Source organism: Peromyscus maniculatus, chromosome 1 (genome assembly GCF_049852395.1).
Source record: "Peromyscus maniculatus bairdii isolate BWxNUB_F1_BW_parent chromosome 1, HU_Pman_BW_mat_3.1, whole genome shotgun sequence".
Classification (NCBI taxonomy): Eukaryota; Metazoa; Chordata; class Mammalia; order Rodentia; family Cricetidae; genus Peromyscus; species Peromyscus maniculatus.
Window position 1 is genome coordinate 173,729,650 of NC_134852.1, and position 144,179 is coordinate 173,873,828.

The 144,179-nt window shown below is 43.1% G+C and overlaps 1 protein-coding gene and 3 pseudogenes across 4 annotated transcripts; all 4 read left to right on the forward strand.

The window, feature by feature from the left end:
• Positions 1–398: 398 nt before the first annotated feature.
• LOC102926839 (large ribosomal subunit protein uL14 pseudogene) lies at positions 399–858 on the forward strand (annotated as a pseudogene).
• Positions 859–19,457: 18,599 nt separating this feature from the next.
• LOC102920130 (small ribosomal subunit protein eS8 pseudogene) lies at positions 19,458–20,150 on the forward strand (annotated as a pseudogene).
• A 3,621-nt stretch (positions 20,151–23,771) lies between these two features.
• Positions 23,772–105,639, forward strand: Cemip2 (cell migration inducing hyaluronidase 2). Of its 4 annotated transcripts, none has more exons than XM_076561196.1 (25): positions 23,858–23,876; positions 26,460–26,541; positions 38,205–38,547; positions 42,743–42,883; positions 43,284–43,845; positions 48,599–48,768; positions 54,400–54,588; positions 56,204–56,373; positions 58,917–59,126; positions 59,386–59,591; positions 59,731–59,800; positions 62,780–62,908; positions 65,882–65,970; positions 70,659–70,790; positions 72,053–72,088; positions 72,981–73,136; positions 76,929–77,106; positions 79,285–79,500; positions 83,440–83,648; positions 89,227–89,409; positions 91,742–91,961; positions 95,045–95,143; positions 99,992–100,146; positions 103,102–103,205; positions 103,570–105,639. In XM_076561196.1, exons 3-25 carry the CDS (start codon positions 38,217–38,219, stop codon positions 103,761–103,763), a joined length of 4,149 nt encoding a protein of 1,382 aa, XP_076417311.1. In that variant the 5' UTR covers positions 23,858–23,876; positions 26,460–26,541; positions 38,205–38,216; the 3' UTR covers positions 103,764–105,639. The 4 variants fall into 4 exon arrangements, with proteins under 4 accessions (XP_015859366.1, XP_076417311.1, XP_042117718.1 ...); XM_042261784.2 differs by lacking the exon at positions 23,858–23,876 and adding an exon at positions 24,622–25,073; XM_016003880.3 differs by lacking the exon at positions 26,460–26,541 and having other exon boundaries at positions 23,772–23,876.
• LOC102925288 (eukaryotic initiation factor 4A-I pseudogene) lies at positions 85,058–86,426 on the forward strand (annotated as a pseudogene).
• Positions 105,640–144,179: the final 38,540 nt, after the last annotated feature.

Here is a 144,179-nt window from a genome sequence, read left to right on the forward strand (position 1 = left end):
TAGCAATCATCACACCTGGGAATGAATGACTTTGTGAGTCTCTCACAGACCCCTTTATTAGGTTTTCCTAAGTATTAAATGCAATTATAGTTAGATTATGCTACAGTAATAAATAACAATAAACAAATGATAGCAATCTCATTTGTGTTGTAATAACATGGTAATTTGGAGTTACCTCCTAAAAGACTGAACAGAAAAAAATAACATTATGCTGATGCTGTGATGATGTTAATGACGTTGATGCTGATGCTATGATCAGTTTAGGTCACATGCTAAAACACAGGAGGCAGAAAAGTAGTATTACCCAACCCTGAACTTGTCTGAACGTTTTCCAAAGTGAATTCCCTTAAAATAACTGTGCATGGCTTTTCTGACTCTTCCAGGTGTTCACGATATGAAATCAAGGATGTGGTGGGTCCTCGGGAGCAAAATTCCAGATTTCCCTGAGTCGTGTGGGAGGAGCTGTGATCAACTGTGCCAACAATACAGGAGCCAAAAACCTGTACATCATCTCTGTGAAGGGATTCAAGGGACAACTAAACACACTGGAGCTGGTGTGGGCGGCGTGGTGAGGGCCACAGTTAAGAAAGGCAGACCAGAACTACGCAGAAAGGTCCACCCAGCAGTCGTAATTCAACAACGAAAGTCATATCGAAGAAAAGATGTGGTGTTTCTTTATTTTTAAGATAATGGGGGCCTCATAGTAAACAATAAAAATGAGATGAAAGGTTCTGCTATTACACGTCCAGTTGCAAAGGAATTTGCAGACTCGTGGCCCAGGATTGCATACAATGCAGACAGCATTGCATGATTCTCCAATATATTTGCAAAATATATTCATTAAAAAGTCTTTGCTCAGCCGGGCGGTGGTGGCGCACGCCTTTAATGCCAGCACTCGGGAGGCAGAGCCAGGTGGATCTCTGTGAGTTCGAGGCCAGCCTGGGCTACCAAGTGAGCTCCAGGAAAGGCGCAAAGCTACGCAGAGAAACCCTGTCTCGAAAAACCAAAAAAAAAAAAAGTCTTTGCTCAAAAAATAATAATAACAGCAAGTGAGTGAGGACAGGTGAGTGACCCAGCTGCCGACTGAACTGCCCCACTCTCCAGATTCTGCTCCCCAAGTCCCTTCCCACAGTCCTTGTCCCCCACCTCATCACCCCCACTGCTGCTGGGCCCTGCCCCCACCCCAGTGGACTCCTGTGGCTCAGGAGCAGGCTATGCCAGTCAGAACAGCCCTTTCCTGCAACTCCAGCAGACTTCACCTGCTCAGATGCAGGCCACAGTCAGAAGAACAGGCGTAGGCCATACCATTCAGAACTGAGAACTCCCACGCCCCTGCTGCACCAAAGGCTAAGCTAACTGCCAGAAGGCCAGCTTCCAACTTGGACAGAGATACTTTACTAGATCAGAGGTCATGCTGGCCTTCAGAAATCCAGGCCACAAAGACTAGAAGACCAAAGAGCAAACAGAAACCAAGGAACAAGACACCCATCCAACAAAGACAAACTCAGGAATCAGGACCTTGACCTAATCACCCCAAACCCAGGTGCCTAAATGCCAGTGTAAGAATACAATCAACAACAGCCAGGGCAATATGGCACCACTAGAACTCAGCTATTCTGCAAAAGCAAGACCTGGAAATAACCACAAGTATGAGGCTTCATTTCCATTAGAATGGTTAGGAGAGTACATGAATGCCCGGACCCTCCTGCCGCGTTTGCGTTAATGAAAATTTTATGCAACTAGCTAGACATATTCTCAGGTAGTTTCTGAGTGTGGAAAGGGGAGAAGCACCGTGAAGTTCTTAGCCTTTGAGAAAACAGACTTCAGCTACTTCCTGTGTTTAAGGATATGCAGTGTATTAATATCCGCAAGAGCTCATTTGAGATCAGGGCAGGAGGACAGCAGAACGTACTTTCCTCTTGTCAAGGTTGAATGCTCATGCCTGACTGATCAACTAGAAAGTCAACACAATCGTAAGAGGAACACAGCAGTAATTGCCATACATGAAGGTGAGACACCTGGGCTTGAGCATGAGGGCCGGTGGAGAGAAGTAAGCTGCATGAGGAGCAGTCCAGACATTCAAGGGCACATTGCTTCAGTAATCCTCCCCAACCAGTGCACAGTCGTGGCTGGAAAGGGCTTCTGCATGACCAATTGGTACAACAGAAAAAGCTTTGGCTTTGTAAGTGAGGGTGAACTGCTGTGGATATCGCTCTGTACAAATAAACACTGATTGGCTGGTAGCCAGACAGGAAGTATAGGCGGGACTAACAGAGAGGAGAATAGAGGGAATAGGAAGGCAGAGAGGGAGACTGCCTGGAGCCGCCGCCAGGACAAGCAAGATGTAAGGTATCAGTAAGCCACGAGCTATGTGGCAAAGTATAGATTAATAGAAATGGGCTAAATATAAGTGTAAGAGATAGACAATGATAGGCCTGAGCTAATGGCCAAGCAGTTTGAATAATGTAAGCGTCTGTGTGTTTATTTTATAAGTGGGCTCCAGGACTGGTGGGACTTGGTGGGACCCAGAGAGAAAAGCTCTCCAGCTACAGTGAACTGCAAATAAGTGAGTGATAGTTTGTCTGTGGAGCATTCAGAGATGGTATATGGAGGCTGGCCAAGAAAATGCCTCCCAGGCAGTTATGTACCTGGGCATCCATTTTGTGTGGAAACGCAAGTAGTTTGGGATTAAAATCCATAAAAATCCATTGGCAAACAGCTTGATGAGTTAGCCAGGAGGAGCCTGGAAAGAAAAAGGATTGGTGGCTGAGGGTGGAGGCGAGTGGATCGACTTGAAGAAATGCTAAGTACCACCAGAGAACATCCCAAAAGAGGCATGGAAAGCCCACAAGGCAAAATTACTGGGATAATTTGTGAGAGCCCATTTTTGGGTTCCTCATGGCTTTACCCAGCAGGTCTGCATGGAGAGGATGATTGGATCACGGGCCTGAGTGCAGGTGTCAGAGATGGTCTGCATTTGGCTGTGCTAGGGGGAGGTCTTTTGCTCCACCCCTCGGCATTCCTTTAAATACCCTAGGGCAGAGACAGTTGATGCTCTTTGGATTAGGATCCAGGCCCTCTTGTGGCTATGCTGTATCTTCTATCTTTATCTCCATCTCCCTGCTCTATCCTTCTAACTAATATTTCCTGCTGCCCCTACTCAAGAGCACTCTGGGGAAATGTGGGGGTGGTGGGTAGCCCTTCCACAATAATTGGCTGGCAGCTAGCTAATGTCATGCCACCGCTGGCATGATGAATGTGTGAATCAAGGGGCCAGGGTAGCAGAAATGAAGGCCATGCCGGGAACAAGCTTTGTGAGTCTGAACTTACTAAGAGAGGAAGCAACAGAGGGTGGGGAAGAGGGCCATGCCCTGGACTTCATTTGTATTGAAGTGTAGCTGTTTGTCAGCAGTAGACCAATATTTTGAGTAAGGGTTTTCCTTTTCCTGAATTCTGTCCCCCTGGAACCATTCCTTTCTGAGGACTTGGGAAAGGCTGAATGCACTAGCCTGGAGCCCCATGTACTAGAAAAGGGACTTGGTTACAGCAATAGAGACGTAAGGGTGACTCCTATCATATGGCAGGCCAGCCAACTGCCATAGCAACAAAGTGGTGGGACAGGCTGTTGAAGGCTCAGCTCAAGGACCTGCTCAAAGCAGTACTTGGAAGGATTAGGGTTCTGGGGGCAAACTCCATATGACTCTCCTGCAATACAGAGTCGGCACACTACATGGTATCAGGGCTTCTTCCATTGCAGATTCAGCTTGATCTGCAGTTTTCTTCTGTCCAGAGACTCATCCAAAGCTGGCAGCCTTTGGCAACACTAAGTGTAGGGGCCCCAACCATGAGTGTAGGAATAGAATGTGTTGCCTTCCAAACCAAAAAAAGTCCTGGAGGCACTGTCCTTCCTTTCATTGGGAGAGATGCAAGATGCAATAATTAACTCTTACTTTGGGAACTTACTCCAGCATACACCTTACTCTCAGGACCCTTGAAATTTTATGGATATAAAAGGAAGTCCTGCATTTTTATAGGCTTTCCTCCCCAATTTCTGGAATCCATGTTTCTTACTGTAGCCTTCCACATGCTAGTCACTTCTTGCTCACACGATGCCACTAATGTGGGGTTTTGTGAGATACTTAGATGGTCTATATCTCATTGGACTATATTATAGTAGAGGGCTACAAATCCATATAGCCCTGAGGGAAAATTACAATGGTATATCATTATCTACGACATATATCAATTTCAACAAGTTTTGGTCCTTCTTTCCTAACTGTGGTAGAAAAGAACACATTTGTAAAATCAGTAGTTGCTTACCACATGCCCGGGGACATGTTACTATTCTCCGTCAAATAGACTCGATGCAGCATCGCTGTGATTGGCCTACTGAATGGTTAGGTTTGCCTGTCTGCTTCCTGGCACACAGCCTCCCCATTGCTCTCTTTTCTTTATTGTATTTTTTTGGGCACATATTACAATATGACATTATGTCACATAACGTTAGTTTATTGTTTGACTCCTTCTCTTCAGTGAGAAAGTAGGTTCCCCATGGCAGGCACTTTGTCACTGTGGTTCTTTGTCCTGTCTTCAGCTCCTGGAACAAGGCTTGGCATACACTGGGGATTCAATAGACTTGTTAATAAGTGAATATAGTTTTCTTTGTTTGCTCATCAGAAATCATGAACTTTTGTCCTTAATTCATCACTTGGAACTATGGTGAATTATTTATTGTGAAAGGCATTGTTTTCACTCAAAATATCAACCAGAAAAAAGATATAGACTTCTAACTTCTTTCTTCTAATTTTTGTTTTGCTTTTTGAGACAGGGTCTCAGTATGTAGCTAAGGCTGGTCTGGATCTTAAAATCTTTATGCCTTAGCCTCTCAATTGTTGAGATTACAGATGTGCACCAAACTGCTGAATTTTTTCTCTTATTTTCAGTACCTAGTTACTTAAGCTAAAGTAAATTTGCCAGAACCCTTTCTGCCAATAAACTATAAAGGTATGATCTCCAAAATTTCTCTGGCCAATTCTCTACAGTTTAATCCAGAGTTTTTTTATTCTTCTCTTATATATTACATCCTGACCATAGCTCTCCTCCTGCCACTGATTCCAGCCCCTACAACCCTCTTCCCAGATCCATTTCTCCTCTGTTTCCTTCCAGAAAAGAGGAGGCCTCCTAGGGATATCAACCAAGCATGGCATAACAAGTTACAACAAGACTAGGCACATACCTTCATATCAAGGCTGGATGAGGCAAAGGAAAAGTGTCCCAAGAACAGGCAAAAGAGTCAAAGACAGCCCCATTCCCACTATTAACAATTCCCCAACACCACCAAGCTATATAGCCATAACATATATACAGAGGACCTAGCTCAGACTCATACCAGCTCCATGATTGTCGATTCAGTCTCCCTGAGTTCTTATGAGCCCTGCTTAGTTGATTCTTTGTAATTCAGAATTTCTTAATCTGGAGCTGGTGAACCTCAGAGCTGTCAATGAATAGGTCTGGAAATTCATTTTGGAATTATGCCAGAATAATGTGCTTTTTATTCACTTTGTTTTGAAGGGATAGATTGCAGATTTCTGTAGATTTTTAAAGGAGACCCACCACCTTCTACAGAGATCATAAATTCCTTAAATGGCCAAGCATGGAGGCACACAGGACTGTCTCTAATCCCAGCACACAGGACTGTGAGTTTGAGATAAACCTGGTCTAATATAAAGTTCTAAACCAGCCAGAGCTAAGTAATGAGACACTGTCTCCAAAAAAAATTAATTCCTTAGCTAGGCAGTGATAGCATACACCTTTAATCCCAGATCTCAGGAGGAGGAGGAGGCAGATCTCTGAGTTCAAGGCCAGCCTGGTCTACAGAGCAAGTTCCAGGACAGCCAGGGCTACACAGAGAAACCCTTTCTTTTCTTTCTTTTTTTTTTTTTTTAATTAATTCCTTAATGGTTGATTGCAACCAGTTTTCAGCTTTCCATCTACTCTTTCAGGCACCAAAGGTGATTGGATGCTTTTCAAGACACAGGAAAATTGATTGGACGAAGATTCAGGAAGGGTAGAGCCCTGAGGTTTCCTGGATTTCCCCATGAGGGTATCAACAGCATGAAGAAATGTGGCTACTATGAATGGTGTCTTGTATATTAAAACATAAAAACCCAGGTTTTCTAGTCATCTATTGCAGCACCCCACATCCATTTCCGGTCCTTTGGACTGTAATCCACCATACCTGTTCATATATATTTAAGCACATTTATGTAACCATTTATTTATCTACATCCATTTTTCTGTTCATCTGTTCACCAGCTTCCCTCCTCACAAACCACAATGCATACAAAGAAAACCTTTCTCAAATGATGAAGGTTCATTCCGTTTCTCTTCAGAGTCCAACCCCTCTGTATAACACCACTTTTTTGTTTGTTTTGTTATGTTTTTATTATTTAAAATATTTTTTTTAGCTTTAAATGTATTTTGATAATATTCTTCCCCTCCCCCAAGACCTTCTAGATCTTTTCCCCTCCCTGCTCACCCAACTTTAAATTCGTTGTCAAAAAACAAACAAAAAACCAATGTGACAACAAACCTCTCAAAACCAAGAAAACAAAATAAAACATCATCTAAAAAGAAAAAAAAAAAACCCAAACTGTAACAACACACACACACACAAAAAAAAACCCAAACAAAAACAAAAAACAAACAAACAAACAAAAAAACTCTGGAGTCCATTATATATTGGTCAACTACTCCTGAACATGAGGACTGCCCTGGAATGGTTGATATATCCAGTGTCACTTTATTAGAAAAAAGCTGGTTTTCCATCGACAAGTAAGTATATATAAAACAGTTCAGTTAACATTTATACTAGTGGCTAGGTTTTCATACATTCGTTCATTTAAAAAAATATAACAAAATAAAATCTAATAGGTTACAATAAAAACTATCACATCAAAGTTGGACAAGACAAACCAACAGAAGAAAAAGAGAAGGCACAAGAGTCAGAGACCCACTCATTCAGGAATCTCATAAAAACACTAACCCGGAAGCCATAGTACATACACAGAGGACCTGGTGCAGACTCGTGCAGGCCCTGTACATGCTGCTTCAGTCTGTATGAGTTCATATGGGCTTTGCTCACGTTGATTTAGAGGGCCTTGTTTTCTTGGTTTCCTCCATCCCCTCTGGCTCTTATGCACTTTCTGCCTCCTCTTACGCAGGGTTCCCAGAGCTCTGAGAGAAGGGATTTGGTAGAGTCATCCCATTTAGGGCTGAGTGTTCCAAGTTCTTTCACTCTCTCTGAGTAATGTCTGGCTGTGGGTCTTTATATTTGTTCCCCATATGCTGCAGGGGAAAGCTTCTCTAATGATAGCTGAATCACTGTAAATTCTCTGTTGAGCTCACTTTCTCTTCACTGTTACATATGCAGTTACATATGGCCCTGGGTGTTAGGAATAGTGCTTCCAGCAAAGATTTCAAACTTTGCCAAGCATACTTTTGATGGTGATTAATATTCACTAGAGAAAGTGAAAAGGAAACAACTTCTGCTTCTTGGAATCTTCTGTTTAGTGAAATAATATTGATATAGACATCCTCAGGCTGCACATGGTGGCACACACCTGTAATGCAGGCATTTAAAAGATTGATGTAGGAGGGTCAAGAGACCAGCCTGGGCTACATAGGAAGTTTCATGCCAGACCAAGCTACATATTGTCTCAAAACAAAACAAAACTGTAAAACAGGAAAAACAAAACAAAACAACAAAAAGAAAAAAGAAAAAGAAAAGAGAGAAACCATGTTTCGAAACACCCTCCCAAAAGAAAGAAAGCAATAACTCCAAACCAACAAAACAAAACCCAAACAAACAAATCTCAATTACTCCAAATTTCTCATTCTCATTGCACTAAGATTAAAAATACAGTTATTGGTTGCATGTGTAGCTCAGTGTGAAGTACTTAACTTGTTTGGCATTTCAGAGGCCCTAGTTTCAACCCAGTACCACATACACACACACAAGTCAGGTCAAATCGTTTCTAATTTTACCTAGAGGCAATCACTACTGCCGCTTTGATGTATTTATCTCTCAACTCTACTCTACACCCACACATAACCACCTGCACTTGCTTTTATAAAAATGAGATTCTACTGCGCATACTATTTTAGAATCTCACTTTCCCTTCACATCTCTTGGGTGTCTCACTAAATGTCCTTTTACATTGTGAGTAAATGATGACAGAGAATCTGTATGGAGGCTGGGAGCTCTTCTAAACTCTTACAAACAGTACTGAGTGAGCTGCCTTGTACAAATGTCCACAAGGACTTGTCTGATATTGTCTAGACATGGGTCTTGTTTTCTGAAACAAGCCAACCAACCAACCAACCAACCAACCAACCAACCAACAAAAAACCATGAGAGTTGAATGGGATAATCTCTAAGTTTCCCTCTGTCTAAGAATCTAATTATGGCAGATATCCCTAAGTTATAACATGGTTTTCTTGCTTTTGCATAAATATATCTTGCACAGATCAGATAAAATACTCATATCTTACAAGGTTCAAAATAAGTGAAATTAACAGAAATGAGACTCGAATTTCTAGAAATCCCTGAAGAGTTCTTTGATAGCATGTTTTAATACTAAGTTATTTTAGCTGTTTTAATTTAGCTTAAAGCTGATTCTGTCAGAGAAATTTATTCAATTAATTTTTTTCATTAGTAAAGTCTATCCTAACCCGCTAGAGGATAATGCTCTTCATGGATACTTCGTAGGTTTAACAGTTCATTTTATCTTTTCTTATAAAACAGTTAGAGCTGTTCTTGCAAAAGAGAAAGGTTGAATTGACAGAAGCCTTGATAATAAACAGTCACTAGCTTTTCTGCCTACACTAAGGGACATTATTCAAAACAATGCCTGTGCTCTTTAACACTTATGTCATAGAAGACAGAGAAGTCCTGACAAGCTAGTTTAGACTAAAGAGTCTGAAGGGACATGACAAGTGTGACATACAACCCTTGGTTGGATCCTGAGTTCTGGACTGGGGACATGGTTGAGCCCATTGATGAAGCCTGAATGTGTACTGTGTGCTGAATTTGATAATGTGTTATGCTGTGTCCTCAAGTCCCTGTTCTCAGGAGATGTACTGTTTAGGTATTAAAGGGAATGACATCTGTCATTTCTTTTCCAGTGATTCAGACACAAGATATCTAAATGGGAAGAAAAAGGAAAGAGTGAAAGATGAAAATGTGGCCAAGTGTCAACAATTGATGCATATGGATGGCTGAAGAATTTTTCACACTATCCTTAGAATTCCTGTAAGCTTGAAATGATGCCAAAATGAAAAAGAAAATCTGTGCCTTATGGCACAGGCCTGTAATGTCTGCTTCTCTCAGGAAACTGAGGCACAAGTCCCAAGCTCAAGGCCTGTCTGGGCAACTTAGTGGGACTGTCTCACAATTAAAGTGACTATGACTAAATAAAGAGGCCAGGAGGCATAGCTCAGATGTAGCTCAGTGATCTAAGTCATAGAGTACTTGTCTTGTATGTACTCAATAATGCAAAAATGAGAGAGAGAGAGAGAGAACAAAGAAAGAAATGAGAAAGAAAAAGGCCTTAATATTTTCCCCATGTGTTATGTGTTGGGATTGTATAAAAGATACAACTCTATAATGTCAATCAAAAATGAGATCAGGCTTAGTCTTCAAATTATGTCTCATATACACTCAATTTTCTGTAAAAGAAAGTGAAGCAAAAGATGAAAAATTAAAATAAAATAGACAAGGGCATTCAAGAGAAAAAGAAGTAACTTTAACAGTTTTAATGAGAAAATTTAACACACAGAAAAATACATATAGAGAATAGCAAAATCAATACTCATCATATTCACAACCTGGAGTTAGCAATTATCACCAAATTGCTACAGATGTTTTACTTACTGTTTGTGCTAATGTTTTTAAAATAAGGCCATCAGGACATTTGTAACTATGTTGCCATGGTCAAGTCTGACTGGATTAACAGTGATCCCTTAATGACACCTAATTCTTGGTCCATGTCCAAGTATTCTCACTTGATCACACACATGTCATTCTTTGACTATTGGGATCTGGATGCAAAGCACATATTAACTTGGTTCTCCCCAAAATTCCTGCTGTTCTCTCCTACTCTCTTCCCTCCTTCCTGCCCTTAATAGAGGATAATAATCTGGAGTGGGTTGAGACAGTTAACAAGGAATAAGTCTTTACCACATAGGCTAATTATACTAAAATACATGTAATTTAAAAATGAAGGATGTTTTTCTCCTTAGGAACAAGTTGAATGGAGTTCTGAATAGTGTTAGCTATCCTTAAGGTCCTCACTGCTGTCATTGTGGAATGATATTGACAGTCCACTCATGCATTCCAGAAAGTGTATGACGTATGTGGACATTATTTTCACTGATATACACACAGCAAATTGTTTTTCTTCAGCAGAAAGACTTAATCACTGAACTTGAGAGTTAGCATAAGATACTATATTGTGGAATATTATTTTAACTATGTAAAGATGTGTTATATTTGTTTAGGCTGTGAAATATTACTTAACTATGTGAAGGTATGTTGCATTTGTTTATGCTGCATTTGTTTAACAATGTAAGGATGTGTGTTTAATTATGTAAATATGTTTTGCATCTGTTTCATCTTGCCTGCCTAAGGACCTGATTGGTCTAATAAAAAGTTGAATGGCCAATAGCTAGGTAGGAGAAAGGATAGGTTGGGCTAGAAGGCAGAGAATAAATAGGAGGAAGAATCTAGAAGAATGAGAGAAGAAGAGAGGAGATAATGATGCCTGGGGCCAGAAACCAGGGAGCTGTCAGCCAGCCAGACATAGAGGAACAGTGAAAGTAAGATATACAGAAGGAAGAAAGGTAATAAACCCTGAGGCAAAAGGTAGGTAAAGAGCAACAGGTTAATTTAAGTTAAAAGAGCTAGCCAGAAAAGAGCCTGAGCTAGGCCTGCGTTCATAACTAATAAGTCTCTGTGTCATGATTTGGAAGCTGGTTAGTGGCCCCAAAGAAAAAGCCTGGTACAATACTACATCTAAATAATTCTGAAAGTAGAGAGCAGGAGTTCTATTGAGACCACTTTACCCTTTTCTTTCCATTTCGCCCTTAAAATTCAACCCCAAATTGAACCTGGCACTAAAACTTTAAAAACCTGATTTATAGATATTGCAATGGGGGGTTGGAGAGACGGTTCAGCTGCTAAAAACTAGGCTCACAACCAAAATGCCAAGCTATGCAACGGGAGTCCATCCTCCTCTGCTGCACACAGTCTGAGCTGTGTATGCAGCTGCCCCACATGGCTCGGGGCACAGAACAGGCCCCAAGCAGGCAACCTATTGGCACAAGGAAGCAGCTCTCCCACCTCTGCTTCCACCCCAACCCCCAGCTCTGTGCGTCAGCATCCCTGCAACGCACACGGTGGGCAACTTTGTCAATGACAGTGTTATTTCCTGTGTAAATGAAAGTACGTCAGAGCCCCATGTCACACGGTGACCCCAAGGGTCCCCAATTCATGGCTCTGTCTGAGCAGCATGGTCTAGGAGAAATGTCCCACTCCACCTAGCAGGATTCCTCTCCTTGGCATAAGACCATGTGCAGCTTACTATTTTGTACTCTGTCAAGCTTGAATCCCTTCAGTTGTCCACCCCACCCTTGACTGGGATCCCTGTGCTTCCTGGAAGGGAAATCAAAGTCAAAGATGCCAACATCTGCCTCATGACAGTTAACATCCTTCACACTGCAGATCCTGTGCAGTTGTTTTGTTTTCTTTTTTCTCTTGTGGTGCAGGAAGTGGTTAATAGGCAAGACTCCCTGGGTTCATATCGCTGGTGCTTACTAACTGCACACTCTTCTAGAGACAAACTAGCTGTTCTGTCTTAGTTCTTTAACTGATACCTACTTCCTAAGGATGGGACATGAACCAACAAAATCCACTTCTGTGACGCACATACACACACACACACACACACACACACACACACACGCACGCACGCACGCATGCACGCGTGCAGTGCCTGGCTCATAACAGCAGTATATTTGCCACTATTTATTTGCAGGTTTTGTTGTATGCACTCAGTGGGAATGTGAGGCCCCAACACAACAAAAGCAAGCAAAAATCACCAGCTGCGTTGAAGATTCTCTAGCTCCTAAAGTGAGATATTTATCTTGGTTCAACTCCAGCTGTCACACATGGCTTTTGGTATTGTGTGGGCTAGGGGAGGGAGCAAAGTGTTGTACAGGACTATGCTGGGTACCTTGGCAGGTATTTTGTTATTTTGTAAGTAGTGTGTTGTCCCCTTGGTAAAGTATTTGCTTTCATTTTATTGATTTATGTGTGATAAAACTGAAGCGTGAAGGAATTGATAAATCTCTGAAGTGAAAGAATGAGTTAATGGATGAGTCAGAACTTCTTAGGCTCCATTCATTTGTTCAACAGACACTCAATCAGAGATGAAACCTGAAGGAGGTTTATAGAAAACATAGCAAATGAAATGATACAGAACCAAGTTCTGCATTCCGTGATCTCCTTATTGGCATCACTTCTCTGATCAGCTGCAGAGATCAAAGTTAATTTCTGGTCCTCACAATGACTCTTTATATACTTGAAGATCCTTTTCCAACTGCCTGTGTGATGAAGACTTCTTGTTCTCATGGGTTTCCTGGTGTCTTAGTTAGGGTTTCTATTGCTGTAAAGAGACACCATGACCACAGCAACTCTTACAAAGGAAAACATTTAATTGGGGCTGGCTTATAGTTCAGAGGTTTAGTCCATTATCATCATGGTGGTAAGCATGGCCAACATGCAGACAGACATGGTGCTGGAGAGGTAGCTGAGAGTTCTACATCTGGATCACCAAGAAGCAGGAAGAAGAGTGACATTGGGCCTGACTTGAGCATCTGAAACCTCAAAGTCCAACCCTTGTGACATACTTCCTCCAACAAGGTCATATTTCTTAGTAATGCCACTCCCTATGGGCCTCTGGGGGGACATTTTCATTTAAACCACCACACCTTGTAAAGATAGCTTTTTCTTTAATATTGCAGACAACCTAAAGTTGATGAGGAGAAAAGTTTTACTTGCTTTCTCTGAGTTTCAGTCTATCTGTGAAATGAGGAGAGGTACCCCTAACAGGAGATTGAAAATTCAGATACTATGCTATTTGTTAGAGACAGAGTAATCATGTACATGTATTAGTGTGCACAAGTACATTAGCTAACTTTAGCTGCTCACTCCTCTTTGTCATGTTGATTACCGATTCACTGCTCTGTGGGCTGAGAATCATTATTCTCATTTTCCACATGATTAAGTGGAGACGTGGGGAGGTTAAGAAGCTCTTTCAGAGTCACACAGCCAGTCCTCAGTAGAGCCAAGACTGAATCTGAGCCATGGGTGGTGACTATTTTTATATTAAGTGGGGCTGAAAGAAAGAGAGAGGTCACAGGGGTCAGAAACTAGAGGGTAGCCAAGAGACTAAACTTGAGTATGACTTTTGCCAAGTCCCCCTATTCTTTCAAGTAGTTTTGTGCATTTTGAAATCCAGTTTCTCAGATCCTCAGCTGCCTGGCCTCATAGGGGGCATTCTCGGGTCTTCTTTGAGGTACACAGTCCATCTGCCCCTGCTCATACGTGCTGACTCTTTGTACCTCAGTGTATTGTTTCTGGCAACAAATATTAGTATTTCTTTTCTCCAACACATATATCATTTGTTGGTTTTTTTCACTGGTTCAAGTTACAGTATACAAACATATTTTTTCACTTATGTCTACTTTTTTTTTGGTATAGTTTGGTTTCTAGTTATTTACCACTTTAAGTCAGTTTGCCAAACAGAGCATAGTTTCAACTAAACCAATAAACAAAGGGACACATCTAAAGCTTTAGCAAATTGACACGAAGGGTTGGCAACTTCAAGTGACAGTGCTTGCCTGGGTTTAATCTTCAGCACTGCATAAAAAAAAATAATCACAGAGAAAGAGAGCAAAGATATGGACAGACAGCATGAGACTATAAGTGACTTCCATGTGGGAAATACATCCAGCCTCATTACTCAAGAGCTATATCTCAAGATCACGGTATCAGTTATTCCTATTGAAATATAGCAATATGCTGTATACTTACTAACACATGTCTGTGTGTCTGGTGAAGGGACAGGAACATAGGATTTTCATTTAATGTCCTTGGTAAGATACATTGGTATGACCTCTATGAGGGACTGTGTGACAATGACCTTTTCAAAAATTACAGGAAACTGCTTTGTTTAGGTCAGAGTTCCTTAACATAATAGGTATTAGTGAGAGCTTGGGCGAGTCTTTGCCTCATTCTGTAGATTGGGGGATATTTAGGATCTTGCCTGGCCTATACCCACTAAATGCCAGTAGCACTTTACCCCCAAACCTTTGACTGCAAAAATCAAAACTGCTTCCAGATGTTGCCAGATACCTTCTGGGAGATGAAATCACCTCTATTTGAGATGTACTGATTGATTTGGGAATGGAGCTTCATAAATGTAATCTCAACATGTGGGAGGCTGAGGCAGGATGATGGAGAGTTTGAGATCAGCCTAGGCTACAGAGTAAGACCGATTCTAAAGAGAAAGGAAATGAAAACTATGGTTCAGTTTGTTGTTTGTTTTCTTGGATTCAGCTGCAGTGTTCCTGTGTGGTTACTTTAACAGCTGAATTTATTCAATAGGGCAGGCAGGACTAGGCTCAGCTGGAATATTGGGATGGCTGGACCTTTTCTCTCTGATATCTGTGGTCCTCTTTCCCCACATGTGGCCTCTCAGTCTAGTGGCTGAGTGAGGATGCTGTGGTCTATCCTCTGCTCTCTCTAGCAGAATGTGTTCACATAGTAGCTACGTGCTGCCAGTAACACAGAATCCTGCCTGGCATGCATGCAGCTATTGCTAATTCTCTGCTAAGCAGTATTTCCACATATTTACTCAAGAGTGAAACACTGTCCATAAAAATAACTGTACATTTATGACTTCCTTTGGTATACTGTGGTATCTGGGTAGAAAGCAGCTCAGACAGAAGTTAGGCAGAAGAGTTTGTAGCTGGTCTTTCCCAGGTGCACAGTGTTTCAAGCTTGCCTTCCCAGACTCTCAGACCTCAGTTGATCATTTTTCACCAACATAGCTTATCTTGCTTGTCAGGATTCTCTTCTGCGGGGTAGTTAACTTCCTTTAGATCTCAGCTTAACTATGACATGTTGGGAGAAGCATTCCCTGTCCATGTTATCACACCTTCCCCTTCCCTCACCAAGTCCCATTTCTCTGTGCAAATGCTCTCCTTATAGAATGTGTGTGACAGAGAAAGATACATGTCCAGTCTAGAGTCCATGGGAAAGAGAACTCACAAAAATGTAAATGCCAGAAGCCAATATTTGGAAAATGTAAATAAAATGCATTGCCTTTCTTATATAAGGGTTAAAGAAGACAAAACTCCATAAAAAGAAAAAAAAAAACTGTGAAGAAATTACTTGGCAGAAATTCAAATTCCTCCAAGGTCTGCATTTCTTGAAATCAAAGCATATGCTTGAGTTTCATTTCTCCCTAGAAACTGTGCTGCTCTGTATTAGCCAATAGTGAGAGAATGTGAGGCTAAGCTCTGACCACTCAGGGTGAGGCACAGCACCCCATGGTTTAGAAATAAAAATCTAGTGGGACCCCCAGGTGGGTGGGATTGCTTCTTAGATTTAGCACAGCTATGTACCCTTCTGCAGAAGCCAAACTTTTTGCCTTGCTGGAAAACTAGGGTTTGCCTGGTCATTTTCTCGAGACCCTGGATCATTTCTTACAAACATAACTTCCACGTCACTCAAGACTCACAACTTGTGTTTACTTTGGAGAGTTTGTCACAGTCTGTGCCATTGTGGTCATCCCCCCTAGTCTCAGATATTTGAACGCTTGGTCCCAAGTTGGTGAAGCTCTTTGTGGATGTTTAGGTGGCCCAGGCTTGCTGGAGGAAGTGTGACACTGGGGATGGGCTTTGAGATGAAACACCTTGTGGCGCTAACAGTTGGCGCTCTGATTCATGATTGTGGGAAAGGATGTAGGCCTTCAACTTCCTGCTCCGGTGGACACACTGCCTGCCTGCTGGCATTTCCATGGCCATTATGGATGCCTACCCTCTGGAACAGTAAGCCCAAACGAACTCTCCTTTCTAGATATTTTCTTGGTTATGGAGTTTTATCACAGCAACAGAAACATAACTAACAGCCCCTCCCCAAGAGTGCTAGGGGTTGAATCCAGGGCCTTGTGCATACTCAACAAGAGCTCTCCCATTGAGCTGTGAACTCAGCCCAGTTTGATCGTCAGGAAGAGGGACCCGGCCATACTTTGCTTCTCTGGTGCTGTGATGAAACACCAACCAGAAGCAAGTTGGGGGGAGAAAGGTTTTATTATGTCTTACAGGCTATCGGGAAGTCAGGGCAGGAGCTCAAGGCAGGAATCCGGAAGCAGGAACTGAAGCAGAGACCATGGAGGAGCTCTGCTTACTGGCTTGTTCTCCAGGGTTTGCTCAGCTTGATCTCCTGTGTACCTCATGAGCACCCGGCCAGGCTTGGGCTGGGCTCTCTCCTAAGTCAATCAGTAATCACGAAAATGCCCTATAGGCAGGTCAATAGACTAATCTAGCAGAGGCAAGGTTCCCTCTTCCCAGGTAACTTTGGTTTGTGTCAAGGAGACAAAAGCTAACTATTAGAAACCGCCCCCCAAAATGTGGGGGCTTTGTGGTTCCATTTACCTTCTGGAATCTGTCAGTGTTTAGCCCAGGGGGAAACAGCAAATAATTGTGGAACGACTGACTGAGCTCTCTCTGGGTGTTGTGAGCAGAAAGTAGCTCATCTATAAAAGATGTGGTAGCAATGCAACACTACAAGGTTTAGAAGATTTTCCTCACTTTTAAAGCTTACTTTTTTAAACAGCGTTTAAACACTTACACATCTTAACAGTGGCTTTCTGACAGTGCCTTAGATTGAGTATATAGCTTTTTTTTTTTTTTTTTCAAGACAGGGTCTCTCTCTAACCCTGGTTGTCCTGGAACTCACTCTGTAGACTCAGCTGGCTTTGAACTCAGAGGTCTTCCTGTCTCTGCCCCCTTGAGTGCTGGGATTAAAGGCATGTGCCACCACACCAGGCTGCATGTAGCAAATTTTTATATCCAAATGGAACATAAAATCAGGTTTTCCACTTTTATTACGAATGGCATTTTTCTATTTCTTTCTTTTTCTCCCCCTTTCTTTCTCCTTCCCCCCTTTTTTTTAGAAATAGGGAACATTTGACATTTTGTTAGTTCATTAATATTAAGTAATTTGTATCTAGATTTATTGAGGCATAATAGTGTGTATTGGCTGGGCAGTGGTGGTGCATGCCTTTAATTCCAGCACTCAGCAAGCAGAGACAGGCAGATCTCTGTGAGTTTGAGGCCAGCCTGGTCTACAGAGTGAGTTCCAGGACAGGCACCAAAACTACACAGAGAAACCCTGTCTCGAAAAACCAAAAAAAAAAAAAAGAAAAAGAAAAAAGAAAAAAGAAAGAAAGAAAGAACGAAAAAAGAAAGAAAAGAAAAGAAAAAAAGTGTATTTTGAAAGCATGCATGTGATAGTTTGAGACACGTGGACCTTGGGTGAGGGCTCACCACACATGGTAGGCCAGTGTCTCGACTGTCTTTCAAAGTAGTTTCATGCTCATTTTTTTTCAGAGTGAAATGTAGAAAAGTAATTTAAAACTTGTGAAATTTAACTGGAATGGTAACTAAAAACTTGTTAACTAGAATTTCCCAAGTCAAGGTCAGCTTACAATTCCTGGAGAACACTCTTCCCAACCAAAGGGTCTGGAAATGCTGAGAGAACCGATTGTGACTTTTGCATTTAAATTGGTTTTCAGTAATAACTTTGGGAAACATGGAGAGCTTTTGTATAACACACTTTGGGGTAATTTTAATAGTGACATGTTACTGGAAATCACACATTTCCCTTCTAGTTCCCCTGTTTGAAGAGAACACAGGATTCCTAACCTTTCGAGGAAGAGTGTATCTATACCTCGCTGGGTGCCTGGAAGGAAGGAATAGAGATCCCGAGATAACACATGATTCAGGATATTGGTATTATTCCAAGGTGAAGTCTGTGTGCTGGGTTACTCCATTTTTGGTTGCTATGTCAAAACAGCTGGGCACTGGTAAAGAAGGGAGGTCACAGTTCTGGAAGCTGATGATGGGCTTGGGAGAGGAGGCATCCCAGAGGCAGGAGCCCTTGCTGGAGACCACATGGCAAGTCAGGAGGCTCCAGACTCAGAGGCCCTAGTCTCACTTTCTAAAATTTATAATGACCCACTCCCTTGAGGAGCTAACTTCAGAGTCTGGATAGGAGAGAACTACATCAACTCCCCAACCTATTCTAGATCCTCTACTCAGCTTCTGCTCTTAGAAGGTCCATCACTTTTCCAATCACCACCTTGGGCACCTAGAACATGAGCCTTTGAGGGCCACGCTTGTACCACATATTTATGTGTGTGTGTGTGTGTGTGTGTGTGTGTGTGTGTGTGTGCATAAAACAAGTTCTCTCTATTCTTACACAAATTCATTATTAGAAATCTCCCGGTATACTGTATATATGAGCATATTGAAGAGATGCCATGGCTCTTAAGTCTTTGTTCTCTTTCCAGATGTCACGAAATCCAATACAGGGATAGTGAGGCTGCATGTATCTTAGGCATATATGCTAGAAAATCTTAATCCAAATTAAGCTACAGAAGCAACTTCATTCAGGTTCAGAGACCTGAAATGAAACAACTCATAACTACTTTCAAGGGCAATCCTCAACTGTGAAATGAGAACCAGCAAGAGATGCCCTTCTCAAATTCTTTGGTCTGGGTGTCGGCGGCAAAGAATACCACATATGTAAAAGTGGCTGTGTAAGTCGTGACAGAGAAATGCTAGAAAAAGGAAAAGAAATTAGGAAAATACATCACTGAAAAGGGTGTATTCATTGTATGATAAAGTGCTTGCTGCCCCGCATAGGGACCTGACTTCAGAGCCCAAGCACTCATGTAAATGGCCAGGTGTAGTCATGTGGCTGTAACAGCCGTGCTAGGAGGCAGAGACATGAGGATCTGGGGGGTGGGGGTGGGGTGGGGAGCGTTGCTAGGCAGCTAGTCTAGCCAATCAGTGAGCGCTAAGTTCAGTAAAAGATCCAGTGGTTAAAAAAAAAAAAAAAGTGAAGAGGGATAGAGGAAGGCACTCAGTATCCACTTCTGGACTCAACACGTACATGTGTGCACACACCCAGATACCTTTGATATAGCATTCACATACACACACTACCATCACCACAACAAAATAGTTTTTTTTTTTAAAGATGTTATATGAGGCTACCTTTTCCTCAGAGCAGAAAATCTTGGTTTTTTTTTTTTTTTTTTTTTTTTTTTTTTTTTTTTTTTTGAATGATAAGAGATTTAATTCTTGCAGCCAGCGCCGAGCGATGGGCATCTCTCGAGACAACTGGCACAAGTGCCACAAGACCGGGGGTAAGAGAAAGCCCGACCACAAGAAGCGGAAGTATGAGCTGGGACGGCCTGCTGCCAACACGAAGATTGGCCCTCATCGTATACACACAGTCTGAGTCCGAGGAGGCAGTAAGAAGTACCATGCCCTAAGATTGGATGTGGGGAACTTTTCCTGGGGCTCTGAGTGTTGTACTCGGAAGCACAAGGATCATTGATGTTGTCTACAATGCATCCAATAACGAGCTGGTCCGCACCAAGACCCTGGTGAAGAACCGCACTTTGCTTATCGACAGTGGTATGAGAGTCTCACTAGGCACTGCCCCTGGGCCGCAAGAAGGGGGCCAAGCTGACTCCTGAAGAGGAAGAAATATTAAACAAAAAAAACGATCAAAGAAAATCCAAAAGAAATATGATGAAAGGAAAAAGAACGTCAAAATCAGCTGTCTTCTGGAGGAGCAGTTTCAGCAGGGCAAGCTTCTTGCCTGTATTGCCTCAAGACCAGGCCAGTGTGGCAGAGCAGATGGCTATGTACTAGAAGGCAAGGAGCTGGAGTTCTATCTGAGGAAGATCAAAGCCCGGAAAGGCAAATAAAGCATCATTCATAGCTCATGTACTAAAGGTGTTTATTGTTCTATATAAAAAAGAGATTTAATTCTTATCAATCAAATAGAATTTAGAGGTTTGAAATAGAGTACATACATGTTTTTCCTTTTTGTGAAAAGACCGTGTCAGAGTTTTAATTACACCAGGATTGCTTACATCATAAGTTAAGGCAAATGGCCAGCAAGCTCAACAGGAAGCACACACATAGCCTTCATTAGGATCAATAAAGTGTGAGAATGTAGTTGGCTGGACACAGGGAAATAAATAAAGAAAAGAAGGTCTGTAGACACACAGTTGTGCCATGGTGGAGAAAGGTCACACTAACATTCTGTAATGTTATTGCACCCAGTGGGTGGGGGCGGGCTGCTTCTAGAACGTAATGAAGGTGTGGATGGGAAATGGCCTATCAACACCTTTCTCATGAATCATTTCCACACCCATGCACTCACTGGGGCTAACAGGAACAAGTATGACCAGGTCTATACAACTCTGAAACGATCACTCTGACCTTCACAGGGTGAAAGACTGAAGGAACTGAGTTCTAACAGACTGGAGGAGAGCTGCTGAGGGAGGAGGGGATGAAAGTCAAGGGATGATCTGTCATGAAAAGGTTTAAAGCTAGAAACTGCAAAACAAGAGATGGCGACGGACTGCTGAACACAGAGGCCCTAATTTGCTCCCTGTCTCAGCATGAGGGTCCTCCCCTTTCTCTCCCAAAGCACTTCCATTTTCATCCACCTGGTCGGCAGCAGTGGGTAGGGATTTTTATTTATCTGTGACCTTAAGGTATGGCCTGGATTCCAAGAGCGACCAGTTTCCTGTGCCCTAAAAAAAAAAAAAAAAAAAAATCACTGGGTAGCACAAATGGATGGGAACTTGTGAGCTGCCCAGCTAGGCCGCTTACAGCATTCCTGTATTTAATTCTCACAATGGCTCTGTCAACTAGTTACCATTATTACTATTCCTCTTTTAAAATGCAAATATGCAACCCAGAGAGGTTGGGCATCTTGTCCAGAGTTATAGTAGTGAGCTGGGGACCTGGGTTCTAACCCAGGCAATCTGACTAAAGGATCTTAACTCTCAGACAATGAGTTATCCTGCTTGAAGATGGTAAAGACATAGGCATGACCAGAGGGGGGTGGGGGACATGCCCTGAGCACCCCCTGCCCCTTGATGCTTTTGAACATAGTGGTGAGGACAACAAATACCATGTAAGTGGGTGATATTCCCAGGATGGGCCATGTCCAGTGGCTGCTTCAAACGAGTATCCAAACACCTCACCATCTAGATGCAGTCATTCTGCTGAACCATGCTAGCCCAAAGCTTCCAGTGGGGTTGGTGGTGGGCGTTGAGAATACACTGCCACACAGCTTCTCCTCTCTCGCCCGCTTCTGGGCCCTTCCACTTCCAGGTGCCACCTGGTGGACAGGCCTAAAGAACATCCTGACACTCTGCCTCAGAACCTGGTTCCCTGGTACTCCTGATGAGGAGTCTATGTGCTCTCAGTCCGTCCCTTTGTTCCCCCTTTCTTAGCAGTTTTTGATTTTTCATGTTCCAGATGAACATCTAAAACAAAGTTTATAAAATTCTCAAAAGTAGTCTATGAAAAAAAAAATCCAACCACTCCCTTAACAGACTTCAGTTTCACAGGATTCCTCTGCCTCCTTAGTCTCTCTGACTCTCATGTTCCTTGGTTTGGCAGTGAATACAGGTAATGGAAGAGCTCTTTACAATCAAAACCTCTAGTAAAATGGTTTATATGAATTTGCAATGACTATTTTTAGCTACAGAGTAATTGGCCAACTTAATTCTAATACACTCTTGCACAAGCTATTCAAACATTCCAGGTTCAGTGTTACATCTCCAAAATTGGCTTCATAACTTTTGGGAGGATTTATATAACATATCTGAACTCTGAGCAAAGTGCCTGATGCTTAATAAAGATTCAGAAGAAAGGCATTTTGACAAATGTGCCACAAGTCAGGATGCAGGGTACCTCAGGACCACATGACCACAAATCGATAGATCAAAACAATAAATTGATTCCTGCATTTCTAGAGGTCTGGCATTTCACTAGTATAGTCAGCTTCTAGAAAGAATTCTTCCTGGACCCTTCCAGCTTCTGGTGGCTGCTTTCCTCCCTGACTCCTGGGCTGTGTCACCCCATCATTGCCTCCCTGTTTACACACCTTCCACACCATTGTGGTTTAAATTTCTCTCTGCCTTCCTCTCGTAAGTGTGGTTGCAGTTAGGGCTCGCCTTGGTAACTCAGAAAATCTCTCAGTCAAGACTCTTAATCACATCTGCAAAGATGCCATTTCCACATCCAGCAGGTAACAGGAGTAGAATTTTGATCTATAAGGGTGTGTGTGTGTGTGTGTGTGTGTGTGTGTGTGAGAGAGAGAGAGAGAGAGAGAGAGAGAGAGAGAGAGAGAGAGAGAGAGAGAGAGAATGTGCAAGAATGTGCATTTGAGTGCTTGCGGTGTGTGTGTGTGTGTGAGATAGGGGGGCTACCTCTCTTCTTTTTGAAGAATAATTTTTATTTTATGTGTATTTTGCCTGTATGTGTGTCATGTATGTCTGTGTACCTATCCCTGAGGTCAGAAGAGGGCATTGGATTCCCTGGAGTTAGAGACAGCTGTGAGCTGGCATGTAGTCCCCGGGAATAGAACCTGGGTCCTCTGGAAGAGAAGCAAGTGGTCTTAACCACCAAGTCATATCTCAGCCACCCTCACCACCCAGGGGGTTCTCAAGTTCTAAACATCTCACTTTGAGGCCACTGAAAGTAACCTTCTTCCTTTACAGTTTGTCGAAGAAAACCATCTGTGCTATTATTTTTAAGTCGTCCTTTTTCTCTCCCCAAAGGGACTGGAGCTGGAGCTGGCAGATGGTTAAGGAGTCTGTGACATCTCAGAAGTAGGTGGAGCTGCTCCTCTTGTGCATCTTTCCAAGGTTTTATGTTAATTGTGGATACGTTCTAGAAGCGGTTCCAAAATTTGCGTTTTGCAGACTCCTCTGACTCAATCCATAGTGCTTTGCTGGGGGAATCCAAGTTTTTCAGGATCTCAGGAGATTCTTATCCGCCCCAGTCTGGAAACACTGATTCAGTTCTACAAAGTCCTGAACCAAACCTTGGAAATAGGGTTTTCCCCTTCCTTCCTGCTGGTGTGTCATGGTTACATGAGGGAATTTTTACTGGAAGGATGGAGAAAGCAAACAAACAAACAAAAAAAGCAAGCCTGAAAAATGAACAATCCTGTCCGTACAGTATTCACTGAAACAGTTCCCCAGGGGGACACGTCCAACTCTGAGTTAAATAGAGGATGATGACTGTCTGGATTTAGCAATCTTGCAGCTGTCATTAGCTCCGGACCTCGTGGGTCTAACGGATCAAGTCAGGTCGCGCCCTTTGCTGCAGGCAAGGCTTTTCCGCTGCAAGAGCAACTTCCGCGAGGGGACCAGTTGGTGGCAGGGCTACTTAAGCCACCCCGCCAGTGTATTTTGGTGTAGTGTGGGCTGAGGAGTGGCTTTCAGTGTTTCAACCCCGCCCCCTGCAAGCTTCAGCCACTGTAGAATAGCGTGGGTAGAAGGCGTGGCCCGGACCTAGGTGTATTTATTCTGGCCCCTGGGGGAGATCCTGGGGCTGCTCCCATCTCCCAACGGAACAACCTGAAGTCAAGAGCACGCTGCCTCAGCGGAGAGGGTTACGAACCCAGATCCCTTGCTGGCCAGGTGGGGGCAATCGAGGCGCCGTGACCCGGAGGCACAGAAAGTTTGGGGTGTGGGAGGGCTTGCGAGATATTATTGGGGGATAATGCGGTGTCAGCTTTCATTCGGGAGCGATCAAAGATCATGTCTAACTCAGCTATTGGGTGATGAGGGAAGAGAATAGAGATCAACCCTGGGAAATGGGGGGTGGGTGGTGGTGGTAATGTGGGTTCGGCAGCGTGGCCAGACCAGAGAAAATGCAGGCTCAGTTTCGAGTGATGGGGACTGTAGGCTCACATTGGCCTTGTCAAGAGGTGACAGGGAAGCAGTATTAGACTCAGCTAGGGGTGATGAGGGCAGAGGATCCGGCTTAATCCTGGAGGTGATGGATGCCCAGTAACGTGGTCAGATTTCTGCAGGTGAGGGGGCTGCAGGCTCAGGTCAGTAGGAGACGGCGGGAAACAGATTCAGGCTCAGTTAAGGTTACTACTGAGGAGCGCAGACTCAGTTTCAGCTCAGCCGGTTCCCGCGGACGCCCAGGTAGTCATCTGCAGCCAAGCCCAGGGCGCCGCCTTGGAGCCCTGGCCGCCGGCACTGCCAGGGTGAGCTCTTCCTCGCTGGAGGCAACGGGAGGCGCTGAGCCTTCGGCTGCTGCTTGAGGTGGGAGGGGCCTCCGCAGGAATCGGCCCTCCGACAACAAGCCCCGCCCACCAGCCGTAGGCCCCGCCTCTGCGCCCGCCTCCCTAGCTCCCCGCCCTCTGCCCAATCCGCAGCACTCTGGGCCCAGCGGAGCCGGCGCTTGTGTGGCCGGTGGCGGCCGACGGGGACCCTAGCGAGCCGCGGCGCCCGCCGACCGGCGACCTGCGCGGCTCGGGAACGCGCCCTGTCGCTATTGTCTCCGGGCCGCACGGGCTCGCGCCGCCTGGACGGCGATTCCCCTCCTCTTCCTCCGGGAGGGAAGGATCCAAGAGCGCCAAGCCGGGCTGGCTGGAGGAGGTGGCCGCGGAGGCGGAGGGAGGAGCGTTATTCCCCGGTCGCGACTGCTTCTCCTCCGGCGGAGGCTGCGGCTGCGGCTGCCGCTGCCTTCAAAGAGGCGGCGGGTCCCGGGTTCCTGGCCATGGAGAGGAGATCCGCACGCGGGGACTCCAGGAGCTCCTCTGCCGCTCCTCGGGCCACCGCGTAGACACCTGAGTAGACCGACGCCAGGAGGGGGAGGGGAAGGTAAGGCTCCGCTGGTCCCGGGTCCCCAGCCCTGCCTCCTTGGCGGTCCCCGGGGCCCGGAGGGCGCGGACCCGGCTCGCGCACCTTGGCGTCCCGGAGGCCTGGCTGTCCCCGCGCTGGCGTTTTTGCGGAGAAGCCCCCCGTCTCGTGGGTCCCAGCGTCCGCCTCCCCGCCGGGGCTCTCCATACGCGCTCCCAGACTCAGTGTTCTTCCAGGAAAAGGGGCTCCTTGGGAATCGGGGCTTGATCCCCTTTTCGACCACTTTGTGTTTCTGGAGAGGGTAACAATGGACCTTTTAAAGTCGGTGTGAACAGCCCTAAACTTTCTGGAAAGGCTGCGTGGAGGATGCGGACTGCAGTGAAAGATTGGTGGAATGTGTATTGTGGAGCCTTGGCGTCCGCAAGCGCGCGCTTGTGTAAAGTTTGTGGGGGGAATCTTTGTCCCCTATTCCCCTGAGTTAGTGTGACCCTGCTTCTTGTAGTAAGGCGAGGCTTCAGGATCTGGGCATCGTTAAAATTGGGGACCAGTTTTAGCACAGGACTCCACTCCCAACATTTCCCCGCAGGTCCTGGCAAAGAATGGGGTTCTCGCTGTGAGTGCCCTGAGGTGCTGCACTTAATACTACTTACTACTCTCCAGTAATAAAACCAAGGTCCTGCCTTGCCTGCATACCCTCTGCTGGGGGTTGATGCTTGTCACCGGATCTCTCTCTGGAGCGGAAACATCTCACTTAAATCCTCCACTTAGAGTTAGGGAAACAGGCTTTGATATATGTCTCCTTTCATCAGCAGCTGGGGTTAAAGATAGAGTGCCTAGTATTTTAGGAACTATTCGGCTCCAATCACGGTCTTGGACGCCCTTGTGCCAATGATGAAGTGTGATGCTGCACAGTCGCACATGTTGAAAGTGTGCGTATGTCTTGAGAGCTCTTTCCAGTGGAAAGAGAATTTACAAGGAGACGAGGCTGGAAAAAAGTTCCATCCGAGCTGAGGGAGGCCTGAATTCCCACTGCAACCAGGCATATCTGTTGGAAATGGTTGCTAAATCCAAATATATACAAATTTTATATATATATATAAATATATAAATATATATATATATATATTAAGGAAGCTTGAACCTTCAGCACTGGTCTAGGTGTCCTACTCCGGTGTGTTGCTCATTATCTATGGAAGAGTTCTTTTGAGTTTGCATTTCTGGGGGAAGCAGAATGTGCACCCAGCATGCTGTTCATTTAGTAAATAGAGGACCGCTTGCAGCAATGGTGGTTTCTCCTGTCTTTGAAATGACTCGCCTTAGTTATGTGTATGTGCTCTAGAATCAAAGGAGGTTGTGCGTTGGAGCTCGAAATTTGTCTTCTGACTTAACTGATTTTTGTCCTTACAGGACAGAAAATTAAGGTTAGAAGTGAATTCTGATCCATCACTGTCTCTCTCTGCCTGTGGATGAGAGTAAGCTGAGAAGTGTGGTGAGTGTATCTCTCTGTGTGTGTGTGTGTGTGTGTGTGTACACAAGACATTAGGATATCCATTCTTCCTTGGACTCCTGTGAAGTTCTGTGCAATAGCCACTCCATGGCTAATTGTCTGAGGAAGGTCTGCCTTCTCCATCTAGCCTACAACTAGTGGAGTTCCTGAAGCGTTAGAATCACATGAAAGCTGAATGTGGCAACCCTCCAGTTATTCTCTGACACCCCAAGCCTGCCCTCACAGCTACCAAGAAAATGGACAAAGTGAAGTGGGCGTCTGGGCCATTATGACATTGAAAGGATACCACTTACTAGCTGTGTGCCTCTGAGCAGGCTTCAGAAGCTGAGAGAGATGAACCACATTTCAGAAAGAGAAAACCAAAATCACTATTGGATTTATAGTTTGAGACCCACATTTATAAATGTCTATACATTATAAAGTGCGCTGAAATACTTATTAGTAATGCACCCATCTGTCCATCTGCCACGGATCCATTAACTGAGTACTTATAAATCACTCATCATGTGCCAGACGTTCTGGAGGGACTCTCAGCATGCTCTGTGGCACTTTCTGTTAGTGGGAGAGGGAAGTGAAGGAGTGGCTGCAGATGGGGAGGCCAGAGGGCAGGAGATCCCTGTGTGTTTTCCATGGACAGAGATGAGTAAGACTGCAGCTGGGGACCCAAGCAAAACGCTAAGATCTTATCAGCGTGTGAATGGAGACTCACTGTGCCTGTGCTTTAGAGGAAGTGCTTACTGGACGTTGGGCAGTCGAACAGTTTCTGAAACTATTTGTTAAGTCAGATAAAATAGTAGAGACTGAAAATTGGCATAGGAAGGGCCACTTTTTTTCTTCTTTAGTTTTTTGAGACAGGGTCTCACTGTATAGCCTAGGCTGGCTCTTTTCAGAATGGAAGCAGGTGTCTGGGACTGCCGCCTGGCTGCTATTCTGTGAGGTACCTCCCTCGTCAAAGTATCTGCCCTTCCCATTCACAGGAAATCTTCTTGCTGGCTTTGGCTTGTGAGCATGGATCAGAGGGATGGGCTGTCCAGTTGGGGCATCACTCAAGAGGGCCTTGTCTGAGTTTGTATCCCAAGCTCGCTCCCTTCTACTTCACTGTCCCAACAAGGTCAACATAGGCATCGGGTGGGGGAGGGCACCTGCCTCTCTGAGACTGTGAACATCACTTTTATTTTCTCCATTTGTAACGAGGTATAATTTCTGTCGAGACTGTTAAATGCTCTCCTAACAGCAGCTGTTGTCGGGGGAAACGTGAAACTGTAAGCAGTACTTGCTTACGCTCTCCACTGGAAATGGACATGAGGCCAGCTGACGTTTTGCAAATTGCTTTTGATGGAAATCCAGACTCAGATATTTAAAGCTGTAAAGTTAAATGTGGCTTTTTTTTTGGGTGATGTGAATGTGATTCAGGGTGTTAGATACTGCTGTCCATGCTGAATCCTGGCCTGTGGTTCCAGGGGAGCCTAAAAATAATGGTAAAGCTAGGAAGTGGGGACCCGAGAGGCTCACTAATTAGGTAAGGTCACGTAGTAAAGTGATGGCTGAGCAGGAACAAGAACCCCTTTGTTCTTCTTTCCAGACAGTAATTTCCCCACCTTCCCTATTTATTCTTCTTTTCCATTTTGCTTTTGTTGGCAGTTATTTATTTAAGGGTTTAAATAGTTTCACTTGGGCTTAGAAACTCATTGTACCTGTTTAAAAGGTAGACCCATGTCTTTTCATCTCCCATGTTTACTTATCCATAATATGGTGCATGTAGTAGGTGATGTTTGTGATACATTTCTGTCAAATAAGGAACTTCATGTAACAACGTTAGCTTTACTTGCAGTTTCTCTAAACAGGATGCAAATTTGCAATATTGTAGAAGTACGCTTTTTTGTAAGAAGCAAGTTCCTGGAAACAGACATTTTTGTGAATCACAGAATAGAAGCATGCTAGGGATAGTATGGGTGTTCTTTTTTTTTTTTTTTTTTTCCTCTTTGCTCATTTCGAGAAACTTTTAATGCTGGTTGTCAAGAGCTATGTTCAGCAAATATTTTATTGCAGTTTTAGACTAGGCAAGGCACATGGCATCATATAGATAAGGGAGGCATAGGCTCTCAAGTAAAACGTCTCTTTAAAAAGAGAAACAGACCCGGAAACTGTAATTGCTGTCTCCTTACAAATTAGTCCTTTGATCTCTGAGACAAATCAGTTTTGAAATTCCCTCTGTAAACAGATTTGTAACAAGACATTGTCTTTACAAGGTAGAAACTGGTGACCTTTTTACATGCCAAGACTGCTTCTTAGTTTGGACAGTAGGCAGAAGTAAAGTTGTATTTAACAAGAGTTTTTGTTGTTGTTTGCTTGTTTGAGGTAGTGTCTCAAGTAGCTCAGGCTGGCCTTGAACTTGTATACAGCAAAGGATGATCTTGAACTCCATGTCTGCCTCCTTCCACCTGTCACGTGGATGAGAATTTTATGCTACACAGGTTGCTGAGGAGTGATTGTGGTCTTAGCTTTAGTGTACCAAAATTGTTTTTGCACTGTGTTAATGCTATTGGGGTATGGTTGCTGGAAAGAATTGCAATTTAAGACAATTCATATTGAGCCGCTGAGAAAGGAGTTGCCCTTATTGACTCTGAGTTTGATGAAATATCTGTTTTTAAAATGTGATTGGTGTTTTGCCATGGGTGTTGAGTTCCCTGAAACTGGAGTTACAGACAGGTGTGAGCTGCCATGTAGGTGCTGGGAATTGAACCCTGGTCCTCTGGAAGAGCAGGCAGTGCTCTTAACCACTGAGCCATCTCTCCAGCCCCTTGATGAAATATCTTAAAACACACAACCTACTACACCACAAACTAGGTATCTTCTTGGTCAGATCTGGATACTGAGTCTCTTGAGTGAACCAGTTATTGATTTGGAAGCTTTTACTTAGCTATTGGCTTTCATTTTGGAGACTGGTGCCTTCGGCATTATATTGGTTTTGGCTGTTGGTTCCAATACTCTTTGCCAAAGAATGAATATTTGGCAAGTTTGAATTATTAGCAGAAAAAAAATGCCTCCATCCCATTTCAGAAGAAATGAGAAAAATTCATCGTGGGTGTCTTTTCTTTGGAAATGCCACTACTATAAAGCTGACTTTGTTGACTGACTGTGAAGTCCTATATGAAGCTTAAAAGAATGTACTCAAGAAGTTAAAGATGTGGTTTTAATAGGGAATGCATTGATAACCACTCCCCGGCCACCGTATGGCATAATCAAATATAAATAAAGGCTGTTCGTGGTGAGGAGCTAGCACTGTGAGCTGTGAAAGGAAATGGGATGTATTTGAAGGTCTGTCTCACAAGGCCAAATGTCGGCATGGCCTGACCTACAACCATTTCACCAGGGTCAGCCAGTAGCTAACTTTTCCTAGCTGCCCAGTTACCACGCTGTCTTACCTTGACCTGGAACCTTCTAGTCATTTTTGTTTTTGTTGCTGTTGTTACTGAGTCTGGGACACCTGGGCTGGTCATGCTTCTCAGGTTTTCAGCCCTCCCTTGTTTAGCTGTTGGAAGTTCAGCCACCATCTTGTTCTTGGGAGGAGCAACTCCAGGGTACCAGGTGTGCAGTCTTGGTGACCATCAGGGCAATTGCTGACAAGGTATAGCATTGCCACTTTGCTTGGCTGAGGTTTCACATGGTCTGAGAGAAGATGGAGTATGCCTTGTAGTCTGACTTAGAACTCACCTACAGGTGGCATCATGCCTTCAGGATCCAAAGACTCAAGAGACTTGTTGGGTCTGCGGTTTCCCCAACCACCTTGGTTGTTGTTGAGCTATGGGCTGTCCTCAGTGTCAGAGCTCAGAGGTGGCTGTTAGTGCACACTCACAAGGTAAGGGAATTGGCAGGAGAGGTGGCTGTTGGTGTACATTCACAAGGTAAGGGAATTGGCAGGAGTGGTCTACATTTGGGTGAACCAGTTTGATGGGGCTTTTAGGAAACACAAAGTGTGTTGTATTCATGGAAACTGAATGAGATTGTATAAATTCAGATCTATCAAACTAGTTTCTTTGTCCCACCACAAACTGTCATTACATGTTGACTCACATTATCTCCCCACTACCCTTAGCTTAGCGCTAGACTTGGAGCTTCTTGATTGGATGGCCATCTATGCATATACAGGCATGTCTGCATGCTTCGCGCACGAGTGAGTGAGTGAGTGAGTGAGTGAGTGAGTGAGTGAGTGCGTGCGTGCATGCGTGCGTGCGTGCGTGCATGTGTGTACATGTGTGTAAAAATGTGTATGTTGTAACCACCACGTCTCTATTGTGAGGCAGAACCTTTGTGTCAAGAGATGGTGGTGCACACCTTTAATCCCAGGCAGATGGATCTCTGAGTTTGAGGCCACTTTGTTTACATAATGAATTCCAGGACAGCCAAGCTACAAAGAGAAACCATGTCTCAAAATACAAACACAAACAAAGGAATTTGTTCTTGTGTTCTCTGATTAGAAAGCTTCTTTTGGGGGTGAAGGGCGGTAGTGTACATGGGTTCCAGTCTCATGATTGAGTAGCCTGGATCATTTCAATTTGGGCATCTTTGATAATCGTCCTTGATCTGAAAACCAGGCCATAGCATAGTCTTTATTCTGTGAGTCATAGCATTTCGGTGTTAGTGTGTCACTAGGTCATGACCTTTTGTTGTGTCTGTGCAGAGCACACCTCTTCTTTTAGCCTTTTCCCTACCTTTCAGCTCCACCGACATAACTTCCCGCCCCGCGCCGTCTTCTTAGACAACATTTTAAAGGGGTGTCCCTGGCAGTCTGCAGAGAATGCAGCCAGCCAAGGCAGGCCGCTGGCAGCCCTGCCCTTTGCTGTATTAATTAAATTAGCCTCCTTCGGGTCAGACCCCAGCTTCGGGTTTTTCTTTGGAAGGTCAGCTGCAAGGGGATGACGTGTGGGAGCCTCCATTGTGGGCCTCAGCACAGCCATCTGTCACTGTCAGCAGGTTGGAAGCCCCTCTGTGTCTCTCTAGCCAATGGGGAACAAGGGTGAGGGGAGGGTGGGAACTGGCCTAAGGAGCCTTGGAAGCGGGGAAGGAGCTTTTTAAGAGAATGAACAGTGTGTGTGTGGGGGAACAGGGGAGGGAAGGACTCTGAAGAAGAGTAAGGGGATAAAAAGAAACAGCCAGCCGAGGGCCGAGATGCAAATGACTCTTCCCCTTTGTCTAATTCTTCAGATTGAGGAACCTTTGAGCTCTGTCAGAAGTAGGAACCACACAATATACAGTCGTGGATCTGCTTGGCTTTTATTAGGGATTTGTGAATGGGGGCAGCTCTCACTGTGCAGAAAGGCGGAACAGCAGGCTCTGTAGGATGGGAAGAAGGAAACAGAAGTCAGTCAAATCGGACTGGCTAGCCTCTGCCTAAGGCAGGTTCTCATTTTCTGTGCACAGCCGCAGGAAGGGCCTTCTCACCGCAAGGTCTCTGGATTCAGGGGACATTTGTGTTTTGAGACCTGTTTTTTTCCTTCTTTTATTTACAGGTTGATTATGTGGCATGGAGCATGAGAGACTGAATCCAGTTTGGTTTGGTCTGGTCTCTTTGCCCTATTGCAGGAGCTTATTCTAGAAGAACACCATTCTTAATTGTCCCTCCACAGTCCACCTGGATGCCTGTGTGCTCTGCCTGCTTTTGCTTTTCTTTCTGCTTGGGCAAGTGGTGTTAGCTAGATGTGTTGCTCACTCTAGATAGGCAGTATTTTTCCTAACACTGGGGTGATGGTGTACCTCAGCCTTGAGCATGTTTCAGCTCTTGAGGACTTAGGTTTGGGCTGTTTAGTAGATTTATTGTTAGGCAGCTTCCTCATATGGCGTGATGAACAGGGACATAATGAGGGTCACTTTTATGGTTAGAAAGTATTCACTTAGCTGACTTTTGGTCCCAGACATTTGTAAATGATATTTTTTTAATTTTTAAAAATGTACTTATTTTATGTTATGAGCATTTTGTTCACATGTATTGTCTGTGTACCACATGCATGCCGCATGCCCAGGCAGGTCGTAAGAAGGAATCCTATCCCTGGAATTGGAGTGATAGATGGTTGTGAGCAGCCACCATGTGGGTGCTGAGAATTGAACTCAGGTCCTCTGCAAAAACAACATATTCTCTTAACCACTGAGCCACCTCTCCAGCCCCTAAATATCCTTTCTATGAGGGGTCTGTGTCTGACCAGACTATTACAGTATAACCTGTTAAGGACATACTCAGTGAAATTGTACCTAGGTTGCTAATTTCACTAGGAACACTTACTATTTTAAATGTAAGTACTTAGTTGTTTTGTTATTTTTTTAGGACAGCCTCTCATTATTTCTAATTTTTGTTTTTTAAGTGTTTATTATACCCTGACTATAGCTTTCTAGGATAGTATAACTTAATTGAAAAGTGATTTTTGGAGTAGGAAAAGTAATTTGAAGTAAAAATACTTATTTCAATGTAAATGATTAGTGATAGTGATTTTTTTCTTTCTTTCTTTTTTTTTTTTTTAAGTGAAGTTGGTCTTTTTAGGGTTGGAAGTTTGAAAGATTCCTTACAGTTTCCCTGTAGTGTTGTTAATAACCTTAGTATCTTCTAGAGGAGTTTTTGTTTGTGAGGAAGATAATATGAATAATACTTAGTACTTAATTTTGGTGACAGGTGACATTCGTTCTATGTGTCTACATTGATCGAGTGGAGAAAGCAGATGGGAATATAAAATAATTAGTTTCCGAATCCCTGTCCTTTATTTCATGGTGAGGATTTGTAGTCAGAGCCCATCTGTTCCTCTTGCACCCGGGGACCTTGACCTGGTACCCAGTGCTTCATGACAGTGAGACAGGGTCACTCTAAGGAAACTGGTTGCAATGAAAGTCAGCTAAGGTTTCAAAGCCAGGCAGTTGCAGGGATGGCGACATACCCTGATGTTGAGACTGGGCGGACATGGCACGGATGAGGAGGTGGCGGGGCCTGGCGTACGTAGTGTGGTCCTGTGGTAGCAGTGTATATGGCCTGGAGGGCCTACAGTTCTCTGGGGTGTGTGCATTCAAATCGGAGATCTCAGAGGAAAGTGCACATAACTCTTTCAACCTGCTGTTTTCTTCCAAGTAGCCATTGTATGTGTAGACGTGGGATTCCTGTTGAATTCCTCCCTCACAGTGGTTACTTTAGAAAAACATATTTTATACTGTATGCTTTGGGAATGCAATGTATAAAATATATTTCCCTAAACTACACATCCCCCTTTCCAAACTCTCCATTCCACAGAAATCTATATGTGTTCAAATACAAAGTTTTTATGACATTGATGATATTTAAGTATATACTTGGAAGTTTGAGAAATGAAAGGGCCTAAAAAGTCCCTGGGTGCTGTTTATTTCTTTTCTTTCCTCTCCCCTCTCTCCCCTCTCTCCCCTCTCTCTCCCCCCCTCTTCCCCCCTCTTTTTGAGATAGGGTTTCCTCTGTGTAGCCCTGGTTGTGCTGGGACTCAGGCTGTAAGCCAGGCTGGCCTCGAACTCACAGAGCCCCACCTGCCTCTGCCTCCTAGTGCTGGGATTAGAGGTGTGCGCCACCACCGGCTCTGAGTTCATTTCTTACTGAACACTTTTGTGTGTTCAAGCCTGAGCACATTGTTTAGCAGCAGGTACAATCTCTGTGTAAAGAAAAATTGAATGCGACACCTAACGTCATCCCTTTAAACTAAACCAAAGTACAGACTTGAAGGTCACTTAAGCCCTGTTGTGTCTCTTTCTGAGACAGGAAGTTGGGAATATAGAATCTTAATTGAAAATTCAAAGCAGCTGGGAGCCAACAGCTTGATTGGGTCAGAAGTTCAGATGACTATAGTAGAATGTTGTTTGCTTTTAGAATTTGTGTACGCCTCTTTCCCGGAATATTTTACTTTGTGTTGTATGTTTTTACATTTTAGACATAACAGTGATTACATTGTAAAGATTTTCTAAGATCTTGATAAAAGAGAGATGGCCTCGCCAGATTTAATGAGTTGCACAAACATTCTTAGAAGCAAAGATTGTTGACCATTCAGTTGATTGTTTTCCAAACATTATTACCTTACTCAGGAAATCTTTGATTAGACTATGCTGATATCTTGGCTGTTTCTAGAAGCCTAAAATTTCCATTAAAAAATAGATTCTCTTGGGGCTGGAGAAATGGCTCAGCGGTTAGGAGCACACTTCCAGAGGTCCTGAGTTCAATTCCTAGCACCCAACATGGCAGCTGACAACTATCTACAGTGGGATCTGATGCCCTCTTCTGGCATGCAGGCATATGTGCAGACAGAGCACTCATACCAAAAAACAAACCAAAACCAAGAAAGTAGATTCTCTTTAAAATCATAGGAGGAGCCAGGCAGTGGTGGCACATGTCTTTAATCTCAGCACACACACACACACACACACACACACACACACACACACACACACACACACACACACACACAAGTTATAGGAGGAACTTGAAAGAATATAAGCAAGGCAAAAGGATTGCATTTTTTTTTTGTTTTCTCCTTGAGACAGGGTTTCTCTGTGTAGCCTCAGCTGTCCTGGATCTCACGCAGGCTTGGCTTTAGACTCACACAGATCCGCCTGCCTCTGCCCACTGAGTGCTGAGATTAAAGGTGTGCACCACCACCCCTGGGGGTTGGATTCTAATTGAGTGTTCAGTATGATTGGGTGTGTGCTTGTCTGATGAAGGACAGTGGGAGCCTCTACAGTGGGCGGAAGGGCTGGGTGATTTCGGAGACTAATGATACAGAATGGGAGCAAAGCGTCCTCCATCACTCTGTGATAAGCACCTGTGGCATGGTCTGGTGTCTCCGCATGGAAGGCTTTCCCTTTGATCCGCCTCATCATTTCTTCCTGTCAACAAAAAGTCGAAGGGAAGGTTTTTCATTTTTTTTTCTTGGTGTCTACCTCATTTCATGCTGTGTGATTGAAACCATTATGGCCCATTGTGAAAGGGTAACGTTTAGCCAACTGGTTTGTAGAGTTCCTGCTTGCAGATGTGAAGCAACCTATCAGTCAGCAAGCATCAGGTCAGAACTGTATTTTGTAGTAGTTAAACAAGAACTGACTTTTTCCCCCCTTGAAATAATATTCTTAATTTCTCCCAGTTGCATTCAGTGACACAGATTAGTGAAGTTTCTCAGAGCCTCAAGAATACTGAAGCAATAGAAAATTCCTGTGGGGAGTGGGGGGTACAGGGAGAAAAGATGGGGAGAGAGAGGAGAGATGTGAAGAGAGAGAAAAATAGAGAAATCTGTAGTTTAACAGACTTTCTGGGACCAAACTTAACACAAAATCAGACAGATTTTTACCCACCCCTTTTCCTTCCAGTGTGTGTGTGTGTGTGTGTGTGTGTGTGTGTGTGTGCACGTGTATATATACATGGAGAAATTATGTGCCCTATTATACTTGGAACACACACATACACACACCTGTACATTTTTAAAGGCTACTACGGCATAGCACAGCCCCTGAAATAAGCAAGCCATCCACAATGGGAATACCCAAGTCTTTCATGTAGAGATCAGATGTTTATTCCACAGTTTTTAAACCTTAATTTTTTGGTGTTTGATGATATTTCACAAGTCCTTGAAATAATTATCTTATGAGTATTTACTTATATGATGACTTAAAAATATTTGCTCCAGTAAAACCCAGACTGCGCCTGATGCTCACACTGAAGCTGGAATACCCGAGGAAACTTCAGTGCCTTTTCGATACAGGATTTTCAGGATTAAATAGCTATTGTTGAGGGTTTGGGAGGCTGAACACATTTTGGCAGTATTTCCTGGCTGAATTTTGCCTTATCTTCCAAGCAAGTGATTTAAAACTGAGTTTGGGAGCTAGATGCCTTGAGGATGCTGCGAAGCTTTTGTCTGATCCCTGGCGTTCCTCTGAAGACGGTGTCAGCACCGCTGCCCCTGAATTCGTGAGACATCGTTTTCATGAATAATTTAGATCCCTAAGTGGCAATCAATATTTTTTAAAGTAATGTATTCATAGTACCATGTCTAGAGTAAATCCATCAATGTGAAATGAAACCTGAAGGAAACATGTTTGTTTTACAATTTTAATGATTTTTATGAATTGAAAATAAGATTTTTTTTTTGCGTTGTTTATTCTAAAATATCATGGAAGTACTATTTCTCTTTTGAGGACAAGAATGGTAGCTCGTTTTTAGTTCTCAGCCAGTGGGCTAATGGATTCATTTATGGCAGATGCCTTCCGAGTTTTCATGTGAAGTTGCCATTTTGTGACATTGAGAACATGTTAGCCTGTTATTTCCAGTGGATTGGTGATTCCCCGGAGCCTCTCACTGCTTTTTATTTTATTTTTTATTTTTTGTGGCTACATCTGGTGTGAAACATTATCCCCCAAAAGGGCTCTTCAGCTTGATAAATAACGATAGCCTTCTCACCCTGAGACAATGAAGCGGAAGGATTGAAGCTCCAGGGGCATCGACCCCGCCCCTTTCACAGCAGACCATGACAGTTGTGTCCCCTCCCAGTGAACCTGGCACTCAGAAACATTGTCTCTATCCCTTTCTTTGTTAATGGACGGCTTTTTTTTCTCCTTGTCCCACTCTGCTTGGCTGTGTTCGTTGTTTGAGTCTGCTGCGTGGTACATCCAGCAGTTTCTTCAAGAGCACCTTGGATGGCGGTGTTTTTTCTTTGTCTTAAGTGTAAGCTTCAACTAAATAATGACTTTAAGCCTCATCTAAACAATGGCTTTTATTCACACATCGAGCCCCAGAGACCGAGTCATTTTGACAGACACTGACTCGGATAATGGTCTTTGCCTCATGTAAACTCATGACCAATTCCTGATTAGACTTCCTTTGTGCTCCCCACTCATTTCCATGTCATTTGGGTCCTGGAAATACTTACTAGTGGGCCCTTTTATGTTTAATGGGTTTGCTGATTGTTGGGAGCCATTTGGTGGCTCCCTGCACAACTAAGTTCTTCTTTATTTGGTAGTAGGCATGGGAAATTTATTGTGAGGGTATTGGATGAAGCCAGGTGACTTGGGATGCTCTGGTTGTTAAGGAAAGAATATAATGGATGAGGTTGGGTGTCATAATTCTGAAGCTGTTATGCACATCATAGTTATCAACAGTTACCGTAGCAAGACATTATATGGTAGAACTAGCTGGCTCTTCCCTTCCTCCCCCTTCCCTTCTGTATTCTTTCCCTCCTGCCCCCCCCCCAAATTAACAGTTTCATCCCCAACTTGTTCTTAGTGCTGACTATAATGAACATAGAGAGGAGGGCCTTTGTGTGTGACAGTTTTTCTCAGCTAAAAAAAAAATTCCCATATGGTTAGTCGGCTGAACTTATTCATGGAAGATTCCAGAGATTAACATGCTATTTGAGGGCTGTTAGGTTCTGATTATGCCCTCACAAACTGTTAAGAGGCCAATCTTTAGAGCAGGTGCCTGGGCCAGCGTGAATCTCTTTCTAGGGCTCAGCTTTTTCATGAACAAAATGGGGATAATGGTGCCTCCTTGTAGATTTGTTTGAGGGTTACATATTAAGTTCTAGCCCACCCTGGTCCACAGAACCCTGTCTCAAAACAAAGTTTTAAAGCCATTACAGTGTAAAACCTTCTCTTCCTTTTCACAGTGACAAGGTATCATGTATGCCGCTGGTTCCAGGGGACACTCCCCTGCCTTCCTGCAACCTCAAAACGGAAACGGCCATCGCTCACCCGGCTATGTTCCCGGCAAGGTGGTTCCCTTACGTCCTCCTCCTCCTCCAAAGAACCACGCTTCAGCCAAATTGACCTCCACCAGCCAAGAAGCCCCAGCAACCTTTGCTTTCTCCTCAGAGGAGCAGCAAACGTCCAGGGAGAACCGGAAGCAGAAGCGGCACAAGAACACCTTCATCTGCTTCGCGATAACCAGCTTCTCCTTTTTTGTGGCGCTTGCAGTCATTTTGGGAATATCCTCAAAATATGCTCCAGATGGTATGTACTGTGTGCCCATGCACATGTGTGTGCGTGCACATAGAGAGAGCATAGTCTAAAAGAAGAGCTAAGGAGAGGAAGTAGAATACCTTTTTTTTTAAAGAAAAAAACCTTGTGTTGCTTAGGCTGGCTCTAACGACCTAATCCACAGGTAGGATGAGGTGTAACGTCTTGTGAATGAGAGCAGTTTGAGGAATCTGTGGGAAACTAAATGGGAAGGCTTGGCTTTCTTAGCATTTTTGGCTCCTCATTGTGTCTCAGGGTTCAAGTTGTTCTTGGAGCATCTCTTAAAATGCTTTTTACTAATTTGTGGGAGTGCAGGATTGTACTTTGTGGGAGCTGTGAGTTCTGGATTGAAATATGTTTATTTGGTCATACATATAGTGATAAAATGGACTTCATTTTAAAAAACCAACAGGTGACTAAAAGAGAAACTGTTTTGTGATATGAAACAGGCTTGATAAACAGTGTAAAATTCTTTTGAGTTATGGAGTGTATCCTTAAAAGAAACGTCTATCTGTGTGTGTGAGTTGATACGTTTGTCCAGTCCCACCCATTCTGTTCATAGCTAAATGTCATATAGGGAATTTTCATTTCTTAAATGACATTTGTTTGTCAACAAGTCAGGTCAGAAATTTAATGATCAGTGCTGAGGAGGTAATTCAGTTGGTGAGGATCTGAGTTTTGTTCCCAAAACCTACAAGGGGTAGGACAGTGGTCCACAACCACGTTGAGCTCTAGGGGATGCCATACCTTCTTCTGGTTTCGTTGGACTCCTGCATACACATGACATACATTCACAAACAAACACACATAAATAAAAATTAAAAAAAAAAAAAGGTCTTAAAAAAACAAAACTTGGTATGTTCACATGTGTTTGTAATCCAGCACTGGGAAGGTGGGACCAGAAAGATTCCTGACTCTGAATGGAGCCAGCCTAGCCTGACTGAGGGGTGATTCTCTGGATTACTCCCTGATCTTTAGGCGCGCGCGTACATGTACACACACACACACACACACACACACACACGAGAGAGAGAGAGAGAGAGAGAGAGAGAGAGAGAGAGAGAGAGAGAGAGAGAGCGAGAATGAATTTATTTAATGATAATAAATTTATTTTGATTGGTTTTGGAGAAACATGTTGCCCGTCAACTTCAATATGTTTTCAGTAAACAGTAGCAGCAGCTTCATAGAAATGCCCATGGAATGGTGTAAAACTCAGAGGCCCCAGGGCTGTGACATAGAGGACCAGACCATTACTACCTGAGTTGAGTACTCCTTTGTCTTTTTTTCTTTTTTTTTGAGCAAAGTCTACTACAGGTTTTTGCCTGAGGAGCAGCCTCCTTGACTGGATATAATAGTGTAACAGTTGAGGCCCCCTTTGCCCTTTGTAAAACTTACAAATGTTATTTTATTTTGGTTTTCAGGGTACTTTAGGGATTGTGTCAATTTAAAGTCCTGGAGGAAGTAGTTACCAACATTTCTAAAAGAATAAACAGGGGTAAGAGAGAGGAGCCTGTCCACATCTTTGCTGGCCAAGCCAGTTGGCCACACTGGGAATTTATAACATTGATTTCCCTTGCCTGCAGTACTGACTTTCTATTCCAAGTTCCAAACACAATAACCAAGTTCTGATTCACATTTTCCAAATAATCGTCAGGAGCGGGATGCCAGACTAGTGGGAAATCAGAGCTGCAATCTGTGGCTTTCCTTGGGATTTTCTTAGTCCATCTAAAACACGAGGCTGCAGATGTGGGTCCTGGAGTCAGTGCTCGTTAGTCCCACATGTTGGCAGTACAAGTGGAGATGATCGCTGGGAAGATCTAGTGTGCTGGAGTGTTTTATGGTCAGCCTCACTGTGGCTTTTTCTCTTATGAATGTGCCTAGGAGATGGGGCTGGCGAGTTGATTTTTAATGATTTCTGCACATCCTACATTTTCTCTTTGAAGAATATTTTACTGGAAGGAACAACTCTGGGAACTTTTTTGGGTGATAGAGTGTGCTCTCTAGGAATTGATTACAAGCAATGAAGAGGAATTTCGTAACTCTTACAATGGACTTCAGGTCTCCACAGATTGGAATTCCTTCTCAGTAGCTTGTGACATGTGACATTTGCTTCTTACCTAACACTCTGGAGAATTCCAGCTCTACGTTTTATGAGAAAATAGGGAGGTTGAAGAAAAGTCATCTTATTTTTTTGTAGTGCTCGGGGTTGAACTATGGGCTTTTTCTGTTCTAAACAAGCATTCTACCACTGAGCTCCCCCACCATTTCCAAGGATTGCCTTTAGTATAATGGTTTAGAATGAATTGTGTGAAGAGTTAAATAGTAATTATGGATCTGGTATGAGAAAAATAATCTCATCAAATAATTGCCAAGGCCTTAGTGAGACTAATTGAATTCTAGTTGCTGTCACTTCAGAGTGGCAGCATAGGCCACTTAAGCACTGAGAAATGGGACGATTACAGCATTGGATGTGCAGGTTCAAAGGCGAGTTTAGAGTGCTTTCTTCTTTATCTGAGTCTCCACTATCACCATGAGCCTTCAGCCTCGGCACAGTATTTCTCCTTGTTGTCCTCAAGCATATGCCTTTCATTCCTACCTTTGCTTAATTTAAACACAGGTGCTTAATTTAAATACAGCTGACTTGAGTAATGGACGAGGATGGTGAGGATGGAAGGAATATATATATATATATATATATATATATATATATATATATATATACATATATATATTTTGAAATAGGTTTATTTTTATTGTTTTTAATTTATGCTTATGTGTGTGTGTGTGTGTGTGTGTGTGTGTGTGTGTGTGTGTGTGTGTGTGTATTTGTGTGAGGGAATGCCACATGTGTGGGTTAATCACAGAGGCCGGAAGAGCAGGTCGGATCCCTCAGAACTGTAGTTACAGGCGATTGTGAGCTAATGTGGGTGCTGAGATCCCAGACTCTGAGAGCGGTCCACTCTCTGAAGCGTTGTTCATTGTTCCGCCTCCCAGCCCCAACATTTCGTGTGTTGTTGTCTCCCCTTCATGCTCCTCCTACTTAAGTACTAAGTTCCACCCTTTGGGGTCTGAGTCTGTGAAGCTACCTCTGGACCCCCAGCTTTTTCTTCCATTGTCCGAGGACACTTGAACCTAAACTGAGAACCACATTATTTGTCATTTATTTATTTCAAACATGATGGCTTTTCTCCCAGGCTGGTTTATAGACCTGCAGAAATATGCCCGCCCCCATCTATAGTTTACAAAATTCACAGTGTCTGCTGTAGAGTGGACAAAATGATCTCTGGCAAATCTTGAGTTGTTAACTGATCAAAAGTGAAGCTATGATTTTCTTTCCCCTAGAAGTATTTCATACATAAACAGCAGCCATTTTATTATCTACTATTCAGGAGATAAGCCACACTTCTGGTTAGGAAGACTGCAAGTTAACGGACCTCACTCATTTCTTCAGGAAGCTTCCACATCACTGCACTCGCTAACTGATCTTTGTTTGGGCTTCTCCGCTCTGCAGTTTCCTCATCTCTGAAAATGAGAGGTCATGGTTTTAGCCCCTTGCATTCTGTTGTTTTGATGAGGAAGTGTCCATAGTGTCCATGTGGGGAAAGAGGTGCTCTTGCTGCCTACTTTCTGATTCTCTGTGTTTAGGAAGAAACTTTTGAATATCTAACATGCATGTTAGAAATTTTTGCAGTTTCTGTTTCATTAGTCCAGGTTTTGGGGGGGGGGTGGAGAAAGAGAGAATGAATGTGTCTGTTTGGCTGAAATTATGGGAATTAAATCCAGGACCTCAGGCATGATAAGCTAGCCAGTGAACTCCGTTGCCAGCCTATTATTTTCTTTTCTAAAATATCTTTATAGTGTGGGTCCAAAAGAAATTTATTCTTACTGTTATTTCCAAAGTAGGTAGTCAGGGGAACTTCATTTTTATCTTGTGAAGTTTGGCCTAAACCAGGTGATGACTTAGTTTTGTGCTAACTTTTTTTTTAATTTAATATATTGAAGTAAAGAAATCATACCTCTTCTTTTTGGGAACGGGTGGGATTTCCATTTCAGGGACAGGAGATCAGTGTCTCTGCACTTTCCATGCAGATCTGTACTCAATGACAGCAATTCTTGGCCTTGGCTGGTCATGTGGTTTTCTTGCACTTTGTTGGATTGGATTCTACATCAGGGTTGTGTTGTTTTGTAGAGAATTGTCCAGATCAAAACCCTCGTCTCAGGAACTGGGATCCAGGACAAGATTCTGCAAAACACGTTGTTATCAAGGAGGGGGATATGTTCCGCCTGACCTCAGATGCTACAGTGAATTCTATAGTCATTCAGGATGGAGGTAGGTGACGTCCCGGTCTGTGGGAGCCCCAGGGATGCTCTGTGATGTGGGCGTCATTGCTGTTCTTCATATAGAATAGCTGTAGTAGATTTTGTTCAAAAAAAGAAAGACAAAAGACAAAGGGATGCACAATTTTTTCTTGTTGCTGGGATTAAGTGCTAACAGGAGTGCCTTAAGAGAGTATATTTGGGCTCAGAGGTCCAGAGGGTGCCGTTCACAATGGCAGGGGAGGCATGAAGACTGGTGCGTTTTCCTCTGAGGAGCTCACACCTGCTCACATCATGATGGCAGCCAGGAAACAGCTGGGATTGGAGCCTGGGGGCCTTGGCCCATCCCCAGTGACCCACAGCTGCTAGTCTGAACATAGTTCTAAAGGTTCAAGTAGTGTTGTTCCTTGCAGGACTGCTTGTGTTTGGGGATGATAAAGATGGATCCAGAAACGTTACCTTGAGGACTCGTTACATCCTGATCCAGGATGGTGGGGCGCTTCATATTGGAGCAGAAAAATGTCGCTATAGATCCAAAGCGACAATTACCTTGTATGGCAAGTCAGATGAAGGTGAAAGTATGCCAACATTTGGCAAAAAGTTTATTGGCGTGGAGGCTGGTGGGATACTGGAGTTACATGGGGCACGGAGGACATCATGGACGATGCTGGCAAGGACTCTGCATTCCTCAGGCTTGCCCTTTGGCTCCTATGTCTTTGAAAAGGACTTTTCCCGGGGCCTTAATGTGAGGGTCATTGACCAAGACACAGCCAGAGTTTTGGAATATGAGAAGTTTGATACCCACGAGTACCACAATGAGAGCCGGCGACTTCAGGAATTTTTGAGAGCTCAGGATCCCGGTCGGATTGTAGCTATTGCTGTTGGCGATTCCGCAGTCAAGAGCCTGTTGCAGGGAACGATCCAGATGATCCAGGACCGGTTGGGAAGTAAGCTGATCCAAGGGCTGGGCTACAGGTAGGTAGACCTTGTTCCTCCCTTCCCAGCTCTGCGGTGGAGTTTGTATCCTGTGAAAGCAGAGAAGGTGGGCAGAGAACCACAGACAGCTGCTGCTGATTTAGCTGGCTGCATGGCCACTCCGGAAGACCTTTCCTATGGGTGCAGCAGACTGCCTCTTCTTTGCACCATGTTTTAAACTACTAGATGTGGTACACAGAAGAACAGTCTTGGCTTTGATTTATGAAGCTCTTTGTGAATTGTCTTTAAGGCCAGTGGAAAACACAGAGATGAGGTTCTGAAAAACACTCGGGAGAATGAAGATAATTTGCTTCTGAAGAGACTTCCTCTTACCATTACCTTCTGAACATAATAAGACTGAAGATGCTTGAGGCCTAGGCTAATTGAGACAACTGAGCAGCTGAGAGGTTAGGGCACAGTTCCATGGAAAGCCTGTCATAAAAGCCCTAAGGGGTAGGCAGGCTTAGGTCTCTTTTTCTTTCTCTTTTGGAATTTTTTGCATGATAATATGACTGGAATCCTTTACATGCTATTTTGATTCCACTTGCTTCATTGGCTCAGTTCTGTCGAATTCTGGCATAGGAGAGGCAGCCAAAAGTTGGAGAGCTAAGCTAATCATTCATACAGAAGTTATCGCTACTAATTCTCTACTAATCACCCTTGATTTCCTAATACTGTCTGGAGGCTGAGGGAAGTGACTGGCTCACCATTTAATTAGGAAGGAAGGAAGGAAGGAAGGGAGGAAGGAAGGGAGGAAGGAAGGAAAGAAGGAGAGAGAGAGAGAGAGAGAGAGAGAGAGAGAGAGAGAGAGAGAGAGAGAGAGAGAGAAAGCAAGCCTGAAGTTGTAATTCTGCTGAATGTTCTTAGGAACATTGGGAAATGTTTACAGTGACAGAAATAGGGGTCTCGAAACTGCGCACTGAAATGACCCACTTAGATTCTCCTAGGCACAGTGTTGTTCACAGAAACTGTTGAAGATGATGTTAGTGAAGGAAAGAGGTCTGCTATCATCTTGAATTGCTTCTTATTCACTTTTTCTTATGAGATGCCAAAACACAAGAAGGAAAACCAACAGCCAAAAGCTGGCCTGGGGAAATACTAGGCATGCTGCAGGGGCAAGAGGCCTTCAGGACTTGAGGGGTGTGCTGTCTAGGTAGCAGAGAATGGCTGTCTAGACACAGGCTATCAGGAGCAAAGCCTCAGAGGGTTTACTCTGATAACACACAAATGGAGAAGTGCTAAAATAAGAAAACACAGCTTAATGGTAGTTTACAAGGCGATCTCATGTAGTCACCACCCAGGCCAAGAAACAAAACCTTGTTAGCATTCCTTCCGACCACCACTGCTAGGCTCTAATCTCCTTCCTCTCCAAAGATAAGCATTCCCCTGAAGTAGAGAGCACACTAAGGGTTAGGTTAGTCCTCTTCTAAGCTTCATATAAATGGTGGCAGACTAAATAGTTTGTGTCTGGCTATTCTTGCTCACATGAGTTCTGTTCATATTGCTACACATAGGGCTGGCCTTTTTTTTTTACATCATTGTTTTATTTATTCATCTATTTATCTACCTATTTATTTATTTATTTACTTATTTATTTATTTCTTGTTTTCCAATACAGGGTCTCTTTGTGTAGCTCTGACTCTCCTGGAACTCACTTTGTAGACCAGGCTGGCCTTGAACTCATGCCTGCCTGCCTCTGCCTCCCAAGGGCTGGGATTAAAGGCATGTGCCACCATGCCCAGCTTACCCTATTGTTTATTTTCTATGAATGAGTATACTACAGTTTGTTTACTGTGGATAGCAGAATGGCTTTCCAACTTGAACCTACTATCAGATGTGTTTCTGTAAGTGTTTCTTTACCCATTTACTGATGTGCATGTGCACCCATTCCTATAATGCGTAGACCAAGGAGTAGAAACATATTTTGGCAAAGTTAGATGCCTAATGTGTTAGTCAACTTTCAGTAACTATGACAAAATATCTAAGACATTCACTAACTTAGAAGGAGAGCTTACTTTTGGCTCACAGTTTGACAGATTTCAGTCCATGGTCCCTTGGCCCTGTGGCTTTAGGCCTGTGGCAAGGCAGAGAAATCACAGTGATGATAGTGCGTAAAGCTGCTTACCCCATGATGCCTAGGATGCAGAGTGAGAAGAGGGGCCCTGGGGTGCATGAAGCCATGCCAGGGCATGTCCCCAGTGACACGTGCACGTGTATACGTGCGTGTGTGCGTGTGCGCGCGCGCGCGCGCGCGCGCGTGTGTGTGTGTGTGTGTGTGTGTGTGTGTGTGTGTGTGTGTGTGTCTATCCCCAGGTATGTGTCTGTGTTCGTTTCCATGTCCGTGTCCCCAGAGGCCCAAAGAGGGTGTCAGATCCCACGGAGCTAGGTTGTGAGCTGCTTCCTATAGGTGCAGGGTACTTAAGACTGTTCCTCCAGTGCTCTTAACTTCTCTACAGCCCTTACCTGGCCACCCCAACCCCCCTCTCCCCACCATCTCTTAAAGGTTCAACTACCCTTGAATAGCCCCGTTGGCTGGAAAACAAGCCTCCAACATGTTGGGCCTTTGGGGGAACACTGAAGATCCAAACCAGAGCACCTCCTCTGTTTCCTGGTGTGGCAGTGGCAGCAGTGACAGCTTGTGTTCCTCTGTGTCATCACTGCTTCTGGTCTTGTGTCGCCATAACTGTCCTGGCTTTGCTTCTTCCCTCTACTGAACTGCTCTCTAAATTCCCTTTAAAATATCCCTGCTCGGTTAATGGAGATGTTAGAATGGTGTTCACCAGCCTTCCATGGTGTTGGCATTATCTCCAGTGTACAGAAGCAGGCACCCCTTGAAGATTGTGTTCTAGGGCATTGAAATTTCCCACAAGTGGAGGAGGAAGTGGGAGTGTTCTTGAGATAATGTTAATAGAACAGAACATTGTTTTATAGTTGCTGAAGCAGTTCTGGGCAGGAAAGGAGCCTCTGACATTCTTCCTCTCCTCTCTGCTGGGAGATAATAGTTGAGACAGTCTTTGTTTGATCCTTTCTGCTGTATCAAGGGATATAAACAGCTCTGACTGGTTCTCAGCCCCTAATCCTCACGGGGGCAGCTGTGGGACTTGGAAGGCTGAAGGCTGGCTTTAGTGCACTTTTTCTCTGAGTATCTAGCCATCTGTCTGGCATAGATTACATTTAGTATTTTTTTTTCCTCAAAGTATGAAGTTCACATTTTTCTTTTCATGTTTGAACCAGGGGGCTTAAGGCAAGTTTCCTGGCTTTTGTTGCTATACGTTTTTTCTTTGACTAACTTTGGATACAAGCTGGGGCGAGTCCATTAAATATTTGTTATTGTGGAAGTCAGATGGCATTTTAAAAACACATTGCTTTCTACAGGTAATCGTTTGTAAAATTGAAAATTTGTTGGATAGCAATTCTGTGGCTTTAAGGATATTTAGAAACTTCAAACTCAGTGATTCTCCACTGTTCCTAAAAACTGCTAATGCCCAGGGTGTCTTAGATCAGGTTTTCAAAGGGTAGGACAACAGTCAAAAGAGTGGTAACTACTGTTGTAAACTGTGACCTCTAAATAAGGTGTGTGTGTGTGTGTGTGTGTGTGTGTGTGTGTGTGTGTGTGTGTGTGTGTAGGCCCTTGAACAACCTCTAGTGTCTCCCTCAATCACTTTCCACCTCATATTTTGAGACAGGACCTTCCACTGAACCTGGACTTCATAGATTTGCCTAGGGTAACTAGCCAGTAAGCTGTAGAGATCTGCCTGTGTCTGCCTCTGTAACAGTGGGATCACAGATGTGTGCCACGGGACCCTGCCTTTTATGAGGTGGTAAGAATCTGAACTTAGGTCTTTATGCTTTTCCAGCAGGATCTCTACTGACTGAGCCCTCTCCCTAGACCCTAAGTGTTCTCAGGGCATGGTTAGGAGCATCATTTGGCATCACCGGGAAATTTGCTAGACATGCAGATTCTTTGATCCTCTGATTCTCAGGCCGTGGGGGGGGGGGGGGAGTGGGACAGTGATCTGATTTAAGAGTTCTTCCCTCAAGTCATTCTGATGCTAAGGCTTGAGAGCTACTGTTAACTCAGTGTTGATCTACTTGAACATCCAGGTTCCCAGACCCCCCAGCATTAACTTTTAAAGCCTCCAGGCCATGAGTTCCATGCCTAGAAATATCATGAAAGCAACCAAACAAAAAAAATAAAACAAATTGAGAAGTCAAGTGTGATGGCGGTCCCCGCACTTTGGTCACGGAGGCAAGAGGGTCAGGAATTTAAGATCATTCTCCCAACTGTATAATTCAGCACCAGCCTCGGTTACCCAAGACCCTGTCTCAAAAACAAAAACAACCAGCAAACACTACAAGGGAGCAGATGGCAGTCTTTTTAGGAGATAGCAAGGGATTTATGTCTAGCATGACACATGCTCGTGTGTGTGTGTGTGTGTGTGTGTGTGTGTGTGTGTGTGTGTGTGTGTGTGTGTGTCTGTCCGTCTGTCCAGGAAGGAAGTCCATGATTAACTGATGCCTTAGTCATTGCTGTTTTACCTGTGAGTGAGCTGGAAAAACAAGTTTTTGAAAATCAGGTGCATTTGCTTCTGTGACGTCAGTTACTTCAGCAAAAGCCTAGAAACTGCAGCCTCATGGGAAAAGTGAGAAATGAAATACAGATGTTGAAAACCAGCCTCCCACTATATCCATGTCTGGGGCTTGGGTCATTTCTGTGACAAATGACCAGATGTGCTTGCTGTTTTCCTTATAGGCAAGCTTGGGCTTTAGTTGGTGTCATTGATGGTGGAAGTTCTTCCTGCAATGAATCCGTGAGAAACTATGAAAACCATAGTACTGGCGGGAAGGCCCTGGCTCAAGGAGAATTTTATACCTTGGATGGTCAGAAGTTCTCCGTGACGGCCTATAGTGAATGGATTGAAGGTAGGCAAAGGGGGTTTGAACTCTGTGAGACACGGGTAAGTACTGTGACAGATGGCTGTAGGGTGTTACTGTTCAAACATCAGTCTGTCTTGGCAGGGTTGTCAGCCAGTCAGAGTTGGAGCTGATTTCCCTACTAAACGTGAATCTTGTAGACTCGGGAAGTCTGGACTAGCTGCTGATCTATTTTAGTTTCGGCAGCCCTCCTTGGACTGTGTTCTTGATCCTGAGTCATAGTGTCTAAGTAGTGTGGTAGTTGATCATGTGTCAGCTTGATGAGTTCTACAGACACCTGCCTTCTGGTTTTCCCGAAGAAGAAGCTATTCTAGGATGTTTAAATTTTACGTGTACTCCTCCTTTCCATTTTTAACCTGTTTTCTTTTCTTTTTTTTTTTTAATTTATTTTTATTTTATATGCATTGGTGTTTTGCCCGCATGTATGTCTGTGTGAGGATGCCAGATCCCCTGGAACTGGAGCTATAGACAATTGTGAGCTGCCATTGTGGGTGCTGGGAATTGAACTCGGATCCTTTGGAAGAACAGCCAATGCTCTTAACCACTGAGCCATCTCTCCAGCCCCTAACCTGTTTTCTTAATCAGTTATTTTTAAAAAACAAAGATTTATTTGTTCCTATTTTATGTGGTTGTGTGAATGCCTGTGTGTATGTGTACCACATGTGTGTGTACCCAATGACTGAGGAGGCCAGAGAGGGCATCAGATCTCCTGAACCTGGAGTTACGGGTAGGGTAGTTGTGAGCTGCCATGTGGGTGCTGGGAACTGAACCCGGGTTTTCTACAAGATCAACAAGTGCTTTTAACTGCTGAGCCCCATCTCTTAGGCTCCCAAAGAGTTATCTGAATTCTTTAATTTTTTATTGCATTTGTTTATTTATTATGCACATGTGTGTGCACAGTGCACGTACAGCATGCATGTGGAGGTCAGAAAACAGCTGAGGATTGGTTCTCTTCTACCCTGTGGGACCCAGGGATCAACCTCAGTCACCAGGTGTGATGGCGAGTGCTTTTTCCTGCTGAGCCATCTTTCTGGCTAAATTTTCTTCAATATAAGTTTGTATTGTAATCCTTAAAACCTTGTTCTTTAAACAGCTTCTCACTCTGTAGCCAGGCTTGCCTATCACTCATTGTGTAGTCCAGGCTGCTCTGATTTGTTTGACTAATGCTTTGCATTGGGTATTTAGGGAGTGTCTGGCTTTGTGGGATTTCTTAATTTCCCTGTTTGCTGCCAGGGCTTTTCTCGCATTAGTTGTGGATTGGCTCCTTCCTGTCTTTGTTTTTTCAATACCTGCCTCTTCTAAGCAAGTGAGGTATGAAATGAATGTGAGCTGAGCAAAATTAAGAGGTACTTACTGTATCTGCAGTTACCCAGGTCTTCTCATCTGTGTAGAAACCCAGTTAATTTTTCATGAATTCGGACTGTTGTTGATAGAGTGCCTGGGATCCTATCCTGGTTCTTTTACTTCCTTTTGATCATAGACGTGGGATTCACTTCCTAACCTCAGTCTTCTCATTTGAAGAATGAGGATAAGAAGAGAAACACTAGGTAGGGATGCCATACATATCAAATTTGAAGTTTTAGCATAGTACATGCAAGCCCTGAATGTGTACTGATGCTGCCACAAACATGACTCGGGTTATAACAAAATCTTTTGTATGATTGTGATTGAGCACAGTGTTCTGTTTTAGAGCAAATAAATGGGGGCTAGAGAGATGGCTCGGTGGTTAAAAGAACTGGTAATCTTCCAGAGGAGCTGTGTTCAGTTCCTGGCACCCACCTGCAATTTAGAACTGTCTGCAATGCCAGTTCCACAGAATCTGACGTGGTCTCTTCTGGCCTCTGTGGACACTGCATGCATGTGGTGCATAGAGCATGTGGTGCGTAGACATACATGCAGTCAAGACACCTATACACATAAAAGAAAAATAAATAAAATATTAAAAAGCCAAATAAACGGAATGTCCGAGATGTGACAAGAACTTCTCCCATATTGCTTCTGAGCAATGTGGGTTTAAGAGAGGACGTGGTCTCTATGATGGGTGGAGAAGCTGGACCAAGCCCGGCTTCCGGCCTCAGTAGCAGAGGTGTTAAGTACCAGCTCTACAGTTTGGTCCTGTATGTGTTCAATAGTCCTGTCTCCAGGAAAGTTCCAGGCTGGAGGCGACTGCACCAGGGGTTGAGTCAGTTTCTCCTGCGTAGGGACCTTAATTTCCACATCATATTGGCTGCTCACTTCTGAAAGTGGGAACTCCTGACATCTGCCATGGGCTGATGTCCTCAGTGACTCCTGCTTTCCGGAAGGGGTGGAAATTCTCCCTAGGAAGCAGGAGACTGAACTCACTTCCTTTTAGACTTCAGTGAGGAGTGCCAGGAGGAGATTATCATAGGCAAGATTTTCTCCTCAGCCTAGAAAAAAGTGAGAAGTTAACAAACACTAAAGTGTTCCCAAGACCTTTCTGACTTTTATTGTTTTAAGAGAAATAAATTCTAAGGACTTTTCAAATCAAAATTTATGTAGTATCGTTATCTTGGAAAAAAAGAATTGAAATTAATGTGAAAAAAATTGAAAATTTCCTCATTGTTCCTTTTAATGGAGTATTTTATTTTAATAAAACCTTAAATTTGGAGTAGTGATTTGTGGTAGGATTTCTGATGATCTTTTTTTAAGTTGCCTATTTCTATTTTTGGAAGGATATATTATATGAAAATGAAGACATGTTATAAATAAACATTTCTTGTTTATAACATTTTCATTTGTAAACAAAATCTTATAAATAAAATTTATTATAATTGCTGGAGTTATTTATCTTAGGAAATGTGAGTCCAGGGAACATACTGAGAATGCACTCCAGGTTTACTAGATACTTATGTGTATGTTTATGTTTGCATATATGTGTACACATGTGTACTTTGCATAAAATAGGCAGGCAAGGCAGATTAGTCTCCAGTAACAGACTTCATGACTTGGCCAGGTTAGGTTTTATCTGGGCAATTGACTAAGACTGTGAGACTATCCATATTGTTCTTGTTTCTTGCCAACATTTGTCTTTTTCTTCTCCCAACTCAAGTAGACCTACTCTTTAGTTCATTAGAGTCAGCAACATCTTGCTAGTTAAGATGATGCTGGAGAAGCATTTATTCAACATGAATCTTTCTCGTCTATTGACTTTTGTAAAGTAGCTGTCTTTGATTCTGTTCACATTTCCCCAAGATCAGCTTTTTGCTCATGGCATTTTTTAGAATCACAGATATTGTAGGAACAGTAAAGGCTTCAACACTGCACTGTATGCAGCAAACCAAAGTGTAAGCTAGAGAGACACTGGATTAGCACTTGGGTTTGTCTCTGCGTGATTAGGAATCAGCTTTGACTTTCAGAGGCAGTGTTTGGAAAGACCACCTGTCTTAACCACCTTTTTATTGTTTTGATAAACCACCATGGCCAAGGCAACTTCATAGAGGTTAAAGCATTACTTTGGGGCTTACAGTTTCAGAGGGTTAGACTCCATGACCATCCTGGAGCACAGCAGCATTTATAAAAGTAAAGCATTACTCTGGGGTTTACAGTTTCAGAGGGTTAGAGTCCCTGAGCATCCTGGTGGGAACGCAGCAGCAGGTGGGAGCAGTAGCTGAGAGTTCACATCTTGAGACAACCATGAAGCAGAGAGAGCCAACTGGTAATAATGGCATGGACCTTTGCAATCTCAAAACCTGTGACATACCTCCTCCACACCTCCTAATTCTTCCCTGACAGTTCCTCAACTGGGAACCAAGTATTCAGATATATGAGCCATCCTCATTCAAATTTTCATACCACCTATTAGTAGTCAGAAGGTTCCATCATTTACAATATGTCATCCTCCAAAGGAGCTAAGATAGAAAGGTTACAGTTGTGTACTCCTAGGTCACAGTGTATCAAACAGGCTATATTTATCCATTTGGCAAACATCAGTAACCTATACTGTGAAGAAGAAAGAGTGGTGAATACATGAAGGAGGTTACCCTGCCGCCTTCATTGATACCCCTTGCAAAGATGAGAAAGGTATAGAAACTGCCAATGTTTTCTCAGGCCCAGAGCAGAGGTTACTTCCAGCAAGGATGGTGCAGAAGTCTTTAAAGACTTCTTGTGAGCTCAGTTTGAGGTGCTGGGAGACCAAATCCAGGCACAGTTTGTGTGCTAGACTGGCGTTCTACTCACTGAGCTTCCTCCCCAGCAATTTCCCAGCATTTTATAAATGGGGTAGGGTAGTAGAATATTATTTTAAGGTATGTTACTTTTGTTTATGTTGTATTTGTTTAACTCTGTGAAGCTGTGTTATTGTGCCTGTGTAAAACACCCAATGGTCTAATTAAAAACTGGCCAATAGCAAGGCAGGAGAAAGGATAGGTGAGGCTGGCAAGCAGAGAGAATATATAGGAGAAATCTGGGAGGAGGGAGCTAAGATTTAGGAGCCAGAGAAGGAGAAGGACTCCAGGGGCCAACCACCTAGCTACACAGCAAGACACAGAGTCAGAGTAAGATTTACAGAAGTAAGAGAACAGGAAAAGCCCAGAGGCAAAAGGTAGACAGGATAAGATAAAATAAAAAAACCTTGCTAGAACTAAGCCAAGCTAAGGCCGGGCATTCATAAGTAATAATAAGCCTCTGTGTGTGATTTATTTGGGAGCTGGGTGACGGGCCCCCAAAAGAGCAAAAACCTCCAACAACAGGGTAGATAGTAATTTGTTTGGTGAACAAGAGTGGAAACTCCTCCTAGGCAAAGAATGCAGAATATGGTTGCCCTTCCACTATGTAGAACCAAGAGAAAAGCTGGCATTCACGAGGAGGCCAGCCTTTGCTGACTTTGTTGGTGCCCGGACCTTGGACCTTACAGTCTCTAGAACTTGGAAAAATAGATTTCATTGTTAATAAATTTTTAAAAAGAAATGATTAAAGTGTGCACAAAGCACAGAAATGAACTGTTTTGCAGTTTACTTTCTTTCCTAGCAGAAAGAGGGTCTGTGTACCAATGTCCTGTCTCTTCTGATGACTTGGACCAAATAAAGCCACTGGCCATTTATTTCAGACCTATTCTATGTCTGGCCACTTCTGTTCATGTGTGATGTGTTCCTGGTATAGGTGAGTATTTTGGGGGTGGCAGCAGTTTTTGTGCTGAGATAAAGTGAGCAAAGGACACCAGCACTGAGAATCTTCAGACTTTTAAAGAAGGTTTACTGATATAACATTTTTTTTTTTTTTTTTTGGTTTTTCGAGACAGGGTTTCTTTGTGTAGCTTTGTGCCTTTCCTGGATCTCGCTTTGGAGACCAGGCTGGCCTCGAACTCACAGAGATCCACCTGGCTCTGCCTCCCGAGTGCTGGGATTAAAGGCGTGCGCCACCACCGCCCGGCCTGATGTAACATTTGTATCATGGCTGGTAGTGTATGGGCTCTCTTCCTTCTGGGGGCCAGAATCTATATCTTCTTATTTTTATTATTCAGAGACAAATGATTAGCATTAGAGAAAAAAAAAATCATTGAATTGTATTTATTTTAGTTTTTGATTTGTAACTCAGAGACACATATTTATTTATTTAAGAAAACACTTCTCTTGATGCCTGTTTGTTTGCTTATTTGTTTAGGAATATCTCTTTCTGGTTTCCGGGTGGAGATTGCAGATGGAGCCAAGCTTCACCTGTTGGACGATGTTAGCAGCTGGGAAGCTGGAGACCGAATTGTGGTTGCCAGCACCGACTATTCCATGTACCAAGCCGAGGAGTTCACTCTGCTCCCATGCCCGGAGTGCAGCCGTTTTCAGGTCAAAGTTAAAGGTACCGGACTCCTCCCTCTACTCTGGAAACACACTCTTTTCTCGGCCTCTGATTCCTGCAGTCTTTTCTCCTGCTCACCCCGTATCAGCATGGACATTGATCTTAGTGTGCGTTTATAGAGGGTGGTGCATAGAACGCTGCCCTTACAGGCAGTGTTCCCGCCACTGGTGAGACAGAGCAGGTGATCAGTGCTCCTCTGTCTCCATTTCCTTGATAAAGGAAAAGATGAGAACTAGGCAAACCGGTTTTCTGAACTCGACTAACAACTAATTAATTTTTAATATTAGACCTTTTTTTTTTTTTTTTTTTTTTTTTTTGGTTTTTTTCTGTAGTCCTGGCTGTCCTGGAAGACTAGGACTGTCATTCTGTAGACCAGGCTGGCCTCCAACTCATAGAGATCCACCTGCCTCTGCCTCCTGAGTGCTCGGATGCTGGATTACAGGCGTGTACCACTACTTCCTGGTGTTTAATATTGGCCTTTCTTAAGTGAAGAAAGTATTTTTTGAATTCCTACTTGCTTGACTAAAAAAGAAAAGAGATCCTTAGTCATATTTAAAATGGACCAAATAAGCTATTTTGATTAGATTTTTATCTCCTACTGTAATTGTGAATAGTCCAGTTTTTGGAAGAGAGCAGTTTGCAACGAGATTCTTCCCGTGAGCTGTGAGTGGAAAGAAATGCTACCGTCCGCCGGGTGCTCACTCCTCCTCGTCCTCTGCTCCTCACTGGTCCTGCCCAAAGCCCCTTGTGTTCCCCTTGTGGGCTTTAGCACACTGTTTTCTTCATGTTGCTTTCCTGTTTCTGTCCTCACGATTACACTGTGAGGCCGCAAAGCAGAAGCTGCAGGTGCCCTTCAAGAAGTACTTGCTTGTATTTGAGTAAAGGATGTTGACGTTTGAAATTTTTGTGCTTTAAAAAAAGAATAAGTAGAATGTTAAGTAAAAGTCTTCGTTTAGAGTTGGTATCCACCCCCCCCCATGTTTGTTCAGTTTTCTACTTTTCCTTCTTTTCATAATACTAGACACATAGGAAAAATAAAAGGAAATTCCCAAGTCATCACTATCTGTGGAAAGTCCCACACTCCTTCCTGAAAAACATCAGGGGGAGAAAACAAACTTCTTTGAAATGGCTTGTAAACTTCCAGGAAAGGTAGCTATTTAAAAGACAGTAAGCAGGGAAAAAAAGATGGCCATCTCCACTGGCTAGGATGCAAATGCTGGTCACATACTTTGAAGTAGAAGCACAATGTGACATGCCATAGCAAGAGCTACAGAAACATTTATTTCTAAGATTCCCTGGCATTTGGTTCTTCATATGTCCTTCGGGTGGCTGCAGGATAAGGGCAGAAACTAGGGAGACAGTGTTAGGCCAGTCCCTCGGCTTTAGTGCTCACTACGGGAGGGCTGAGCTACAGAGGGTGGAGCCAGCCGCAGCAGGAGCTCTGGCTTTGGGTGGGCAGGTGGATTGACAGTCTTTAAGACCCCTGCTTCTGGGAGTCTGTCATCCTGAGCTGTTAGATAATGTCCTGGGATTGTCAAATCATGGAGAGTGCTTTTCTGGGTGGTTTCACATTTTCTTTGTTCTGACATTGTCCTTCCTTCCTGCACATCACCAGAGACCCCCCAGTACCTGCATGTTGGTGAGATCATAGACGGGATAGACATGAGAGCTGAGGTTGGAATCCTCACCCGGAACATTGTGATCCAAGGAGAAATGGAGGACTCGTGCTATGCTGAAAACCAATGCCAGTTCTTCGAAAATGACACCTTTGGAGGACATGTGATGGTGGGCAAAAGGGTTTGATGACATCTTTGAAACCTAGTAGCTAAGTACTAAGAAATTTTTGAGTTGCTAAGGAATTTTGAGTGGCAGAGTTAGGTAGAGGTTGTGTGTGTGTGTGTGTGTGTGTGTGTGTGTGTGTGTGTGTGTGTGTTGTGGGTGTGTGTGTTATTCATATATATGGATATTAAAAAGACATTGTAATTTTTTTTTAAATATTAGAAAATGTTTAAAAACAAAACCAAATAAACATAAAAGGGAAGCCGGGCGATGGTGGCGCACGCCTTTAATCCCAGCACTCGGGAGGCAGAGCCAGGCGGATCTCTGTGAGTTTGAGGCCAGCCTGGTCTACAGAGTGAGTTCCAGGAAAGGCACAAAGCTACACAGAGAAACCCTGTCTCGAAAAACCAAAAAAAAAGAAAAAAAAAAAACAAAAACATAAAAGGGAGCAAGGTGTATATACCTGTAATCTCAGAACTTGGGAGGCTGAACCAGGAGCATCAAGGAGTTCAAAGCTAGCTTTGCCTACTATATTGGACTGGGCTGTGTGAGACCCTGTTTCTCTCTGTCTGTCTGTCTCTGTCTCTCTTTGTCTCTCTCTCTCTTTTCTGTCACACACACACACACACACACACACACACACACACACACGAATAAATAAAAAGAAAGTTGTGCCTTTAGGTAGCCTGGACTGTAGTTCATCCATTAAGAATTATTCTGTGAAGAATTATCATCTCTATGCATCAGGAAGAACCCAGTCACACAGAGAATACCATGATGATCTTGATCCCATGCCTGCAATTTCTCAGAATCTCTTGGCCTCAGAAGAACCAGATACTACTAAAGGGTCGACAGTACTAATGTGCACAATCAAAATCTGGTTCTGTAAAAGTTATTGAGTGCAGATTTTGATTCTGGAGAAAAACAAGCAGCTGCCATGTGGTAGACGGTATTCTGTGTGCCCAGTCGTTGGGTCTGATCCACATTTGGCTGTGTGTGTCTGAGCTCTCTTTCTGTGCTGGGTGGCCTTTGGTTATTAGCTTTGCTTCTGAATCTGTGGCTTCAGAAATGCTGGTGCAGCGTTACTGCCTTATTTTCAGTTATGTGATTGGAAAACCCAGTGCTTGAAGAGTGCTCCAACTTTGTATCATGGGGAGTTTCTTCCCATAGGGGAATTTTTAAAGAGAGCTTTCACAAACTGAACACTGGTACAGATTTAGAAATTTAGTAGCTATCCAGCTGTGGTGGAGAATATAGAGATGAAAAAAAATAAGACTCTGAATGGCCAAAATATAGACAGCCTCTGGTCTAATTTAATGATTATCTTGGCTTCATTATGAGTGCATTTAGCAGTCACCATATACTGAAGTTAGAACTTGGATCTTTTTCACTGTGGAGGACGGTCTACGGTTATGGGGATGACGTACGGCTTCAGATTCTGATCTGTTTAGTTCGGCAGTGGCTTTCTAATGTTGCAGCCTTACTGACACTGTTGAGTCTTCCGTGTACTTGAACAGAATACACAGGCAGGTGTGGTGGTGTGCACCTTGTCATCCCGGGGCTTGCTAGGCTGAGGTAGAAGGATTCCGGTAAGGATGATGATGAGGCCAGCCTGAGCTACATACTGAGGGCCAGGCCAGCCAGGACTACATAGCTAGGCCTTGTCTGAGGAATGAAACCCAGCTCCAGCCCCAAACTCCCTATCCTACCTTGTCCCACCCCAGCCCCGGAAAGCAGTTTGTGATTCTCCTTGTTTCATTTTTCCTTCTCTCTGATTAGAAGTTAGTCCCATGGCTCTTGGAAACATGCACCTGGATAAAGAAGTGTTTTCTATTGTTTTTCCTTTCACAGTACTGGGAATCAAGCTGGGGGCCCCCACAAGGCAATCAAACACTACCACTGAGCTACATCCCTAGCATCTAAAGTGCTGAGTTATTAAGTGAGGCTCTGGTGAAACACAAAAGGAAAAGAAATATGCTTATTTCATTTTATTGGTAAATGTGTGTGTGTGGGGGGGTGCAGGTGTGTGTGTGTGTGTGTGTGTGTGTGTGTGTGTGTGTGTGTGTGTGTTACATGTATGTAGAAGTCAGAAGTCATCCTTGAGGGTTGTCCCTCAGGAGTTGTCCACCTTGATTTTGAGATAAGGTCTCATTGGGACCCAGGACTCACCACTTAGGCTCGAGTGGCTGACCAGCAAGCCCCATGAATCTGCCCGTATCTGCCTCCCCAGTACTGGGATCACAGTTACCACTGGGCCTTAGCTCTTTACACGGGGCTGGAGATTGGACTCAAGCCCTTGCGTTTGCATGGCAGACCTTCTGCCAACGCATCCATTTTCCCAACCCCCAAAGTGTAAGATGTTTCCTCTATAGACATCTTCCCTTTCAGTAATGTAATATAATATAATATAATATAATATAATATAATATAATATAATATAATATAATATAATATATAATTAATATAATACACACACACACACACATACGTATTGCTTCTTTCCTGTCCTAAAAAAGATTCCACTTGATTTGGAGTATTTTGTCTTGTAGATAGAGAAGAATTTTACTTCAGTCCATCTTTCTTATGTGGAATTAAAACACATGGGCCAGCAGCACCTGGGACGTTACCCTGTACATTTTCACCTGTGCGGAGACGTAGATTCTAAAGGAGGGTACAGACAGCCCACGTCTGTGGATGGCCTGTCGATTCATCATAGTTTTTCAAGGTGCATCACTGTGCACGGGACCAATGGCTTGCTGGTAAGTAGCCTCCCATTGTGCTGACATGCAATCGTTGTTTTGACATGTTAACTCTTGATTCTCAGGATTCCTCCATTTTACACCAGTAAATAGTTTGACCACATGCTGTGCTTCAACCTGCTCTTACTGGAGATTCTGTCTTTCTGTCTGTAGAAGCCTGTCTTTTTGGTTAATCACCTAAATTGTCTTATGTGATCACTTTTCACAGAAGCCCCAAGCAGTCTGTATCCAATGACATTATGCACCTACTTTCCTGCAGATCAAAGACACCATTGGATTCGACACCTTAGGTCATTGCTTCTTTTTGGAAGATGGTGTTGAACAGAGAAATATATTGTTCCATAACCTGGGGCTTCTTACCAAGCCAGGAACTCTCCTCCCCACGGACAGGAACAGCTCCATGTGCACCATCATGCGTGATGGAGTGTTTGGAAACTACATTCCTGTGCCTACTACAGACTGTATGTGAGTAATTAGTGGACAGGGAGTTGTGTGATGGTCAGGGCCTTTGACTTTTGGGGAAGCTGTTGTTGGGGAGATTTTAGTGGTCAGGGTTTTTTTGTGAAGAATTTTTTAGTCACCTTCAACAATGCCTTCCTTGCAGGGCTGTTTCAACTTTCTGGATTGCTCATCCCAACAACCATCTGATCAATAATGCAGCTGCAGGCTCCCAGGTAAATCACACTCTTTTGGGTATCTTCATGCTTGTGGCTGCTCTGGCTCTTATATGGGTGTGATGTTTGTGGTGAAAGCCCGATACTGTTTCCTGGTGCTGCTTGTCTGATTGAGAGCGAGCTAACTGGGGTGGTTCTGCCATTTCTCTAAGTCCTTGGCAGTTAGGAACTTCTGTCTAGAGACAGACAACAAATGAAAGGACAGAGGTGAGCTGGCCTCTAGGGGAATGCCGTCTCCAGGATGGATTGGTAGTGTGTTAGATGTGATTTTTCTGACTTCTCGTGTATACGTCTTTGGTGAACAAGCAACATATCACTTCCAACACTAGTGCTCATGAAAAGGAAAACCTTTTCCATGTCTTTATAGGAATGAGTCAGTATGTAGAATACTGTGTCATTATGACCAATGTACACATCTTTTTGGTAAATGCAGGGGTTAGTTACATTTAGGGCTATCTTGATAAAGCAGCTAAAATCTTAGCTATGATTTGTTTAAGACAGACAAATAGGCACATATACATACAGGAGAACAATTTCTAGGAGAAAAAAAACATTATTTTTAAATGGTAGGAATTGTCCCATGGATAAACATGGGGTAAGTTATCCTTATAGTTGAATGTAGTTCAAAATTACTAATTTATATAAATGAATTTTTAATGAAACTATCAAAACTGTAACTGGACTGAAAATTACCATGTAGGTCTGTGAACATTCAGTAACATGTAAATATCCATATATACACATCACAGTTGTTCAACATGTTGAAGAGGACAGAAATGTGGAACATCATTTCTGAGATGTATGTAAGAGAGGAGCTGGAGAGAACATTTCCTTGAGCAAACCAGGATGCAGTGTAACCGCTGTACCTGCACCTTAAAACATGTGATGTCCTTAAAACATGAAATGGAACTTGAAAGGCTCTGACATTTGAAGATTGCCTTTTGCCTGGGCAGACACTGGACATTCGATGATTTCATATTTCAGTTCATTCATTCTCCAAGTATCTGAGGAGCTTGTGTGGGTTTGTGCTTAGCATTTCTTATTGGAGTTAGGACAGAGAGACAAGCCTGGCCTGCTTTAAGTCAGCAGCCAGAGTGCTGCTTCCTCTTAGCTTTGCCAGCAGCTAGGACCACAGAGGAGAGCTGTTGTGAATAGCCCATAAAGAGCCTGGGGCAAGGCTGTGAGCCGCTCTCCCGATCTTGAGCAAGAATAATGAACGTGTCTCATGCATGTTCTTCTGGTCACTCTTGAATTTTTTATCTTCTCTAGAAAAATTGCTTCAGTAAAAATAGCATTTGTCAGGGCCTTCTGCTCCCAGAATAGGCGAAACCATTTCATTACACCTCACCATTGCCTTTGACAAAGCTGTCATTACCTGCTTAGACATGACAGTGTCTAACAGTGAACAGCTGCTGTGTGCCTGCACACCCCTCATCCCCCACACCCATGGCGTCTTGGGACGGGTGGCTTTGCCCTCCGCTTGCAGGGGTGCAGTCTCAAGCCTTTTCTCCAGTCCCGTTATATTTTCTTCTGCTATCTGAATCACATCCAAAATGTTGAGGTGACCAACGGTTTTTTCATAATAGTTTGTTTTATTAAGACCCATTTGTAAACTTCCATCATGGAAAAATGTTGACATTATAGTCATTTGGGTGTGTAGGTGTGTATACTTTCCACATTTTGTGTTTCCTCTGTGTCCCTAAAGGACTTTAGTAACAACTAACAGGATACTATATATGTCATATTTTAATTCTCTGCCCCCTCCCCCTCTCCCCCATTAGATTGTTAATTACTTAACAGTAGTCTTACTATACATAAGCACTTAGTGGGCACTAAATAAACACTGCTGAATTTAAGCCAATATCTTTTTATGCTGTATGTTTAAGTAAAAAAGCTGTTTTATCAATGTTCCAGAGTGTGAATTTATCCTTCACTTTGAGCTAATTATTAATTCAGTTACAAAATTTTAAAAAATGGGAATGGAGTTAATAAGAACTTTTATTTCTGTTTTCATGTCTCACTTTATGTCAGAAACTTTTAAACTGTTCTGCTATTAGGGCCAGTAGTCCTTCAGTAAAACAGACAGGGTCCACACTGGGAGACAGCACCCTGATTCATACATGTGGCGTTTTCTCCCCCACGTTGGCACAAACTTGCCCGAGAACAGGAAGGGCATTGGAGTTGTTTGAAAGAAGCCAGTGAGCTCTGTCTGCCAGCAGACAGTTGTTTAATAGGCATGACTCATCTATTGATCAGGTTTGGAGGTAAACATGAAAAACCACATTGCTCAAAGGCTCTGCTGTCCCGGGCATCCAGAAGGCAAGCAGAGTTCTCCATCTGCATAACACTGTAGACATGGAACGATGGGAAAGCTGGATTTGGGTCCTTGCCAACTATGTCTTTTGTCCAATCCTGCAAGCAAAATTGTATTTGCTTTGAAAAATAAGCAGATATAACTGCTCGGGGGATGCTATATAATGTGGGCAACTTTTTGCACTCAATTCTTAAAACAATGGAAAGCATTTGTTACGGAGTATTTCATGAGGCTCTTTCATGTGGTGGCTTCATAAAAACTGAGGCTTTACATGTATGAAAGGACAATGTTGTATATTCAGAATTCAGATATAATACAAATATGTGTATAGATGACATGAAACCAGGACTGCAAGGGTCAGGAGGAAGTCTATTATGGGATGGGGGGTGGGGACAAGGAAGGGAAACACGGAGGAAAGAGAAATACCACATCATTTTCTTCATAGAAAGAATCTGGATTGTACATATGTACGTGTGTGTCTGTGTATATAATATCTAAGCAGAGAGGAGCAGGAGCTTGGGGGTGGGCCAGAGGTGGATGGGATAAATATGAGCGAGGCGTAGTGATCCATTCGTATGAAAATGTCATAACAAAACCTGTTATTTTATACATTTAAAAAAAATTTAGAGATAGTGTTTTTAATGACCTTGCCCTTTTGTTTGTAGGATGCTGGAATATGGTACCTTTTCCACAAGGAACCCACTGGGGAATCCAGTGGGATGCAGCTCCTGGAGAAACCGGAACTCACTCCACTAGGAATATTTTATAACAACAGGGTTCATTCAAATTTTAAGGTAGGCCTCTGGCTTTTGAAGTCATGGGATGCACAGGGTAGATCCACTGCTGCAATCGGGCCTTCCTCTTCCTGCTTCCTGTGACAGAGTAGTACAGATGGAGGAATTTATGATGAGCAGCTGCTCACTTGGCTCAGGGTTCTGGTGGCTGGGATTCCTAACCTAGGGCCAACATCTGGTAAGGGCTAGTCTAGTCACATCCTCCCAAGACACAGCACACACTTGCACATACGATCTGTGTAAATCCATCATAGACTCACTGATTAGTCCTCCTCTCTCTTGTCTCTTGCTGCCTGCCTGTCCGCCCGCCCACCTGCCTGCCCACCCATCTGCCTGCCCGCCCGCCCACCTGCCCTCTTTCCCACCTTCCTGTCTTCAGTGTCGTGTTTCTGGGATTGTACGTGTTAGAGGATACATGTCTGGAGCTTGGGACCCCTGCTTTGCTTCCCTGCTTCTCTCCACAGTGCTCGTTGAGTGCCTTTTGGCCATTTACTGCTACCAAGTATTGAAATGGTGAAATACCATGTAAGAACATTACGCTTAATTGAAGTCACCTAAAGGTCATTCAGAAAGTCCAGTTTCTGTGGTATTTGTCATTCACCCCTCCCTTCCATCATCATGAATATCCGTGATTCATTTCCTGCTCACAAGTCACTTTAATCTTTTTTATTGTGTATGCAATCATTAGATCTTTTGCTGTGATATGAGTCGTATCAGAGTTCAATGAACCTTTCCATGTATGACCATCAGAGAGAGGATCCACGAAAACGTATCTCAGTGTTGGGGTTAGAGATGGTTTAGTAGGTAAGATGCTTGTTGTATAAGCATGTGGGCCTGAATTAGGGCCCAAGCACCAGTGCAAAGGGCTGGATGAGGCTGTGTGCCCCTGCAACCCCAGAGCTGTTGCAAGCAGAGACAAGAGGCCGCCTGGGGCTTGCCGGCCACCAGCCTGGTTCAGCAATAGATCCTGTCTCAAAAGAATAAGGTGAGGAGTGATGACAGGACAGCTGACCTCCATACACAATTCGATTAAATTGCTATCAGCCCATGGAATCAGCTTAATGAGCAAAGGAATTTATTTGGGGGTTAACTTACAAGACAGAAATAAGGGATTGTAGCAGGATCCTGGAAGGGTGAGGCAAGGTCCAAGCTGTTCTCTGGCAAGCTCTGCTCTGGTCTGTCTCAGCATTCAAAATCCACAAGGTAGAGAGAGCGCATATGTGCATCACAGGTCTTACGGGTCCCCAGAGGCCATGCCCCAGAGGGAGCTACCTGCTGCCTAATGAGGGGCAGTGCTTCAGGGCATGGCACAAACAACCACCCACTACACACACATGTGCACACAGGTTCACCCCCCTACACACACACACACATGTGCACATACAGCACTCCAATACCCAAATTTAAGTGTTAGGAGAAGCTTTGGGTCACTTGAAGAAGTGAGATTGCTGTGAGAAGAAGCTGTGATTGCTGTGAGATGGGCAACTGACTAAGGCTAATATTTGAAGGAAAAAAATCTTTAATTTTTAAAGTTACATTTGTGATATGAAAACTCTCTAATTCTTAGTGTCATATGACATGATGAGATGTGCTTATTAATTATAAGAGTATTGAATCTGAGCATTTAATTAGATTTTAATTTGTTGAACTTGGGAATGATTATGCAGAATATTTTATAACTAAAGGAAATTGAATCTTGGGAGTCCTAAAAAGACACCTGCCATGTTGGGATCAGTTGTCACGAATGTGCACACTCTGACCATCCCCTGTGGCTTTGCTTGGTGAGGTGTCCTGAACCTTTGCCTGGTTCCAGGTCAGCCATGCTTATGTGATACTCACTGGCTCACACTTCAGTGCTTCATGGACACTGAAGAAACACATTCAAACTGGAAATCCTTCCTTTTATGCTTGCTCCATTTCTCTATTTCTACATCAGTGAATCAAACAGCTAGTTAATTCCATGTTTGACCTAACTGAAAAAAACAACACAGGTGCTCCTCTTGGCCCCAGATACTTCATCCGTGAGGCCATGGCATCACTCTCGGCTCACCATGGACCTGGGTCATGTCGTTTCCCTCCTGAATGACTGATGGTGTCTCCCGGCTCCTGTCTGGTCTCTTCCCTCTGTCCCCTTTAGCCCGTCTTCAGAGGCAGCACTTTTTTCTTGTTTGCAGAAGTGCTTTGATGCTTTGCTCAGATCCCCCTTGTCTTACATCTCCAGCGTACCCTTTATAAGTTATGTTTATGACACAAAACCGTCTCTAATTCTTGGTGTCGTATGCCATAACAAACATACTTGTCTCGTTAGTTGGAAGAGAATTGAATCTGTGGGTATAAGTGTGCATGCCCCGACGTGTGCAAATCTCTTCTCTCTCCTCCCTTGTTCGCGCTGTCTGTCCTGTCTAGGACATGCTCTCTAATATTCCCTGCCGTCTCGTCTCTCTAGGCATTTTTTGTACAGCGTCTTCACGGGAATACTTTTCTCTGGAACCTTCAGCTGCTTCATGCTCACCCCCAGCCCTTTCTGCTCAGTCAGTTCCTCCCCATCTGAGGATTTCAGCATCATGTAGGAGACACATCTGGATCCTCTCGCTGCCCTAGGAAGCTTTAGTGCCTTTTCACCGCCAGTGTCTCCTGTTTCCCTAACCTCGTGCTTATAGAATTGGACCACAGCTCTTTGCTTAATTGCATGCTCCCACATAGTCTTTATATCAGTAGCAGCAGAGAATATATTTTACTTGCGAATTAACGTATAAACCATTAAGTGTACAATACATAAGTGTCTGTTGAATGAATAAGCTAAAAATATCCAGGAAGACTGTTGCTTTTCACAGCACTTTTGCTTTGGGGGTCCCCACCCCCCATTCCCAGTTTTAGGTGAATGATAGGCTGAAAAGTCTTTTCACACCGTGTTGTGCATGTGGATGTACCTTAGGATTGATATTCATTGCGGCTCATTGTTGTCTATTTCAGGCTGGTTTATTTGTTGACAAAGGTGTCAAAACAACCAACTCCAGTGCCTCCGACCCAAGGGAATACCTCTGCTTGGATAACAGTGCAAGGTAGGGCTGCCTTTTCACTTACAGCCAGACTTATCCTCTCAGGGCAGAACTTTCAGATTCAACTGTTCTTTCTGATGGCAGCCTACGTAGATGAAGTTTTGAAAGCTCATATAAGAGTTTGGGGAAATCTCTCTGTTGTCTCAATCCTGAGTGCAGATACTTTTTATTGTAACAAAATGCCAAGGAAGCTGATGCCTTTTTTCTTCTTCAAAATGGAAAATTGTGTTAGAGGGAGTTACAGGAAGACATGGAAACAGAAGAGAGGTAACAAAGGTTTCCAATTTGGGAACAAGTCTGAGTCACTGGAAAACAAGTCAGTCCCCCAAACCTAAGTATCTGAATTCATGGTTAGTGGTCAGATGGAACATTGCATTGGATTTATTTCAAGGGAATGATCCCAGATGTGCTGACCGAGCTGCCTCTGGTTTTGCTGGTAGCCTCAGTTTCACTTCCTGGCAGGCTGTGTTGCTCTCCCGTGTAACCACATAATGTGTTTGGGATGTGGGTCAGTGTTGCAGCAGGCTCTCTCGTGTGCTGTGTGCCAGCCAACATAAACAAAACGTCTCGGGTGGAAATAAAGTGCTCTGGATAATGTGGCAACCTGAAGCCATATTCAGTAGAAACCATGAACATACTTTTTTTTTTTATACTTCAAGTTTATTGACCAGATTATGAGGTTGAATGGGTGATAGCTTGCAAAGGCTTTTGCTAGACGGTTGAAAGAATAATGGCTGGCTCAGTTGTTAAGAGAAGAAAGCAGGAACCACACTGGAGGCTGATGAATCTGACTAATGTGCAAGGCAGGGTTCTCGCCATACATGACTAAGATGTGAGGTCAGGAGAAAACGGGAAAGTCCACTTGGTGAATCACCTATCAGGCTTGCTCAAGGTCAAGTTAAGCATAAAACCTTCGAGAGCAGTAACCAGGGAACATTTAAGGAGGCTCAAGGTGATCACTATGTAAATAAAACACAAGGTGTACCTTGTTGGATGATCAACCCAAAATAGGAAAAAATGAGAAAAGCTTAAGAAAGGGGAACAAATAGATGAGAATAAAATTATGAACCACAAGTACTGGCTGTCAGTTTGCTTTCTGTTGCAGTGATAAAAAGTGGCTGGGCGGTGGTGGCACACGCCTTTAATCCCAGCACTCGGGAGGCAGAGGCAGGCAGATCTTTGTGAGTTTGAGGCCAGCCTGGGCTACAGAGCAAGTTCCAGGACAGCCAGAGAAACCCTGTCTTGAAAAAACAAAAACAAAAATAAAAAACCACCATGACAAAAAGCAACTTGGGGAGGAGAGGGTTTATTTCCGCTTCCAGGTTATAGTCCACACTGAGGCAAGTCATGGGAGGAACTCAAGGCAGGTGCTGGAAGCAGAAACCTGGAGGAAAGCTGCTGTTTACAGCCTCTCTCAACTTGCTTTCTTATACAGCCTCTTACAGGCCCAGGGCCACCTGCCTAGGAATAGTGCCACCCCCAGTGGGCTGGGCCCTCCTTCATTTAGCAATCAGGAAAATACCCCACAGAAAGCCCAACAGGCCAGTTGGATCTAGGAAATTCCTCAATTGAGGGTACTTCTTCCAAGGTAACTCTACTTTATATCAAGTTGACAATAAAAACCAATCAGTGTATTGGCAGAGCCAAAATAATAACAAAGTTGCTGTGGAAAGTTGCTCCTGCTTTTTTTTTTTTTTTTTTTTTTTTTCCTGTGTGTGTATGAGACAGTCTCATGGAATTCCGTCTGGTCTAGAACTCACAGGGAATTGCCTGCCTCTGCATCCCAAGTGTTGAGATTATAGACGGGAGCCACCAAACCTGGCCACACCTGCTTTTTAAGTCTTCTGTAATGGATAGTTTTAGTGAGGTATGCTTTGTCAAGTTGGTGCTGCCAGAAACAGTGGTAAGCAATTGGCTCCTTTTCCTGCCTTGAAAGAATTGATACGGGGCTGCAGGCAGAGGGCTCAGCTGGCTCAGTGCTTGCTTCACAAGTACGAGATGTCAGTTCAATCTCCGGCACCCCCATAAAAGCCAGGCGTGGTGGGAGGCAGAGGTAAGAGGAGCCCAGGAAATTGCTGAACAGGCAGTCTAGCGGAATCAAGTTCCAGGTCCACTGAGAGGCCCTGTCTCAAAAAATAATGTGAAGAGTGAATGAGGAAGCCAGCAGACAGGAACATCTGGCCTCCACATGTGTGTGTTCCCTCACTTGTGAGCATGTGTGCAGAGGTACATTATATACTTTGTGTGTTTGTTTATATGTATGTACATGAACGGAGGAGCAGATATATTTAAGAAGCTGTTGACGTGTCGCTACACTACCCATTATGGCTTCAGAAGGTCTTTGCTAGATGGACATGTGCCTAACTGTGAAAATGGTAGTTGTTCCTCTGCACTCCATGAGTTCTCATACAAGGTTTCAAATGCATACACGTTGGTAAGGACTCCACTCCGTTAGGAAATTGTAACTGGAAAGAACTAATTGTAGAATGACAAGATACTTGGCAGCTGTGTGTGTGTTTAGTTTTGTGTAAACTGATGTGTAGACTGTGCCCACATGTGTTCAGACAACACAAATGAGCAGTAAATCAGGCTGTGACTTGAACACCATGATCGTAGGATCCAGCAGACATATTCAGTCTGTTCCTTAAAGAGGAAGCTGACTCACTAATTATCAGATGATAATTTCTCTGTGCCTGCAAGATGTGAAATGATGGGAATTCAAAGATGGGGATGCTTAAGAGAACTTCATTTGAAATTGGGGGATTTCGTGAAGAACTTGTTAAAAGGGGTGGGGTGAGACATTATAACCAATTAGTGCATTATAATTAATTAGTTCATTTAAATTGGGAGGGGGAGTGTTGTATTACTTTTGTTATTGTAACCATATATTTTACAGGAAGCACCTTAAGGGGAGAAGGGTTTATGTTTGCTCACACTTTAAGAAGGGACATCATGGCGTGGAAGGAAGGCATAGTGGCAGGAGTGTGAGGCAGCTGGTCACACTGACTCCACAGTCATTGAGCAGGGAAAGAGGAATGCTGGCAGGCAGGTGCTGTTTCTTTTTCATCCATCCAGGACCCCAGCCCATGGAATGGTACCACTGGCATTTAAGGTAGATCATCCTATTTCAGTTAACCTGGTCTAGAAAATTCATCACAGATATGGCTAGAGATGTATTTCTATAATGATTGTAAATTCCATCAAGTTGTCATCAGTATTAACAATCAAGGGAGTAGAGAGATAGCTTAGTGCTCTTAACTGCTAAGCCGTCACCCCAGCCCCTGTGTTTTCTAAATGCCAAATGAAGATGCTGAAATCGGGGCCACTGCTTTGGTGCAAATGATCAGTGATTGGACAGTATGGAGAAGTCGGAAAAGATGAGGAAGCTGTCGCAGAGGATCACATGTTGCTTTATGGTACCTGTGTGTCTTCATTTAGAACGTTACGTAGTTCCCTTCCAGCTCGTCTAGTTGCTTGACTTTCTGTAACAACTTTAGGTAAAGCTTTTCAACAGTAAGTGCAATGCCAGCAAAGTTTGTATTGGCTCAGTGTAAGGCCTTTTACCTCTTCGGTCTGAGCTAGTTAGGGCACCAGACTTGGGTATACTCTTCATCCCTGATGTCCATTCCAGTCTACTCCACTACCATCTATCAGAAATACATAAGGGGCCTCGGTATGATCTTATAATCCATTCACCAAATGTCATCCTGTGATATATTGGGAGGGGTGGGAAGTTGGGGGTGGGGTGAGGTGGGGATCTGATCACATGGTTTCCTGGTTTCCCTGACCTCCCATTGCTTATTGAGGGAAGGGACACACGTGTGCCTTTCTGTTCCCCTCTTTCCCACGTCATTTCTTCTTCCCCAGTGACTAGTTTGGTATAGAGTATAGTGGTTGGTATGGAGTGTGGAGCTCACAGGCCTGAGGCACCTGTGCTGGGTTCTCTTCCCACAAAGATGCTTCTTTTGCTGCCATTTTCGGGGACCTACCATGGGCCCACAGTTATAGGAGCAGCATCATGCAAAGGCTCCTTCCTGGGTGACTGAAATACTCAGTGCAGTGCATTGATTTTTGAAACTCAATTAAATTTTTTTATTCTTTTTCCCATCTTTGTAAAGCGGTAGGCATATGGAATTGGGTTATGTGACCAGTTTTTGACGTTTTCATTTAGGTCCTTGTAAATGTTGTTGAGTGAAAGAAATGAGAAATGCAGCCTTTGTAATAAATTCAGCTGGGTTTTTAGATTTAGGCATTTCTACGCCATCTGCTGAATTTAGATCTATCTCTCCAGCTAAAAACATCTATAAACAGCATACAATTTAATAACATAATTCGTATAGGTGTATGTTGAAATATGTGATTAGTTTTTACAGTAAGCACATGTTAATAACACATAATTTAATATTTGTGAAGATAGATGGGAGTGCCTGGTCTGTGTATGGCTTTCCATGTGCATGTGTTACAGAAGCCTTCTCTACATTACTCTTTGAAGAATACATGAACTCATTTTTTCTGGAAACTTACATGTGAATAAATGTAATTGTTTTGTGTATTTGAACTATAAATGATGAAGTTGTGTTTTACCTGTTTGTTTGTTTTGGCCCAGTTTAAACCCTGCCTCTTGACCCGTAGCATGTATATACACAGACAGTTTCTATTTCCTTTGCTCACTTCACTTTTTCACCCCTCAGGTTCCGGCCTCATCAGGATGCGGACCCTGAAAAGCCACGTGTTGCCGCTGTCATCGACAGGCTAATTGCTTTTAAAAACAATGATAATGGTGCCTGGGTCAGAGGAGGCGACATTATTGTCCAGAACTCAGCGTGAGTATTGTCTACAGAGATAACATCTGCTGACGCTGCTGGTTATTTTTTAGGTTTTTATTTTTATTTTTGAAGATGGGGCCTTGGGTGTGAACTCACTGTGTAACAATGACCCTGAAGTCCTGATCTTTCTGTCTCCACTCTCCTTCCAAGTACTGTTAGAAGTGAATGCCACCACAGCCAGTTGGATTTTTTTTTAAACTGAGTAGAATGAAGGTATAGCTGTAGTTTCCAAAATCATTATATTATTATTTTTAACGGACAGGATGAGCTCTGAGGATGAATCCTATAGTTCACAGACTGCAGATGTTTTGAATCTTGTCATTCTGGAGCTTTTGTGGGCACTGAACTTTTCTGGTGACATGAGAAAGCTTCAGTGGGCCGACCAGAAACCCGGAATTTAGCTTTATACAGCCAAACACTATGCTGAAGAGCTAAATAAAAATTTGAAACTACCTGGGGTTTCAAATTTTTATTTTATTTTATTTCTATTGTTGTTGTTCTCGGAAACTCTTTAAAGTTTGTCTGATCTTCTTGCCATGCCTCTCAAAACCACAGTTTCCTAAGTCCATCTTCATACGCCTGCGGATTTGTGTCTTCCTGGAGGCAGGAAGTACCTCCTTTTTTTCCCCCTCCACTTGCATGATTTTAAGAGAGGCCTGGTGCGTAGTGAATTAAGTTTTAGTGTTCAACAGTCTAGGAAAAAATGTTTCCGTTTTCTTTCTTCCACTCACCATTATTTTCTTGGCTTTTCCCCACCATCTCTGACTGTTTTCACTCCCAACCTTAACACTATTAAATCTGTAGGGATGGCTTAGGTCTCAGACTGAAAAAAATGTAAAGCAAATAGAAGAAATATAATTCTTTCTGAAAAATAATGATTAAAAACAGACGGTTTAGCTAATACCTTTATATGGTATTTATTATGTTCCAGACACTATTCAAATACTTGAAATGATTTAATATAGTTAATTCTCTCAAGAATCCTATGAGAAAGATGGTATTATTATTTCAAACTATGGGTGAGAGGAGGGAGGGGAAGGGGTTGAGAAACAGGTCACAGTTGGCAAAGTCAGGATTTGAACCTGATACCCTTGAGGGCCTTGGAATTGATGCTTTGGTGACTGGGAGGTTGAACTTCTGTGTGGTTGGAGAGTGAGCGTCAGGATCTGGGTTTCCTGGTCACACGCCGCCGCCAAGGGGATTGCCCCTTCCTTGTTTCCTGATGACTTAGATGTACTGTCATCTTTTTCTTCTTACAGATTTGCAGATAATGGAAAGGGATTGACCTTTGCCAGGTTCGTAATGCTCTCAAACATTTGATCACTTTAAAGCTGTAAGGTTAAAAAAAAAATCACCTGTAGTGTTTTTGTTTGTGTGCTTGGGAATGGGGGTGGGGAGGTTGCTTTATAATTTATTAGTTTAAAAAAAAAGAAAAGAAAAAAGATCATTCTCTTCCTGGTACCACTAGAGGGCCAAAAAACCCACTTTTTTTTTTTTTTTTTTTTAAAGACGAATTGCATTTCTGACAAAGTTGTAGGTTAATTTCTCTGAAATTCCACAGAAGGGTAGGGTAGTTGTTAACTGTGTTTAGAAGAAGACTCTTGAACTTTAGGCTAAAAGTCTTTCAAAATAGAGGATGGAATGAAAGAGGAAAATAAACAGTGTGAAGATTAAAAATAATAACTTTCCTCTTAGAACCTGCTTTAACTTAGAAATGCAAACTAAATATTCTGTGTATGTGTGTGTGTGTTGTGTGTGTGTGTGTGCTCGTGCGCTTTTGTGTGTTTTTCCACAGTGCTGGGGATCACATTGATCTGTGCTGGTGATACACTCTGCAGCTGCCCTGCACCTCCAGCCTTTTATGTAACTCGGTTTTTTGTAGATAATGAGTTTTCTCCTGGCCAATTACACATGCTTGTCACTTAATTGCCGTGTTCTATGCAAACTCATTGTTTCTTGAGGCTAATCAGCTGTTGCTAATAAATTAAACTTCATGTGTTTATATATAATTTTCAAGTAACTCATGAATTGATAAAAGGAATTTTTATAGTATAAAGACAATTTCTAAGGATTTCATTATTAGGTTAAGTTTTTACTTTCTAGCTTTTTAAATGATAGTTTTTCTTCTTTTGGAGGCAGTTCAAACTTCCCCAAGAATGTCTCTAATCACTGTCCTCGTTTCACCAGTGATGGGAGCTTCCCAAGTGATGAAGGTTCGAGCCAGGAGGTGTCGGAATCTCTCTTTGTTGGCGAGAGTAGGAATTATGGATTTCAAGGTGGCCAAAACAAGTACATGGGTACAGGGGGAATAGATCAGAAGCCTCGGACGCTACCCAGGAACAGGTGAGTTGGACTTTGGCAGTGGAGAATTAAACAGTGGAGACAGAGCCTTTTCCTGTAATAAGCCTGGATAGATGGCCTTACTCTGGCTCTTTTCCTGTCTTAGTAACAGTACTCACTATTACCATTATTATTATTCTCTATTATCCTCATGGGATTTTGAAGCATTAATAATTATCCATGTCATAGGTTTTATTATCAGTTTTATGAAGGAGCTGCTCTTGTTTCTTATTCCTTACATAAGACCTTATATAAGTGGATTTTTTTTTCTCTTGATATTTTTCTTTCTTGAGACAGAGAAGTTGCCAAACCATAAACTATGACATTAGGTCAGTTTCTCTGCAATTCATGATGCTGGTTTTTCAGAAACAGCCACTGGAAAAGGGAAATTACCTCTGAAAAGAGCCCTAGAAAATGAAAGCCAGTAGATGCCAAAGCTGACTCAGAACCCAGCTGAGGCCATGTAATTACGTGTGATTGAGATGGTGAGGGGGTGGGGTCAGAATGGGGCAGGTTTTCTGTCATCATAATGAGTCCTGGTTTTTTGTGTGTGAACTTTTTTTTAAATTGAAAATGATTCTTCTCTTGTACAATACACCCCAACCACAGTTTCTCCTCCCACTCCACCTAGCTTCCCTCCAACCCCATGTGTCTGCCCACCCCCCCTTACCCCCTACCCCATTTCCTCTTCAGAAAAGAGCAGGTCTGCAAGAGACAATAGCCAGGCAGGACAAAACAAGATACAATAAGACAACATGAGGCAAAATAAGGCAACAGCCCTCATGTTCAGGCTGGACAAGGGAACCAGCAGGAGGAAAAGAATCCCAAGAGCAGTCAAGAGTCAGAGAGATGCCGGGCGGTGGTGGCACACGCCTTTAATCCCAGCACTCAGGAGGCAGAGCCAGGCAGATCTCGGTGAGTTCGAGGCCAGCCTGGACTACCAAGTGAGTTCCAGGAAAAGGCGCAAAGCTACACAGAGAAACCCTGTCTCGAAAAACCAAAAAAAAAAAAAAAAAAAAAAAAAAAGAGTCAGAGACATGCCAGCTCCCACTGTTAGAAGTCTCACAAGAACACCAGGCTAACAGCCATAACATGCATGCAAAGCACCTACTACAGAGCCATGCAGGCCCCATACTTGCCCCTTCAGTCACTGTGAGCCCATGTGAGCCCTTCTTAGTTAGTTCAGTGGGCCATGTTCTCCTAGTGTCCTTCATCCCCTCTGACTCCTACAGTCTTTCCTCCCCCTCTTCTGTGGGGTTCCCATTCTCTGAGGGGAGGAACCCAGTGGAGACCTCCAATTTAGACTCTTCTCTGTCTGGCTGTAGGTCTCCGTATCTGCTCCCATCTGCAGTGGAGGAACAGTCTCTGATGACACCTAGGCAAAGGCACTGATGAATATAGCAGAATATCATTAGGAATCATTTCATTGTTTTTTGTTTTTTTTTCCAGTTGTGTTTGGTTCTACCCTAGGTCTCTGGGCTACTCAGTCTCTAGTTTCTGACTATCCAGGTCGTGTAGATCATGAGCTCTCTCTTGTCGAGTGGGCCTCAAGTTAAACCCAATATTGGTTGGCCATTCCCTCAGGTTCTGCTCCACCATTGCCCCAGCACATCTTGCAGTCAGGACAGATCGTAGGTGGAGGGTTTTGTGGCTGAGTTGGTGTTTAGGTTTCTCTTAATGTAGCCTACAGAGTCCCTTCTTGTGCCAAAGAGACTAGAATGTGTGGGTGAAGCTCCAAGTTCACACTAACTAGACCTCTCTACATTCAGTGAGCTGTGTGGAAGTCATCCTTGGCAATGGGGCCCCTCTGTCAGTTTTCAGAGGGCGACCTTCTGTCCTAGCATCAGTCTGGGTTGTTTAGAGATCTCCACGGGACTTCCTTGGCCAACAACTTAATGCAATATAATCCAGTCCTACCACTGGAAGCCTTCCCTGGCTATAAAAGATGGCCAGTTCAGACTCTGTATCCTCCATTACTAGGAGTCCTCATTGGGGTGATCCTTATAGATTCCAGGGAGTTCCCAGCGCACTAGGTTTCCATCCCCCCAACTGACCCCCGCAAGACTTCCCTAGTTCCAGCTGTCTCTCCCCACACATACCTGATCTCTCCCATTCTGGTCTTCACCTGCCCCCAGTCACCCTCAGAATCTATTCTAGTTTTCCTTCCCAGGGAGATCCATGTTCCTCTGCCCCCAATCTTTCACTCTACCTAACCTCTCTGGGTCCATGGGTTGTAATATCCACTTATAAGTGAGTATATATCATGTTTGTCTTTCTGGGTCCGGATTACCTCACTCGGGATGATTTTTTTCTAGTTGCACCTATTTGCCTGTAAATTTCTTGGTGTTATTTTTTTTTTTTAAGCCTCTGAGTTACACAAACTCCATTGTGTAAATGTACTGCATTTTCTTTATCTGTTCTTTGGTTGAAGGACATCCAGGTTGTCTATCTATCCAGTTTCTATATATTATGAATAAAGCCACAATGAGCACAGTTGAGCAAGTGTCCTTGTGGTAGAATGGAATGTCCTTTGGGCATATGGCCAAGAGTTATATAGCTGGGTCTTGAGGGAGATCGATGCCCAATTTTCTGAGTTCTGAATTGACAGTCAGAGTTCTTAAAACAGCAGTAAGCACTAGCATATCCTGCAAAGCTAGTTAATCCAGCACCTGGGTCTGAGGCAGAGGAGTGGGACAGAGAGATTGTCTATGTGAAGTAGTGCTTGTGTTTCATGAGGGATGAATGAAGGTAAGCTATTGAGGACAGGCCTTGGCAAACATTGGATAAACGTTAGCTACTGAAGATTCTAGAAGCATGACTGGGGATACAGTCAGGTACAGAGAGCACTTTCCTCTAATGTATGAATCCTTGGGTTCAGCCTTCAGCACCACAACATACAAAACACAGAGTTCTTTTTCTACTAGTATTCATGATCCAACAGGATTGATGCAGAGTCATACATGCTCACTGTTTCACAAGGACAAGAGCCCAGACAGGATCCCGCACAGGACACCAGGAAAACTGACTGTCTGTCTGTCCCACCTCCCTGCCTCATCATGACTCACACCCAGAGAGAGCATCCCACAATGGGCTGATGCTCAGTGGACCATAGCATCAGCTTGGAACTGGGGTCTTGAGGACATCACTGAGATTTCCCACAAATATAATGAAGATACCTCCGAAACGAGCCTCAGACCCAGGTGCTGGGTTAACCAGAGTCTATACATGAAGTGTAGTTTTAATCAGACAGTCAGGGTTCCTTCTAGTTTAAACAGGAGGCTTTCTCTGCCCACACAGATTTGTCTTCTAGAACAAAAACACAGAATTACCAAATGAAACATCCTCCTCCTCCTTCTCCTCCTTCTCTTCCTCCTTCTCATTCTTGGCATGGTACCCAGGACCTTGGACATGTTAGGCAATCACTCTACAACTGCATCCCTCTAAGCTACATCCCCAGCCCTAAACAGAACATCACCACTGAGTTGATTCAAGGAAGTTCTTTAGAAAGACCTATTGTACCCCAAACATCATGTCTCTCCACACCCAGTCTATTGTATTCCTGAATCTTAATTGTCTCCATAGCCCCAATTATCTGCAGTTATCTTAATTTTCATTTTATTTTTGTAATCTCTTCTAGGATATTGTATTTTTCACTCTATTAGAACTTGTGTCTTGCTTACCACTATGTCTTGGAATTTTATTTGGTGCTTATGGGATACTTAGAGTATTCATAAAGCATAAATACTGTGAAAGAGATTGGCCCACATTTATTAAACATACCTTGTATTTTAATAGGACATTCCCAATTCGAGGCTTTCAGATTTATGATGGGCCTATTCATCTCACAAAGAGCACTTTCAAAAAATATGTGCCAACTCCAGACAGGTACAGCAGTGCAATTGGCTTCCTCATGAAGAATTCCTGGCAGACAACACCCAGGAATAACGTTTCCCTTGTGAAATTTGGTCCACAGGTAAGTATGTTCTCATGGCTCCCTCACAGGGACTGTGGTGGGGGAGGGGAACAACACATAACCAAAGACAACGTCCAGACCAAGGACTTGCACTGAGTCTGAATGACAGGAAGAAATGTGTATATATTTGCAACTCCTAACTCATACACTTGATCCCATTGAGGGCTATTTTTGACAGTAGATGCTGATATCTACAGGATAAAGACTTAGAGAGATGGTATCGGGAGATTGTCCAGCTTCATAGGAATAAGATGGCATATGATTTTGAGACATTGAGTGTGGTGGTATTGTGTTCCCCAAAATATTGTGTACCTTAATAAACTTATCTGGGGTCAGAGAACAGAAAAGCCACTAGTTAGGCAGTGATAGCACACACCTTTAATCCTAGCATTCCAGAGGCAGAGATCCCTCTGGATCTCTGTGAGTTCAAGGCCACATTGGAAACAGCCAGGCATGGTGACTCACGGCTTTAATCCCAGAGAGTGGTGGTAGAAAGCAGAAAGATATATAAGGTGTGAGGACCAGAAACTAGAAGCATTTGTCTGGTTAAGGATGTGGCTGGTTAAGTTTTCAGGCTTTGGAGCAACACAGTTCAGCTGAGATTCATTCTGGATGAGGCCTCAGAGGCTGGACAAGGACCCACTCCACTGAGGGATTTGGGTCCTGACTGGTAGTTACTTCTCTGTGGCTTGTAGAAAACTTGGGGATAAAAAATTAAGAGGCATATTGAAGTAATGTGATAGAAATTTGGGTTTGGACAGAATACTATAAAGAAGACTTAGAATTTGTATTTATGTTGCAGTTGCCCCCAGAATGTTTTTCTTAGCAGTTTCTCCATTACCCACAGTGTACAGGACAGTCTTCTTGGAACCTCAGGCCTGCTTCATCCTGCTGATCCCATGATAGCAGTGGTATGAGAGAGACAGCCTCCAGCTCTCTGACCCACAGACAGCCAAAACTAGAACATAGCTTATGGTTCTTTCATCACGTCCACATATTTTAAACACTTGCCGAGTTTAAAAAAGGGCTTGAGATAGCTTTTTCGAAGCCATAGTGTAAGAGAATAATCCATAGAGACTGCATCAGGGGCTCATCCATCCTCCCTGTGGTGGGGATGCTGTGGGTACAGTTTGCAAATGCAAGAGGAAAGGGGACAGTAGCCCAGAACCTGGAGCCAGCCGACTCCAGGCGATGCTGTTTCCCGTTGAGGTGTTTATCATTTAGATGTGCTGTTGACACTCATGCATTTATGGTTGAGGGGTGCACAGAAGTGTTTTCGTGTGTCCTGAAAAATGTTTGCTCCTAATGGGAACTAGCTAACGGCTAATTTTCTATTATTTATTATTTTTTATCTGCTGTGCTAGGGATTCGAACCAGGGCCTTTCATACTCTGACAAGGGTTCCACCAACTGAGCTACATCCCTAGCCTCGTAGGAAAGGCCTTAAAGTAACTCCAGAGCCAGGCATGTTTTGTGTTCAGAAGATGCAGCAGCACCTGATTTCTAGCGTATTCTAGTGAGTTCAGCAGAACCTTGCCATCTTAAGCCAACACCAACACCTCGTGGCGGTTTTGGGTTATACTGATTTTTTTTTTTTTTTTAAACTGGGTGAGAGTGGTACGTATGGATAAGTAACTAAGTCATTTGGAGCAAAGCAAAATGATTTTTGGTATATTTATTTAATTCAGGTTTAATTTCCTTACAGGGGAATGTACAGAAGCTCATATGTGGAGTTGATTTATTTGTTTTTGTTTCTTGAGACAGGGTTTTACTAAGTAACAGCCCTTTCTGGAACTTGATTTGTAGACCAGGCTGGCCTCGAACTCACAGAGATCCGCCTGCCTCTGTCTTCTGAGTGCTGGGATTAAAGGCATGCACCACCATGCCCAGCTACATGTGGAGTTTATAACAGTTTACAAGTAAATACGGCTGCATCCACTTTCTCTTCCCCCAGCTTTATCATTTAAGTGCTGGGGGAAAGAGAATAAAAAGCTAGTTGCAGTTTAACATTTCCCAGTTGAGCTTCAGGAGGCTTTAGAAACGTTTTCGCTCGAGCATGTCATCTCATAGAACTCAGATCAATTGGCTACCATGGTCGACGACCTCAGTGACCTGTGACCCCTACTGCTCTGTGGCAGGAATCTGCTTCTGTGACGTCTCTGGTTTTCTCTGCTGTCAGGTCTCTCTGAACGTCTTCTTTGGAAAGCCTGGCCCCTGGTTTGAGGATTGTGAGCTGGATGGTGATAAGAACTCCATTTTCCATGACGTTGATGGCTCCGTGACAGGCTACAAGGATACCTATGTGGGAAGGATGGACAACTACCTGATCCGCCATCCGAACTGTGTCAACGTTACCAAGTGGAATGCAGTGGTCTGCAGTGGGACCTATGCCCAGGTAGGCCCGCAGGTGGCCCAGGTCTGCAGCTCCTGGCATTGCTACCCTCTGGGAGGAGATGGCAACTCCTTAGGGTGATTGGGGGCTTATGGGGGAGGGGAGGAAAGCAAGTGATAATGGAAGGGAAGGGAAGGACATTTTACTAGAAGCTCCCCCAAAGCAGTTAAATCAGAGAAGTGAGTTGGGGGGTGGGGATGTCAATGTACTTAGTCAGATATGGTTGGGATAGCTTGGACAAGAGAAGCCATGTTCTCCAATCTTCCCAGCTGTGTCTCCACTTCCTGTGGGCTGAGACTGTAGGCAAGTACCATAGTAAGTGGTTAGGTCTGATGTTTCTTGACACTTAGGTTTTTCTTACTACATTCCAAATAAGTCCTTTGCTTTCAGGGTCTTTCTCTCTGTGAAATCCGACTCGCAGACAGAATGTCGTGAGTCACTGAGAAAGTATAATGTTCCAAGGAAAGAAATGAGGTTTGGCAATAAAAAGATAAGAAGGAATCCAGGAAAATCTTAATGGTATTATGATAGTCTGTGGAGACATGAGAGGGATAGCACAGACAAATGGGAAATACTTCTTTGAAACCATTAAGCTGGGATGTATTTTAACAGATGAGAGGCTTATTTGCAAAGTATGCATAATTAAGAGCACAGACTCCGAAGTCAGGCTGACTGGAATTGAACGCTGGATTTTGTTATATGCTGAAATGAGAGGAGGGTATGTTAAAAGGTATTCATTCTGTGGCCATGCAGAATTCCTTTGAACCTTTTCATGAGAAGAGTGACAGGACGGGAACACATTTAGCATGTGGCCTGGCTGGTTGAAGAGCCAGCTGCCATTTGAAGAGCAGGGTTGTAAGTCACAAGGCTGGTTTTAACTGTGAGATTTGGGATGATGGAAGATCTTACAGAGCTGAGGCATCAGTTACCCAGAAATTTGGAGGAAGAGGACAGTATCCTTAGCCCCATGTTTAGGGCAGTGAAAGTGTGGGATTTAATAATAGATTGCTAGGCTAGGCATGGTGGTTCATAGCTGTGATTCCAGCATTCAGGGGGCTAATGAAGGTAGATCTCTACTTCATGGTTAGCTTGGGCTGCATAGTACGAATGTGTCTCAAAAAAACAAAAACAAAAAAAACAGGAGATAAAAGAATAAGAAAGGGGCAGGTTTGAGCAGGAAGAAAGAAACTGGAGAAGAACATGGGACAAGGGACGCTCTAAGTCACACTAGACTGAAGGCCAATACCAGATGCCTGCCTTTGGTGTGTGTGTGTGTGTGTGTGTGTGTGTGTGTGTGTGTGTGTGTGTGTGTGTGTGTGTTTTCCCTGTCACTGACCTTGGCTTAGCAGCCTGCTAAACACAAGTGCATGCATTTGTGGGTTCTTGCTCGGTGCTTCCCCCAGTACCCCAACTTTGATGTGGTTTTCATCCTCTTAGCCTTCTGTACTTGGCTTACAATGCCTTAGAGCAGAATTCTTCATTACTCTTCCGACTTTGAAATGGCTGTAAAAGAATGTTATTCTTAAATTAAAAAAAAAGTCTAGATTGTTCTCTGTAGAGCAGTAAAGGGCGTAAGAGGGATGAAGACTGGACAGCATTTCCTGCAACTCCTTTGTTGTGGGAATTTTTCATTCCTTTCAACAGATGGGGGACAAAAAGGTGATAGAGCACCAAGTCCTTCAGAGGGGATGAGGACTGGATGGAGAGTTAGTTACAGCATAATAAAAAAGAAAAGATGTGAATCCCCATCTTTCTTTTTGTTCTTATTCAGACTTGCCCAGATCCACATTAAATTTCCCCATCAATATTTAGACTCTATGGATACTCTAAAATTAAAACCAAAAGAAAAATAAGGAGGAGCCTTTACTCTTTTTGTAGCTGTAGTTTTTATTTAATTTTTTTTTGCTAACCATGTGTACTTGTGTGTGTTTGTGTGTGTGTGTGTTTGCGCACACGCGTGCATGCGTGCATGTACATATCAGACTGAAAATGGTGAATGCTCACTAATGAAGATGTTATATGTCTGTAAAGTATGTAGTATATAGTTATATAGCTCATAATTTTTCTAGGTTCCAGTTTTTAACTAAATACTATATATTCTTATTCATCAACCATTTGGCCCTTTGGATTTGTATTACTATTTTAGATACGAACCTAATCATTCCACCTTAGGAAGCAGGGTAGTCATTTTATTTCTATATGTAGCTGAAGGAAGGCTTGAGTCATAATGGGAGAACCACAGGTCAGAAATTCTTTCCCGAAGATTTGAAATTTGGGCAGAAGCCCAAATCTGTGGCTGTTTGCTTTCACTTAGAAGTAATATAGTGGGATGTCAAGACAGAATTGTTGCTTGTTTTTGTTTGTTTGATTGTTTTTCTTTTTGTTCTTTAGAGACAGGGTTTCTCTGTGTAGTCCTGGTTATCCTGAAACTCGTTCTGTAGACCAGGCTGGCCTCAAACTCAGAGATCCTCCTGCCTCTGCCTCCTGAGTGCCAGGATTAAGGACATGTGCCCCCACACCTGGCTTTTCAGAATTGCTATTCTTTAGTTGCTTGTAAATATTTTGAGGTGGAATTTCCATCTGCTCCTAATTGGCCTGAAGGATGAAGCACTCAGGAAGAACAGTACTAATGTTGGGAGCCCACAGTTATGCACACTACCTCAGACTGTCCTTTGGCAGAAGGCAGAAGGTGTATCTGTCCGTCTATTTCTCTCTCAAGTATATGCTAAATATGAATACACTTATGCTAATAAATCATGTATGCCATGTCTGTACTAAATATATATTTAAAGGCTGGGGAATAACACAGTCAAGTAGTACATGATTGTGATCCCAATGCTGTGAAGACAGAAGCAGGTGGATCCCAGGTACTTGCTGACCAGCAACCTAACCCTAACTGATGAGGCCCATGCCAGTAAGAGGTCCTGTCCTAGAGAACAAGGTGGACAGTGTCTGAGCGGGAATGACCCCTGAGGGCATCCTTTGGCCTTCACAATCTGATGCACACATGCAAGAGTACACAACTGTGTATACATGAACACACACACACCCACACCCCAAAAATGTGTTTAAAGGAAGATAATCACTAGTCGTATGTTTCCTGCTTCTATTTTGAATCTGTGAGTGGTATCAGCACAGGGTTAAGGTTCTCAGCAGGAATGAGTGTTGAGAAGATACTCCAAGCTCATAAAGTGGAGGAGCCGATATGAACAAAGGCATAGAAGTCTAGTGCTTGTGGGTAAAATGTCAGGAGTCTGTGTATGATTTTGTTCTCCTGGAGAATGTGTTGCTGGATATTGATTTATTTTAGGAAATTGCTCTGAGGTGTGTCCTTCGGAAGATGCCTTGGCAGAAGGCTTCAGTGTGGCCTGGAACGCGGCTCAAATGCTACTGGAAAAAATTCAGGACCTTCCAGTTTATCTAAGCTTAACATGTTTTTCCAGATGCTGTAGAGAGCTTTTTAGCTTTTATTTTTGAATGGGTGAAAAATGACTTCTTGGGCAAGTGGAGGTCTTTAGCCAGAGCTCTCCGATATGAATTTTCCACCCCATGGATCAGAGGGGAGTCTTGGATTTGCCTGGAGGCATATCAGTTTTCCCGTGTTTGCTGATTTGTTTTGGATTGGTGTTCTTCAGATGGAGTGGTTTCTGTGGCAAGCTGTGTAAGCCACAGACGTTCTCCATTCTGATGAATCAGCTGGCCTGTGGTGGTGGAATTGATGATGGTCTTGGCTGGCAGCACAGGGGTCTTGTTTTAACCATGTCTACCTTAAGCAGGCTGCATCGTAAGCAGGGTTTAGGCCACTTGGCCACTGCTTATTTGGTCTGGCACTTACCACAGAATCTCTTTTCAAAGTACAGACCCTTGACGTGGACTGGGTAAGTTCTTGGAGCTGTTTCATCTCTTATTCACTTCCCCTCAATTCTTAACTTTTTCTTAAAGGTGTATGTTCAGACATGGAACACTCCGAATCTTAGCATGATCATCACACGAGATGAATACCCATCCCACCCAATGGTGCTTCGGGGTATCAACCAGAGGGCCATTTCCCCACAGTACCAGCCTGTCGTCATGCTGGAGAAGGGCTACACCATCCACTGGAACGGTCCGGCGCCACGTACCACTTTCTTGTACCTTGTGAACTTCAACAAGTAATGTTTCTATTTCTGTCTTTGCACACAGTTGAGCAGGCAGTCATAGCAGAGAAAAGAATGATATAACATGAAGGCGTCGCATGCACTTTACTCTTGTGGAGAAGAGTCTAGGCTGTGTGGCTGAAGTGTGATTGTGTAAACTGATTATACAGATCGGTTTGGTTTTTTTAATCATTTCTTTTCCTCTGTTATCAGGTGTTGTGTACAGAAAAGCTACCCTACAGTGGGAACTGTTTTGCTTTGTTTTTGTTATCTGAGGTAGTTGGGATTAAATCCAGGACCTCAAGTACACTAGCAAGAGCTCTACTCAAAGCCGTATCATCTACTCAAAGGATTGGTTTTAATACCATCTGCTGAGTATTGCAGTTTCCTAAAGCTGGCCCCAGTTTTATGTGGTTTTATGAGTAAGCATGTGGAAAATTAAATTAAGAGTCTGGCTTTCTTTCTTCTTTCTTTCACTCTCCTGCCCGCGCCCCCGCCCCCGCCCCTCCCCCACCCCAGTGGGGAAGAGGAATGACACAACCTTGCTGTGTCCACACTGGCACATTGAAATTGTGACAATCCTCCTGCCTCAGCTTTCTAAGTGCTAGGATTATGGGATGAATCACAGTAGCTGACAAAATGGAAAGAATTTTGAGCCCGAGCGTAGACTGGACAAAAGAAAGTGACATGATTAGTTGGTAATGGCTTCCAGGACGAGAGGAAGGAATGAGTAACAGGCATTTCCCACTCCTGCCTTGACGCGTCACTCTGTCCTGTCTCAGTCACTTTAAGTACAATGATAATAACCTCTGAGTCCCTGCAATGCACTGATGGTGCAGTAAGAAAAGAAATCAAAGCACTTTTCCTCCCAGGAGGTTTACCAAGCCCAGATCGGGATACTCCGCTTCTCTTTCTTCATGCCTGCTTCTCGGTAATCTGCCCATGGTATGGGTCTGAATCTGCCTGCCTGAATGCCCTTTGTCTGTCCCTGTCCCTGAGTGTTCATCTCTGTCCTTAACAAAGGGCTTCACTCTATTTATTGAACAGTACAGAAAGCCTCACACGGGGAAGGAATGGGGGGCACTTTAGAGAAATCTTAGACAGAGTTTCACAAGGACTGAGGCTTTAATGACTCCCTGAGCCCCACTGTCCCAGATAACAAATAGTACTGTAAGCATCAGTGTAGACAGTCTTACCAGCCTGTATCCATGTGGCTTCCAGCGTCTAAGGTGGATATTTGTTTTCTAAGGTTGCTTTCAACCTATTTACTATTTTCAGCATTTATTACCATAACATACCCTGGGTCAGGAACATGGCAGAGTACTTAACTTAAAATTACAACTTAGTTTGTAAAAAGTTAATTACCTAGGAAATCAAGGCCAGTAAGGTTGATTGGTACATTGTTCTCTTAAAGGCAGGCTAACCAGACAGGCTGAGTCTTAAGTTATAAGTGGCCTCAAGGAGTATTCTTAACTTGGCTGTGAGGTCCAGCAAAAGTTCCAGTCACACTAAAGATCCTGTCTGTGAGTCAGGATTCTTCATCCAGAGATAATGGCTCTGGTAAGATGGAGTCCGCAGGCATCGTCAATAGTAACTGGAATGAGGTTTGATGACATGAATCTGTCACAGTACCTCCTCTGCAGTATTTATGCCTCTGGTTTTGAGAAGGCCTCTGCTTGTCAGCAGGGAACCATTCTCCTTGTGTCAAGGGGGTTATGATGTGATTGCTCAGTCCCACTCTGCGACTGGGAAAACAGCTATGTTCGCCATATCAATTCTTCGGCACATTGAATTACATCTAAAGGCCACTCATGAATTGGCTCAGCAGCTACAAAGCATAGTTATGGCACTAGGAGACTGCACGGGTGCCTCTTGTCTTGCCTGTTTGGGAAGCACCAATGTATATGCTTAGGTGCAGAAGCTGTAGATGCAAGCTTCCTAATATCATTGTGAGTGCTCCTGTCCAGGTGTTTGATATGCTTAACCAGAGATTCCTGTCCCCCAAATACATCAAGATGTGTGCACTGTATAAGGCAGATGAAATGTTAAGCCATGGGTTCAAGGACCGTATCTATGATATATTCCAAAAGTTCAACAGTACCAGGTAGTTTTGTTGTCAGCTGCAATGCCTTCTGATGTCCTTGAGGTAACCAAGAAGTTCACATTCAGATTCTTGTCAAGAAGCAAGAATTGACCCTGGAGGGTATCCGCCAATATACCTCAGTGCGGAAGGAGAGGAGTGGAGGGTTGACACACTGACTTGTACGATACACTGACTGTCACCCAAGCAGTAATCTTTACCAATACCAGAAGGAAGGTGTGGATTGGCTCACTGAGAAGATGCATGCCCATGATTTCGCTCTTTCTGCCATGTATAGAGATATGAGATATGACCATGAGGGAGTTCCGGTCTGGTTCTAGAAGAGTATTAATTACCACTGATCTGCTTGCCAGAAGCTATCAATTATGACTGTTCCACCAATAGGGCAAGCTATATCCACAGAATTGGTGGTGGTGGTGGTCAGTTTGACCATAAGGGTGTGGCTTTTAACATGGTAACAACAGAAGACTCTAAGACATTGAGACTTTCTACAATACTTCCATTGAAAAGATGCCCCCCCCCCCCCCCGCCACCAGTGTTGTGGACTTCATTTGAGGGACTGTCCTGCTACCTAGCCCTAACCAGGGTTCAATCCTGGAGGAGTGAATAACAGCTGGAATGGGGAAGGAAGGGAGCCAAGGGATGAACATCCTATTTTGTTATTCTCTCTTTAAATAAATACTACTTTTAGAGGAAAAAAAATATCCAATCTCTTAGACTCTTAGAATGTAAGAGAAATTTTCCTAACAATGTCTCTCACCACAGTGTCTCAACTAACCAGTTGTCTGTCCTCACAGTGTCACATTTAATCTAAGGCCGCAATTTCTCACTAATTTATTCATTATGTATGTCACTTGGTATAAAGATGAATGAGTTCACATTAGAGAGGTGGGAAAAATATCAAGTAAATAGATGTCTGTTTCCTCTTCTTCCTCAGCATCTTCCACGTCTTCTTTAGTGGAAGCAGGATGGGGATACTAATTCTGCACTCTGCCTAGGGGATCAGAGCCAGGACAAGGAGAAGTAGTGAGATTCTATAACTTGTCAGTCTTGTTCGGAAGCCCAGAGTTGAGAAAGGGCCTGCTCTGCTCAGAATGGTAGATTTGGTGAATAGGAATATAGGGCATGTCAGAGAAAGGATAGAAGTTTAAACTAGAAAGGAGGGCGAGCAGTAGTCTTTGGGGAGCTGTTTTTTAAGGAAACCTTGCAAATATTAAACTCCATAGATGTTCACAATCTTGTATAAAATGACATGATATTTGCACATAATCCACACATACACATCTCCTGTATTTTTTGATCATCTGTAGACTGCTTTCAATGTTAAAGCATTGTAAGAAGTTGTTGCACTATATTATTTAAGGAACAATGGCAAGGGAAAAGTTTATATTTTCGGAACAATTATAGTGGTTTGGTTTGGTTTGTTTTTCTACGTATTTTCAATTTGCAGTTGGTTAGTTGAATCTCATTATGTGGAAGCCACATTGTGTTGTGGCCAACCTCTTGGGATTCCATGCAGTTGCTCAAACCTGTACCTGAAAATTGATTAGCTTGTTTATCCTATTAGTCATGAAGCCTTGAATTGTTGGCTTTGCTTAATCAGCAGTTGAGATAAACAGGATGGGGAGTTTGGGTATAAGTAGCTCACTTCCAAGGCTGAGTGGTCATGATGATGGATGCCCTTGGTGTGAGATTGGTGGGTGCTACAAATGAACCATCATTTTCTTCTCTAACATTGCTCTTTACCTGTGTCCTTCTGATACCGCCAAGCCCCAGCGCCCAATTCATTCCCTACGCTGATCCTTCTTCCCTTTCCATCCCATGGCCAGAAAACTCTCATTTCTGGCTCCTTAATGTCATTCACATATTTCCAGTCCAGCCTCCATAGTTTATGGTTGAATTTAGGCCCCCAACATCTTTGCCCAGATCCTTGCAGCAGCCCCCTGCCCAGTCTCACCTTCAGTCCTGAGTTCACATCGTGTTCCTGGTAAGAGTTCTTCAGGCCCAGCCTCCGATTGCCAGTGAGTTGCAAAGAAGCCCATGAAAAAAGAGCAGCAGGGAGGATGGGGAGGGATGCTAAAGAGAATCAGTGTTCTGGAAAGTTATACGGAGTTGGATCATGGGTTCAAGGTGAGATATTCCAGTGAAATGATGGACAGGTTCTGTAAAGTACAAAGCAAACTTTTCATTCGGCTCTTAGAGGGAAAAAAGAGTGAGCCTAGAAGTTTCAAAAATCAACATGAGCTTGAAATAAAGTCATTTTTTCCTTGCCTAATTAGCTTGAAGTTCATAAAAATTACATGATGGGCAGAGGCAAGAGGAAGAGGTGAATAATTTTTCTGAATTTAGTGTAATTACAGAGAGGTCATAGCACTATTTCTGAAAAAAACGCTTTAAAACTTTAAATACTACACTTATTAAACATAATAAGGAAAATACAGACAAACCAAAAAATTGATGTAATCCTTAATCCTAACTAAAGCAAGGCAGATCAACATGGTCCCCTTGCCCTTTACCCTCAGGTTTTTCTGAACTATGGCTGGACTGTAGCTCTTTAAATAATTATGAACATTGAGGATTTCTACCCCCTCTGCTGTTATTAACTATACCTCATTGGAACAGTGTTAAATTCTCCCTATCTAATAAGGGTCTTTAGAATGATATAGAAGGGTTATAAGCAAGGACAGTGGCAGTGGAGCCTTGTGAATGTAATTAATGAATTGAACTGTACAGTTGAAAATGTTTAAAATGGTAAATTGTAGGGCGCATTTATCTCGTCACAATAAAAATGTCACAAAAGAAAATATTTTAATTTTTTTAAAGAAATAATTTTATATCTAAGAATGTTCAGGAAGACCATTATAGTAATTTGGTGGTATGGATAAATGACGTGTACCTTCATTTCTCTCAACATTTTCCACTAGAAAAATCACTTAACTACTGTTTTAAAAGATAGAGCTGGGCTGTAGTGGCGTATGCCTTTAATCCCAGCACTCGGGAGGCAGAGTCAGATGGATCTCTGTGAGTTCGAGACCAGCCTGGGCTACAGAGTGAGTTCCAGGAAAGGCGCAAAGCTACACAGAGAAATCCTGTCTCAAAATACAAAAAAAAAAAAAAAAAGATATATTTGTGGCCAGACACTCTCTCAAATGATTTTATTAGCTGACAAATCCATTGTCAGGAGATTGGTGGTTTCATGTTGTGTGTCCATACCCAACTTGAACATCTGTTTGAAGAATATGTTATCTAACTTTAATTCACGAAAAAATTCCAACTTCTCTTGAAACCAAGTTTTGGTTTTTTATATTTTTTTGGTAGATCTTATTTCTGTTGTATATGTATTGATCCAAGATATTTGGGAACTAAATGAGTGTATCAGGCTCAGGACTCAAAAGGCAGAGAGAAATCATGCTTAAAAGTTCCATATGCTGCAGCATTCAGAAAGATATTCGCTTACGTGTGAATTTTTTGTTTTTCTGCCTTGCCTTTAAGGGATGACTGGATCCGAGTTGGCCTCTGTTACCCATCCAACACAAGCTTTCAGGTTACCTTCGGCTTTCTGCAGCGGCAGAATGGCTCTTTATCCAGAATTGAAGACTATGAGCCTGCGCAGTCGATGGAAGAGCTACAGAGGAAGCCATCGGAGAGGAAATTCTATTTCGACTCTGGCACAGGGTAATTCATGAAGCAGTGACTGAGAACTAATGCTTTTTTTCTTCAAGGATGAAATTGCTGCTTCTCTTAGCATAACTAAGAAGGGACGGGATGTAAGGGTCTTTAGCAGAGCAGCTGGCGTGGGCACTTGTGCACGTCACTATTAGGGGTTAGGAGCACAGCTCAGATGACTCATAAGTATAGTTGGCAGTAGGACTCAAGATATTTGCTGTTTATTTATTAAGGCAATTTAGGGGAAGAGATTATCATTGTCAAGAGCCATCAGTAGGCCCAATTGAAAATAAAAGTAATTTGTTCTTCCGCAACAACTCTGTAATAGTTATTTGTATAAGATACTGTTTATATTTCACTGAAAACCCATTTTCCCCTTCTAACTTAAGGTTATTTCTCAAGCTGACCATGAGTTTTTAAACATCACTGTGTAACCATGGCATATTTGCTTCCGACTTTCTCTAGGCTGCGTCTTTCCACTTTTTAATTCTTATCCTGCTCTCCTGGGGTCCTGGTGGCTTTGTCTGCTTTTGTCCTGTTACAGTCTCTCAGCCTGTGGGTTATGGTAGGCTTGATCTCCTCTTCTCTCCAGCAAGTAGCATGCTCCTTCCAACTCTATCCTTAAGCTGACCGTCTACTGGCTAGGTATAAAGATACCCGTGGAGATAGGCTTCATCTCTGCAGGAAATTCAGTCACTGAAGCAAGTTATTAGAGAGTGAAAAGCTTAAATGCTGTAAGTCCGACAGCAGTGTAGTTAATGTGCCTTAGGGGGTAACTAACAGGTTAGCTGAGAGCACAGTGACATCCTGCAAGGGTTCCATGCTGGGTAGTTCTTGAGCAATTAGGGGGAGGTACAAAGAGCTGGGTGAGGAGTCTCCGATAGAGGAAACAGCACACAGATGCATGCCGGCATGGGCTAACATTGGCATGGCATGTTTGGGAAACACAAACAGTTCAGTGGGAAGAAGTGGGAGCGGAGGTGCTCGGGGGAAGGAAGTTGGGGCTCATTTGTTAATTATCTGGTTAACCTCTGTTTACGAAGCAACTCGTTTGCCCTCTAGTACTCCCAGCAGCCAGTGTGGTAAGCTTGAGAGTCTCCAAATTTCAATCTCTAATTAAATACAAATAGTCCAACTGGATTTTATTGACAACAGAATTTCCACATTCTTAGTTGAAAATTCAACTAAGTAGAAAATTTACAAAAATAAGAGGAATGACCAAATTTGTAAGGACATTCCAGTAGCCACAGATTAGTGATTATGCATGTCAAAGATGGGCCATTATTTTCTGGTTTGGTTATTTAAAAAAAAAATCCAGCTTTTGAAGATTTATTTCTTTTTAATTTTATTCATTTTGACAATTTACAGTATATACTAAAAGGCTCTTGCCCATTTAGGCCCCTGTTATTTCTTAAGTATTTGTGCTAAAATTATTAGATGTTGGGACAGTCACCAATTTTCTTACCTTTTTTGGAGGGTAAGAGAGTCTCATTATAAACTCTGGCTGGCCTGGAACTCTCCTTATAGACCTGGCTGGCTTTGAACTCACAGAGATCCATCTACCTGTTCTTCCCCCCCCCCCCCCCCCCGAGTGCTAGAGTTAAAGGCATATACCACCATGTTTGACTCTTACCTTTTAAAAACATTATTATAATGTTTTTATTTATTCTTTGAGAATCTTGTACAATCTATTTTGATTGTATGCTTACCTTTCAATTGTTTTGGAAACGCTAGGTTTTTAGATAATGATGCAGCATTTCTTAGACGTCAGATTTCCCATTCTTGGTAGGGAGACTATAATTCGGAACTGGTGAAACTGTCCTCCAGCCTGGTGTTGGCCCAGTTGAGAAGGATGGGCCCCAGGCCCATGTGCTCTTGGAAGGCGTCACAAGGCTTTGATTATCTTGACCTTAGTTATACAAGCCACCGTCACTCCGTTATTATCCCTGTTTTCACAACAGTCTATGAGCAGCATCAACAAGGAATCGTTGATGTTAATGTTCCATTCCTAAACTCAACATAAATAGAGTTTTCAAGGAGTTTTTGAAGCAAGCTAAATTCCTTCCTCTCGGATGACCCCTTGAACTAATTTAAACCAGTGATCACCTTTGATGTCTTTCAGGACAACTGAATCAAAATATCACAATGCTCCCTAAGGCAGTGACCTGCAACACTAGGGGATAAGAAAGGAAGTGAAACATTTTATTAGCTTTGCAATTTATTTCTCTTTTAAGGAAAAGTTTCTTTATTGGAGAAATATCCCCTTGGCCATGAATGAAGTTGAGAGATTTTGTGCTTCTGAGAGGAACTAACATCAGTTGGCTCGGTTTTTATTTTACAGGTTATTGTTTCTGTATCTCAGAGCCCATAGCCACAGAGATGGTCACAGTTACTGTTCATCTCAGGGATGCGAAAGAGTCAAAATTCAGGCAGCAACAGACTCCAAAGACATCAGTAACTGCATGGCCAAAGCGTACCCGCAGTATTACAAAAAGCCCTCTGCGATCAAGCGCATGCCAGCCATGCTCACGGGACTCTGTCAAGGCTGTGGCACCCACCAGGTAAGCAGGGAAGAGGAGGGGGCCTTTGGAGGGAAATTTTCTTGTCTTGGCAGTAGGAGCAGTTGGCTTTGAAACACATAGCATGCAACTTTATTAATTCATGCTGATACATGAGTTTTGGTCTAGTCCAGAATGTGTTGTTCATAAGAAGCAAAATAGTCCCCATTTATAGCAAATGTGTCTTTTTTCTTGATAGGTTAATTAATGTTGATTAAGAATTTTAAAATCGTTTCCTAGGTTTAGGATTCTGCCTCAATATTACTATTGGGTTTATATGTCTAAAAGTGTTATAAAGTTGTTTTATTTATGTACGTATGTGTTTAATGTTTTTTGAGACATAGTCTCATCAATTGAAGGATAGATAGCCTTGAATTTACTATATAGCTTAGAATGACCTTGAACTCCTGATCATGCTGACTACCTTTTGAGTCCTGGAATTAGAGGTGCATGCCACCATGCCCCATAATTCTTTGTTTTATTAGTAGTATGAAATGATGATGGGGGGGGGCAAGGGAAGGGGTACAGAGTGGATGATGATGGGGGACAAGGGACATCATCATCTACTCTGTACCCTTCCCTGTCCTCCATCATCCACTCTGTACCCCTTCCCTTGTCCCCCATCATCATCCACTCTGTACCCCTTCCCTGTCCTCCATCATCCACTCTGTATCCTTCCCTGTCCTCCATCATCCACTCTGTACCCTTCCCTGTCCTCCATCATCCACTCTGTACCCTTCCCTGTCCCCCATCATCATCCACTCTGTACCCTTCCCTGTCCTCCATCATCTACTCTGTACCCCTTCCCTTGTCCCCCATCATCATCCACTCTGTACCCTTCCCTTGTCCCCCATCATCATCCACTCTGTATCCCTTCCCTTGTCCCCCATCATCATCCACTCTGTACCCTTCCCTTGTCCCCCATCATCATCCACTCTGTACCCCTTCCCTTGTCCCCCATCATCATCCACTCTGTACCCTTCCCTTGTCCCCCATCATCATCCACTCTGTACCCTTCCCTTGTCCTCCATCATCATCCACTCTGTATCCCTTCCCTTGTCCTCCATCATCATCCACTCTGTATCCCTTCCCTTGTCCTCCATCATCATCCACTCTGTACTTTGTTTTGTTTTTTGAGCCTGAGTCTCTGTAGCCCAAGCTGACTTTGAAATGTAGGTCCTCCTGCCTCAGCTACCACACCCAGCTGGCAGTTCTTTAATGGCAATTCACTATCACCACCTCACTGTGTCATATTCATTAACGATCTCTGCTTCCCCATTCAAGTAAAACAGAAAACCAGCCACAAACCCCAGACTCCATGTGCATGGAGAGTACTTGCATGTGGGTATGTTTTTAGATAGGGTTTCTTGCCTGGCTCATGTAAATTTTTTCTTTTTCATATTTTTCCAGAATGTAGGGCCTTGAACATTCTAAATACATATACTCTATCAGAATAAATAGTCTACCACTGAGATTTCAAGCCCCATGCAATATTTTCACTTTTAATGAATATGGGGGAGACATTGAGTGCCCTAGCTCAGTGTTCAGAATGTCCTTCATTACTAAATAAACCTGATAACTTTTCAAAATGACTTGATCATCACTGGTGTCCCAGGCTTCTTCTCCTACCATTAGCATTCTTAGTTGCTATGCCATAGACATCTGGAAGAATTCATTTAAAAATATTGATGCCAGGTGTGATGATGATATATGCCTCTAATCTCGAGTACTTGAGGCTGAGTCAAGATGATTTCAAGTTTGAGGCCAGCCCGGTCTGCAATAGAGAAAATCCACCTCACAAAGAAAAAAGGAAGGAAGAAACAGCCCTGCTGTTTGGTTGTGCAGCTGCAAAGCGTTTCAAGTGTTTGGGAGCATCGTGTTTCCTTGGAAATTTGAGAAGTGTTTGTATTGTGTCGTAGAGCCAAACACATGTGTGTATTAGAAATAATTAGCTTCACTCAGCTCTACCCCAAACTAAGGCTCAAAAGAAATACTCAGCTTCCAAATGTTGCTTGGTATAACGATGATGATTCTTGCGTGAAATTGTTGATGGTTGATTTATGAGGATTGTATGCTGGTCATGCGTGGGGATTGGGAATGAGACACATTGGTCAGGGGAGGTGGACTTTAGGGACGAGAGTAAAGTGGAGCAGTGAAAGGGAGAGGAGAAGGTAGGGTGGACAGCATCAGAGAAAGCAGAGTCAGGGAAGAATGGGAAGTAGGTACCTGTGGGAAGTGGAGGGCTGCCCTGACTCTCGGGGGTGATAGGACAGAGGGAAATGGGAGCCTGAATGTATTGACTGGCTCTGTTTATGGACACTAGCACTTTGCAGACAGTGGAGAGGGGCTGAGACCTCGACCTGTTCAGGACACTAGAAGTTGGTAAACAGTATAGCCGTCCTTATGTTAGAGACTTTCCTAGGTCCTAGATTGATGAACCCCAGTTCGGGATAATTGATCTGAAAAAGATCTTTTAAAAAGATGTGTCCCAGGGCTGGAGAGATGACTCAGCTGTTAAGAGCACTTGCTGCTCTTGCAGAAGACAGGAGTTTGGTTCCTAGTACTGATGTAGGGTGGCTCAGTTCACATCCATCTGTAACTCCAGCTCCAGGGGATCTGATGACCCCTCCCAGCCTCCATGGACACCTGTACACACATGCGTACTCACACAAACACACACACTAACTTAAATACATAAAAATAAATAAGAAATCATTTTGAAAAAGATGTGTGCCTGTTTTTCCATGAAATGTTTACAAAGATTTACATTTAGCACATATTACTGAGTTAATTTTATTGACTTGATTGTGTGTGGGAATGCATGCTAAGCATGTGATGTACCACTGAGCTAGAGCCCCCCCCCCCCCCAACCTTTGTTGATTTCATTAACAAGATTACACTTCTTTGAAATTGTGGTTGTTCCAGAAACCAAGAAGCGTACACTTCCTGTATTACATGTATGAGATAGAATTACAGGTCGTGAAGTGGGTATAAAAGTTCAGATAAAGAAATAGCCACTTGAGATAATTGTGTTTTGAGGGACCTGTGGGATGTTGCCTTCAAAGATGCAATGTGTTCTTGTCTAGATGGTGTTTAGCAGTGACCCTCACAAGAGCTACCTCCCTATACGATTCCAGTCACCCGGTAAAGCAGAAACTCAGCGTGGGGAGCCGTCGGTTATTTCTGTGAGTACAGTCTGGTGTTGCCTCAGTCTTTCGGGGCTGCTGTAACAAAATGCCATAGACTAAATAGCTTGGAAGCAACAGAACTTAGTGCTCACAGTTTTACAGCTGGGAAGTCCAAGATGGAGGCAGTAGTGAAGTACTGTAGGGAGGGCCAGTTTCTTCCTGGCTCATAGATAGCACCTCCTCTCTGTGCCTGTCTCTCCAGCTTAGCTCCTAAGCCTCATTCACAAGGGCTTCCCCCTCAAAGACTCTGCCTCCTAATACCATCACTTTGGGGATCAGAATCTCAGACTATGAATTTTAGGAGCACAGATAATGACCCACAGCATCACTTCTTGGCCTTTGGCCAAATGCAGACCACTGCATGTCTGTGAACTGCTGTGGCTTCTTGCTTTGATCTTTAATCCCAGTGATGTACATTATTTCTGGGACCAGTCATGGGTTTGTCATCCTGTTCGATTTACTGCTGGCAGGAATGCAGCTGGGGTGTAAATGCCTCTGAAACGGTTGTGTTTTAAAGTTATGTTTTCAAGCGGATTATTTATTGATTACTCTTAGGCCAGTGGTTGTCAAACTGTGGGTAGTGACCCTTTTGGGGTCACATATCAGATATTTATATTATAATTCATAACAGTAGCAATATTACAGTTATAAAGAAGCAACAAAATAATTTTATGGTTTGGGTCACCACAGCATGAGGAACCGTATTAAAGGGTCGCAGCTTTAGGAAGATTAAGAACCACTGTCTTAGACTAATGTTAAAAATTTGCTTAGATTACTTTTCATTCACCATTACACAGGAAAGGCATCTTTAGTTAGAGATTAAGTCTCATGCTCATTAAATATGGAGAAACCCATGATTAATCTTGTTTTGTGAATTAAACTCCCAGGTTGTTTAAGATATGGGAAATGATGGCTTCTAAATTCCTTTGGCCTTTTCTTTGAAGGCCACCCATCTCTTTTAAAGACGATAGTGAAGAAAACAGAGACAGGGCGTCATCTCTTCTGAGGGCATCGGTGGAGTAGATGCGAGTCACAGGGTCAGCACTAGGATCTGGGCTTATGGCCCAGTTAGGAACTAGGACTCAAGTGCAGGCTGTCTGAAGTCAGGGTGGTCTGGGGCTCTCTGTAAGGAGTTCTTTGCTAGTAGGGGTCCAGCATCCCTCTCACAGTCTCCTGTGGTCTCTGCAGGAATTCATTTTGCTAAAGCAATGAGTTAAGATCATCGCAAATCCTAGTGTGTGGGGACAAAATTAGGTTTACACCTGCCCTGTTGTTTTAAGGTGGTAAGATACACATAACATGAAATTTGCCATCTTACCTGCTCTTATGCCAGTTATATGGGTATTCATCTTGGGCTGCTGTCACCTCCACTGAGCTCTGATTTCCGGTGTTTCTCACCAACAGCTGGCACATTTATCCCCAGAACTTTCACATCATGACCCACTTCCAAGGCCTTGGCATGATGGTAGCCGCTTCTGAAAGCTGCTTTCCTTCTCCGTGTGGTTGTTTTTACAGGGGGTGGCGCTTTTTGCAAGCACAGTTTGAGTTTCTGAGAATCATTATGCAATTTCTTATGTTACATGAAATTTAAATATTCTGATATTAGTAAATAGTGGATCATGTCCTTTATTATTATTATCATTATCATTATTATTATTGTTATTATTTGCACGTAAGATTCACAGTGGGTAGACAAGATGGCTCAGTGGCTAAATGCAATTGCCACAAAGCCTAACTACCTGAGTTCAATTCTTGGGACCCCACATAGTAGGAGTAAACTGACTCCTGTAAACGTTCCCTGACCTCCAACACTCACCTCATAGTAGACACACCCCACACATAAATAAAATGTAATTAAAAGAGGAAAGATTACATCAGGAATTTGCAGAACTATTTCCTGAATTAGAGCGACTTAAACATAGCTAAACAAATAGTTTTGAGTTCTCAGGAGCTAAGTCATGAGTTAGCAATAATTTTTCAGGAAGGCCAGGCGTAGCACAGAGAACCTGCTGAGCTCTTGTTAACTGTCAGTTTAGTGTGATTTACTCTAACAGACAGAGGCAATGGCTGCTTAGTATGGAGCTTTTTGTTTTGTTTTGTTTTTTATTTTTTCATTGAGAAATTAATATTTTATAATTCCAGAATCCTGTCTTTCCTCTTGTTATTATAGATTTTATTTCATATTCTCTCTCTCTCTCTCTCTCTCTCTCTCTCTCTCCTAAGATTTTTATAAGTAGCCCAGGCTGGGCACTCATGATCCTCTCCCTCAGCATCCTGAGTGTTGAGATTACAGGCATGTGCCTTCATGTCCTGCTTGGCATTTCTCTTTCTTGACAAGATCATAGAGCGTGATGTAGGGAAGGTTTTTGTGAAAGTGTCGTGACACTGTCAACAGTAGGGAGATGAAGGTCAGTATTGCCACCGGAGGCCTCAGGGACCGTCTCTCAGCAGATCTGGATCCTTGAGTGCCACAGAAAATAATTGCAGGACAAGAATCCAAAATTAATGAATTTATTAAGTAGAGTGTTTGAGTTAGTTTTTGTGACTGTGAAGAGACCATGACCAAAGCAACTTATCGAAGAGTTTATTGGACTTAACAGTTTCAGAGGGTGAGTCCATGACCATATGACTACCATGGCCCAGAACATGACAGCAGGTAGGTAGGCATGGCACTGGAGAGGTAGCTGAGAGCTCACATTGTAAGACAGTAGTAGCCAAAAGGCAGAGGGAGGGAGGGAGGGAGGGAGGGAGGGAGGGAGGGAGGGAGAGAGAGAGAGAGAGAGAGAACGAGAGAGCGAGCTAACTGGTAATGAATGGCATGGGCGTTTAAAACCTCAAGCCCAACCCCCAGTGACAAACGTCCTTCAACAAGACCCTGTCTCCTAATCCTCACCAAAGAATTCTGCCAAACGGAGACCAAGCATCCGAGGCCATTCTCATTCCAACTACCTCAGAAGCAGGGGAGAATCTATGCCTTAAATGTAAGCTGAGCACAGGTAGGCAGGAGAGTGAGGGTGGGTGCGCAGTGGAGTGCACAAACAAACTGAAAAGGAGGCTCACACTCCAAGACGTGTAGGCTTCTGAGGAGCTCTGGGCTTAATTTTTTTCAGTTCTGTGGCTTTCTAACTTATATTGTTCAAGAAAATTCATCTGCAGCAGTGTTCAAAGATTAAACATAAAAATGGAAGGAAACATACAAGTTGGCATTCTTATTCTTTCTGTAAATGAACCTGTAAGGGAGTTTTGTGAGATGTTTTGGGGGTTTAGGGTTGGTGGGATGCTAACATGGTACAACTCACAGTCACACACATTCTGATGCTGCATGACTTCACTTCTTTAAGATATCTTTAGGAAGACATGTTCTATCTTAGTGGGCAATTTTGATTCATCAGTTGTCTTGCAGTGTCTTGACTCAGCCAGGTTCCAGGATGAGGGCTCCTTTCTCTTCCCATGTTTCCGCCATCCCCTCATTCTATTTTGCTTCAATACCTCACAGCTTAAGTGTTCGTAAAAGTCCTACTTTGCTATTTTGATGTCAGAGGAGGAGAGCTGTATTTGGAGGAGAAAGGAGGTACTCAGCAGCTTTGGTATTCCAGACCTAGATGTTGAAGGCTTGTGTCCTGGGCACCAGCATCTGAGCTCTGACTTCCAGACCCCTCACCTCAGTGACATCACAAGTACTTATGGCTGAGGTCGGAACATTTCAGAGTCACCTGTGAGGCTGAATGGGGCCTGCCCCATCTTGCTTAGAGTATGTCATGTGGCCAGCAACGATTCCCCAGGGCAGCAATGATTCCCCAGGGCAGACTCTAGCAGGACATCCTAACCTTTTCCCATTCTTAGCCTTCTTTTTGCAGAGGAATTTTTGTAAAAACTTGGGCATATAACACTAAAAGAAATGTATTTCAAAACAATTCTTTGATCTGCACATAATCTTACTATTGTCAAAGATTAAAGTGAATTTGAATAGTGAGGTGGGTGGATTTGTTCATTTTCACAAAAAGAATGAAATTTTGGCTGCATTTCTGATACTTTTAGATATAGAACATCTTCAATGTTTTTTGGAGTTTATCCATATTTTGATGTTATAGTCATCAATGCTGAGAATGCCACCTCACATAAATACATAGTACAAAATGGCAAAAGGATCTTTAGGGACATTTTCGAGATTGTTGGGAATTCTGTCCTAATCCCAGGCCAAATTTTATTTGATGATTTGAAAAAAATTTTTTAATGAGACACAAGTCAGCACCTCAAACAAAGTTTTAAAATCAAACATTCTAACACAGTCCAATCCAAAGATATAGCAAGTTGATGCTTATACACAGGAATGGTGGCAGGAAATATTGAAGACTTTTGTTTATTTTTTCTACCTGAGCAGAAAACTTCGTGCATTTTACGAACTGCAGGTGGTGAGATGCAGTATCCTTGACTCAACTGAGGTGTTTGAAACAACATTTGCTGGGTCTATGTAGGTGAGAGCACACACAGTGTAAAATAAACATGTAAAGCATACATGTTGTGTGTTCAGAACACAGGATGCTACGTGAATGAGCACAGATAGAAATAGCCCAGATACATTTAGTGTTTTATATTGTAATGGATTTTTGGTTTTTGTGCATCCAGAAACCTTCCAATCGTGGGACTCTACATGGAGATTATGACCTACAGTTGAAGAAGCTAAAATCTGGAGGAACATGGGTAGAATTTTAGACATTTCAGGGAAACAGTAGACCAAACATAATGTATTTTGAATCCTGGGCTTAGAAGGAGCTAGAGAAAATTTAAGCATCCTAGGGATTTTCTGAAATGAGATGACAGCATGAGATATTTTTGCATTCTCAGGTCAATGGCACAGATTTTACCTTCAGGAGTGCGGGTGTTCTCCTCCTTGTTGTGGATGCCTGCAGTGTTCCCTTCCGGTTGACAGAAAAGAAGATGTTCCTTCCTGCAGATGTCAGCCACATGGAAGAGTATTTAAAGGCTAGCATCCCTCCAAGGTAGGTCAAGCTTGCCCTGCACCAGAGAAAAGTTGTCTTAGGATGTGACTCCTCATTATGATGCCTACTTCTGAGCTCTGTTCACTCCATGAGCATTTCAGGCTCTGTGAGGTATTTTTTTCTTCAGTGGCCATTGGTCCCATTGATGGACTCTCACATGGCTTTGTACAGTGACTGGGATTCAGGAAGTTGTTGCCCAGGTCACGGGGTATCTGGAAAAGAGTAACTTAATTTTTAAGAGGTTGTGGGTCCCAGCTCTCTTTTAAGAGCAGGGTCCGGCTTTTGTTGTTGTTGTTCATCTCTGAAAAAAAGAGGCACTAGAGAATTTTTTTTTTCTGGATTGACCAGACTGTGTGTGAGGACAAGGAGATGAATCTAATATCTTCACTGCTCTGTGGTAGATTTTAAGTGCAGCCATTTACAGAAAGAGTGTAAGTTTCCTGTGGAGTGAGGCTAGCCTGGCTTTCCAGTCATTTCCATTGATCTGATGGTATATGTTGTGGGAGCCTGCAGAACTGGCTCCCAATAAGTCCCATAAAGTCTTTAGACTATTTTGGCGTAACATTTGTGTGCATATGTTCATGCTGTTTGGGGGGTGGGGGGTGGTGTGTGTGGAGAAGGTAGTCTTCCCTCAGTAGGTAGAGAAGTTTGGTTTTAGTTCCCGCTGCAAATACCAAAATCTTCCGATGCCTGTTCTCTTATTTAAGATGGTGTAGTATTTGCATATGACCTTCATAGGCCTTCTGTACACTTTAAATCCTCTGAATAATGGCAGGACCCATGTAAACCCCCTGTAAATACTTGTTCTGTTGTATTGGTTAGGGAACAGTGATAGGGAAGAAGTGTATTTGCATCCAGTACACATGTGGGTTTGCCCCCCCAACTCTTCATTATGTTTCCTTTGTATATGACAGGAATGTAGGCCCACACATGCCAAGGTGCCCACGCATGCTAAGGTGCACATACAGAGATCAGAGAATGTCTTGCAGTTTTTTATCTTTCCACCATGTGGGTTCTGGGAATCGAACTCAGGTTATCAGGTTTACACAGCAAGTACCTGTACCCACTGCCATCTGGGTGGTGCTTTTTCCCAAGTAACTTTGATGAATGTCTTATTGAAATAATGTATGCAGAACCTGTGGATAAGAGGATCAGCTATAGAGCTATCTGATTGTTCAGGATAATTTTAGAGGATTCTTTTCTGAGGTTTCAGGATTTCAAGACGTTTCTCAGTGTTTAAAAACCCATATACTTACTTTTCCTCAAACAACCCAGGACATAAGTCTCACCAAATAAAAAACATAGATTTGCAAGTACCCTATACAAGACTTAAAAACTACCACCTAAGGAGAGACTTTCAGGCTGAGCTATTTCTCCAGCTGGCTGTTGGTTATATTACTGTGTTTAGTTTGCAGAAGCTTACCCATTGGACCCTAGGATTGCTACGTGTGTATGTTACATTTTAATACAGCGTCGAGAGGTTATAGGGCAAGGGCCAGGAGTAGTGGTAATCTTGCATTCTAGAAGCAGAGACGGGAAGATCACCATAAGGTTGATGTCAACCTGGTCTACTTAGCAAGATCCAGCTAGCCAGGGCTTCAGAATGAAGTTATAGTGCAACCGACAGTGACTTTTTGAGAGCTTGTTGGTGGACTGCGTGCGTGCGTGCGTGCGTGCGTGCGTGCGTGCGTGCGTGCGTGCGTGCATGTGTGGTAAGGATCTCTCCAGACGGGCTTGGTAATTCCATCCTGTTGACGTTCAGATGTGCAGGGCTTCTGTGGCCAGTCCTCTGCACTAATGCTGAATCCAATCATCACTGCTTTAGGAAGAATACAACCAAGAACCTACACCCTAGTTCAGTCTTAAGCACTTGTTGAAGCCCAAATTAAGAAAATATCTGCATTGCTAAAGGAGGTACAGTCAGAGTTTAAAGGAGGGATTCTTTTTCTGAATGGAAATTAATATTACAAGACACCCCTAACTAAATTAAATTATATAAGTAGCATACTTTCTGTACGTGGGAGCAAACAGCTCACTTTCCTGTTGTGCTTGGCAGCTGGTATTGTAGCCCACTTTGAAGGGTGGTAAGCTTTATTTATTTATCTATTTATTTATTTATTTATTAAGAAATTCACAGAGCTTGTTGGTCAGATACAAAATAAACTACGAAGCCATAGCAACTATACCAGGAGGAAAAGCAGGAATCCACAAACAGCTCCGAGTACTGTTGAAGATGACAATTTTTTTTAATGTTTACTATTTTATGTGTATGTGTGTGCCTGGTGCTTGCAGAGACCAGAAGAGGGCACCAGATCTGTTAGAACCGGAGTTGCGGGTGGTTGTGAGCGTTCATGTAGGTGCTGGGAATCATACCCGAGTCTCTGGTGGAACAGCAACTGCTCTCGGCTGCTGAGCCACCTCAGCAGCCCTAAAGATGGCAGTCAAAACAAACCAACAAATTAAAAACACTCTTTCAAACCATTGAGAACAGCTTGGGTTTGTATTTGTTTCTTGCTGTTCTTTGTAGCACTGGGGAGTAACGCTAGGGCCTCCCCATGCCAGACCAACACTGCACCAATGATCTGCACTCCAACTCTTATCTTTCCGTTTTAAGTCTGTTTACCCATTCGTAATAAAGAGGTAATGACACACAGAGTAATAGAGCACCTGAGAGAAACCCAAGTCACCCTCTCTGAATCGACCAATCCTGGAAAGACACACCTTCCGGTTTCCCTGTATTACTTACTATCCCCTCCTAAGAACATGAGAGGTTAGTTCCCTTTGCCGCAGGGAGTTGGGACTTGTGTCATCGGGGATGAAAAGCGTCTGGACTGTTTTCCTTTCTAAATTTGCCTTTATCTAATACTCCTCTACTGCTCTCAGTCCAGACGGAGTCTCAGTAAATCCATGCTGAATGGCTGCCATCGGTTCTGATTTTCTGACTTTGACCCACAGGTCAATCGTTCTGTTGAGCACAAGAGGAGAAATAAAGCAGATGAATATCTCTGATTCGTTAGTACTTCTGGGATTGGTCAAACCAGCACATCTTTATAGCAAAGGTTTGTATTTGCAGTATCCTGTGATGTTCGTATGATGCATGTGGCAGTGAAAATACTTTTATGGTGCTCTTTACCTGCTAGCCTGCTTTCATGAGCTCTCCCCAGAGTGAGCATCTTTGAAATGATTTCTTTATAAAGGACTGTGTCAGAGGAGGTGTGTTGGGATATGGTCTGTCATTTGGGTGGCAAGAATTTGTTGCTGATGTAAGGAAGCGCAGGTGTTTTATCAATACGTGTGTGTGTGTGTGTGTGTGTGTGTGTGTGTGTGTGTGTCTTTGTTTTGCTCAGCTCTGACTCACCCCCCTCATTATCTTGCTGGAACTGGTAGCTATACACTTCAACTTTTCTCTCTTTCTTTTTATAGGCAATGTTGTATTTTTGGGATTCAGCGGAAACTTTAAACCATCATGGACTAAGCTGTTCACCAGTCCTGCTGAGCAGGGCCTCGGGGTGCTTGAGCAGTACCTCCCTTTGCAGATGGAAGACTATGGGTGCTCCAGGACCAGTGTCCACAGAAGAGACCTCGAGCTGTTACAGCAGGCTTCGAAAGTGCGCTAGAGACTGACTGTAATTTAAGTGCTGGGAAAGAAAAAAAAAATGTGAACTAACTTATTTAATTTATGGCATTTTAAGATGACACTGTTAACCCAACGGAACCATTTTCCTGTTTGATACAAAAGGGAGAGAGAAAGAACTCAAAGCGGTCGCTCGCGTGCCAGCTCGTGCACCTTGGCATTGCGCCGACGTTCAGAACCCTTTGTCTTCCTGAGGCTGCTGAGTTTGGAGAGCAGTTCTCTCGTCCTTCTTCGCATCGATAAGCCAATCCGCAGGGCTTTCCTCTCTGTGTAGCGGGGTGCGGGGAGAGCTTCCACGGCTGCTGTAGCACCTTGATACTTGAAGTCTCTGCTTGTTGTGCAGTCGACACCAGTGGCTGACCTGTTGAGGGATGCCTGGGGCTCCTTTCCGGACAGCCTGTGAGGGTTTTTATCTGATGCCAGATCCGTTTTCAGTGGCAACTCAGGCCCAGCACATGCCCTTCTTGCCTGGACATGTACTCTTTTTATTGACTTGTATATTGATTACTTTTGAGGGTTCACCTTTCAAAGAGGGAACCATGTTGGGACAAAAGGGCTTTTGAAATCTTTTTGATCTATAACCATTGAGCAAAAAAAACAAAAACAAAAAACAAACCCCATGACTTGCACCCAGATCTGAAGTTGGTGGACCTTCTGCAGCTTTAATCCTTATCTTGTCTTAACTGTGTATTTGTATTTAAAATGCAGAGCTGAACTGACTTTGCTTTAACAGAAGCAAGCCAATTCCCAAACTATAAACTTCCGTCATTTTAACTTGCAAAAGGGAGCTGGGCATGGTGATGCATGCCTTCACTCCAATTCCCAGAGGCAGGCAGATCTCTTGACTTCAAGGCCAGCCTGGTCTACATAGAGTTCCAGGACAGCCAGGGCTATGCAGAGAAACCCTGTCTAAAACAAAAAAACCAACCTCCCCTCCTCCCCAAAAAAAATTAGCTTGCAAAAAGAAACCTGTCCTTGGTTTTGATCTTGTACTGGTGTTTTATTGTTTTGGTGTGTGGATATTTTTAAAATTGTCTCTGCTCATCATCCTTCCAAAAAATCCCAGAGAGCTTACTGCTTCTCCATAAATATTGTATCCAAGGGGAAGAAGAAGGCACCTTTTTAGGTCAGAATCATGGAGACAATATGAACCTCTTTGTAGCCTTAAAAAGAAGAGTCTCTCTTAGTGAATGTAGTTGTCAAACACAAGAAGGATACCATGATGCCTGGTCCCCTCCTACTGGGCTTTTCTCCAGCCTGTGGGGACACGTGGCAAAGGAGGCTGGCCTTGCAGACGAGGAGGAAAATGCATCAGAATGCTGCTGGGCGGCAGGCATGCAGGTGGGCAGATGACTAGCCAAGGCATGTCCAGGCTGACATTAGCAATGAATACAGACAAGCCCATCTTCCCGTGTGAAGGGCCGAGGCTGATGCTGTACCCTGTGTCTCTGTAACTTGTGTTTCTTTACAGAACATGCTACCTCAAAGTGCTGTGACAAACCATGCCGACTGTAAGTGCTCACAGGAAGGGCACGTGTCTTAATCAAAGTCTGGTTATTTGTTTGTTTGGGGTTTTTCAGATGTGGGGTTTTTTTTCCTTCTTTTTTTTTTTGTACAGTAAGATCTTACCTATTAAATATATTACTGGGTAATGGTTCCTGAAGGTGATTGAATTGTGTGTGGGGATGTATGTGTGTGTGTATATTATGACTTAAATATATTTGATGTGTGCTTTTTTAGAGTTCAGGTTTTTAAAAAAATATTTGGAGAGGGTATGCAAGTTTCAAGGCACTCAGTTTTTCTGATTTATGTACTAATAATTAGGGCCTAAGTTAAGTAAATAAAAATGTGTGCATGTATTTTGTGTATGTGTGTTTGTGAATCTCTGCAGTTGTTCAGATCTCAGATTCCAGCTTTCAAGAAGTTTTTGGGAGAAATAAAGGACGACCATCTACACAGATTTGCAAGACTGAGTTAAAAGGTCAGGGAACAAGTTTTGCCATGAAGAGGAGCCCAGACTTGGCTGTGTGTTGAAATCACCTGGAGAGCCTTAGAAAATACATAGGCCTGGACCCCACTGTCTTACTCCCAGATGGGAGTTAATGAGTTAATTGATTTTAGGTGTAGCTGGGGCATGTAAGGTGTTTTTATTTATTTATTTATGTTTAAGCTCCCTGGTCAGTCTAACATGCAGCCATGTTGGAAACACTACTTACAACCTCACTGTTCAGCTTCCATCTGCAAAACTGTTGTAATTAAGAAACAATTGCATGGGGCTGGAGAGATGGTTCAGCAGTTAAGAGCACTGGCTGCTCTTCCAGAGGACCTGGGTTCAATTCCCAGCACCCACATGGCCGCTCACAACTGTCTGTAACTCTAGTTCCAGGCGACCTGACACCGTCACACCAAATACACATCTAAACAATTGCATGTATCTCTATGTTATTTTGAGATCCCTATGTCACTCACAGGATTCCAAGTAAAACAGTATTTTACTGTTGTTACTTTTTGAAAGGCTTTTCCCCCCTCAAGACAGGCTTTCTCTGTAACAGCCCTGGCTGTCCTGGAACTCGCCCTGTAGGCCAGGCTGGCCTCAAACTCACAGATCTAACTGCCTCTGCCTCCCAGGTGCTGGGTTAAAAGGCGTGTGCCACCACTGCCCAGTTTGAAAGTTTTTTTTTTGTTTTGTTTTTTGTTTTTTTTTATTGATTCTTTGGGAGTTTCACATCATATACCCCAATTCCACTAACCTCCTGGTCCCCCCATATCCTCCCCTCACCCCAAAAGAAAACAAAACAAAGCAAACAAACACGCAAAAACCTAAACCAGAACAAGAACAACAAAACTCTCTTTGCTTCCCCTTCTTTCCTGCTTTGCCAACACCTCTTCATTTGTCGTGGTGGCATAAGGGGCTGTGGTGTGTCACACAGTGTACCCTTTTTTTTTTTTTTTTTTAATTTATTTTATTTTACAATACCATTCAGTTCTACATATCAGCCACGGGTTCCCCTATTCTGCCCCCTCCCACCCCTTCCCCTTACCCCCAGCCTACCCCCCATTCCCCCCACCTCCAGGGCAAATCCTCCCCTGAGGACTGCCATCAACCTGGTAGACTCAGTCCAGGCAGGTCCAGTCCCTTCCTTCCAGCCTGAGCCAAGCGTCCCTGCATAAGCTCCAGGTTTCAAACAGCCAACTCATGCAATGAGCACAGGACTTGGTCCCACTGCCTAGTTGCCTCCCAAACAGATCAAGCCAATCAACTGTCTCACCTATTCAGAGGGCCTGATCCAGCTGGGGGCCCCTCAGCCTTTGGTTCATAGTTCATGTGTTTCCATTCATTTGGCTATTTTTTTTCAATAATTGAGTAAAACCGAAATTTATTATAAGCCACAGTCGTCCTAGGGACCTCCATGCTATATATATAGCCTCCATGGTTCTATGGGTTGTGGTCTGGTTGTTCTTTATTTTATATCTAGAATCCACTTATGAGTGAGTACATACCATGACTGTCTTTCTGGGTTTGGGTTACCTCACTCAGGATGATTTTTTCTAGTTCCATCCATTTCCCTGCAAATTTCATGCTTTCATTGTTTTTCTCTGCTGAGTAGTACTCCATTGTGTATATGTACCACATTTTTTTCATCCATTCTTCCGTTGACGGTCATCTGGGTTGTTTCCAGGTTCTGGCTATTACAAATAGTGCTGCTATGAACATAGCTGAGCATGTATCTTTATGGTATGAATCAGCATTCCTTGGGTATATGCCCAAGAGTGGGATGGCTGGGTCTTGAGGTAGTTCAATTCCTAATTTTCTGAGAAACTGCCATACTGACTTCCACAGTGGTTGTACAAGTTTACATTCCCACCAACAGTGGAGGAGTGTTCCCTTTGCTCCACATCCTCTCCAACATTGACTGTCATTGGTGTTTTTGATTGTAGCCATTCTGACAGGTGTAAGGTGGTATCTCAGAGTCGTTTTGATTTGCATTTCTCTGATGATTAAGGATGTTGAGCATTTCTTTAAATGTCTTTCAGCCATTTGTAGTTCTTGTTTTGTGAATTCTCTGTTTAGCTCTTTAGCCCATTTTTTTTAATTGGACTGTTCAGTATTTTGATGTCTAGTTTCTTGAGTTCTTTATATACTGTGGAGATCAATCCTCTGTCAGATGTGGGGTCAGTGTACCCTTTTATCCTGTCAACTTTACTAGCAAATGTTCCTTGCAATGAGTCTGGTCCGGGGCCTCTGGTTTCTGGTACACCATCTTCACCGGAACTCCTCTGGGATATCCTGGTATCACCCTGAGTCTTGGAGATTCTTCAGGTATTGTTCCACAGGACCAGTCCCTTTATGAGTTCCAGCAGGTCCTAGATGGGGTAGATGCTAGGGTGGGCCATGTGGGCCTGGGTGGTAGCTGAGCTGGTCAGTCTAAGTCACTGGTGCTACCCACCTCAGGCGAGGGGGTGGATTCAGCTCCCCTACCTCCATGCCCTCAGAGGCCTTTCACCCTTGCTTGTGGTGAGGGGTAGAGCCATCTCTCCTGAGTGCAGGGGCTAGCACTCCTACTGTAGTGCCCAGCTAGAGGCAAGGCCAGTTTTCCCTGAGCCAGCGAAGGATGGGACAGTTCAGCATGGCCCTCTGATTTCATCTCACATGGTTTCTGGGCCTCCTGAGGTGACACGGGCCACAGACATCAACATAGACCCCAGCTGCAGCTGGACCACGGACCCAGACATGGCCCTAAGTAGCAACTTGGGCTCAGACAACATCCCGGCCTTGGGCGGAAGCAACGGCCACTCAGTTAGGGATGGCTCTGGTGACCACATGTCTTCGGAACACCATCAAGTCCTCAGGTTGCAGCCCCAACCCTTGGCTTCTGTGTGATCTTTTGTGGCAATATGGGACTCAGACTTCATCACAGACCCCAGCCTCAGTACCCAGACATGTACCTGGGCAGCAGCTGGGTCTGGATGTCATCACTGCCCCTAGGCAGTGCAGGCCACTCAGGTCAGCATAGGCCCCAGCAGCAACATGTCTCTCTGTAGCTAGAGTTTTCCAGCCTGGCTCACAGTCAGGACAAATCTGTCACCCGCCAGTCCCACAGCTGCTCAGACTCAACCAAGTAAACACAGAGATTTATATTGCTTACAAACTGTATGGCCGTGGCAGGCTTCTTGCTGACTGTTCTTATAGCTTAAATTTATCCATTTCCATAAATCTATACCTTGCCACGTGGCTTGTGGCTTACCGGTGTCTAAACACGCGGCTTGTCATGGTGGCGGCTGGCAGTTTCTCTGACTCAGCCTTCCACTTCCCAGAATTCTTCTCCTCCTTGTCCTGCCTATACTTCCTCCTGCCTGGCCACTGGCCAATGAGTGTTTTATTTATTGACCAATCAGAGCAACAGATTTGACATACAGACCATCCCACAGCATCCCTCAGACGCCAATGTGGCCCTCGATCTTGGGTGTCTGCACAGCATTCCTGGTAACAAGAGCCTCAGACATCATCAGCACAGACCCTGGCTGCAGTAGGGCCACAGACCCTGACATGGCCTTCAACTGCTGTTCCGACCTGTATAGATCACCCAGAGTCTGGGGAAACTGCTATGTCCATTGTGGGATATCGGAGGGGAAAAGTCTACGTACACACTCTTATGTCTGTTAACTTTGTTCCTCTAAAGACAAAATTCTATCTACACAGCTACAGCTCCGTCAGACATTCAGGGCAGGAATAAATCTAGATACACCAAGCTCTTTGTCCATCTACTTTATTTCTCTGGGAGGAAATCCTGTCTTCATAGCTTCAGTTCCGTCCTGACACTCATTTCCTTTTTGTCCCCTCTTTTACTGTCCTCTCATAGTCCTGCTAACAACTAAGCTCTTATGCTTCCAGCCTCATCTTCCTCCTCTGTTTCTTTGCCCTCCATCTCTATTTGCTCTCTACTCCTGGCTCTGATGAACTCTACAAGAGTTCTGCCTTACCATCCACAAAACCTCTGTGTTCTTCCCTTCTCCCTGGTCATGCTGTTCAGTCTGTCTCTACAGAAAACACCTGTTCCTTCTTCCCCTAGCCAGGCATTCTCATTCCCTGCCTCCTCGGGAATGTTGCTCCATCCTCCCCACCACTTTGATATGTAAAAACCTCTTTTGTTCTCAGTCAATTGCTCTGGAGAGCCACTAGGCCTCAAAGTAAGGGCATGGTCTGAGCTTCATTAGCACAAGAAACAAAGCTATGCGTCTCTAGCCAGCTTGTCTGCCAGGCTCAGCCAGGGAGTTAGTTACCTAGAAGTTCAGCTGGTCTGAGGTCGGAGGAGCTGAACTGTTTGCCAATTGGTCTGGGAATATTTGGACACACAAGAATTTCATAGCAGAAGACAACTGAAATATTAAAAGCTGGATAGCACCAAATATTCATAATAAATGGCTTGCCTTTTGACAGACCCTTGGCCAGTCAAAGTATAGCTTTAACACACAGCTGAATCTCTATAATATATTCGTGTGACTCACCACAGACCTGGACATCATGACATTGAGAAACAGCACAGGCCACTCAAATCTGCATGCATCTTGTCCCCTAGACACCAAACTGGACTCAGGTGGCTGACCTGACCCTGGGCCTCCTCATGGCCCTCAGTGGCGGCAGGAGCCATGTATGTCAATCCATACCCTGGGTCCTGGCTCCCATAGAGCCGCAGACCCAGACATGGCCCTCCACAGCAGCCTGGGTCTGGTTGTCACCATGGCCCCAGAGGGAAGTAAAGGCTGCCCAGATTGGCATGCAGCAGTGTGGTCCCTAAACCCAAACATGGCCCCTGGAATCAGGATGACACTCGATGGCAACAGGAGTCATGGACATCAACACAGACTCTGGCTACTGTAGGACCAGGGACCCATACATGGCCTTGGCAATAGCCTGGCCCAGACATCAACATGACCGGAGTGGCAAGCAGACCTCCAATATCTGTCCACTCCTCACTGCCCTCATTTCTTCCTTTCTGAGTCTTTCTGAAGGGTTTACAACACGCCCCCCTCGGTCCCATTTACCAGGCGGACACTTCCGCCTAGCCATTTCCGGGTCAAAGCGTCTCTCGTAGCCAGGATACCCGGCGGACCCGTACATCTCCGCCTAGCAAGTTCTGGCCAAGGCATCTCGCGTGACCAGAATCCGTGACGTTACATGGCTACGTAAGCGGGCTACATGACCGTGTGATCTATGCACATGCGTGGAGTAGTGACATGTCCTGGCCACGCCCCCAGCCGGTTTTTAAAGCGGAGCGCCATATTCCCAGTTCTCTCTTCTCTCCTCTTCCTCTTCTCCACGCACATGTCTCTCCCACAGGCCTGCGCACTCTCTATCCCTGTATTTCTAATAAACTCTTATAAGCGGATTCTGTCGTGTTTCGTGACGTTTCCTTGCAGGGTAAGAACACAACGCAGCTAAATAACTAACACTTTCCACAGTGCATGAACCATTTGGCTTCTCTTTCTCATTTCTCTACCACATATTTGTTTATCATAACGAGGCCCGCCAGCCTACCCATGGGTGTCTTTCCAACAGCCAGGGCCTTGAGGATCCCGACTGGCTAGTCCTATCTGAGTGGAACTGTATCAGGTGGGGCATGGATTTGAAGGGCTTTTTTAAAAAATACTTTTCAGTCTGCAGCAATAGTCTTTGCTTATTAGTCATACAAACTGCTGCCGCGGTTTCACTGTGTTCTTTTTGTGCAGAGAAATTGTATTCGGGGGTGGTTTACAACTTGGTGGGCATTTTCTATCAGGCAAGGGCCTTCCCTGGGTTCCAGAAACGAGGCTGTGCACAAATCAGCTGACTGAGGAGAAACACGGTGGCTTTCAGATGTCACCGGATGGTTGTTTTTATGTCTTTGACAGAGGGGTCCACCTGAGCGAGCGCTGCGTAGATTATTTTGAAAAGTGAAGACTGTGTCTGGGAAGATGAAAGGCAGGTGCACGGCCTCATGGGCGATAACTCCCAAGCTGCCTCCAGGCTGATGTTGACACAGCATGGGATGGAGACAGGCTCAGGGCTCCTCGGTTTTCCAACTTCACCACACCCTTCGCATATCTATGCCATTCAGCAGGTTACTTTGTGTGGAGGAGGGCGGGGCTGGGAGGAGATGGGCAAGGGTTGAGTGCTCCTGATAACAGGGTTTTCATTCCTTAGTGGGTGAAGGAATGTTTGAAGCAGCCCAGTGGAAAAGCATTCCTTAGGAAGGCATGCACTTAACCCCAGTGCTCATTCTCTTCTGGCAGACAAGTGCTCGGATCCCACTGAGAATGCTTATTAGCTCTGTTCTGCAGACTTGGAGTTTATCCTCTGCAATTCTTTCTATTTACTGTTCAGAAGTAGGCTCTGTCTATGTAGCTCAGGCTAGCCTCTTGCTCAAGGAGTTCTTTGCTCCTCAGCCTTCTGAGTACTGGAGATACTGGTAGTTCCAGCACTCAGCTTTGTCTAGGACTTTGTACAAGTCAGTCCTCTGGAATTCTTGTTGAGGTTTCGGGTTCTTATTTAGCCACGTTTAATAACCTGAGGGATTCCAGAGTGAAGATCTTCAACAGGGTCACAGATTGGATCTTTATTGTTACTCTGACTTGCTGATGACCTACCTCAGGCTGCTACTCATGGGAGTGAAAGACCCCCCGCTCCATTATGAGGACATGGGGCTTTGGGCCAATGAAATGCCCCCCCCCCATAACTTAGCCTAAGAAACGCCATTCTAAAGGAATCAGAAAAACAGGAGTTCACAGCCGTAGCCAGCCACCCGGCCTTGACAGAGATAGCTATGGCCAGCCTTGAGAGAGATAACTGTGGGCGGCGGCCTTGAGAGAAAGACAGTTGAGTCGAATCAGGATATTTTATGGCTGGCCCCCTGGCCTTGAGAAATAAGCAGCTGGCCTGGACAAGGCCAAATCAGCCACACACATACGACCCCAAGTTCACCCTGGCCTTCTTTAAAACAACCAATAGGGACCCTGTAACTATGCTTCTCGCTTCTGTAACCGCGCCTCTGCCCCTGGGATCCCATAAAAAGTCCCCCTTGCCCTAGGAAAGCGCGCAAGTCCTCCAAGAGACTTCGCCCCAGGTACCTGGTCTAAATAAACCCTCTTGCTTTTGCATCTGATCTGTGGTTTCGGTGTGTTCCTTGGGTTTGGGGTCTCTCCCGGAGGAAGATCTCAGCCGGGGGTCTTTCAGGAGTAGACACTCTGGACTGGAGCTAGTCTGTGTTCTCTCGCCACCAATCCCTTGGCTCACTCTAATCCCTTGGCTCACTCTCTCTGGCTCCTCTCTCTTCCCACTCCTTTCCCTCCCCCCTCCTCTCCCCTCCTTCTCTCCCTCTCCCTTCTGTTTCCCTCTTAGCATATCTTATTCATTTCCCCCCCTCTAGTACTGGGGTTGAATACGGGGTGCCTTACGCATGCTAGTCAAATGCTCTAACTGCTGATCTAGACCCCAAGCCTTTTCAACCATGAAAAAAGTCCTTGAGAGCCCATCCGGTTCCTTGTTTACAAGAGACAAGATGTTACTCACAGTTTGTGGGGTGGATGATTCAAGCCATTGGGAAAAGAAGGTTTTTCACTTTTATTTTGCTTCAGTGTGAAGAAACTAGCTGATTTAAAAATACTCATTCGGGTCCCGGTGTTAATCCTGAAATTCGCTGGAGAAAAAACAGTTCCACCATTTTGGCTGAATTTAAGCAAGCTTTTACTAAAATGTTAAATACTGACCAAGAGGGAACGTGGTCAGAACCACTACCTGGAAACTTTCCAGCTGTGTGTCCCCCAGATGCACAGTGAGGGGCTTATATGGACAAAACCCATAGGCCATTGTACTTTCCCGTGAGGCTTTGTTGTTTATTTTCCAAGAACTACAACTCCCAGAATCCCAGAAAGTTACCTGGTCCTTGGGCAGGTGGGGCTTATAGGTTAATTTAGGGTCTAACTGGAACACATTTTATTGTTAGATGGTATAATTGGAGACCGGCTGACTGAACTTTGCTTTCTGAATGAGCAACTTTTCCCCAGAGGAGTCCCCAAGACAGCCTCAAGATGAAAATGTTTTAGTTGAAAATACTATGAAAGTTGGGAAGTGTATTCATAGATTATTTTTAAATTTTCCTTAAATAGACAAAATGATTGTCTTATATAAGAAAAGTGACACATTTAAAGGCCTCCCCCTGAAAAGGTCAGGAGCTATGATCATGGTTCCATAATTTGAGTTGCCAAACTAACCCGGTAGGTCCTCTCTCTACATTCAAGAATGGTGAATTTTTGCTTTTTTATTTTCTTGTGGTTTGAATGTCATAATTGCACATGCAAGGTACATTGTAAAGTTTTGATATGTATACATTAGCTAATGATCTGCTTTGAGTAATGACCATATCTATCACTTGATGGTTCATCATTCTTTTTTTTTTTTTTTTTTTTTTTTGGTTTTTCGAGACAGGGTTTCTCTGCGTAGCTTTGCGCCTTTCCTGGAGCTCACTTGGTAGCCCAGGCTGGCCTTGAACTCACGGAGATCCGCCTGGCTCTGCCTCCCGAGTGCTGGGATTAAAGGCGTGCGCCACCACCATTCTTTATGGTGAGTGAATACATTCAAACTCCTCATCACTTTAAATATTTAATACATTATTGTTGATGGAGGAGTGAGTTCTGAGCTAAGAATGGTTTTTGGTTTTAGGGATGTTTTGAAAAGGAAGGCCTTTTACTATGTGAAAATTATATGCAAATGATATTGACTACTGCTAATTTTATGGTGACTTGGTAATGTTGAAGGAGGCTTTGCCCACAAGGCCCCCAGATTCCTACTATGAAACTCTTTCCTAGAAAAGTTTGCAGAGCCTTGATCTTGGAGAAGGGACCACTGGTCAGGCACCTTGTTTTGTTCTTGGTACTTGTAACATTTAGAGAACTTAAAAAGTAGTGAAGGGAAAAAAAAAAAAAAAACCTGCAACAGAGTCACATGAGGCACTGGAAAGCACAGGCTCTTCCCTTCCCCCACCCCACTGGCCTCCCCAGCAGGTGGAGCTGGCCATGAAATTGCATCAGAGGCTCTCCAGGAGCTGCTTAAGAAGGCTGCCGTTCGGAAACCCCATAGGACCCCGGGAGCCCCTCATTTCTTCCCCACACTTCCTACGGTGGAAACACATGCAGTGTTGCACAGTCTCAGCTCGCTGGTTTCACCTTTCTAATCTTTCCCAGAATTTGCTTTGATTACTGCCAGCCAGATTTGATGCACACCAAAATATATGGCAGTTACCGAGGCAAGCTTTTATACGAAACCCATGACCAGGTTTCCCATTAATGATGTCTGAGATTCTCGCTGTTTAAATTATCCCTTTGGCTATGTTTATTTCCGCTTAGAAATCTCAGGCATCTTTTGGATTTTACAATTCTTTTTAGTTTTTGTAAGGAGTTGAAAGAAAAATATGCAGTTAGCTATGATTAGAATGCAGACTAACAGGCACAGGTGTCTTGGCTTTGGCTATAGAGAGAATTATCTTGTATGTATCAAATCTGTAAATACAAATGTGTTGTAAGCAAATGCCTTTTAATACAAGAAATTTATGGAAGTTGGCAAGAGATGGTTGGATGGACTTGGGGATAAGGAAATTGATCCTTGTCTGGGGAAAGGGTGGGACCTTGGGTGGGCACATCCAGTTTCTCTTCTCCATTAGCTCATCAGCACCTACTTCCTGGGGGAGGCACCTAGGCCAAGAAGGCTTCTGAAGGAGAAGAACATATCTCAGAAGGTAAGGTACATGAGTAACTCCCAACATTGGAGAGAGAAGTAAGTTCTGACGGTAAAGAAGACCCATTAGAAGAGAAACCTTGTTGGTGCTTTAAAAAATATGTACACACACACACACACACACACACACACACACACACACACACACACACACCTGAAGCCAGCTTAAGGAAGACAGCTCTTAGTGGTTAAGGGCTGGAGGCAGTGAAACTTGGTAGCCATCTGCTACTGCTATGATAGGTGTTTTGGTAAGCTACTTCGGTCTGATGCCAGTGGAGGCATTTAGTAGTGTTACTGGGAGCAGTGTCCTATTTCTGACCCTCTGGCTTCGCAACTAGCAAGTGGGACTATAAACACTTTGTGTAATCACGAGAGGCACTAAATGAGAATGGCTTTGGCTCGCAAACAGCTGGCAATCTGAAACACCTGGTGGGGCGTTTAAAAATTTATATCAGAGTTCCTGATACTGGTAAATTCTTTAGTGTTTTATAGCAGTTAAGACTTAGGAACTCAATTTTAAAGCAAGTTTTGCAAGATGGTGGGGGGCACCCTGAGGCTGTCCTGTGCTCAGCCTCTGCCCTTGTCCTATTTGTATCTGGGCAGCAGCACCTGGAGGCAGGTGGTGCTTGTTTAGATTTGAATACCCACAGGAGGATGGCATTTATGCTGGTGGTTTTGAGGGAGCCACAGCTCAGGAACCCAGATGTCACAGAGCGGAGGTATGAAATGTGGAAATGACTCTTCTACAATGGAAACGTGTGGCTGCACCCATTCTACAGCTGGGCTGTATAGCGTTCTGCTCTTGCCATTCTGGTGAGGGGCAACGAGTCTAGCTAACAGTTGGTCTCTTCCAATCCCCTTTACCATAAAGGAACAGAATGAAAATCCGTGGTTGATCATCTCAGCTTTTCAATCACCCATGTTTTTACTTCCTACCCAAGAGGAGAAATCGCTAGCTTTCAGCATACTGGTTTTGAGTTAACCTTTATGTAATAAGCTGAAACTACATTGCAAACTTGCGTAGGAATGCTGTTGGCAACAAACCTGCCTTCCATTTCTTCTTGGTCACATCATATCAACACCTCTTGCCCTCTGATCAAGGTTTCAAGAGTTGTGGGGTGGTTGTGGGTGGTAGTGGTGGGTGTGTGTTATTGGCAAAATTGAATTCTTTTGTAACTCTTCATCCTGTTTATGAGTTCCCTGTTCAACACTCAGGATTTTTAGTCCTTGCTAAACTAATTCAGAAATGGGTTCCACGTCCCAAATGCTTTCTCATTTGGGCAATAATTCCATTTAAATATCTGCCCACAATACCTACAGTGCTAAAAGTAATGTGTACCTGAAAGTTTTAATTATCTAATCTGGTTGATTTGTAAGGCAATTTGCCCTCCCACATATCGACCTAAATGCAGAAGTGCAGCCATCTAAGTGTGGGGAGAATTATCAACCTGGACGAGACACAGCTTGGAGAATGAGCCACTGAGGAATTCAGTCAATACCATGTGAACACAACAGCATGTGAGCACTTGGGTTTGAAATGGGTCCATTCTGTTGACCAGGCATATTGTAGATGATAGCCGATTTTCCTCCTGTTTTAGGTAACGGTCCAAGAATACAGACCAGACAAAAACCACTGACAGGCTCTGAATCATCCAGTCGTTTTGAAATTGAGCCCAGGGATTTCGCCACAAGAAAGCATATTTACCCCGACGTACTTCTGGAAGTTCTCTTTGTTTGTAGTGTCTTGCATTTCTCTAAGTCACCTTATTTCAAAAGCTAAAAGGAAGAGATTTGGTAATTACAACTTTTCCCTGTTGCAGCTCCATATTAGAAACACATGGCAACAAGGCTGGGTAAGGATTCCAGTGGGGAGATGCCACACAAGCAGGATGAGACTGGGAAGGATCAAGGAGTTTCTTCTGTGCAGTTTATCCATGAGGAGGGGATCGGTTACAAACATGAATGATTTCAGAAGAGGGGTTGTTTTACTGCTCTGTAATTTCTAGCTCTTGTAAACTCCTTGGAATGAGTTGATTTTATCTCAATTAAAAATGTAGTATCTAAAATAGTTGAAACCAAAGTCTCTGGATAACTATTGGACATATCAGGTAGTCATCTTCTAAGTCATTCCTTCAATACATATGTCGTGTACTGTGGGATGTTTTGTATGGCAAATATGTTAATAAATAAAACACTGATTGGCCAGTAGCCAGACAGAAATAGGCAGGACTAAGGAGGAGACTGCCTGGAGCCGCCACCAGGACAAGGAAGATGTAAGGTACTGATAAGCCATGAGTCACATGGCAAAGTGTAGATTAATAGAAATGGGCTAAATATAAGAGTAAGAGCTAGACAATGATAGGCCTGAGCTAATGGCCAAGCAGTTTAAATAAGAGTCTGTGTGTTTATTTTATAAGTGGGCTCCGGGACTGGGGGGACTTGGTGGGAGCTGGAGAGAAATTCTCCAGCTACAGTCGTGACCTGTTTAGAAATGGCACAGGATTATTTACTTTTATATTGGTCCCTTATCTCTCTCTCTCTCTCTCTCTTTTTTTTTTTTTTTTTTTTTTTTGGTTTTTCGAGACAGGGTTTCTCTGTGTAGCTTTGTGCCTTTCCTGGATCTCACTTGGTAGCCCAGGCTGGCCTCGAACTCACAGAGATCCGCCTGGCTCTGCCTCCCGAGTGCTGGGATTAAAGGTGTGCGCCACCACTGCCCAGCTGGTCCCTTATCTCTTTATATGAGACACATGGTTACTGGGAAATGGAAAGTTAACCAATTGGAGATTGGATAATAACATTGGAACTTTCATTCTCTCTGTCTATCTGCCGCCCCCCCCCCCCCCCCCGCCGTGTGTGTGTGTTTGTGTGTGTGTGTGTGTGTGTGAGAGAGAGAGAGAGAGAGACAGAGAGAAACAGAGAGAGAGAGAGAGAGAGAGAGAGAGAGAGAGAGAGAGAGCAGAGAGAGCAAGCTGGGGTGGAGGTCAGACGACAGTTTCCATATTGTTCTTTCTCACCTTGTTTGAGAAAGGGTCTTTTTGTTGTTTGAAATTGTAGAGTGTACTCCAGGCTAGTTGGACTGCAAGATTCCAAAGATTATGCCATCTCTGCCTGCAACCTCCCTCTTCCCCCCACTCCACCCCCACCTCATCTCATTCCAGAAACACTGACATTGTAGGCTTCAATCCACCCAGTTTAACATGTGCTCCAGGGATCAAAACTCTGGTCTTCATGCTTGAACAGCAAATGCTTTCCTCGAAGAGCCGTCTCTCCTGTCCAATAAGAAAATTGGAGTAAAGAATGATGTGACAGAACAGTGGATGACTCTGACTTCTGCTGGGAGAGAGGGAGGTTATTCCAACATGGTGGGTCCTACTTGCCTCCAAAGAAAGCAAACAGAGGGGCTGGAGACATGGCTTAATGGTTAAGGTCACTTGTTGCTCTTGCAGAGGACCCAGTTCAGTTCCCAGAACCCATATGTCCTGTGAGGGTGGGTAGAGGAGGACTCACAGCTGCCTGTAATTCCAGCTGCAGGCATTCCAACAGCTCTTCTGAACACCTGCACTCAGGTGCACACACCTATACACAGGCACACATGCACACACATATTAAAGATAATTCTCAAAAGCAACTGAAAGTGATGAGGAACTGTAGGAAAGGATTTAATCAACAGAGCTGTGTTGGGAACACAAGGCTCAGGCTCTAAGCCAGTTTTAATTAAGCCAGCTTGGTCAAGGTGTGGTGTGGTTGAGCATTATCTCAGTTCTGGTTTGGAAAGGTAGTTGGAAGAAATCATTGTTTTGTGGGGACAAGCTGGTTTGCATGAGACCTTTGCTCCAGCACAGGGGGGACCAGTCTGCAAGGATTTGCTCTTCCTGAAATCCAAGGTGACTACAGATTTAGAATAATGACTAGAAAGAGACCTTTGGGTACCTTTTGGATATCTGGAACAGGATACTGTAAAAGGTAACATATCTCAGTCACTTTTATCTTTGTGCCTTTAGCCTGGAAGAGGTATGAGATCGGTAAGGTATTGGCAGCTTGGATAGAGACTCCTGGAGTGATTGATGTGTCTATGTGCAGAGTTGAGCAAGAATCTGACCCAGTTTTATGACAAAGGAGAGAGATACAAAATGAAGATAGGGATGCCCAGACTGTACCCAGCTTTTAGTCACCTGTGGGCCCAAATGAGTCAGTGCGTTTTAGCAAAAGCAGTTTCTAAGTAGTTGTTATTTTTATTTTTTAAATTAGCAAGTGGGAGCCCATGGACTAATTGCTTAATTTCTGAGTTTGCGCTGAGTGTGATAGGAGACTTTCAAAGGCAAATTCTGCCCTTTGTAATCACCCCCTCGTGTGTGTGTGTGTGTGTGTGTGTGTGTGTGTGTGTGTGTGTGTGTGCTCGAGCACGTGCGTGCACATGTGTTGCTCATATGTCTGATAATTTATTTCTTGTGCCAATGTCATTAACTTGTCGAGGAGTACAGAGGTAATGTTACACTGTTGTGTGGGGGAGATAGTCCTGTTCCAGGGCAGAGTCAAGTCTCCTGCTAATTACGATGCTGAAGTTAGCTGTTCAGATATACCCACCTGCTTAGTGTAAACTTTCTAAGTTTAGCGTGAAGGATGGTTTAGCTTCTCTGATTAGATTTCTGTGAGTCAAATTGTCTTGAAATGAGCTGCTGACTAGGGGGTGGTAAATTGCCAGGTGCTACATGGTCGAGAATGGGCTGTGAAAAGGAGGAACCCCTGTATTCTAGAAGATTTTCCTCTAGACTCTTAACAGCATGCTTACCAATGCCTGGGACCATGTTTCTTCCATGTATGTGGTATGCACATGTGTATGTGTGTTTGAACATGCATGTGCTCATGTGTATGGAGGACAGAGGTTGATATATCATTCTTCATCTTATGTACTGAGACAGGGTCTCTCACTTGAACCCAGAGATCTCTGATTGAGTTTGTCTCTCTTGCCTTTGTTTGTTCCAGGGATCTTATCTGAGTGCTGAGATCAAGGCAGCTCTGCCTGCCTGGCATTTACATGAGTAATGGGGATCTGGATTCTGGTCTTCTTCATGTTTGCATGGGAAATGCTTTCCCTGCTGAGCAATCCCACAGACCCAGGGTTATGTTCCTCAAAATAAGGTTTATGGGCCATTTCCACCTGAACCATAGATTTATAGCTGGAATTGTAGATTCATGGTCTATATTCTAGATGGATTATATTAGCATCTTGGGTTAAAACTCATAGATCTACATTTATACAAGCAACTTAACTAATGAAGCTTTCACAGAACCTCTCAGATGTAACAAAGGTGATGTTACAAATGAGTGGATATAGGACAAATGATTCAGTAAATGATGTAAAAAGAATTGGATTCTCATAAATGAATCCTTACTCAAACCACAAAGGAAAATAACCTCCATATAGCTTAAATTTAGAACTATAAACCTTTCAGGAGAAAATATAGGAGAATATCATTGGGACATTGAAACAGAGAAGAATATTTCAATGCTTCAAAAACAAATCAGAAGGGCTGAAGACATGGTCCAGAGATTGAGAGAGTATACTGCTCTGTCAGAGCACCTGAGTTCAATTCCCAGTACCATTGGGTGCCTTTAGAAATCAAGTTCCTTATTTGGCCTCTATGGGCACTGCACTCACATAAACATACCCAGACACATACACACACACACACACACACACACACACACACACACACACACGAAAAATAAAAATAAATTTTGACAAAACAATCAAGTATATACATGGCAATTCTAATACAGTACAGTCTGTCTCAGTTCGTTCGCATTCCTGTAACATACAATATGCTGGGTAACCTAAAAGGAAGAGAAGTTCATTTTCCACAGTTCTGGGGCTGGGATATCTGAGTTTAAGATATCAATAGGTTTAGTGTCTGGTGAGCATCCACATTATAATAGATAGACAGCAGCTCCTTCCTGCATCCTCACATGATGACAGGCCCAGGGCAGCTCTTGGACTCTTTTGAGAACAGTGTTACTTATGAGGCTTCCACCCTCCTTCCCTCATCATCTCCCAAGACCATCATCACTTGGGGGTTAGGTTTCCATAAGTGAAACTTAGGGGGACAAGCATTCAGATCACAGCAAAATCTGATACATTTGCCAGGCAAAAGAGATCATGAAAAAAAAAAAAAGTCAATAGACATACCACATAATTAAGTGAGGCATTTATGAGTACAATCAGTAAGTGGTTAATGTAAAGAATGTGTAAATAAAAATTAGGTAGGTTAAGGAAAGCAAGAAAAGGGAAAATATTCATTACAACACAAAATACAGGAAATCTGAATGGGACATACACATAAAATGTTTTAACTTTGTTAGTAGTCATAGAAAATATAATTAGAAACGAGATGACATTAAAAAAATATATGTATATAAGATGAAACTCTGGGATACAGTGTTGGCAGGAAAGTAAGTTGGTATACTTTGAGAACAAAGTCCAATTGGGAGCAATTAAAAGCTTATTTATTTATTTATTGGTTTTTAGATAGGGTTTCTCTGTGTAACAGTCCTGGCTGCCTTGGGACTCACTTTGTAGACCAGGCTGGTCTCAAACTCACAGAGATCCACCTGCCTCTGTCTCCTGAGTGCTGGGATTAAAGGCGTGCGCCACCACCGCTCTTTGTTTATTTTCCATTGTGGTGCTGGAGATTGCATCCAGGGACATGCATATACATGCTAATTGTTATGCTGATTATGTTTGTGTGTGTGTTCTTGCTCATGGGAACAAGCAAACATAGAGATTCATCGCTGGGTTGAAAACTCTAAAATTAGAAGATGATTGCCATCAGTGTGGAGCTACACAAACACACTGTAGTATACTCATGCACTGGACTGCCATGCCGTAGTAACTAGGACTGAAGTGTGCCTGTGCTATCCTTGTGGGTGCATTTAGAAAACATAACGTGAAAAAGGAAGGTGACAAGTGGATATATGTGAAATGATAATGAGATACTTATGAATGCGTACTTATGGTTGAGAACTCATGACCCAATTTCATATCATTAGTAAGAGAATTTCTTTCTACTCTTGTTAAATTTGGAAATTCATTATTTTATGTCTCAGAATACTGAGGCTAAAGCCTCTCTTAAAGACTATCTCATACAATTTCCCCTATAATGTTTTGAAAAATTTATTATTACTATGTATGTGTAGGCACACATGCCAAGCACCTCTGTGGAGTTCAGAACAAGTCTGGGAAGGCAATTCTCTCCTTCCACCTTTCCATGGGTTCTAGGGGATTGAACTCAGGTCCTTAGGCTTGCAAGGTTTCCTGTTGAACCATCTCTCTGGCCCTTCTACTATATGTTGTTGTTTTTTTGTTTTGTTTTGTTTTGTTTTTTTGGTTTTTTGAGACAGGGTTTCTCTGAGCTTTGTGCCTTTCCTGGGACTCACTTGGTAGTCCAGGCTGGCCTCGAACTCACAGAGATCCGCCTGGCTCTGCCTCCCGAGTGCTGGGATTAAAGGTGTGCGCCACCACTGCCCGGCTGTTGTTGTTTTAATGGACATTAATTTTGGAGTAGTTTTAAGATGTACAGAAAGTCTGTAAAGTTATTACAGAGGATTCTGCTTTAGCCACACTTAATTTCTCCTGTTATTAATACCTTACATCAATATGGGATGCTAGTTTCTTATTAATAATAAAATTGTGTTCACATAATAAATTAAGGTCTATACTTTAGTCATCATTTTTGGCTTGCTTAATCTCATATATCTATCCTAGACTGGTTTTGAATCAGTGATTTTGAATTTTGAATCAGCACCACCAACTCAGGTTGGGTGCTATGTAGTTGAGGATGGCTTTGAACTTCTGGTCCTCCTGGTGGGATTATAGGCTGGTGGTGTCAACACATTGATTTGTGTAGTTCTGAGAATGGGACCCAGAGCTTCACACATGCTGCATAAGCGCTCTACCTACTGAGACACACCTGTTGGCCTATTGTGTGTGTTTAATGGATTTTTACTTCTAGGCCTTATATCCCATCTAGGATATAGATCACATCTGACTTCCTACTCCTGTCTTTTAGGAGCCTCTCAATTGTAATAATCTGTGGCTTTCCTTTGGGTTATTTTTATTAATTTTGCTTTTATTTATTTATTTATTTATTTATTTATTTATTTATTTATTTATTTATTTATTTATTTATTTATCTATTTATCTATTATGCATACAGTGTTCTGCCTGCATCTATGCCCACATGCCAGAAGAGGGCATCAGATCTCATTATGGTTGTGAGCCACCATGTGGGTGCTGGGAATTGAACTCAAGACCTCTGGAAGAGCAGCTTGTGCTCTTAACCTCTGAGCCATCTCTCCAGCCCTCTCATTTTGCTTCTTTATGACTTTGACAGTTTATTTTGTTATTCTGTAGAATATTCCTCATTGGCATCTGATTGATAGTTTTCTTGTGTTTACAATGGGTTTGAGGAGGAAATATGTAAATGTAAAATGCCAGCCTCGTCACATGGCAAAGTGTACATATTGTTAACATGACATCCTGTTGCTGTCACCTTGGACCAGCTAGTGGAGGACACCCTGTCAGGTCTCACTGGCAACACCACTGTTTTGACAACCCTTCCTATGGATATCACTCTGTATGCCGAGCAAAACCAGGAAAACTTCAGTTACAAACCCTTCTTCCTCTCCCAGGCTAAAGTCTTTGGAAGGAAATCACTGCCTGCAACCCATACCAATCTCCTTTATAAAGAGTAATTTTATTATAAAACAATAGTGCTTTGTTCCAGATCAGAGTTAATCACAGTCCAAGGTATGGTTTGGACCATAGAAGAGTTACTTAATCCATAATTAGATAATTTTAATCTTAACATAATTTGAAAATCAGCATGACTCAAATACTTTTATTTAATTTAATTTTACATTTAATTGACATGTATGTCAAAATAAGACTGAATACAGTGAATTCAAAGATCACTTTCACTTTTCAACAACCCTTCTGCTGTTCAGCCTAGGATTTAGATTTATTAGCTATGATATTTTACACATTAACACATATACCCACAGCCACAGAGCTGACTTCAGAATGAGCAAAGGAAAATTTGTACATACTAGAAAGTAGGACAGAACCACTACCAAGTAATAATGAGGAGATAAAGCTCCATGGAAACCAGAAAACTTTACCAAAAGCCTTTCCATAGCATTTGCCATCTGGGCAGGAAGCTCCCAGAGTCTTAGGTCTTGGGAATGTAGTAAGAAAAAGGTCCATGTGTAGCTGGGGTGTCTTCTAGGAATTCCAGATTTCTTGATTCCTGGGAGCAGACGCTGTGCTTAGATCCTATAACATGCTGAGAAATACTACTCAAAGCACATGCCTAGCATGTGCAAAGGTCTAGGGCTGGTTGTTCATATCCCAGATAGATGATAGATGGCTGGCAAAGATTATCATTTAAGTGCTGGGTGATAGCTGAGGCCCGAGAATGGCATGCTGCATCACCATGAGGACTACTCTTGAGTAGAAATGAAAAGGATTGCCAAGCAAAGTAATGAAGTGAAACAATGATGAACAAAGGGAGGAGTAAAATAGAGAGCACAGATCTAACAAGTCATCCTAACATGATGACAGGACTTGGAAGGGAAGGTATCAGCTCAGGACCCGCAGATCAAGTTCCCACCTCAGAGGAGGGACAGAGGGAGAGAGCAGTGAATAAGAGACACGGACAGGAGACAAAGGATGAGGCAGAAGGGAAAAGGAACAGGGGGAAAGGGGCAGGGGTATTTGTCCTGGAGGGAAAGGACTGCCTCTATACAGACAGGAGACAGATGTGACCCATAGGAAAATGGAGGTTTATAAAGGTAAAGTGGGAAACCCCATGTTAGATGAGGTGTTTAATTTTAATTGAGCATGTTAATTAGGTGAGTCAAAGGGGCTTTTGATTTCTAGACTTCAATACTTTGATAACTGGACCTTGGTAGTCAGTCTCAGGAAGAGGAAATGGCCAAGTAAAGGGATAGACCTAGCTAGGCTAGCTCCAGAGAGTAATCTAACTGTTTTTAGCAGAGGGAATGGGAGAGAAGGGCAAGGCCTGCCAGAGCCACATTTTCCATGCCCAGGCTAGCTAGAGTCCCTTCAGAACTATTTATGTTTCATAAGAAACTGGAAACAAAACACTCTGAAATAAAGGGGATTCGTGAAGTAGAAGCCGGAAAGAATTTACAGATGCTAAAGGCCCTGCCCTTTTTAGTGAATAAAGGAATGCTGATTAACTTGACTCTGCCAGTTAATTAGAAATCTAAGACTATATATGCTAAAAATAAAATCAGTTGCATAATTTCTACATTGGGAAAAGAAAGAAGGTTAAGAAATGGATCTGTCTAATGCTCATTAGCAAAAAGAAACAAAAGCAGAGGATAAAATACTAAGGGAGTAGAGAGCAATAATTATGAAAATGAATAAGGGTTAAACTACTAGTTACTAATTTTTGTAACTACTGGTTACAGAAACCTCTAATGGCATTGAAAAGTAAAATATAGTTTGTGTGGCTTCTGTACATAAACTTATACAGAGTAATTAAAAACAGCATATACACTAGATTAACTATAAAAGTTGATATAACAATATTAATAACACAGAGCTTAATAGGATTCTTAGAGAAAATGAAGCACAACCTGACAACAGGAGAATGCATTAGATACAAATGCCCTCGGCAGAAATTCCTCCATCAATGGCATCAGATGAAGGAGCTAGTTACTGTGATGATTCTTGAATATAGGATATAGCACTCTCCCCTGCCCCATGGCCCAGGGCAGCTCCCAATGCCACTATGATGAACGAATATGTGAGATGGGAAAGACAGAGGAGCGGAGTGGTACAAGTACAGCGGAAGTGGAGCCGTGGTAGTTGTCACTGGTATGAGAGAAGGCCAGAGGGGTCAGTAAGTGTGGTGGTGTGAAAGAAAATGGCCCCTAGAGGGAGTTGCACTATCAGGAGGTATGGCTTTGTTGGACTAGGTGTGGCCTTGTTGGATGAAGTGTGTCACTGTGGGGCAGGCTTTGAGGTCTCCTTTGCTCAAGCTATGCTCAGTGAGATACATAGTTGCTTCTGTTGCCTGTGGATCAAGATGTAAAACGCTCAGCTCCTTCCCCAGCACCATGTCTGCCTGCCTGCCACCATGGTTCCTGCCATGACAATAATGGACTAAACCTCTGAACTGTAAGCCAGCCCCAATTAAATTTTTTCCTTTGTAAGAGTTGCTGTGGTCAGGGTGTCTCTTCACAGCAATCAAGACCCCAAACTAAGACTTTTTTTTGTTTTGGATTTTTTTTTTTTCAGGAGCAGGGGTGCTTTATAAGGGTGGAGGGCAGATATGGAAGGACTGGGAAGGGACTAGGGGTGCATGATGTGAAAGTCCCAAAAAATCAATAAAACATTATGTTTAAAAAAAGAGAAAAGAATATAGAACTCTCACTTTCCAGTGGTCCAGTCATCAGTTTGTGTGCTGCACACATCCCCATGCTCAAGTGTGTCATCTTACTCTTGAACTCGTCACAAGTTCTTTCACCTTGGTCCTTCATTCATGTTTTTGTCTATCCAGAATCTCTCTTCTACACAGTTTTTCAAGTTGGTTTTTTTTAATTGTCTCAGGCTTAAGTTTCACTTCAGATTATATTCTTGGGTAATTGTCAAAGTGCCATGGACTGGATAGCACCTCATTCCCCCTGTGGTAGCATTTATAATCCTGTCTCTTTTCTCTCTCCTCCGCTAGATAGTGTGCTTCCCAGGACAGGGACTGTGCAGGGCCCCTCCCTGCAGCATTGTGACAGGCAGGTGGTTTGCTTTGGAGGCAGTCCACCCCTGAAGGAATGAGTTGTATGAAAATGTGTGCTCACAGATGGTGGGATTAATACTACCAAGGGAAATGCCTTCAAAGAGGAAGTGACTGTTAAGAAAAAAACACGGAGAAGGAGAAAGAGTGTTTTCCAGGCAGAAGGAATGCAAGATGGAACGGCATGGCATGGCAGGATAGCTTTTCCCTTTATCCTTTTATTAGTCTGTTGAGAATTTCATACAGTGTATTTCCATCATATTGACTCCTTCCCCAGTTCCTCCTAGATCCATACTGCCCCCCCATTCTCTACCCACCCAATTTTGTGTCATACTTTTCTTTTTAAAAACGCATCAAGTAGTTGGTGCTGCCTTTACATTCTTGGATGTGTGCCCTTTGGCTGGAGCATAGTCCACCTGCCCTGAGTCCACACCCTCAAAGAAAGCTGGCTTTCCCTCTCCTAGCAGCTATCAATGCCAATGACCCCTTCGCTAGGTAGTGACAGGAGCCATAAGCCTAAGTGACCCTTGACACACATGCTGCCATATTTGGGTTTCTCTCCTCTTTTCTTAGATCTAGGCCTTGCTAAAGTCTCCATTGCACCAGAACCTCTTCTCACAAATACCAGAACCTCTTCTCAGATATCAGGTGAACGAGCTGCAGTTAAGCAATTAGGCAGTTAGACGAGAGTAGATAGATAACCTTCAGAGCAACATTTCCTGCTGGCCAAACAGCCCATTACTAAGTCCCTTCCTGCTTGCCACCCCCATAACTAAGTCTCTTCCTGCTTGCAACTCCCTTTGCCTACCTATATATGCCTTGAGAGAAAAATAAAATTTTGGAGCTTGATCAGACATCCTGTCTCGCTCTCATTCTTTGTGTCTCTTGTCCCCGTTGAGGACCCCGCTGGCCGGGGCAGGTAGGGCTTTGTGCCCGCCACCCCCTTCACGCTGGGATTTTAGCTGGCTTGACTTGTGCAGTTCCTGTGCATGTTGTCACAACTGCTGTGAGTTCATAGGTGGAACTGCCCTCCTATGGGTGCAACTGTCCAGAAGACGCTGTCTCCTTGGAGTCAGCCACCACCTCAGGCTCTTACAATCTTCCCGCCTCCCTTCTCCGGTGATCCCTGAGTCTTGGAAGCAGGAGGTATGATAACAGAAGTTTGATTTGGGCTTAGCATTCCAAAGTCTCCTACTGTCTGCACCTTGACCAGTTGTTGGTCTTTGTGTGGATTATCATGCACCGCTGAAGGAAGCTTTTCTGATGAGGGTTGAGAGATCCACTACACACACTGTGGGTATAATGGTAAGTCATGATGGGGCATTTTGCTTGGTCACATTTAGTGTAGCTAGAGTACATGTGGCAATGAAGAAGGGAAAAAATGAAGCTTAAGGTAGAGACTTGGGATCGTTAGATGGGGCCTGAAATGCCCCATTCAATGTAAACTTTAATCTACAGGCAAGGAATACCCTACCTGTGTTTAAACACTCAGAGTACATTGGAGCTTTTCATAGCATATTTTCAGTTTGTTCTCTTTATTTGTTTTTGAGACACTATCTTATGTAGCCCACAAAGGCATGGAACTCATATATAGCTAATGATGACTTTGAGCTCTTGATCCTTCTGCTTTCATTTTCCAGGTGCTGGGATTCAGATGTGTACCTCAATTTATCCTTTCCATTAGGTGAGTGAGCCTAATCAGTGGCGTACCTATTTTCTGGATGCTTCTCGGCTTGCAGGTTCCAAGGCAGCACACCATCACTTGTATTGCTAGCTGAATGCTGTAGGTAGAGTTTTTCTGTGTCACAGCAGTCGCTCCCAAATAACCACCGAGAGACTTAATATTAATTATAAATGATGGGGCAATAGCTTAGGCTTCTCTCCAGCCAGCTCTTATAATTTAAATTAACCTATTTCTATTAATCATGTGCTGCCCCGAGGAGGCTTGTTTATCTCATCTATAAACTTTCCATGTTGCTTCTTCCAAGTCTGGCTCAAGACTTCTCCAACTCTGCCCTCCTTCTTCCCAGAATTCTCTTAGTCTGGTTCTCCCACTTCACCTTATCCTGCCAATCAGCTTTTTATTAACAATGAGAGCAACACATCTTCACAGTGTATAGAAGGATTATTCCACAGCAGAACACATATGTGCTTTGCAGACTCCTTTTAGATGGACCATGAAGTAAACTTTTATGAGACTAACGTTTATGCATGCATATGTGTATTTGTGCGTACAGTCATTGGTGGCCTCATTTGGGTTGCAGACCTTAATGAAATTCTTTCATTTCTATGCCTCAGTTTCAAACTTGGAAGGCAGGGCTATAAATATTCTATTAGCCATTCTTCACAGACAGCTTAGCTTACTTGGTGAGCTCCTAGCCAATTTTAACAAACTGTGTGGATGACATCTGAGAAAGGAGACCTGAACTTGACCTCTGACCTCCATATGCACATACATACATACACACATATCTACATTTACAAGTGTACCCATACGTACTCGAATACTTGTTCATGTGTGCTATGACTTGAACAGCTTAGGGATAGACCTAGCTGGGTGACAGGAAATGAGGGAGTGGCACACATACAGAAAAGTTTGGATCAAGTGGGCCACGTGCTCTGATAGAGATGGCAGTGGGCTGGAACTTCAGCACATTATTTTATACATCAGAATCGAGGGGGTGAGTTTGTTGGATCCAGTTGAGCAAGGAGGTGAGTTTAGAGCTAATGTTGTAGGAGTCCCTAAAGGAAGCAGGCTCAGTCTGTAAACACTAGGGAGGGGGTAGCTGCAATTGATGCTTTCTGCACACTGTCAATATCCACACACCACCAGGGGAAGGCGTTGCCATTCTCCTGAGCCTGACCTGGGGAAGGATTTGCCAGACTGACCTGCAGAATACTTTGCCATTCCCATGGGTCTAAGATATTGGGGTTTGTGATATGGCCACACCCATGTCAACAATACACATTCACTTAGGACTTTACTTGTTCCCCAATGGGTACACACACACACACATACACACAGAGTAAAATAAAATAGATATTTAAAACAAAATTACAGGGTTGGAGATTTAGCTCAGTGGTAGAGTGCTTGCCTAGCAAGTGCAAGGCCCTAGGTTTGGTCCTCAGCTCCAGGGGAAAAAAAATTACATATGAAATGAATAATTACTGTTACTGTTTTTTTTTTTTGAGACAGTGTCTTAACAGACTTGTTCAGAACTTGTAATCCTTTTGACATAGCATGACCACATCACACTGAGAATTGTTTGTTTTTTTGTTTTGTTTTAAGACAAAAACAAGCTGGGTTGAGGATGTAGCTCACTTAGTATGCACAAGGCCCCAGGTTCAATCCCCAATACCACATAAATAAGGTATAGCGGCATGTTCATGCTCTCCCAGCACCCCTGGAAGTGCAGACATAGGAATCAGAAGTTCAAGGTCATCCTAGGCTATGTTCATGGCCACCCTGGGTTATATAAGACCCTGGATCAAAAACACAACCAGCAAAACAAAAAACAAGCAAAGCCAAATCTCTAGCAAAGTAAACTAAAACTGACTCAAAATCAAGACTGAAAAATAATAGAAACCATAGGAGTTACAAATGATTATTAAGATTTATCACATGTGCTAACATATTGGTAAACCTAGAAAGAATGGATGTATACAACATGTCAAAGTTGAGGAAAAGAATGAGAAAATCTCTGCTGACCAGTAAGCAGAACGTGATTAAATAAGTAATAAAAAGTCTCCTAAAAAAGAAAAGCTTGAGGTCTGGTAGATTCACTGCTAAATTCTTTTAAATATGTTTAAAGAACTAAATCTTTTCAAACTAGACCCAAAATTTGAAAAGGAGAAAATTCTTCCAATATCATTTCACAAGGCCAGCATTATTCCTGTCTGTTAAAACTGAGAAGGCTCAGGAGGTAAGGCATCACTGTCGTGCCTGATGACCCGAGTTTGATCTCCAGAAGCCACATAGTGGAAGGAGAGAAACAATTCCTTCAAGCTGCCCTCTGACTTCCACAACACATACAAGCCTCCCTCCTAAAATAAATATAACAAAACAATTGAAAAAGTGTGAGGGAACTGAGCTTGGTAGCACATTGAAAAACCATTCGCCATGCGATCTGAGATTGATGCAAGATGCAAAGATTTTCAACATGTGATACATAATATTAGCATGATCAAATGATTATTGAATATATTAAGGAAAAACATTCGATAAAAATGTAATGTCCCTTCCTGTTAAAAGTTCAACTTGTGCTGGGTGGTGGTGGTGGTGGCGGCGGCGGCGGCGGCGGCGGCGGCAGCAGCAGCGCACGCCTTTAATCCCAGCACTCGGGAGGCAGAGGCAGGCAGATCTCTGTGAGTTCGAGGCCAGCCTGGTCTACAGAGTGAGTTCCAGGAAAGGCACAAAGCTACACAGAGAAACCCTGTCTCGAAACACACACACACACACACACACACACACACACACACACACACACACACACCAAAAACAAAAACAAGCAAACAAAAAGTTCAACTTGTTAGGTATAGAAGAAATATACTTCAACAAATTATAAGGCAAAGTATGCCAGACCCATATCACCATCATATTGAACAGGAAAAACTGAGGCTTTCCTCTGTGATATGGAACATAACAAAGTTGCCACTTCAATGTTACATGGACTGAAAGTTCCAGCTAGAGTCATTAGACAAGATAAATAAAGGGCATCAGATATGAAAAAAGGGTATCAAATTGTCCCTATTTGTAGATAACATGATCATGGATATAGAAAAACTTAGATTACACCAAAATCTGGTCAAATTAATAAATGGATTCAGCGGGTTGTTGAAAGGTGTGGGATACAAAGTCAGCACATAAAAACTGCTTCTTGAGGGTTGAAGAGAGAGTTCAGCCGTTAAGAGCACTTGCTGCTGTTTCAGGGGACTGGAGTTCCGTCCATTCCCAGCACCAGCATCAGGTAGCTCACAACTGCTGCAACTTCAGTTCCAGAGGATCCAACCTTTCTTTTGGGATCTTGGGGTTTCTGCACTCACACAGATACTACATGTGCATAAAAATAGATAAAATTAGAAATTATTTGTTATTGTTGTATATAGAAAAGCTATCAGGATATCAATCCTATTTAAAATAGGTACAAAAATTTTAAATGAGACTAATGTAAGTAACGAGGTAAAAGACCACTACAATGAAAATTATAAAATAAGACTCAAGGTGCAACTCCCTGATAGAACTCTAGCATGCACAAGGCTCTGGGTCTGTGTCCCTGCACAAAAACAAAACCAAACACTCAGGAAAAAGAAGAGGACATAAATAAATGAAAAGGTTTCATTCCATGCTCTCAGATTAGAAGGATAAATATTATTAAAATGTCTGCACTGTCCAAAATGACCTACAGGTTTCCTGTAATCTTTACCGAATACCAATAACATTCTGTCTAGAAACAAACAAACAAACAAAAAAGGAAAAGCAATGCTAAAATTCATGTGAAACAAAAGGACCCCCACCCCAACCCCCAGTAGGAATCTTGAAGAAAATTAAAGGTGGAGGAATCACTCTGACTTGAAAATGTTCCATAGAGCTATGGGAGCAGCACAGCCCAACAACCCAGCATGGTACTGACCTTTGCAGACTGACTCAAGGAATTGAGCACAGAAAACAGGCATCAGTCCATCCACCGATATGTGATCAGTTTTCAACAAAGATACCAAGACTTAAATCTGAAGTAAGGACAGATGCTTCAACAAATGTTTCCAGGGAAAATTGGATCTGTACTTGTAAAACAAAAGTGAAATAGCTCCTAGAAGCTGAACCTCAAAAAACAAAAAGCCATGCCCGTTAGAGCTTTTACAAGGCCAAAGGAACTTTGTGGAAAGTTACAATGTTGCAGACCAGAGCCAAATGATCTTGGGCTATTTTTAGTCCCCTTAAAGCTATTCATTTTCACACCCTTGTCTAAACTAACATCCTTACAACTCTGAAAACCTTTAAAAGCGTTCTTTGAAGACTACCAGCTTTCCACCAAGGCAAAAACTAAGAATGTGATCAGACATCTGAACCTACGGCAGTTCCCCCAATCTTTGGTTACCTGCCTACTTGCAGTCCCCACCAATACATTTGGTCAGGGCCGTGATTGGTGACTTACTTTGTTCTGTAATGAATAAAATCTCTAGTTGATCTTTGCTAGAAGGTTGAGGAGCAATATGGCTAAGAAGATCTCACGTAACCATCTCATGTTCCACAGTGGAACATGTCTTCTGGTGCAATCTAATCCAGTTCCTAAACCAGTGTCCTTCATACATGGCTCAAGAACAAATTAGCACTATTGTCCTTGAAGCAAGAACTCCATTTTGTATTGATAACCTCTACCTCTCAAAATATAAGTAAAGTGGATTGAAAATTTGCATGTAAGGTTTACAATAATAAAATCAGTAAAAAAAGGAAAACTATGATTTTTTAGGAAAGAACTCAAAAGCACAGAAAATAACAGCAATATTGCACATATTGGGTTATGTTAAATAAAAAGTCTCTTTACAATAAGGAAAATAATCAACAGAATGAAGATATAACTTGTAGAATGGGAGAAAAATATTTACAAACTAAGTCCTTGGCAAGTAATTAATGTTTAGAATATAAAGAATTTAGTGACAAAATAATCAAATAATGTATTAAAACACAGGCAAAGTACTTGAGTAGACATCAAATGAATACACACAGCCAACAAGTTCATGTAGAAAGCAAATCATCCATATAAGTTAAAACCACAACAAGAGTCCTATCATTTCACCTCAATTAGGATGGCAAGCACAAAAGTCAGACCCAAAATAATAAGTTCTGGCATGGGTGTGGAGAAATAGATTTATTTATATGCTATTGCTGGGAATATAAATTGGTATGGCCATTATGGAGTTTCCTCAAACAATAGTAGACCTAGCATGTATCTAGCAGTCTCACTATAAGCATCCATCCAAAGGAAATGAAATCAGAAGGCAAGGTATCTGTACACCCATGTTTATTGTCGCACTATTTACTATTGTAGCCAAGATAGAAATCAAGGTAGGTGTCCATCAATATATGAGTGGGTAAGGAAAATATATTGCTGCCCGTAGCCAATAGACAACACTCAGCCGCAAAGGAATGACATTCTGTCTTTTGTACTGACATGGATGAGTCTGGAAGACATATAAAATGATATAACCAGATACTAAAGACTGATACTGCCTGATCTCACGTCTATGTCAAATCATAGAGCTGTTTTCAGAGGAGTGTAGAATAGACTAGTGGTTACCCTAGGCTGGGAGGGCAGGAAGGGATGACTATGAAAGGTAAGTCAATGGAGATAAAATTATAGCCAGGTAGGAGGAACAACATGAATTTGTAGCCCAACAGGGTAAATACCACAGTTAATAATAGAGTGTTGTTTACTTCAAAGCAACTAAGAGGATATATATGGCTTGTTCTAACACAAAGAAGTGATAAGCATTTGAGCCGTGGTAGTGGTGGCACACACCTTTAATCCCAGCACTCGGGAGGCAGAGGCAGGTGGATCTCTGGGAGTTTGAGGCCAGCCTGGTCTACAGAGTAAGTTCCAGGAGAGGCTCCAAAGCTATACAGAGAAACCCTGTCTCAGAAAAGAAAAAGTGATAAGCATTTGATGTGATGGATCTGTTAAATATGATTTGCTCATTGCCTGTTGTGTACTTGTAACAACATCACATTATACTTCATAAATAACATGTAAGTCTGCGTCAGTTAACAAGAGAACAAGATCAATAGGAAATACGTGTGCATGGAGTGGACCATTTTAAACTTGCAGCTGAATCAAGGCAAAGATTATAGGAAGGTAAATAAAATCTTTCTATCAGAAGTAAACCAAATAAAGACCGGCATTTAGATGTCAGAAAGGAGAGGGCTTCCAGAAGAGTCTTCAGTGACATCTAATGCTGCTGAGACGGTCAATTAGATGTTGAATTAGAATCCAACAGAGGTCAGAAGATTCGAATACGGATTCCTCACAGGTATTTATTTATTTGCAGAAAAGGCAGTTTTGAGTACACGGTGAGAATGGGAGCAAGATTTAAAGTTTGTCTTCTAGAAGTTCTTCCCAGCTTCCTAGAAAGGAAGTTAAGGTTTTTGATACCAGGAACCCTGGAGTATGAATGCAGTTGGTGAAGCTCTGTGGGATAGGTGAGGGTGGGTTTGCCCAGAGGAGAGAATTTGGGACCTGGATTAGGGGCGCAGGTGGCAATGCTGGCAATATTTCGGCCCCCCTTCAGTCCACAGTGTTGCTTACGGCATTCTCTTTAAGGTTGACCAGTTGGACATCAATTCTTTTCATATCATGGGAATTTTTCTATCTCCATCTGCTATGACGGAGTTCTGCTGGGTATTGTAGTCTAGGTTGACATCCATGATCTTTTAGAATCTGAGGTACATTGCTCCAGGCTCTCCTGACTTTTAAAGTTTACAGTAAGAAATCAGCTGTTGTTCTCTGATGGGTTTTCCTTTTTATCTGACTTGTTTGTTTGTTCACTTGTTTTGTTTTTCACTTGAAGCTTTCAATACTTTTTTTTTGGTTTGGTTTGGTTTGGTTTTTGAGACAGGGATTCTCTGTGTAGTCTTGGCTCTCCTAGAACTCACTTCGTAGACTAGGCTGGCCTCGAACTCACAAGATCTACCTGCCTCTGCCTCTGCTAGGATTAAAGATGTGGGCCATGCCACCACCACCTGGCTTCAATACACATTCTTTGTTATGTATAGTAGGTGTTTTAACTATAATGTGCCATGGAGAGCTTCTTTTCTGGTCCTGTCTTTTTGGTGTGCTGTGTCTTTCTTGTATCTATATAGGCATGTCTTTCCTCAATTTGGGGGAAGTTTCCTTCTATGTTCTTATTGAAGATTTGGTGTGTGCCATTGACCTGGGTTTCTTCTCCTTTATCTATGCCTGTGTTTTATAGATTTGGTCTTTTTATGGTTTCACGCAGTTCTTTTTTTTTTTTTTTAATTCATTTTACATGCAAACTACAGATCCCCTTCTTATCCCTCCTCCTGATCCCCCCACCTTCCCCCCCCCCACCTACTCCCCTCACTTACCTCTCATCCCCTCCTCTAACAGGGTAAGTTCTTCCATGAGGGGACAGCTAAGCCTGGTACATTTGGTTAGAACCAAGCCCGTCCCCACTGCATCAAGGGTGAGCAAGGTGTTGGATACAGTTCTTGTAGGTTTCTTTAGTGTGTTCAAAATTTTTTTCATATTCTTTGTTTGACTGGTCCAATTCCTCTACTTTATCTTTAAGTCTTGCTTATTCTGCTCCATTCTATTTGTGAGACTTTTCCTTGAGATTTTATTTTAAATTTGGTTATTAAAATTTTCAGTTCCATCCTAATTTCAGCTTGAGTTCTCACCAATATTTCTATGTATTTACTGAATTCACTTTTCAAATCCTACTATTTTCTTCTTGATTTCATTATGCCATATATTTGTGTTTTCTTGGACATCACTCAGGTATTTATTATTATCCTCTAAATTCTTTAAATTCATTGAATTATTTGATAAAGTTCATGATTATATTTTAAATTTGGTGGTCTGGGTTTATCTAGGTAATTCCTATTAAAGAACATTTCTATAGGACTAGTGGAGTTGGAGGAAGATATGCTGCCTTAATCTTTCATGTTGTTTTTGTTTTTGCCATGTGACCTGGGCATGTGGACTTCTTGTTTTTGGTGTGTGACTAATGTGAGATTCTAGCCTGCCGTAGATTGGGCCAGTATAGGAACTGCCTGACTATAGCTAGGTCAGGTAAGGCTGGTACATAAATTGCTTCACTGGATGTTGGCCAGGCAAAGCCAGTATTGAGTATTTAAGCCCTAGTTTGGAGGTAGGCCTGTGGGTGTGGAGATGGCAGATGTGGGAAGGGAGGAGGGAGGAGGGACTCACTAGGCAAAGCCAGTTCTTCAGATGTGGTCTGCAGATGTGGAGATGGTGGTGGGGTATGAATTGGTCACACCAGAATCTTATTGCTTTAGAATGTGTCTTGGTTATCCCAAGGTGTTTAGTAATTTATCCTGCCTTCGGCTGATGCCTTGGCTTGTGATAGGCAGTCATTCTTCAAGCATCTCAATCACAAAATTTGTCCACATGTTTCTTAGCTCCTGCAATGCTCTTGGTTATGAGAATTCATTCCGTTTATTCCCACCACATCTATCTTTCTGCTCAGTGTCAGTGTCTTCTGCTAAATACAGTGGACTATTCCTTTCCCTTGGATGTTTATTCTGCTCTGCCCTGTTTCTGTGACTTTCTCTATTCTTAAAACTTTTTGATTAAATGTTAAATTATATTGAAATATTTTCAGAAACACCTAAGCAACAGTTAACATCAATACCATAGAACCAGTTTGTAAAAAATGCCATAGAGATGTTGACCTTCTTTGTGACAGGGCGAGGGAGTACAGAGGTTCCAACCTCTTGTATTCTTACTGAGGCCATATCGGGTTTAACTAGAATTTGATCTCCTTGATGGAGAATCTTATGGAAAATTACCAAACTCTATTTTAGCAACCCAAGGTCAGGATGTCCTAGATAACTTGTCTTGACTTCTGTTAAACTGCCTGTTTGTGCAGAACCCTCCTTCCAGCTAACTTCTTATCTCAGCTTCTGTTAAACTGCTTGTTTCTGTGAAGCCCCTCTGCAGCTGCCAAGTGGGATGCCAGGATGTTTTTAACCTTCAAAAACCCTGTGTTCTGGACACTGAGGGCTCCACCTTGTTCTCCAAACACTTGGGTGTAGTCCCAGCTGACTGGAATAAAGAGTTTCAATGGGCAATAAACTGTCTGAGTGATCATCTGGTGACATCATATGAGTAACTATGGTTCAGTGCAGTCTACACACACTAACAGTGACAATTTTCTCACTAGGACTTGATGATAGAGACTGTAAAACAGAACCCCAATTGTAAAATGGAACTACAAATTCAGAGATGTTAAAATCTCTGAACAAAAAATGTGTATCTTGCCGGGTGGTGGTGGCACACACCTTTAATGCCAGCACTTGGGAGGCAGAGCCAGGTGGATCTTTGTGAGTTTGTGACCAGCCTGGGCTACAGAGCGAGATCCAGGAAAGGCACAAAGCTACACAGAGAAACCCTGTCTTGAAAAACAAAAAAACAAAACAAAACAAAAAATGTGTATCTTAGTAGTGCTGAAATATAAAAAGTAATTTTTATATAAATGTGGTCATTGAAATTTATAAAATTCACTTTTTTTTTTTTTTTTTTTTTGTGTGTGTGTGTGTGTGTAGCTTTGGAGCCTATCCTGGAACTCACTCTGTAGCCCAGGCTGACCTTGAACTCACAGCGATCTGCCTGCCTCTGCTTCCCAAGTGCTGGGATTAAAGGTGTGCACCACCACCACCACCACCACCACCACCACCACCACCACCACCACCCAGCTCAATCATAATTTTTCTTTTTCTTTACTTTTTTTTTTTTTTTTTTTTTTCCAGAGCTGAGGACCAAGCCCAGGGCCTTGCACTTGCTAGGCAAGCGCTCTACCACAGAGCTAAATCCCCAACCCCTCAATCATAATTTTTATAAACCTTTTCCTACTTTCTATTCAGCACTTCTAATAGATGCTAATTAAATTGACTGGAGTCTAAACTTTTCTTATATTCTCTCATCTCTCCCAAAGGAAGCATGAAATACCCAAGAGACCAATGCTCTGGGAAAGGGAGAAAATAAACACTTGATATTTTGCCCCCAAATAACTTGCACAGGTGTATGTCTCATCTGCAGAGGTCATTTTGTTCCTAGCAAAACTGGATCTGATTTAATTTCTGAAAGTTTAACTTCTTAATTTTTTTTTATTTAAACATTTATTTGTTTATTTTTAATTGAATATAGATTTTTTTTTTTTTTTAGTAAAATATATCCTGATTATAGTTTCCCCTCCCAATTCCTCCCCATCTTCCCTCCCTTCTGAATCTACTCTCTTTCTGTCTCTCATTAGAAAAGAACTGAACTGGCTTTTAAGAAATAACAACCAAATAATGCAAAATACAATAAGATTAAGCAAAAACTTGAATTTGGACATGGAAACCCAACAGGAGGGAAGAGTCCCAAGAGTAGGCTAAAGAATCAGAGACCTGCTTGTTCTCATGGTCAGGGGTCCCATAAAAAGACTAAACTAAGCTGGGCGGTGGTGGCGCACGCCTTTAATCCCAGCGCTTGGGAGGCAGAGGCAGGTGGATCTCTGTGAGTTCGAGGCCAGCCTGGTCTCCAAAGCGAGTTCCAGGAAAGGCGCAAAGTTACACAGAGAAACCCTGTCTTGAAAAACAACAACAACAACAACAACAACAAAACAAAACAAAACAAAAAAAAGGACTAAACTAATAGCTATAATATATATGCAAAGGACCTGGTGCAGACCCATATAGGCCCTGTGCTTGCTTCTTCAGTCTCTGTGAGCTCACCTGAGCCTTGCTTAGTTGATTCAGAGGGCTGTGTTCTCCTGGTGTTCTCCATGCCCCGCTGCCTCTTACATTTTTTTCCTTCCTCTTCTCTGACCTCTGAGGCAAGGAACCTGATAGAGCCCTCTAGCTTAGACTCTCTCCACGTAATATCAGGCTATAGGTCTCTGCATTTGTTCCCATCTGCTGTTAGGGGAAGCTTCTCTGATAATGACTGAATAAGACACTGATCTATGAATATGGCAGAATACCATTAGGAATCATTTTATTGTTTTTTGTTGTGGTGTTTTTTTTTTTTTTTTTTTAATATCAGTGGTGTATGGTTTTATTCTATGTCTGTCTAGTCTCTGGTTCTTCTTAATTTTTAGGGAGGGGAAAATAAATGTTTTTGTTAAATCCTGGTTACAATGATTCATAGATCTGTAATGCTGGAGGACCAGAAATTACCTAGTTTTAGAATAGCGTGCTTACAGGTTGAACAACTACTGTATAGAATTTACACTGTGACATACAAGCTACGCTTCACTGAGTTAGTCTCTGATGTGAAGGGACAAATCAAACCCAGGTTAAGCAAGCACAGTTGGATCACTAGTAAGGAAAACCTCGCACTTCGAAGACTCATGAAATGCCAGTCAAGTGTTCCTTACACTGCACATTCCTGAGAACAAGCCCCCGTCCTGTCTCTCCCCCGCCATCCACCCGTCACACCTATTTCTCTTCCTTTCAGTTGCTCTGCTGTGTTTTGTCTCTTGTTGTGTCAAGGTTGGTTTGTTCTGTGGAAATAACAAATGCCCGGATTTCCTGCTTCCCGGAGCTCTGGGGTGCGTTGAGTCTACAGATGTTGATTCGTGGTGACAATCCCTGTTGGCGGGTTGTGCCAGTGCTTTTGTTTGAGGGCTGGCTTTATTCTGTGATGCTAGCTGAAGGGGAATCCTAGGAATTTGCTTTCATTTAGATCAGACAGTTAAATCAATTGAAGAACGCTCGCCCGCTTCTCTCCGCTTTTATAAGTCTTTAGAACCAAATTTTGTTTGTGCGATCTGAGAACAATTTTTTTGTTGTTGTTGTTTTGGTCTGATCTGGTAGGGAGTGGAAGAGAATTGCTCAAAGCGAAGCTCTTGAAGCTCTTTGTTCGCCTTCTCTGATCTATTTCATAGGAAAATTTCCGTAGGAATTCTAGGAAGGGAAACAAATGCCGAGGCAGAGAGCAACACTTTTGCTATTGGTTGTTGCTGACTCTGGCGAGCAGGACAGCCAAGCCCGAGGAATGTTGACAGCCTTGGAACTGGAGCCCCATGTCTGGTCACAATGCTAATTGTTTCACAAGGGAAACTTGGTGTGGGGACTTCTTTTGTTGGACACAAGCAAACCCTGAGGCCTATTCAAAAGGGTTGCAGTGAGGCCGGGTGGTAAAACAGAGCTTGAGAAGGTAAACATGCCTCGGTGTCCCTCTCCTGACCGCCACTTCCCCTTCCCACTTCTGTCCTTGTCAGATGTTACTCCTTACCCAGTGATGTCTTCTTGGGCTCTCTCTTTCCAGGTAGGGAGGGGCATGTATCTGGGAAGCAGATACAGGAAGCTGTGGTCTAAAGAGCTGTCATAGGAAGCAGGCAGGGAGTGGAAGCTGAGGTGAGCGGAACAAAGCCCAAGCAGTTTACAGGAATCAAGAGAACCTGGGAAAAACCCCAAGCCCCAAAGCCTTTGTTTGGAAAGTTTTGCAGGACAGAGGCTGGCCAGGTCTCAACAAAGCTTTTCCACCAGGGTTTCAAAACAAAACACTGAAAAAAACCCTCAAGCAAACAGCATCTCTTTCCTTTTTGCTGGCCAGGTTTTAAGTTCAGTGAGAGGACTGGTGAGCTGGATATGGAGATGCAATCAGTCTCTAAAGGACTGGAGACCCTCCCATCTTGGATCACATCAGCATGGAAGTGCAGCATTGACTACAGCTAATTGCTTTATTAGGCACATTCTCCTAGACCCTTGATCTTCCTGTGAACAATGTAGCCTTGCTACATTGTTACAATTAATCCCAAAGATGGGAGGAGAACAAACATTGACCCAAATCATCATGTCCAAATTAATTAAAGCAAGCTATTTTATTTGCATACATGGGCTGCCTCCCCCTAAGATGGGGTTCAAGAGATCAGCATTGAATGTGAGGAAGGCTTTTATAGCCCAGGGGTAGAAGGGTTCTGTAGTTGGGTTTTTCTTTAGGCCATCAGCTCACAAATAACAAGAGACTTATTACTAATTATGAAAGCTCAGCCTCAGTTTAGGCTTGTCCCACTAGCTCTTTTAACTTAAATTAACCTGCTTTTATTAATCCACATTTTTACCATGTGGCTTTTTACCTTTCATTCTGTATGTCTGACTTTCTGTGTCTCCCTGGTGTCTCCTGTGTACCTCAATTAATCTCTTCCTTTCTCTCCCTAGAAATTATGCCTGTCTTTTGATAAACACCTTCAGTCATGTGGCAAGTGTTGTAGAATATTATTTTAAGGGGTGTTACTTTTGTTTATGTTGCATTCGTTTAACTCTGTGAAGCTGTGTTACTTTGCCTGTCTAAAACACCTGATGGTCTAATAAAGAACTGAACGGCCAATAGCAAGGCAGGAGAAAGGAATAGGCAGGGCTGCAGGCAGAGAAAAGAAATAGAAGGAGAAAGCTGGGAGGAGGGAGATCAAAAGAGTAACCAGAGAAGGAGGAGGACATCAGGGACCAGCCACCCAGCTACACAACCAGCAATGGAGAATCAAAGAAAGGTATACAGGAATGGAAAAGGAAAAGCCCAGAGGCAAAAGATAGATGGGATAATTTAAGTTAAGAAAAGCTGGCTAGAAATAAGCCAAGCTAAGGCTGGGCATTTATAATTAAGAATAAGCTTCAGTGTGTGATTTATTTGGGAGCAGGGTGGCAGCCCCCCCAAAAGAGTAAAAAACCAAACAACAACAGGTAGGATACAAGATTAACTAAAAAAAAAAAAATCAGTAACCCTCCTACATATAAATAATAAATGGGCCAAGGAAGAAATCAGAGAAATATCACCCTTTACAATAGCCACAAACAATATAAAATACCTTGGGGTAACTCTAACCAAACAAGTGAAAGACCTGTATGATAAGAACTTTAAGTCTTTGAAGAAAGAAATTAAAGAAGATATCAGAAAATGGAAAGCTGTCCCATGCTCATGGATAGGTAGGGTCAACATAATAAAAATTGCAATCTTACTAAAAGCAATCTACAGATTCAATGCAATCCCCATCAAAATTTCAACACAATTTTTCACAGAGCTCAAAAGAACAATACTCAGCTTCATATGAAAAAACAAAAAGCAGCTTGGTATTAGCATAAAAAATAGATATGTGGACCAATGGAATCGAATTAAAGACCCTGACATTAACCCACACACCTATGAACACCTGATTTTTTTTTTGACAAAGAAGCCAAAACTGTACAATGGAAAAAAGAAAGCATCTTCAACAAATGGTGCCGGCATAACTGGATGTAAGCATGTAGAAAATTACAAATAGATCCTTATCTATCACCCTGCACAAAACTCAAGTCCAAGTGGATCAAAAACCTCAACATAAATCCAGTTACACTGGGCCGTTCAGCTTTTTATTACACCAATCACAACAATACTCCTTCACACAGTGTATAAATATCCCACAAGTTTCCAAATGGTGGATTTGGCAACAAAGTAAGTGGGATTCCAGGAGCAGGATGTAAGCATACACTTGAGTCCTAACGGCCTCCTGAAACAAAGACATGGTTGCAAGGTGGGCCTAACAGGTTGTCATTGTAGTGATTTAACATGAAGTTACTTTGAGAGATTGGAGCCAACAGGTGCCCAAAAGTCAAAAAGTCGCACCATGCAAAGGCACTCACCTTTGGGGAGGGGGAGGGACTCAGAGACAGCCTCTGAGCTAGTAGAAGGAAGAGAGAGAGAGAGGGTGAGGAGAGACAGTGCTTGCTTTTCCTAAGGGGATATAGCACATGTGCATAGGATGAGTTCATGACTAGTGGTGGCAGTAGCTACAGTGTCGCATCTCAGCTACTGCTGCTGACTTGTCCTGCTGTTGCTTGGGCAGGCTAGTGTAAAACAGTCATACCCACAGGCAGTCATGACAAGGTCGTCAGAGGTGGTCATATAACCTTTTGGAACAAAGGTAAGGTTTCACGATGGTCAGAAACAACTTTTTGAAACAAAGACATGATTGCCATTCCTGGAATAGGCAGTTGTGGGGAATATTATTTTAAGGTGTGTTACTTTTGTTTAACTCAGTGAAGCTGTGTTTCTGTGCCTGTCTAGAGCACCTGATGGTCTAATAAAGCCCATCAGCC

Bases quoted from the DNA above. Each gene is read 5' to 3' on its own strand.
- Cemip2 (XM_016003880.3), top strand. From the start codon at position 38,217: ATGTATGCCGCTGGTTCCAGGGGACACTCCCCTGCCTTCCTGCAACCT. The intron at 38,548-42,742 runs GTATGTACTGTG...GTTGTTTTGTAG, and splicing joins CTCAAAATATGCTCCAGATG to AGAATTGTCCAGATCAAAAC. The intron at 56,374-58,916 runs GTGGGCAAAAGG...TTTGTCTTGTAG, and splicing joins CCTTTGGAGGACATGTGATG to ATAGAGAAGAATTTTACTTC.